Genomic DNA, 140,162 nt, shown 5'->3' with positions numbered 1-140,162 from the left:
AGCCACCCCACCCTCCAATAGTGATTACATGAAATGAGGCGAGGTTTTAAAAATAACACAGCGACAGAGCTGCGTCCAGCCCTGGGAGCTGGGAGTATAATAAATAAAATATAAAAAATAAAAGCAGTTGAGAAAAGTTGCTCGGGAGCTGCGAGACTCTCGGCGGCGCGCAATGTCAGCCGGCGGGCGCGCCCCCGCCGCTGTCCAGGCTGTGCCAAGCGCCGCTCCCGTGCCAGATGGACAGGATTAGCGGAGTGTTATTCAATCCAGCTGTTCTGTTCAAGGCTCCGCTCGGCACACCGCGGCCCAGCCAATAGCATAGCTGGCTCGGCCGACACACCCTTCGACTGCCCTCTTTCGGGAGGCAAATCTCTGTTTCACCCCCCCCCCCGCCAAAAAAAAGTGTGGAGAGACTGAGGAAAAAAAGGCTACAGAATATATTGAAATGCCGAGTCCATTGTCTGAGCGTTTTTCATCAGTTTCATCAGTCCGTTACGGACATCGGTTAGGACATCGAAAAAAAGTACGATAAAGCAGTACGATACATCAGTCTACCGCGCTATTCGTTTTTGATTTATGAGACCCGACACTTATATTCAAGTGTACACCGACAGACGTGTCAAATTAAAGCTAATTCCACGCTAAAGGAGAAACACAACGTTTCGGGTCTTCCTCAAGCGAGAACTGCAGGAGGCTGGACGCTGTTTCTTCTTGTTGAATTAAACTTCACTGCCCCCCCCCCCCCCTCTTTGCAGCCAACGCAGCCCCTCCACTCGAGCGATCCGCAGACATGTCAGTGGTGTGGTTTGGATTTCGCCACCCAGGTATATAGCTGGGTTTGCCGGAGCAATCGGGCGGCTGTACGCCTCATTCAGGGGTATCTCACCTGGGATTTGAACCCACGACCCCCCACTCCAGTCAGGCATCTGAAGCATTTAAATACTTATCGGTCAATAATGTGCGCGGCCGCCTGCAGGGATGTTGTGTTGTCTTTCTACAGTGTGATATTTGTTCCGCCTACAGGAACTGCAGCTGTAACGGGACAAGATAACCGAGGTAATAAACTGGCAGTCTCACTGTAAATAAGCGTTGTTGTAGCCTTGAGGAAACGTACCAGCCGCCCCCCCTGTAGCGGTCCCGGTACTCGTTGGCAAACAGCAGCCTAGGAGAAACGGCAGAACACGGACTCGCACCCCGGGAAGCGAACTGAGCCACCGGGACGCACGGGAGCGATCAGTGTTCTTCCGCAGGTGAAAGACAACTATCAAGGCGATGTAATGCCCTGAGGGTCCAGCCTAAATTCTCTCTGTAAATCCATACTCATGTCACACACACACACCTGTAGATTTCAGAAATCCTTCAATAAAATAGCGGATAAATAAACGCTTAGGAATGACATGCATAGACAGTATGTGTCAGAAATATACTTTTGTGCATACGGTATGTGTTTTAAAAGCAGGTTTGATTGCAATTCAATAACGCATGCAATCACTTTGACCGAAAACAAAACGCACTTTTGTTCCATTAAAATCTAGACCGAGTATCGTTCGGTCTGCTGTTTTTAAGAGCGAAGTCGAATGAAACTGAGGACTGACAGCAGCCTTCAATACCAACTCGAGATTCTTCTCCACAATGACCGATATTTACATTTTATCCAGGTTGCGCAGCTCGGGTAAACAACCGAGCGAGGCTAGCGCACAAGTACGCCCTGGGTTTAAAATGGACATGTTCATTTCACTCGGTTTCTTGTGCTGTCACTGACAGCTTTCAGACCTGAGTTTCACACGCAGTCTAACTGAACAGGTGTCCTGTTCTACAGTAGATTAACTACTTATTCGTGGTAAAAATAATTTGACATTAAAACTAAGAAACTATTCAAGAAAAAAAAACATAATGATCTTTTGTAAATTTGTCAGATTTTTTTTTTGCATTGTTGTAGTCCTTTAAAATGTAAAAAGTGCTTCAATATTATGGCAAGCTCTCCGGTTATCAGAGAATATTTTATTTTCATGTTATGTGGAGATCAGTTTTAAAACTGATCAAGCTTTTGCGTTTTGGTGTAGTTACTGGATGATGATGATTCTATTTGTCTTGTTACCTTTTCCACAAGATATATACAACAATAAGGTTTGAGACACTTTACCAAATAAAAACAAATCAACATTATATCGAGCAGAAATAAAATATATAAACCCTGACTGAACAGGTAAGTCTTTACATTTTTAAAAAAACTGTAAAAGAGTTTACATTTCTCAAATTGGCAGGAAGTGAGCTCCAGAGCGGATAAAAATTTAGAAAGTTAAACATAAATGAATACATTCTTTTTTTAAAAAAATCTGTTCCACATCGGTCTTCATTTCTCTATAATATCAAGATAAAAAAAGAGCGAATTTGTGGCCGATCACGCCCACGGCGTTTGAACCAATAGAACTGGAGTTATTTGCATGGAGTCCCGGGTTTAACATAAAGCCAGGCTTGGGCAGGCGAGCATTGCACATTTTGTGAGGAGGTCGAAACCTCAACTCACCCTCCAACAGCAACAATTGCACTTTCAGATACTGCACTTTAACTCATTGTCCCGTCCGTTCGGATTACAACTACAAGCCCAGACCCTCTGCGCCGCATTCGGACCGCTCTGCACCTCTGAGCCCTATAATATCATGGGAAAGGAAAGCCTGCTGCTATTTCTGTGGATATACGTCGCAAAAACGTGGGCCAGCCTTGCAATCTCGACTGAAGCCACCTCTTTAAGTAAGTGAGAGCTGCGCGTTGCAATGAAATATAAGGGTTTTAACTGTTAGAGGAGCTGATCTGAGTCATTTCTAAAAACCCAACGTGTTTTCTATTGTCTTGGAAGTTAAAGAATGCTAGAGCGGTTAGCGGTTAGGGCTGCAGAAAGCCAGCGCGATTGACCGAGAGTAACCCCAGGCGGGTAGACGGAGCGGCGAGTCAGAGCTGGCGCGCTGGTAGGTTTGAGACAGGGGACCGTATGGCGCTCGCCTCTCTCGCGTCTGTTTCGGAAAATCGTAGTTGCGCGGGCGAAGCCACACCGGCTCATGTGCTAGGCGCACTACAAAACGCGTACCACCAAACTAGACGTGCAGGACTTAAGTGCAATCATCTGTTTTCAGGGATTTTCTCCCATTTGGTTAATTTAGCCACCAGCAGATTTTCCACACAAAAAAACCACACACAACTACTGTTTTTAAATCTATTCAACATCTGTCATCGTAATCTACAATTACAACTCTACATATGTGATTAATGTATGTTTAATAACAAATTGTAAACACGGACAAACTCATCCGCATAATGTAAGCACAGTAGTTCCTTACTGCAACTGTTGGCTAAAGACAATATTTAATTTACACTTCAATCCGTTTATAATGGAACCATAATCTGCTTGAATCATGATCTCTTCCAATGAACTGAGTTGCTATATTATTTTAGTCACCGGAATTTAGATTACAACTAACCTAAAGGGAAAATTAATTATTACACACACTTTGGAAGGGGGGCTGACAGTAGTTGAGCAAAGTACAATTTGGGACTGGATGTATTCTAGTTATTTTAAGATACTGCTTTTCTGCCAATAGACGGCAGTGTCACGCTGTATTATTGCAAGAAATATCCTGCGATGGTTGAACCGTTTAAATCTGCCGGAGAGTATCAAGCGAAGCTTGGTAACTCTGACAATAATTAAGGGCAAAAACAAAGAATGTTTAAATTATTAAAAAGTTAATAAGAGGCGATGTGCCGAGGACACTCGAATCGATGCTCATACTGCGTCTATACCTGTTTAAATTACAGCTACATATTAACAGGATGATTACACCTCGGTACACAACCTTACGAAGCGATCAACTATCCCTTCTTTGAACAGCGCACACACTTTAAAATACACATTCGATGAGGTTGTGCAGCTTGTTGGATTGTGTTGGTCTTTACTCGGAGTTCCCTTTCCACCGAAAAACTGAAAAGCTACGGACATTCGTAAGTTCGAAAATGTATGTGATTATGCTGTAGTTTGAGCTCGTGTAAGCCTATAGTGCAAAAATAATTTGGGATTTTTAATAAGTATTAAGAAATCGGTTTTCCCGTTCTACTGCGTTCCGGAATTCCCCATTTACGGTTCTGGTATTGTATCTCTCTCTCTCTGCAGGCAATACCACTGACTGGGTTGTAGACTACAGTAACATTCAAACTAAATTCTCCCTTCGAACTGCGGACGAGCCAGAGGACGATCTCTGCTACCTTGTGCCTGGTCAGCCCGAAACGATCTCACAGTGTAACTTCAACCCCGACGAACAGACTTTCCTAGTCATTCATGGCTGGACGGTATGTCGCTGGATGCCTTGCATTGCGCCGGAAAAAGTAGGATCGGAGATGTGCATTCTGTTGCATTAATACCGGTCAGAAACTGAAATGCTACCATTTTTAAATATGGGTAGCGCAAAAAAGTAAATAATAATCCATGTGTATTTCCAAAAGGAATTCAGAAGGAAAAACAAGTCATTCTTTAAAAAAAAGAGAAAACGCTGGAAGAGACAACGGCATAACCCAATTTCACGTAACTTATAAGATAAACGAAATCCACAGTTCTCAGCCTTTATATTTCTCTGATTTGGAACTCTATACATCAGAATACACACCAGCACCACACCGGTGCTGTTTGAACCTTTATTTTTGAAACCATTAATTCCAAGAATACACACCTAATCAGCACCTGTTTACCTTAACAAGCTGATGCAACAGAAAAACTCAAAGTCACATTAAAAGTCACTGGGACCCTGAATGCTAAAGTATTTATTGATATATTCAGGTGAAGAACTTTAAGGTTAAAAGGTTAAAAATGTGTGTAAGAGAAGAGATAATGTTTTGTAGCTTTATGCCACTGTTTGAAGTTGAAATACTTAAGAGTGTTAAGAACAGATTCTGACCTAAAATGGGAAAAGAGTACCCTTGTGATCTTTTGAGATCGTTCTTAGAAAATTGGGGAAAACGGGCACTTTGGCAATATTTTCTCACTAGGAAGCATGTTGCAATAAGGAAGCCTATCTGAGCCACGGGATCTTAAGCTGTCCTTGTTCATGCAGTGTGATGTTAGCATGTCGCAGTAAACAGAGAGCAACACAGGCACACCTCCACTGACCCAACCTTGCTGTCCCCAGGTGACAGGGATGTTTGAGAGCTGGGTCTCCAAGCTGGTATACGCCCTGTACAAGAGAGAGCCCGCCAGCAATGTCATCGTGGTGGACTGGCTGCACAGAGCCCATCAGCATTACCCCACCTCTGCAGCCTACACCAGGCTGGTTGGGCAGGACCTGGCCCATTTTCTCAACTGGATCGAGGTGGGTACAAGGACCCCAGAGCCAGCCCTATGAGCCTGATCGCCGGGGTACAGTGATTACACCCGCCTCGTTGAGTCAGAAATGAAGAGAGTTCATCCTGCTGCTGCATAGCAGAGGGGAATCAAGTATTTCTTTCTCTTCTTTGACTCTACCACCTTTCTCAATCCCATGCATACATACAGTACAGCAACATGATCGTACTTCTCAGAGCTCTTTAAATCCAAAGAAAAAAACAGTTATAGGTAACCTATATGCTTTTACAATGGTGTCAAACAGCCCACTGATCTATACTGTTCTAGGATTATTATTATTATTATTATTATTTACTTGGTGCACTTCCTGCAAAGCTGCAGGTCCCATACCAATCCAGTTAGTAGTGTCTGTAGTCATAATTTGGTAAGTGCTGTCCTTTGTAAATTAGAGTAAAAGGAAAGGACACTGTTACTTTAGTAATTCCAGTATTAGCTAAACTTTTAATAATGCATATTTTACACTTTCAAGCATGCCTTGACAGATATAAAAAAGTTCAGAACTGGGCTGAGGTTTTTGTTAAAAGGCGAGACCACATTTCGAGTGCAGTAGTAAAATTATATTTCCCTCACGTACAGTATGTTTCTACAAATGTAGATTCAGTAGGTATGCAAGCATTGGTAGGCCCAACAAAATTTCAGGCATGGTCAAATTACTGCAATGAAGTCCCTTTGCAAATTGCCAGACAATTGCGCAGTTTGTTAATTTTTTCAACCAAATCAGAACCTGGCAAATAATAAAAGGTTGTTGTCAGTTTTCTTTTTTTTTCATTTTTTAAAAAAGTGCTGCTTCTGCACAAAACTGTTTGGCAGTGTACTGTATAAACATGTCCGACTGAGCAGAACCATAAAGGTTCTGGTTTGCCTGCGTCAGCACTTGCCTTACCCTCTTCTCTTTAGGCTGAGCTTGATTACCCTCTGGAGCGCTCTCACCTGCTGGGGTACAGCCTGGGTGCCCACGTGGCTGGCATTGCAGGGTATCTGACCAAGAAAAAAGTCAACCGCATCACAGGTGAGTGAGATAAGGATCCGCTGAACCTGCAGTGCCTGTCTGGTTCTCCTCAGCGGTTGTGTAACGAGGAGCATCATGAGGCAGTTTCCACTATAGTTCATTTCACATTACAGAGTACTTACAGAGTCCCTCAGCTATAAAAAAATCTCAGAGGAACAGTGCAAGTTTTGTTTACATAACCACTAACTGCCCAGGAAGTGGTGTGGTCCTATTTAGATTTAAATCTGTTTACAGGGAAAGCTTGCCAAGAAATCATTAGACCATAAAAGTCACTATCGCTGCCCTTCACATGACACGTAAATGTAACTTGTGACAGCAAAGATGAAAGCACGGAAAAGTTTCCTTTATGCAAGAAACACGTCGTTTTCAATACTGCTGTTGCTCCAATCTCCTTATGACATCACTGGCGAAGTCTGCCAGAAATTCCTGAGACGGAGATTTAGGATTATTTCAGTGTTTAGGTTCAATAGAAGCTGTACTTTCAGACTAGTCTGGTTCTCAAAGAACAGGAACAGCAACACTGTGAACAGGAACAGCTACTGTGATCATCACCAAACTTTCACAGCTTAAACCCCTCTCTGGGTAGTCAGTAGCAAAGAGGTTAATTCATTGACGATGCCCTGCACAGCAGCCAGGTAGTCAGCACTATTGTCTTACAGCACCAGAGTCCCTAAAGCTCCCAGAGGCATGTAGCTTAGGTATGATTGGCAACTCTGAACAATCTCTTTCTGGTGAGGTGCTCAAGGGGTTTTCCTCCTTGAGGGTTTTGGTCCTTGTAGAGCCCGAACCACACGAGCTCGATGTCTCTTTCCTGGCCTGTGATGTTCGGATAGGGTATGCAATTGCAAGCAAAGGCGTTGTGTCTTTTGCCGAAGTGTCATGTTATCGGTCTGCCTTGCCCTTACAGGTCTGGACCCCGCTGGCCCTAACTTTGAATACGCCGACGAGCAAAGCAGCCTGTCTCCGGACGATGCCGAGTTTGTGGACGTCCTGCACACCAACACTCGGGGCTCCCCAGACCTGAGCATAGGAATCAAGAGGCCCGTCGGCCATGTGGACATTTACCCCAACGGCGGGAGCTTTCAGCCAGGGTGCGACTTGCACAAAGCGATGTACATGATTGCTGCCGCTGGCTTTAAAGGTAGGGAGTCCCTGATTGACCGCCATCCGCCCCTAGATCCCAAAAATCATTAGAATGCAAAAAGAAATTGGATCAAATCTCCTTCAGCAGCAGGGCAATAATCCAAGTCTTTACTGTCATGTTTGAGTTGAATTTCGTTGTAAGGCAAAGCAGGAGAAGTGGTGCATCAAGCCACACAGTCAATTAAGAGGTTTACACTTTCCAAGCGCTTTGCTGAATTTGCTTCATCTTTCCCTCCCCTCCTCCCTCTCCGTCTCTCCGGCCCGCCCGCGCAGAGATGGACCAGCTGGTGAAGTGCTCCCACGAGCGCTCCGTCCACCTGTTCATCGACTCGCTGCTGAACGAGCACAAGCAGAGCCTGGCCTTCCGCTGCGGGGCCAAGGAGACCTTCGACAGGGGGCTGTGCCTGAGCTGCCGCAAGAACCGCTGCAACACGGTGGGATACGAGGTCAAGAAAGTGCGCAGCCGCAGAAGCAGCAGGATGTACCTCAAGACCAGGGAGATCATGCCTTACAAAGGTGAAGGGGGGGGGGGGGTGTCTGTGGCAGGAGTCAGAGCTAAATCCTCTGTGTGCTGCAATGCAAAGCAGGAGCAGAGGTATCTGTGGAATCAGGGGGGAAATCACACCCATGTTAACTCAAAGAGGACTGAAGTAAAGCAATGCTGTTCATAGTCTCATTCACCTGTAACGTCTTGTGGATAAAACAAAATTAGATCCAATATTGAATGGAACGCAGCTTAAGAAAGAAACCGATTCTGAGCTGATCTGGAAGACCACAGTGCTGAAGCTAAAAGAGAGATTGGGTGCAACAACATGGTGTCATTTCTTTTTGTGACTACAACTGTAATGCCTAACTCGGGCACGTGAAGTTACAATACACTATCTCTGCAATCTGCAGTTTCAGAACCATCTGTAACGCCTGACCAGACCTCAGCCTGGTACTTAAGGCTTCGATAGCTGCCTGCACAAGCACTGCTCGCCGGCAGTGGAACTGAAACAACAGTGCCCTTTACCTTTACTCCAGTTAATAGAGGACACACCTTGCATAAGATATGAACACAGCAGGCATGACAACACGTCCAGCTCTGACACCCTTGTGCTAGACTGGTACAGAGTGGCATTCCTGCAGTGAGAGCACCATGTTAAAAAAAAAAAAGTCAGGTGACGATGAGGTTACTAGGAACTGGAGCGAAGAGCATTCTGGCTACTGCATTATAGAAACACAACACCCTGCTCGCAGAGGGGCTGGCTGAAAGCACAAACTCGGTGGCATTTTATGAAGTAGCTGAAGTAATGTGAGCCACTCTCGCTGCCACCCCCCCAGCTGGAGTGAGCATGTCTCCTCCATATCTGTGTACCAGCATGCATTTTATTTTAAAGGCAATAAACACCGAGCCTGTAAGTATGTGTAATCTCCATTATAAAAGAGCCATTGTCATAATGAAGTGCTTGTCAATTATACCCTTCAGCATGTGAATAAATCTGACAGGGATAATTTGATAAGCTTAGAATCTAAATCACCATCTCTTGTCTGCCAGGATATCTTCACCTTTGCTTTCCAAAGTTATGCAGGAATCTGTCTTGTCCCTTTTTCCCCCTCATGAGCGGTGAGTTGTGGTTACTTTACTGCTTAGATTGCAGGCTCATCGTCATTCAGCAACACTGTAGCTGATCTCCTCATATGTGCTCCAGTACAGTGTTCCCACACCCTCTTCCCATTGTGCTAAACATCATTTCAAGGCAGGTGCTGTGGGCCATTGGCAGTGTGGTTGTGCAGTAGTTAGCATTGCTGCCTCACAGTGCTAATATCCTGGGTTCAATTCCTGGGGTGCTATCTCCGTGGAGATTGTATGGTCTCCCCACATTTATTTCAAGTGCTCTGCTCTGGTTTCCTCCCACAGTCCAAAGACATACTGGTAGGTTAATTGGCTTCTGGGAAAACTGACCCCTCTGTGAGCGCCTATGTGGCCCTGTGATAGATTGGTGTCCCGCTTTGGGCCCGTTGCTTGCTGGAATAAGCTCCAGCAAACTCCGAGACCCTGTATTGGATAAAGTGGTTAAAAAATGGATGAATGGATGACTGGGATGGTTGATCTGGGGTCTTTGCCTCCTCGGGAGCTCCAAATTAAAAAATGACGGGGTAAAATACGTTGTGCTCTGTGGCAGGGAGATTACTGAAAAGGCATTTCTTTCACAGTTTTCCACTATCAGATCAAGCTCCACTTCTTCAGCCAGAAGAACATCAGCTTCACTGTGCAGCCTGTGCAGGTGTCTCTCCATGGGACCCAGAATGAAACGGAGAACATCGCACTTGTCTTGTAAGTTGATCCACGAAAAAAAAAGCTATCCGTCCACCTTCCTTGCTTTAGCAATATTAGCAACATTCTCATTGCATCTTGCTCTGGACAAGCTTACAGTGACCTGACTGTTAAAAGTCTGCTTCAATCCAATGATGTGTCTTTACACTGAGAATTATTCAAAAAGGATGGGATGGATTATCATGGCCACACAGTGAAGACAGAGACTCTGGGCAAAGTTTGAAGGTCATAGTTTGTAGTAAAATCACACACAGTCCTAATCGGTAGCTGTTCTTTCAATTCAATTTTTGTAGCAAAACTGATTTTACTGAAAGATCAAAACACCTTTGTTAAACTGGCCTTACTGTTTTGCTTTATTACATTTTTGGTAATACAAATCTTTAGCATTATAGTTATACACTGTAGATATGTGTCTTACCCCTGGCCCACATTCAGTACAATACATCTCCATGTGTTCCATTTTAAAGACCTAGGAAGGATTAAAAATGGGAGGGGGCAATTTGGCCACTAGCACATGTAGTTACTATCTAACTGAGGATCTCTCTCATCTGTGTTTTGAAAGAAGCCAACCCTGTTTCGGACTCTGGATTGGATGGAAATCTCTTTTAATCCAAGAGAAATATTGTTTTCGACTTCAGGATGGTTTTGCTGACAAATCCAGCTTGCTTGTTGACTCTGCATGCAGATTACATTGGAACATTTCTGCGGTGAAATGTCTGCTGCACAACCTGTACTTATTTGTGCTTACAAGTACATTGCGTTACATTCATCATCGCTGTGATTAGTGAGCAGGAAGGGCCGCTTCACATCACAATTCACGCAAACTCTTGCTCTCACCCATGGCGAGACCAGGGGTTTGCAACAGCATGGTGACTATACAGTACTTGCACAAAGCTCACAATTTTGTGCTTAATTCGGAATTAATACAGAGATTTAATAACCAGGCTGAGAAATTGGGACTGCAGTTTCCCTTAAATACACAACCACTTTCCAGTGCTGCCAAATGGCTGTTGACCAGCCATGAGCAAACTCATAAGCAAAGCCTGACAATTCCTGTCTCTGTCTTGGCATGCACAGACCTGCGATGTCCACCAACAAGACCATCTCCTTCCTGCTGACCACAGACGTGAACATCGGGGAGCTCCTGATGGTCAAGATGAAGTGGGAAAAGGATTCGTACTTCTCCTGGTCCGACTGGTGGGGAAGCAGCAGCTTCATGATCCGCAAGCTGCGTGTGAAGGCCGGGGAGACCCAGGCCAAGTAAGCCTGAGAATCAGGGGTAGACAGGAGGAGAACAGCTGGGGCTCATCGGATCACAGGCAGAGATCCGATGAGCCCCAGCTGTTCTCCTAATAGGGCTCATCAGAACTGAACCTGTTACAGAAGTTGATGTCAACACCTTGGAAGCTGCATGGCGCTGAATTCTCCCACAGCTTAGAACCAGTTCTTTGACTTGGCAGAATTCACCGCCGTCCAGCACTTAGTGGGACTCTGAAGTCAGAGCTGGCCGCGATCAGATCCTGGCTTGAAGGCATCTGGATGACGGAAGTGGACGTCGAGCGTCCGTTTTATTTTTGTTTGTTGAGCAACTTAGAAGGGACCGTATACTGACCCGGCTGTTTTGAATCCAGGGTGGAGTTCCACGCCCAAAATGGAGACTTCGCAGAGCTGAAAAGAGGAGGAGACTTCGCCACCTTCGTCAGATCCAAAGAAAGTCACGTGAGCAAGAGACATGCCAGGTGAGCCGCTACACGCACTACGTCAGGGAAGGCTCAAGTGATTTGAGTCAGTCCATACCTCTTGCTGTTTACAAAGTAACACCCTGAACCTTGGGCCCCCCAAACGCCCGCTGGCTTTTCACTCCAGCTTAGCTTTCTGCTGCGCCATCGAACCCCTGCCTGACTTAATACCAGGATTAATCTGAACTCTTCGTTTTCAGTTCCTTTACATGGTGGAGGCTGCCTTTGAACCTTTGCATTGTTCTCCACGACTTAAGAGCTCCTGTTTTTGAGTAGAGGGAAAAAAAACGCTTGCAAGAACGCCAGTCAAGCGACTCATTAATTCGGCTAGGTAAAAGCCTAGGCGACAAAATCCAGCAGGTGTGGAGGTCCCCAGGCTGAAAGAGCTGGGTGTACACAGGTGATCCTTTTGTGCTTCTGTATGAATGTCAGTACTAGCATACAGGCATCATATTTCAACTGGGCCCCTAGTTTTCTAGTTGTTTTCTAGTTGTCCTCACACAGCACGAATGAGAGGACTGAACTGCTCCAACGCAAAACAGATCCTACTGACAGTTTAAGAATTGATTTCTGTAATTGCCCAGCGGAGGAGTTAGGGAGGGAGGGTAATGGAGATTTATCGCCAACCGTGAGCACTGCTCTTGTCGTCATTCTGAAACGAGATCTGTCCTCCCCTTCTTTGGCAGGGAGCACAAACGTAGAATGTACGGCAGCCCCTGGGGAAAGAAGATGGACTGAGCCGCAGGCCGGACAGAGGAGCGCAGCATCGTAGGATCGAGACCGAAGCGAAGGGGCGGCTGGGAGCTAGTGTCTGGATGACAAGTTTGAATTTTGTTGTCTCTGGCTCGGATCAAGAGTGTGTGCTCTTCAGCGCCGGGCAATCTTTGTAGCCATTTTCCATCTGCCCTTCGCCACTCCTCTGCATCTCAGCACAGACTGTTGCTATCAAGTGACTGAACAGGCGTCGTTACACAGATCCTGAGCTTGGTCTTAGTTAGTTAACCGCAGCTTTGGAATTAAAGTTAAGGGAGAGGAAGAAAGAAACAGTGATCTCAGTTTTAGCACTGGCAATGTAGATGTCTCACCTTATTGGCTTTTATTTACATATACATTGTAACTAGGCAACTTATGCAATATAGCACTAACATTTTAAGAGAGCAGGCATAATATGTACTGGCTGTATGGAAGAATTTGGATTCCTTCTATCCTAAAGTGTATTAAGTGTTGTGCTGTTTGGCCTGTTTGAATGTACCTGTTCACTCTGCGCCACTGTGTATTAAATTTATTTATGCTTTAGAGAAGTGTATTTTTCTGTCCTTGGATGTGTGCAAGAGACACTGCGTGCTTTAAACTTGGGAAGCACAGACCTTTCAGCACACAAAGCTCCTTCCTTCAGAAAACTACGGAGGGTTAGGGTGAATCCAAAGGAATGAAGATTGGCTATGCTCAGTTTTGTTTTTTTTAAACCACAGGGACCAAAGCACTTTCCTTTTAAAAATTGCCTGTTTGTTCTAAGTGTTTATGTTGTACCTGGGCCAAGGACTCGTGTCAGCAGCACAGTAACATCTCTTGTGCGCGTGTGTTCTGCGGATGGTCACAGGCCATCAAGGTCCCAGCATGTCAATCAGTCACTTCGTCAATCAGATTAAGCAAGATCTCGATTACATTGCATCTCCTGGCCTCTGGAGAATAAATAATGTCCCACTCTCTGTTTGGACCTCGCTCAGAGTTTCTGTGGCTGCTTTATAACAGTAGAAGCTGATGGTAGAGGACCAGAAGGTCTTAATGTCCCTGTCTCTAAAGATTTGGACCAATATAAAAGTTTAAACCAAGGACCTTTTAGAGGGTCACAGTGGTTTTCCTTCTGCCTGGGTTCTCCAGTGCAAAATGGCTCCAATTAATAATTAAATTATAATCAATTAATAAATGTTATGCATCTACTTGCAGTAAAGCCCCGAGCTGTTTTATATGTATCTGTGCTTTTGTAATTTTCTGTAATTTTCTGTGTAATAATCTGTAAAAAGAGCAGAAGTAAAAAGTAATAAGAATAATATTTTAATTGACTGACACTATTGTTGGGCCCTCCAGGGACAGAGTTCGAGACCCCTGGCTTAAACCAAATGAAACCTCTCTGTGCCTAGCCAGGTAATACAGTCCCAGGTTATGCCTTTTGGATTCAGATTGTTCCTTTGCAGGGCGATACAATACACAGAGTGAAAAATCTACGGGGCTCATTAATTATCCGTATATAAAAACTGTAATTAAATTTCAGTTTTGTTATTTTTGTCCTTCTTCGTAAGAAAGGACTAAAATAAAACTATAAAGGGTTGAGAACCCTCAACACTGAAGTGTGGGTAGACTTTCCTATGCCACATAAATCATACATTTTGAGAATATTTCATGATATATTTATTAAATGTATATATTTGTATAATAAGCTGTATATAATATATTTTTGCTAGGTTTTCTGAGGCTATGTGTTCTTTTTGTGTGTTCTTTTTTTTTTTCAAAACAGCACTTGTCATTTAAAAAAAAACTGCTTTGTTAGGCCTGTCACACAAATTAAGAGTGATATCGCTGTAGTGTTGAGAAACCATCCAGGGGTAACGTTTCTGTCCAGCAGCTTTCACACTGTAGAACTCATATGCAGTGTCTTGTACTGAAAAATCCATTGACCTGTATTAAACTCGAATGATGCACAAAATCACGTATTGAATGTCAGCTTGTAAACTTTTGTGCATACTGGAGTCAACGTTGCAAAAACAGAGCCCCTTAAATGCATAGTGTTGCACATTAGGGTTCTGGATTTTAGAGCTTCACAATAATAATCTTTTTGTACAAGTGGGAAAAAAAGTCTCCTTTTGTACTACTATCTAATATCTTTTTTACTACTATCTGAAGGTAGTTTCAGACATGTACTTATGTCACTTTCAAAGAGGCCTATTTTTCGCCAACTGATACTTTTAGTGTGTGTGTGTAATTGTTGTCAGTCAGCTTCAAAATACAACAATTTAAAGGTCTCCCATTTCTCTGTCTTGTGGATAGCAGCAGATAGAAGTGACCTGCATTTTGAAGTTTCTGTTCGTTCTTTGCATTTCTGTTCTAAAAAAAATATTTATTGGGACTGTTTAATAAAAAATAAAATTGTGATAACCAGTTGTCTATTCTTTTTTGTGATTCATGTGGTCAGTTTGCTACATTTTTTGCTGCTATGTCGCTAAGTGAGTCAATATTTCTCACAAGCATTCTGTAAGTCTGAACAGGCAGATGGACTACAAATTGCACAATGTTGCCAGGCTAGGAAACAGGCTGCTGTGTCCTGTGACAGGACTGTTCTGTCCTGCTCTTGCGTGAACAATCAGGAACCCCTTTCCCAGCTCCTGACTGGTGCCTGTATGCAAAAGAAGACAAGTGCACAGGTGTTCCTGTAGAAAACTTGGGAAAGACTGCCCTTTAATGGAATAACATTCTCTTTTTTAGCTTTTAAATAAACTTTGACGAGTATGCTATGCTGATCTCTTTTGCTAAATTATCATGCAAGTAAAATGTATTCTTTTGTTTCTGTATATTTTTGGCATGACTATATAATATAAGGATTATTATATTAACCCAAGAATAGCCTTGACCTCGTTAACAGTAAGGAATGTAAGAAGCAGTCTACTCATGCGGATCACTGGGGGAAGGACTGAATTAGCTGGTAAGGGTTATGTGTCTTTCTGTACACAGGCATTAAACAACTGTTCATCTCAGCAAAGGTGTAACGCTTAATTTACTAAAAGTCATCCGGTCCCCCTAGGAAACGAAGGGACCTTAAACTGGGGGCTGAGTCTGCCTGCAGCCTGCAGCTTGCCCTTGCCAAACCTCCTTAAGAACAGTCCGATCCTCCTCTCCCAACCCCTATCTCCTGTGGCAGAAGGACAGCACACAGCTGTGCTTAATAAAGGCCGATAAGCATTTGTTCAAGGTAAAGACTTTCTTGGGAGCGCTTGGAAATCTTTACCAAGATCTGAGAAACAATAATAACTCAGCACTGATATTAAGAAGAGATAGAAGGAAGTGGATTCATTTACGGAATGATCACGGCAATTCACCAAGAAGCAAGCAACCTCCTACACAATGTAAATGCAAGTAGCAAGCCATCCAGTGTCTACCTTCATAAAAAGAAAATTAAAAATACTACAGCTTTGAGGGTTCACAAAAAAGGATCGACAATAGGTCCTTATAGTATAAAATGTGGATTTTATTAGTGCTTTGATCACGGGCACTAACTGAAATATCATTCAATAAATACCTTTCTTTGGAATACAGTATCAAAAAGAAACTTGTCTCATGTAGTGAACCTAGAACTCAATCTATATGCAAAAACAGTACTGCAGCTTTGTCTACATTTTTGAAAGGTGGTCTTTCTACCAACCAGAATCCACCTGAAAGGACGATGTCATCTCTCAGGCTCTACATTAGTCGTTTAGCCCGAGCTACAATGAACACAACTAACAGAAGTTCAAGCAAGTCCAAGTGGACTTTCCCAGGTAGAAAGATAAAGATCTTTGGAATAAACGCAAGTGAAGAGAAGAACAACAGAGTGCTAAGGCCTTTGCGGCACAGACAGTTATTTCTGGACTTGTCTTGTGTTCCAGAATTAAAAAGGTCTGCGACTGCCGTTCACTGATTGCCAGCTTTTGAAGCCAGAACTCTGGCTTTTTCCAGGAAACAGCTGGATGGGATCTTTGGATGAATTACCTACGATCAACACAATGAGCTAGATGGGACAATCGGTCTCCTCTTATTTGTCAAACTTTCTAATGCTGTTATGTTTTCTCTAGGCAGTCAGGGGCAAGGGATTATGCTTTGAATGAAAGACCAAAATCAGCGTGAACAGCAGTCATGCCGACAAAAATGCAGAGTATCAAATTGCACCACACTTTCCTAGAAAGTAACGTGCAGAGGCTCAAAGAAACTATTAAACAAGCCTAATCCATTGCTGAGAATGCATTACAACTGCAAGGCATTTTTAATAGGTTCTGTTTTTTTCATTTAATTGAAGAATATTTTCTCTTGAAGTCCCCTGTTATGCTCAGCTGGGCCTTGTCATGTTCCCAACCAGATCTTCAGGCATTGTCTCGTGAATCAGGTTGTTGTGAACCACAACAAAGTTTCATAAAATAAAAATACATTAACTGGCTGACACGTTAAAAGTTTCCGAAGCTAACTGTGCTCATCAGAGCATAATTGACTCTGCTTTTCAATGCATCATCTCTAGAAACAGAGAAAGTGAAGGCAGTTCAATTTGCTCCCAGAGTGCAGTCAATCTAGACTGGTAACAATTATATGCCATCTGTCATTCAAAGTGATAACACTTCAACACTCTTTATTGCCCTTCACATCTCAGAACCCAATGGGTGGCACTAGTGACAAAGAACACAGGGAAGGAGGGTAGGCCAAAAACTGCAGCAATTTTCCCCAAATTTTAATAAGGAATGACCTGTATGCCTGTTGGGTTTAGTCAGCTACACTGAAACTTGACAATAATACAGAACTGAATGAATAATGGTTCCCACGCTATTTAATACAGCTGTAATTACTGCAGTGAGATCTGCAGCCCCCACACTGTCTTCACCTTTTGAGACACGCAAAACCCCAGGAAACCATGAGCCAAATACAAAACACAACAGCTTATTCCAGCTCCCCCACATGGGCCCCACATGTCTGTAGAGGATTACTGGAAGTTCAGTCATAACAATTACATGGAATTCTTTGAAGAGTCACTGCTGCTTTGTTCTTGCTGTGTGCATGCCAATCACAACATGTAAACAAACATTATTTTTAGGCTTCTTTGTTTTTGCATTGCAAGGTATCTGCCTCCTGTTCCCGGTCTTCTCCTTGTGTGCCCATGTGGAAAGACAGTGCTCGAAAACCAGTTTGGGATAAATTTGTTTGTTTCCGAAATGTTTCCGTTTTGCAATCCCGGGCGGGTTAACCCAGAGGTTATTTGGTCCTGACTCAGGCTGGGCTGCGAAAATCCCAGGGACCACATTTCAGGAAAGCAAAGTGCCACCTTGATCTGTTTTATCCGTGCGGAAATCAGGTCTGCACAACAAAAAAACCCGCACGCGTGTCCATCCAGCTCACCCCTAATTCCTGTCGCTGTCTAATCCCCTTTTTCAATCATTTTACCAATTCACCAATTTCCCTCCAGTGGATCGGAACGAAAGAGTATCAGTCACTGGGCGTTTAGAAAATCTTAGCTCGGTTCATTTTGGTGGTGGTACAATTCCATGGGTTAATTTTTTCTCCTCTTCGAACATCCTACTCTGTCCAATGGCAGAGCCAGTGGTAGCACTGGGATCCTTATGCTGGACCCTCCTGGATCAATGAAGCCAACAACGCAGGGAGAGCAACTGTGGTTGTTGGAACCAGTGTCTGTTGCTGTACTGCAACAGTAGTGAACAACAGAGAACACAATCTACCTCTAAATGAAAGCTGCAGCAACACATTTAAAACTAGCGAACGGACGCTGACAGGTGACAGCACTGAGATCTTTGCTCACGGGAGGGGGTCAGCGTTTAATCAGACCAAAGTTTTGACTGTGTTCCAGTGTTTTTATTTGTGGCTCCTGCCATGTGACACTTTTCCAGTGCTCTCTGTTGTACCATAGCGTCAGAAATTCCAGAAGCAGTGCCAGGCCTGCATGCTTTTTTATATTTACTGATAGGCATCATAAACTCAACAAATGCTTTTGCGATATACTCCTCTGTTATGTCTTTAATACCTCCCAGTATATCAAGCTTCAGCAGCCTTCACCAGATCCTTACTTCAGTGCTATGGCTGCAGAGATCTCCAAGGTTAGACAGGATCAGCCAGACATTCCTAACCTAGCATGTGACCTGACAAATTCTTAATTCTGCACACCATATTTCTGCGATAATGGAAACAACTGATTACAATTACTACACTTTTAAAAAAAATGTATGCTTCTGTGTGTTTGTTGCCTCCTGTCTGCTGCTTGTTCTTATTTTTCTTACATCTTACAATGGCAAAAAAAGAAAAGGAATTAAGGTAGCCTTTCCTCCATGCTGTAAAACCAGAAAAACACAATGCTCTTTCTCTGTCATCTTCAAGACCAGGTGGTGGTGAATAACTTTGAAAAATAAAATTACAATTGGTTTGAACGACATTTTTCTGCTGATATAATGAAATACAAACTGGTATTCCCCAGCTCTGAAGCAATATTAAAAATGATTTTGACAAAATATTGTTGCAAGTTAAGGCTACAGTAAAAGCAGCTCACACAAAGACTTGTGCACAGAATGATTTTAGGTCTGTGTGCAGTTCTATGTTAATAGCACAGTCGACTGTTAGTACATAGGAATGGACAATAATGTTGGGGTTATGTTAAACGAATTGTGATTTTATAGTAAAGTTTTACCACTGATCATAAACCTGCTACAACACAAAGGCAAACCTGCAAAGGCAAGCACTTAAAGATTCTTTCTCATGTCGGCCATATCAAACATTCAAAAGATCCAGCTGTAAAACTGGATGTGAGCTGCACACACACTCACAGTGAACCTGTGCTAACATCGATCACGAGACCTGAAGCAAGCAATGTGGATGTCATCAGTGCAGCCATTCCAGCTCAAGATGTGAAACATGCACACACAGTGTTCTTCCTGGGCTTCAGTCATGCTCTGCTGATGACAGCTTCCCACAGCTTAAAATACATTCCACAGCACCTCTGGAACAGACGCAGTGTGGAACAAATTTAGACTCAAGGTAAAGTTGCCTCACTACAATTGTTTTCCAACACATGTTAATCACTGCAGTACGCTGTCAAGTTATACAATGCAAAGATGTGAAGAGCAGGCAGCCAGACGGTTTTAAGAACTGTGTTCACAGAGACCTACTGAACCATCTTTCACCCACTACTAATATTAAAGGGCTGAACACCCTCATTTAAAAAAAAAACCCACAGGAAATATATTATTTCTAAACCTGTGCAAAACAAGTGAAAGTGTAAACTGGGAATCAGTATTTGAGCTCTTTCCAGACTGAGGTAAAAAAAAATAGCAAAACCATTTTCAGACACATCTCAATCTGTTTAAGCATTTGAAATCTGAGCGGGTGCATGCTCTGTTTGAGAGGTTTTCACTTTCGAAAGTGTGATCTTCTCTTCCCCTCCTGCGTACAGTATGACACACCAGTGAGATGCTGTGAGCACTGTAGCAGCCCAGCTGGGTCTCCAGAGGAGAACATTCTCACATAGCTTTTAGTCACACTGATAACGGACTAGAATGGACCTGAACCGCTCTAGAAGCTAAAATGAAACAGGAGTCAAGTTGGGAGGTGTGACGTTTGGAATGCAGTACTAATAACCTACAGTATTTGATCAAAAGGAGCACAGCACCTCAAGTATGAGAAAGTAGGAGCACATATGGGCTGATGCCTTACTGCTTTCAATAACTAAAACTCGTTGGTCTTATACTAATCCTGGTTTAATGCAATTCTTGAGGAAAAAGATGTGATGGTACAGTTAATCAAGTAATGCATTAACTGTTCTCTGGCTATTGCTGTTTACAATTGCAATTGGCCGTTGCATGATTTTGTTTTCAGATTGTATCTAAATATCCTGGAAGCGAGGAAAAGCGTTGCAGCTCCTCGGCTGCAGTTCTTCACAGTAAGCCGGCGGGTGTCCCACTCGCCGAGATGCCAGAATAATCGCATTACATGCTGAAAGCTTTTTACAGCATCTGCCGGCAGCAGCAGCAGCACAGTCCCACCCGTCCGCACCGACCAATGGGATGGGTTACCTTGCCGTGCGGGCGAGAGGTGCCTATTTAAGAAGTGAACTGTACGAGCTCTCTCTCAGTTAAAACAGTCCGGCTCATTATCTCATTCAAAGGAAAGAGGGGAAAAGGCCAAATATTAATTACCGGATTAATAATTCTTCTTCTGTTTCTATTTCTCCGCGTCAAACGTCAAGACAGACCATCCAGTACTGAAACCCCGTCCAGACTTTGTGCATTTGGAAGAGATGAAAAAGCAGAAATGCTGCTACGTCCTTGTGTTTCTGCTGGGTGTTACCGTATTCCCCACGAGCTCTAGTATCAGAGCTGATGTCCTCGGGCTTCTTGGTAAGTTACCGGCTATGCGCGATTTTAAGTTGTGCTTTGTTTCGACTAAAAAGCGTTAAAATAATTAACTTTTAAATCGCTCACTTGCGCATTGTCGCCGCTGTGTGGCAGTTTAAAACTCGCAGCGATTTGTCTAGAATTAACGTTACAGCGTTCGGGTATAAATATTCACCGGATTTAAACGTGTAAATACGTTGGTTTAGTTGTTGTTTTTTATGGCTAAGACTATAGAGTCTAGATCATTCTCTTCCACGGTAGATAATAATAAACTCCACCATGATGGCCCGGTTGAAAGAATGTGATTGAGATGCGTTGCCAAAGGTGAGCCAAGTCCCCCTTTAAGGAAACTGAATGGATCACGGAAATATACTGTACACGCCCCTGGAGCGCTAGTGACCTATAGCAGATGACCCAGTACTATTTCTCATTAAACTGACCCCTGCCAAGACAGAGGTGTTCTTTTGAAGTCGATCATGACAGTCTATTTGTATACTGACATCCCGTTCAGCACATTCGTCGGAAACTGGCTGACGCTATACTGTATGTCTCTCTTCGCCAGGAATACTGCAGGAAAGCTAAGTGCTCCACTTGGCGCGACACTAGTCGAGCCTGACAAATAACAGATCTCGATATAAACGCCTTGAGTACCGTCTCTTGATTCCTACTGTCAGACGAGAACAAAGCTGTTGCCTTCAAGCTGCCCTGACATGCAAATACGGTCAGGGGGAAAAAAAGCGACTCTAGCTCACAGTCCTTACAAAGCGAAGCCCCGTAATGTTTGTGCAGCGCTTTTTTCTACAACTCGTGCGCATCCAAGTGTGCCTCAACTGATAGGCTTCTAGGACAATTCCAGTTTGATCAAACGTGTGAATGGGATCAAACAAGATGAGGAATGAATTCTTCTTCTCGTGTATTTGGCGTTCTTGAAAACGCATTATTGTTCTAGTTCGGGATATCCATTCATCCATCTTCTATCTAACGGCTTCTTTCAATAGCTTGATGGGCACAAGGCACAGCCAGGACAGGGCGCCAGTCCAATGCAGGGCACACACTCTCACACCAGGGTCAGTTCTCCAAAAAGTTAAGCAACATAAGAGTTATATTTTTGGACTGTAGGAGGAAACTGGAGCACCCAGAGGAAACCCACACGAACACAGGCGGAACATTAAAACTCCACACGAATCTGGAACTGAACCCCAACGCTGTTAGGTTGCAATGCTAACCACTGCACCACATTGCATTGCATGGCTTAATAGCTCAGGGTTGCACAGTGGCACAAGTGGTTAGCATTGCTGCCCTCCTGTGCGGGGCCCTGGGTTCACGTCCAGACCTGTGTGGTTTTGTAAATGTGCATGGAATTTCCTCTGGCTGCTCTAGCTCCAGCCTACAGTCTAAGGAAATACTGGTAAGTTAATTGGCATCTGGGAAAACTATTTGTGTCTGCGTGCCCTGCCCTGTAATGGACTGGCACCCTGTCCTGTGCCTGTTGCTTGCCAGGATGGTTGGATTAACATCTTTACATTAAATATCAGAGGTTGGACTGTCTACGCTACCGTGCATATAACCTGTTATACAGTATGGCTTTAAAATGTTGGCTATACCTAATTTTCACAAGGTTATGAGCACAACAGCCTACAATTTGGTGAAAAAGAAGTGTACCAAGAATAGAAATAGAAATCTGTTAGCACTGAGGTCTCCATGGTATTCTCTGGAGCCGTTCGCTTTGTTAAACTATACGTCGCCTGCACGGGTCTTTCCCCCAAAAATAATACCCTGAACTGTATAATGGCACGTTACCATTTTCGCTGCTCCCACGTTTCCTGCGCAGACAACTCCTTGGAGCCTCAAGAGCACACAGCAGACGCCTCCGACTCTGCCCTCACCAGGTTCTCCCTCCGCAAACCCAGCGACCCCGAAGACGATGTCTGTTACGTCGGCCCCAGCAAACCAGACTCCCTCAGCGCCTGCAGCTTCAACCACACGTCCAAAACCTTCCTGATTATACACGGCTGGACGGTAAGGGGGTTAGCAAATCCGACAATTTACAAAGAACAGTCGTTAATGGAACAAACAGTATGTATACATATATTAAGAATTTTAAGGCTGGTCGTTTTCTTCTTCACCATTATTTTCAAACTTGTAAAGGGTAAGGAATCCCAGTACAAATAAATAATGACTACTGCATTAAGTGGCACAGCGGTCTGGTCCAGTAGTTAACGCTGCCATCTTGCTTCCTAGATTCATTTCTGGATTGGGGATCCTTTGGGGTGGAGTTTGCATGTTTCCCTGTGTTCACGGGGGGTTTTGCAGAGGTAGTGCAGTGGTCAGCATTGCTGCCTCACATCACTGGGGTCACTGGGTTCAGTTACCAGGGTGCTGTCTGTGTGGAGTTTGTATGCGTTCCCTGTGTTTATGAGTTCAATTCAGGTGCTCCAGTTTCCCCCCACAGTCCAAAGACATGCTGGGAGGTTAACTGGCTTCTGGTTTAAGTTTTGTTTTCCTACTGAAAATGAAGTCCTGACCGATACCCCTTTTCCCAACAAATTACTGACTGAGTTTGCTGCGTGGCTCTTGCAATATTTTGGTGAAGCAATCTTGAAAAGCAGTCTAGAGCCAGCATCACAGCTGAGAACAGTGCCACCAAGAGCAGTAGCAATGGTCTCTGCTATTAACCTGCTCAATTTGGATCATTGACTGTTTATTTTACTACATATATTTTCTTTCTCATCTTTGTTATTTGAAAGAAGCATCACATTCCTTACTTGTTAATGTGTTCATGCGGTGTTAAATGTATTACGTCTTTTCCTACCTGAAAAGCACATTTCCTATCCGGGACAAAAAAAGTATTGACCTAAACTGCAGCAGTACTGTGCATGTAAAGTACTATTTGTTCATTTGTCTGAGGTGAGGGCACAGTGTGTGTTGAAAAAGGGCTGAGACAGGGTTTGCTGCAACACCATTGTGGTTTAACCCTCTGCAGGTCAGCGGAATGTTTGAGGGCTGGGTAGCCAAGCTGGTGTCAGCCCTGTATGAAAGAGAGCGCGATGCCAACGTGATAGTGGTGGATTGGCTGAGGATGGCACACAACCACTATCCCATAGCAGCGAAGAAGACCAAGCTGGTGGGACAAGACATCGGCCGGTTCCTCGACTGGCTGGAGGTGAGCGTGAAAGCAAGACGTTTCTGCCATGTCAGATCAGGGGTTTTGTCGCAACCTGATGGACACACCAAGAGTTTGTACAGCAGCTTCTGATTGCCACTCCTGTTCAGCTGAGTAATTGTTTTTTTGCGTTTGCACTGCTGTCACGGATCTCACTAATCAGACACAAGCCCAGGCTACTTCCCGCAAACGCTGACACACAACCTAATTACCCAACCACATCCCTCGCCCTGCACCACAGCTCCCGACAACCACTACTTAAGGGTTCCTCACCTGCACTCCCAGCTTAGTATTGAGATAAACCTCACCAAGCTCCCTTCTCTAAACCTACTTGACCCACGCTTGCTCTCGACCGTGATTACTGGCTACGCGACTTGCCTAAGTAAACCCAGCGTTTTGCTCAACTTTATTTTTTTTTTCCCCTCTCTCCTCGATTTTCGGCTAGTACCGCATAGGGACCAACTATTTCTAACAACTGTCATGCCATCATTGCAATAACACACTGACAATTCAAGACAGAGGGACAAGTTGAGGAAAAAACTGAGCGGAGACATTTAATTATAACAGATTGGTCTCCTACAGTATGTTTCACATTGTGTTATAATCCTTGTTACTTTCTTTATGTTTGCAGGAGGAAGTGAATTTCCCCCTTGACAAGGTTCACCTTATTGGCTACAGCCTGGGTGCCCATGTGGCAGGATTTGCAGGAAGCCACGCCTCCAGTAAAGTGGGGAGAATAACTGGTAAGCGCGCCCTGTTTTTGAGAAGACCAGGCAGCCAGCAGATTGGGGGGCTCTGCCTGGGGCTATAAGTTGGTCATATTCGTGATGAAACACTGTGCCCATGGCACTGGTGCAGACACAGCAGAGCACGTCAGGGTGGGGAAAAGTCCTTCCTACAAGGCAGACAAGCTTTTAGTCTAGAAGCCCATTGGCTGCAATCAGTGCTGTGCAGGTCTAGAACCTTCAGTCTAGAAGCCGATTGGCTGCAATCAGTGCGATGCAGGTCTAGAACCTTCAGTCTAGAAGCCGATTGGCTGCAATCAGTGCGGTGCAGGTCTAGAACCTTCAGTCTAGAAGCCCACTGGCTGCAATCAGTGCTGTGCAGGTCTAGAACCTTCAGTCTAGAAGCCCATTGGCTGCAATCAGTGCTGTGTTGGTCCAGAACTTTGGGTCAGCAATCCTATCCTATGCAATCTGTGCCGTACAGGTCTGGACCCAGCTGGTCCCAACTTTGAGGGAGCCCAAGCCCACGGGCGGCTTTCCCCGGACGACGCCCACTTCGTCGACGTCCTGCACACCTTCACCCGCGGTTCCCTGGGCCTGAGCATTGGCATCCAGCAGCCCGTCGGCCACGTTGATATTTACCCCAACGGAGGCATCTCCCAGCCAGGGTGCAGCCTTCGCAGAGCTCTGGAGAAGATCACAGCCAACGGCTTGTTCGGTGAGTTCAAGGTCGTTCCTAAGCCAGGGCTTGTTCCTCAAGCCACTCACTCACACATTTATTATAAAACCAACCTTTATGTTCTGGAGTTTTATTTTCCATTTTGATGTTTGATTACTTGAAAAAAGGTGAAGTCCCATTCTTACAGCATTACAGAAAAATGACAGCTACAGTATGTACAGCAAGCAAGTACTTTTTCAAAGAATGTACAGCAATAATGACAATTATTAATCAAAAATGAGTGTAATTTCATCCAAACTATTAAAACACAAAAAGAAATGCACTATCCTGGTCTCAGCTCACCTTGAAAGTCAGGCAGCTTTCCAAACCTGGCTGGGAGATCTGCAGTCTGTCCTTAAAAGGACAAAAGTATATTCTGACAATCGACACAAAGCAGAACCCTCTGCCTTATGGACAACAGTTAAATAATCCATAGCAGCCAGTGGGTATATAATATTGCTAGTTAACATGCTCATTAAATGAACCAATTTTTGCCAATCAGTCCCTTGTCTGAGTGTCAATGTTTTGGCTCTTATTCGAACAATCATATGGTTCAGATGTTTGAAAACAAACAGCCCTGGCCAAAATCTCTAATGAAACTCCACTTATGCATAGACACCACCTACAGTACCACATTCTAAGTACAGTCATCCACTAGGAAAGTCATACTCCCACAACAAACAAGAGCAGTTAAATATTAATGCCTTGTTTTTCCCAAGACGTGATGAAGGAGTTGAAACTTTTTTTCTACCTCAATGTTATTAAGTAGACCTACTTTGGTCCAAACAAAATTATAAATAAAGCTTCCGCGTTATATGAAAGTGAACATCTTAAGGTATAACACTGTCACGTACCGTACAAAGAGAAAAACTTGTTTTTCTTTTGACATTTCTCCACTTTGTCAGTTTAAGAGGTGTGCTCAATTTTGAAGAATCCCAGCATTGCTTTGGCATAAACACCTTTTAAAGAGACCTCATGATGAAAAAGGATAACAGAGTCAAATAGGTTGTCTGTTTAATTCTCCCTATTGTACACACTCCTGCCACCCATTTTCCACCTTTTTATATGTTCATTAATATTGGGTAGCCCTGGTTTACTGATAATGTGGGTCTGTGAAACCGTTGGTTAACAATGACAAAACAAGAAAGGCATGGTGGTGCAGTGGTGAGGATTGCTGCCTCACAGCACTGGGGCCTGGGTTCAATTGCGGAACTGTGATGCTGTCTGGGTGGAGTTTGCATGGTCTCCCCATGTACTCAGTACAGTCCACAGATGCGCTGGTAGAGTAATTGGCTTCTGGAAAATTGGCTCTGTGATGGACTGGCATCCCAACCAGAGTGTGTCTGCCCTGCGATGGACTGGTGTCCTGTCCAGAGAGTATCCTGCTTTATGCCCATTGCTTTTCCGGGATAGGCTCCGGCTCCCCTGCATCCTTGAATTGGATGAAGCAGTTAGAAAATGGGTGGATGGCTTGAAGATAAAACTCTCTTCACACTCCTTGGTGAATCCTTTGGGTGTTCTGCTCTCTCAACGATTTCTTGACGCTAACAGCCGCCTCTCTGCTCTTCGTGCGCCCAGGCGTGTCCGACGTGGTGAAGTGCCAGCACGAGAGGTCGATCCATCTCTTCATCGACTCTCTGCTTCACGAGCGCGAGGCTGCCCAGGCCTACCGCTGCAGCAGCGTGGACATGTTCAACAGCGGCTTCTGTCTCAGCTGCCGCAGGAACCGCTGCAACGCGGTGGGCTACGGCGCCAGCCGGGTCCGCCACCGGCGCAGCACCAAGATGTACACCAGAACCCGGGCAGACATGCCATTCAGAGGTACTTAGCGAGAAGGATGTCCTCTCTTCTCTTCGCTGGCCTGGACAGCTATCGCAAGAGTTGTCTCAAAACCGCTGCAAGGCTTTTATTAAATTAATTTAGGTCCTCCTTTCACTGGCTTTAATTAAATTTAGATTTACCCTTTGTTTGGTGTTTTGATGATCAAAAGAAGCTGAAAGCAGAATATCTTCAATTTCTATAGATTCATAGTAATACTGATGTAACAGAGTTAGTTGCACTTGGCAAAGAGTTAATCCTGTTGCTTTGGATTTAGGAAATTGTGCTTATTTCCACTATGCTGGCGGGTTGCTAGTTGCTCTTCCTTCTTTCCTCTTCAGTCTATCACTACCAGCTGAAGATCCACCTCCTCAACACAGCAAAGCGATCAGAGATCAAGCCCTTATTCGCCGTCTCTCTGTACGGAACCAAAAACGATGCCGAAAATCTTCACCTCAGCACGTAAGCGTTTCCAGTGACCGAGAGCACCACACCTGCTGTTCAGAGTGGTGTGTTTTTCTGAAACAAGCTGCACAGCCATGATGTTGTTGCTGGTAAAGAAATGGCCTCACAGGTTCCCTGGATCGATGACTAACCAAATGAGCTAGCTGTGCCAAAAATGCTTTATGTCATCTGTAACTTCTTATTTTCTTAACTACCCACAAGATACCATTTTCAGTCTTAAAAGGAAACTGAATTAAACTCTTACATGGCATTCCTCACATAAGTAAAGAAGTTTCCCTCTCCTGAGATTAGATAATCTAATCAGCAGGAACGTGCAGCACACAACTGGTATCAATCGCAGAATGAGAAATGAATCTGTCCACCCACCTTGCTCCCTATCAGCCTGGAAGGGTCACTAGACATCTGGAGTTGCTTGCAAAGTTTTGCAGTTTTCTCAGTGCTTAGCTGGGGTCCACATCTGTCACAGGGAGAAGCTTTCTCCCAACAAGACTCACTCTTTCCTGCTGGTGACGGAGGTGGACATCGGCGATCTGCTGATGCTGACACTCAGATGGGAGCCCTCCAACAGCTGGTCTCCATCCTCCCTGGTGAAGGCCGTGTCATCCTGGTGGTCCAGCAAAAAGCCCGCCGGCTCCAGCATGGAGATCCGAAAGGTCCAGGTCAAAGCCGGGGAGTCACAGAAAAAGTAAGCAAGGCCCGAATCCACGTGTTTATGCTCCTAAGACTTTAGGTCAGCAAGCAGGGAAAGTCTTGTACCAGGAAGGCAATACTCCAGCATAAAAATATGTGATGGACAAGTGGGCTTATTGTTAAAACTGGGATTGGGGCCGCATACTTTACCTGGCTTTCTGCTTCCTGGCTGCACTCGTTCAGAAAGTACAAGATGAAGCGCTTGGGCACCTAGTAATGCAATGGAGGAGGGGGCCCTGGATAACATTTTGCTGGTACAAACAAAACAAATTAAAACGGTACGTCCCATGTGACTTTTTTGTTTTAGGATGGTTTTCTGTGCTAAAGATGTCCGCACGCTGGCTCCTTCCCAGGAGATCACTTTTGTGAAGTGCCAAGATGAATGGAACTCGGGGTCAAAAAGGTGATTTTCAAAACTGTGCGTTTCCGCGGAGGAATGGTTATAGATGCCTGTGCACATACTGCGTTGCCAGGTATGCTTGATAGACCTTCATTTTGAAGTCTAATTTCAGAAAGTCCTTGATGCAGATATGCTTAATTCAACAAGGCATGGTTACAGTGCATTTCATAATTAATGGCCAAATTTGCCCTTTACCAATCATGGCCTCCTAATAAACCCCATCCATAAACTGGCTTCATTACTCTATTCTCCTCCCCAGTGATAGCTGGTGTGTGGGGGAGTGTACTGGCGCACTCTGGCTGCCGTCACATCATCCAGGTGGGGGTTACACATTGGAGGTGGTGGAGGGGATCCCCATTACCTGTAAAGCGCTTTGAGTCGAGTGTTCAGAAAAGCGCTCTATAAGTGTGAGGAATTCATTAAAAATGAATACATCCTTATCATAAACATAAAGTATGAATTTTTTTGGAAGACTGTCTTATCATATTAAATCATGGTTGTTGTTATCATTGCAGGAACACAGAAAAGACATGAGGAAACAGAGCTGTGTGGATCATTCCATTCCCCTGTTCTGAAAATGCACTTAGCAATAAGCAATAACTTAAGCAATAAGCACTTAGCAATAACTATTGTTTGTTATGTAAGAAAAAAAACTATTTATTTGTATATATTGTACAAAGGCCCATGTCAACTACTACTGTATGTAAATAATCTGTTGTATTTTGCAATGGTACTTAAAGACAATTCTCAGATATTGCATATGAATATTTTTATACATATAGCCACCCAAAGAGACTGCTCTTATGCAAGGTTTTCTGTGGTTTTGAGATTTAATATACAGAAAAAGGAGACTTGAATCATAAGGCACTGATCATGAGAGTTTCTTAAATATTTTTATATTACAAAAATCGCAAACTACCTGCTCAAGAGTTATGAACTGTGAAGGTCCACTGGGTTTTCTAATAGTAAAAACAAAAATGACAAAACTACAGCAACAAAAAGGGATCTTTCTTGAAATAGACAGCAAATAGCTTCCCAAATAGTTTTTCATTTTAAGTCAGTCATGTTAGTAGTTGGACTGGCATCCATTCAGGGTGAACCCTGCCTTGTGCCCGTTGCTTGCTCCAACACAAATTGGTAGTTGTTAGAGAATTGATGGATGTTTGTAGTTGTTCCCCTTTAAAATTTAAAATGAAAGAAATTTTCAGAATAAAAAAGCCTGCCTTTAACATGTGAATGGATTAGGTCTCATTAGAAAAAAAATCACCGTACTAGATGAGACATGAACAGCAGTACACTTTCTGTTTCTAAATTAGAAAGCACTTACAGTACAAATGTGTTTCATTTTGTGCTGTAGGGAGTTTTTATAATGTGCTTTAAAATACTTGACTCTGTTACAAGTGCATAGCTTTCCATTATTCATGTACTGTAGTTTATCTGTGTGTCATAAAAGCATAGACAATCCTAAAAGTCTCATTTGCTGCTTTTAGAAAAGACCCAGAACAATCAGGTGACCTGTGCACATTCATAGACACAATTTACTATCTAATTTACTATAGTGTTTCAGGCGCCAGTGCAAGTCAAGGAACTACAGTTCTGACACTCCAAATGATAATAGCATAGACCAAAAGGTGTCTCCTGTTTTGTCTTCAATTGTCTCTTTTTCCTAGGTCAACTGGATCGAACAACTTGAATGCTTGTTGTATCTGTCCATTTATTCTCCAAATTAACTCCTTAGTATTTTATGAAGATCAGCATACTCTCTTTTGACATGACACGTCATGTGTTTTGGATCATGAAGAGTTCAAGTTCAAATCATTGATTATTCTTCACTTGTTATTTAAATGGTTCAGATTTCAGTTGTGGTGAGTTGATTTCTTGTTACCACTAGCTGGAATGGAAGAATGGAAGATAACTTCAATACTTCAATAATTAATTATTGACTACATATATAATATAAATTTAAATAAATTAATAATTACTTTAATAACTGGAAGAACGCTGTATTCATCTGTCGTTTGTCTTATGCGCCCTTAAGGACAAAAAAAATTTAATAATCAAAACAAATATATTTATTCGAAGTGGGCAGAAGGTGTAAAAACTATCCAAAGGCACCAGAGAGTTAATTATTAACTGTTATTGTGAAAAGAGAAGAAAAGAATCAAATGGAAAATAAATGGTTAATGTTTAATAAACCTTATCTCAGTTTATAATGTATCAGTTTAGTAATGAATAGAACTGAGCTTCCTGCATATGTTTGCACATGTATTATTCTCAGTATTTGAGAGGGATGCATCCAAGTTCTTTTTTGCCATTCCAACTCTACACTTGTGTTGGAATAGCAGGACAGATCAGAAGTACTTTTGATCACTGGTGCTTGTAGAGATTTATTTATTTTAGCAGTGTTGTTACAGATTGTACTGCAAGGTCCCAGATGGCCAGTGCAACACTATAATTTTAACATGTTCATACTGTGTTCATATTGATGTAAAATTGAGAGTGATAGCATCGACCATTTATGTATATATGTTTTGTTTATAGGGGGGTGGGTTTCACAGACTAGTAAGAAAAACAAAACCTGCTTTTGTAGCCTCACTGTATATAACTACACATGTGTTTAAAATAAAATACATCCTAATGATTGTCCAGGCTAAGAGTCTCCTTTTTTAATATAAGAAAAAATACACAACACTTTTCACAAGTGTACAACAAGGAAATATTCTCAGGTCAGTAAGGACAACAGGGAAAAAATGCCTTTTCCCTTTTGGCCACAGTGCTGACAGATAAGTTCAAGGTTTTGTCTCAATGCACACCTGCATCTGCTGACAAGGTGCCTCTTTACAGCCTGAGGTAATTCTTTCAATGTCTCACAGATTACAGAGGCCAGCCACAGTGTTACCAAAGCGACATAAATTAAACTTAAAGGGCGAAACCCTTCCTTTCGGTTGATACTCTCCCTCCCCTTAATTGCTAAAGCATGTTCCCCATTAGATGTACAAGTATCAATGTTTATACTCTGCAGTTCAAGGAAAGTGGAAGGCTTTTGCTAAAACTTCACATTGTATCAACCTGCATTAGACACAAAAGTCAGGTGTCTTTGTGCTACATGGCCCATTCAAGGAAATTTCACACCATGCTAGTGCAGAGCTTTCCATCAAAATGACAACTCAGAATGTGTCTGGCCTTCTTTTTTCAAGATGTTTGATTTATAAAGCACTACATTCTTAAGAAACTGGGCATCGGGGCTATTCTGATGCTAGAGGAATAGTCAAATTTGTCCTGAGGTGTGAAAGATGGCTGTGACTGAGCGGTCAGTCAGAACCCTCTATGCATTCTGAATGTGCTTGTGCAGTGTTTTAAAACACAGGTAACCACCACTGCTTTTATTAGATTTGTTGTCCATTGATCACAGTAATATTTCCATTATTCTGGTTGATTTAGAACACAAACACTTCTGGGCAAATAACTCCACAGGCCCTGATGTTGGGCCAATTTGTTGACAAGTAAAAGAAATACGAAGCAACAAAACAGTACACTGGGAAAAACACAGAGGCAGACTGGTTTTCTCCTTTCAGTGTTTAGGACTGACGTGTGTGTGGTGAGAAAGAGAAGAAGAATGAGCTCAGTCCTGTCCTGAAGGCTGGCGTCTCCCGAACAAGAACACAGTGCTGGCCATCATGGCAGACAGCGTCAGGATAGCCAGGAGAATGCCCCACCAATGTGCCTACAGAATCGAGACAGGGAAGTTAGGATTCAGCAGACAGTACCAGCTATAAGTGGGAAATTGGAAATCCTGAGGTTGAATGCAGATAAATCATCTTTCCTGTGATGAATAACACCTTTCAATATCAGGTTTTCACCATAGACCTTGTACCCGCTATAAGCTGCCACTTAACTAGGCTTAACGCTCTCAAACTGCACTAAAAGCTATGAACAAAGCCAGAGTGCAAAACCAAGAATCCCAGTGAGCTTTTTAAAAGAACTACAAACCAGTTAGTAGAAGCGAACCACCCACCCACCCAGCTAGAAGAGCCAACCCCCAGAAGAACTTGCCTTCATCCATTCTGCCAGGTCATCAAACTCATTGAGGTGGAGGAAGGAGTTCTTCAGCCGGGCAATGGGTCCGTCCGCATCCAGCAGGCGACACACATTGAATCTGTCGCAGTAGCCCTGCTTGCCGGAGCAGGGGGTGCCGGGCAGCAGGGCTATGCGTGCGCCGCTGAAATACTGGGACAGCACGGATGACGTGGTGCTCGCACAGGTTTCTGGCTTGCCTGCGCATGAACACACAACTGCATAAGAACGGGGGTCTTGCATGGTACATCTTTCAGGTTGGCGGTGTGCTCTCAGAGAATGCAGTTGTAAGGAACTATGGGAATACATTACCCAGATGTTTTGTAATGCTGATATTATATCAGTTCTGCATTTTCCATAGGTGAATTCTTAGATATTATATAAATCGAGTGGCTTATATAGAATATAGACACAGAGGGTGCAAAGCAGAACCAGACCCTGGAAAAAACTACCTGATGCACACAAACACAAAAACAGCTCGGACGCACAATTTAGAGAGACCAGTTAACCTAGCCAGCTGGTTAGGCTCCTTCTTAAACGGAAAGTCATTGCGAAGGTACTGGTATCTTCATGAGATGGAAGCTGTTTAACCATCCAGATTCTTTAATCACACACCTCAGTCAGATGCAGAGGAGCCTCCCGCTCTGCGGGAAATTTAACACGCTAGGAGGGTCTGTCCCATACCTGGCTGTTGGCAGCACAGAAAGCACTTTTCAGTCATGGAGTTCCCAAGACAGTCACACTGCTCCAGGCCATACTTCACACACAGCGACCGGCCACACTCCTGAAGAGAGGAAACACAGCATGACCACCCAACGATACTTACATCAGCAGCACTTAGTTCACAGTGCCGGATAAGGGTGTTACTACCAAATAATATTATGGCAGCAATTCTACAGTGTTAATCGTAACATACCTGGTATTGGTTGATAAAATACACAAAGCAACTGCATGGTTCATTCTGTGTTTAATATTATGCTAATAATTCAGTTTTACTGAATTAAAACACTTTTCTACTCTTTCATTGTAAGTTCTGTTCTCTTTTCAAACACCTGACCAGATTCTACAGGAGAGATGGACACTTCCAATCTTCTGTGTCACAGCCTCTTGTCCTTATTAATGGAACTAATTGTTTGAACAACAGGTCAAATCATTGGGTTTTAAAGTGTAAATCACAAGCTAATTTAAATGTCCCTGTTAAATCATGCAGGGATCTGGCCTTTGAGGACTAGAGTTGCCCTATATCAGAAGTACTGAGTTCAGTATTATCTTGAGTTCTGCAAGGCTGTTAAAACACCGTATTTTTTGATTGTGGCTTATACTCAGGGACAGCTTACAGTATATGCAGGTAAATACGGTTTTACCCTGCTGCACATTCCTATGCTACATGCTAAAAGTGTGCAGAAGGGGCTAAAGAACTACTCCCTTGGCAGGTGTCTTTGTAGGTGAGTTTGTTGGCACCCACCCCCTTGGTACAGACGCGTGTTCCCCGGCCGCAGACGGTGGTGTTGGGCTTGGAGGCGGGGGTGGGGCAGGTGGCAGTGGATCCGGAGCAGGAGTTTGCCAGCTGGCACTCGGACTCCTCCTTGCAGACCACTCCGGGGGGCCTGAGGACACACTGGGAGCTGCAGCAGGGCCCTTGACTGGGGCTGGAGGCACAGAGGGCATCAGTAACATTAAGCTGGGCAAGAGCTCTTCTCTTCTAGCACTTTCAGCCCAAATGGCAGGTGGTTTACGTTCCAGCTGAGGTATTGAGTCTTTATATGATCCCCAGATTTAACTCACTAAACAATTTCTCATTTTTTTCAGATCTGCAAATGAAAGAGATTCTAAAATTCACATGTAAATATTCCTATGCGCCGACTATAATTTGCCAGGAGCAGAACGCGGTTAGTTTGTGGTTTATTAACTGAATGAAGGGTTCAATCCAGCTGGAATGAAAACAAGAGGAGGTCTAGGAAGGCTCTGATCTAGAATTTTGGTCACTGTCATGTCCTTTGCTTCATGTTCCTTTTGTATTATTTGCTCATGTAAGAGACATCTAGGTGGGAAAAGGATGGCAGTTCATGTCAGAACCACAGTCCTCAGAGAGCTGTGGCGAACGACCTGCCATCCTCAGTCACCTTACTCACTGGTGGAAGACAATTGGTTGTGTTTTTCATTATCATTGTTTTTCCTATGTTGTGTGTAAGCAAAAGAGGATTCATTTAACTTTTAATAATAATTCCTTACACTTACACAGCACTTTTCTGGACTCTCCACTCAAAGTGCTTTACAAGTTATGGGGACTCCCCTCACTACCACCAATGTGTAGCCCCCACATGGATGTTGTGATGGCAGCCATATTGCATCAGTCCGCTCCCCACACACCAGCTCTCAGTGGGGAGGAGAGCAGAGTGATGAAGCCAATCAATAGATGGGGAAATGTGGCCTGGACCCTGGGGTTAACACGCCTATTTGTTTCAGGAAATGCCCTGGGATTTTTAATGACCATAGACAGTCAGGACATCGGTTTTAAGTCTGTTTTAAGGACAGCGCCTTTTTACAATATAGTGTCCCCATCACTATACTGGGGCATTAGGACCCACGTAGACCGCAGGGTGAGCGCCTCCTGCTGGCTCCACTAACACCTCTTCCAGCAGAAGCCCTAGCTTTCCCAAGTGGTCTCCCATCCAGGTACTGGCCAGGCTCACACTGCTGAGCTTCACTGGGCTGCCAGTTGTGAGTTGCAGGGTGATAAAGCTGCAGCCTATAAAAAGGTCAACGTTACAGCACCCTGCTCCCAGCTGTACCGCACTAAGAGTTAGCTCAGCATCGGCAAAGCAGCTCCTCATGTACAAATTGTGTGTTTGCAATGACTGTTTTGTACTGAACCCAAAGGACGAGACCACTGGGAGCAGGTAGCTGGCACCTGCATTGCTTGTGAGGCTTGAGCTTGCATTGGATGGTCCGTGGCTGGTTGGCACTGTAGCAACAGGGGTCGCTGTCGTTGTGACCCACATCACACTCTTCCCCTTCCTCTGCTATCTGGTTCCCGCAGATGGGCTGGTCAATCACTGCGGAGATGTTACACAAAGGCAATGCAGCAGTTGTTACACTCATTTCAGAACTAAGATAAGGTATTGCTTTGAATCAGAAATCCGAAACTACAGTTGTTTTTTCCAATTCACACCCTAATTTGGAAGAGCTGCTAGCTCCCTCACCGGAGAAGCCAAAGCTTTTCACAATATAAAATTTCCCGATTCTTCAAGGTCAGCATGAGGTTTAACGCCCTAGTCAGTGTTTGAATAAATTCATTTTTTATCAGTTTTCCAAACTGATGTTTTTGTTCATTTTCTGGAATGCACTCACATCAAGGACTTTCACATGATAACTTTCAGGAAACTTACTGATGACTTATTCAAGCCCTGCATTCAGTTTTCTTATGACAGTAATGGCCTTCCTGATAAGTGGTTTACAGGATGTCTATATCTGATTACCCAAAAATCCCACGTCTCTTGCCATCCTCAATGACACAGCTGTCTCCTTACCTACGAAGCACTGGTCCTTCTTGGCTCTCAGGAGTTTGCTAATGAGCTGAATGCTGCAGGGTGAGAACTTGTCATTATTCTCCTGTCTGTCATGAGACGCTTGTGGGAACATCAAATATCTTCCTTTTCCATCGAGGGAGCCCAGTTCCCCACAGTTGGACCCCTCATCGTGCTGAAACACAAGTTATAGTAACAGCTTCACAGACAGTAACACCCCCGGCAAAGAAGGTTGTACTGAGCATTTTCCTGTGGGCGTCTTCAGGACCAGCAGAGAATCAGGAACTTAGGGACGCTGGGAAAAGTGGGAACTAAGAGGATATGGATTTCAGACTGAAATAAGAAACCCCTCATTCTTCTGAAAGAATTTCTGATTTGAGAGGGTCTGAAACAGAAAGCCCAGCTATGTTTTTAAAGCTGTTTTCTAGAAACAGATGGACAGAAACCTCCTCTCCTTTCCTTGATAGAAGATGAAGGACCTGATTAAACGCATAGCTTTAATTGGATTGGATTATTTAATTAACAAAATGTAACCCTCCCCTAATGAGCTAATGAGCATCATCGACTCTTTTGTTTTCACTTTGTCATTATTTTGTCAAACAAAAATAAATTCGCAAGATCACAAAGCAATCAGCTCTATGAAAATGGTATTCTAACACCCGGCATTAATTTGCAGTCATTTTTCCTCAACACAGTCTCTATAATCATTCATTAGACAGACATCTCACGTCCTCCACTTGACATTAAGAACAGCTGTGAGGGTTTGGTGGCCAATTAAGGGTGATTTCAAAGGACAGGAATCTATTAATACTGGAAAGCTTAGCATAGATTTCAAACGTAACATGTTAGGTGCAACTGACCCAGTCTCTCTCCACTGAAGACCACAAATGCCACATGGACAGTGACATAAACAAAGTGTACTGTCAGTGTATCCAGGACATCAGGTAAGGATTGAAGCACTATGATTTATAAAGGACTACTAAAAGGCAGGTGATACAGGCACAGCAGAACAGACGTGGTTGTTTGTTTTAAGCATGAGAGATCACTGACGCAGGATCCACTGCCAGCTGAATGACAGGGAACATCAGAGATGGAAATACATGAGAAGCATTAGGGGAAAGGTCAGTGGTAACTCACAAGGAGCAGCAGCACCGATGGGGACAGACTGATTGAAACTACCATCCCCATGTAGGGACTGGGGAAACAGCGATGCAGGAGGTCTGTCATTAGCATTAGAAAACCTGCTGCCAGGCTTCACTGCAAAGCAGTTATTATCAAAAAGAGTGCTGACCTCTGAGCCATGAGCCAAACAAGCTCTCTCTGAAAACAGCAGTGCAAAGGGAAACAACAGAAGTCTTTTAATACAAAAAGGCTAGAAAAGATAACTCTGTGCTTTACATGAAAAGTGCAGGGAAAACCTTGCTGTTCACACCTTTTCTCCTTGCAGGCTCCAAATACAAATAGTAAGTAGTGTACTCACGGGCGCGCCCAGGCTGTGGCCCAGCTCATGGGCTATGGTGAAGTGCACCATCCTTGCAGGAAGATACTGTCCGTAGTTCTGCAGTGTGATCAGGCCTGTGTTCAGGGATGCAGAGGAGCCGTCTTTGAACTTGGCATACTTGGAACATATTCCCCCCGAGTTCCCTGAAGAAAACAGACCTCCAGCAGCTTAGAGACAGAACTGTCTTCGTTGTCTTTTGTCCTGTTTCCCCAAGGAGAATGTGCCGTACAGGCACAGCCTTGTAGAAAGTGGACTTTTTAAAATCGTAAAGGTAAGCTAGGATTCTCTTCTTCACAGCACGTACACATTATTGTACATATTGTGAAGGAAACCCATGTAAACATGGGAAGAACATGTAAACACCACACAGATAACACCTATGGTCCAGGACTGAACCCAGGACTGTTGTGAGGCAGCAATGTTAACCATTTTGCCACAGTAATGCCCATAATAATAAATATTTTGGCATATACTGTATATTGCTTTCTATCCTAAAGGGGACCAAAGTGCTTCAGACACAGAAGGGTACCTACATCGTCCTCCACAGACTGTGCCCCCACCTGGGTGAGGTGCTTCAGCTGTTCTGCACCAGCTGTCCCATTGCACAGCAAGTCAGGTAGAGGAGTGAGACATTGCTTCACCAGCTGAATTGAGGTAGGTTGCACTGTGCAAGCCCTGAGGAGAATTCAACCAAGAGACCAGGGTTAACACCCTAGACTTTCAGAACAGGCCATGGGTTCAGTCAGAACCTTGCTTTAATGTCTCATCCAGTGTTTGGAACCTTCTATAGCACAGTGTCGCTGGTCACCATACTGGGACATTATTTCCACCAATACCACTTACACCAGTAACCTGCATTTCTTTGAGATCTCCCCATCCCAGTACCAAGCAAGCCCAACCTGTGAGATCTGATGAGATTGGGCTGTAAATTGGCCATGCTGTTGTCATAAAAGGTGAACAGCAAAGCTGTCAAGCTGAAATTCAACTCAGAAATGAGAGCAGCCCAAAAGCATGGATAAGCACAGCAATGGCTTAGGAGTCATGGAATAAGTCAAATCCAAAATGACTGCTGCTTCCAAATACATTTTGTGTTTTACTCTGTTGATCCCAGCCAACGAATCTTTAATACAGTTAGACAGTGACATAGCCTATCCAGCGTGTCAAGGCTTGATCCCTTTATTATTATTTTGAGAAAATGCTGTGTTTTCTGTTTAAATACACCAATGGTGAGGATGAGAGAGCCCACATTGTTAGATTCATATGGTTAGGAGCAATCTGTTCTCCCCAGGAGAGCTAGTCACAAAGCAGGGGTCTAAAGCCTGGAACAACAGGCAGCACAGAGGGCAGCCTTGCAGTGCTGGGGCCCTGGGTTCAGCTCCTGGGGTGCAGTCTGCGCGGAGTCTGTATGTTCTGCCCGTGTTCATGTGGGTTTTCTCTGGGTGCTCCAGTTTCCTCCCACAGTCCAGAGACATACTGGTGGGTAAATTCGCTTCCGGGAAAACTGGCCCTGGAACTGAGCTGGAACCCTGAGGCTTACTGTAGTGCTTTATAATGGGCTGGCACCACCCTCCCCTCACTTTCACAGTCACCTCCCTTGGGATTTTTTTATTTTCTTTTTTGATTAATACAAAAAAGGAGTCTTCTAGCGGAAGAAGCCATGAGTGAGCGCCTTTGTCTTCTTGGCTCAAGTTACTGTAGGTGGTCTCCTGTCTCCACTGGCAGACGAGTCATTTTCAGTCAAAAGACAACCACCCACATACACACACAGACTCCCCCCCACCCCCATCAGACGGCATGGAGTTTCACAGGAACAGAGCTACATCAGCACATTTTTTTTTGTTAAGTAATACAGTAACAGATTAACTTGTTCACATTGACTGAGTATCTCTTGTAAAACTGAAAAGAACACAGAACAATATACAAGTTACAGACTCCCCCACAGAAGAAGGCCAGCAACAAAGCACTTTCCTGCGCATGCAGGTAAAATCAAAGCACAATCTAAGCTAAATCAGCTGTTTTTTTATATAACAAATTTCTTAAAAGGCTAATCCAACTCAGAAAGCAGTTTTCTATGTATTCTATGCAGGCAGGACAGGAGATAGACAAAAGATCTCACTGAGACCGCAACAAATCTGGTATCTGTCATATCAGTAAAAAGCAGCCCGTCTCAGACACTGAAATCCATGAAGGATATTTTTTCCAGCATAGTATTACAGCAATATTGTTGAGGAAATCTGAGATTTGAGTCATTTATCTCCCCCAACGAATTTCTACAGCTCTCTGAAGAACAGGAATACAAACTACCCCTATCTTTGTAAAACCACATAAAAGCAGATGGAAAGCCATAACAAAATCATAGCTGTTTTAATGAAGGACTGGGGCTATTTCTTCTTCAGCAACAGCACTGGCTTCAGTTCAAAACCCTGTTCCAACCAGCCTTGCCTGCTCCCTATGGAAACACGGTGCGAACTCGAGCAGTGTTATATAATGTGACAGCCCTGATATCTACCAGTGATAAATAGACCGCCTTCTTTACACATGAAGTCATTCCCAGAATTCTGGCTGTGCAGGGGATGCAGTGAGAACACTGTGGAGAAAGTTGTATGTTTAATTTTCCTTTGAGGTGTTCATTGCTCTTCAAAGCACAGAGTTTGGTTAAGTGCAGGTGTGGCGGACTGGAGCCTATCCCACCTCCAAATACACTTCACACCCTTATTGATCTTCCTGGAGGTGGGTCAGGGATGGGAAGAGAATGTGGAGTGGACCCTAGGCCTGATTATAACCTTTCCTATGTTCTTATCAGGGGGCACCTGCACCTCTTTACCCAAAGGGTTGTGGGAGCATGGAACAAGCTGCCCAGCCATGTTGTTGCTGAATTCCTGAACTGGACTGGGCTAGATGGGACAAATGACCCCCTCTAGTCATCACTCATGGGTGAACCGCCTTGGCAGTGACAATCAGTTCTAAAACCTGGCACAATGGTGTGGTTAATTAGGTTTTGTTCGGTGTGTGTTAGAGTATCAACCAACTAACATATTCGGAAGGGATACAATCGCAAGCTTTGGCTCCCCAAAAGGGGCAAATCCCTCCTAAATACCTGTATAATTTCTCAATTTTACCGTTTCTGACAGGGACTCTAAACATAACTATATAAACTGGGGTGATCCCACTACAACTGAAGGACCTGGTATGCTTAATTAGGTAGAAAAGCAACCAACGTTCCTTCAATATTTTACTAACAGAAACAGAAAAGAACCTTTTCACATTTTCACATGAACTTATTCACTCATTCATTTATGCTTTTATGAAAAATTCCAGTTCTTCCACTGTGACCAATGAAAAAATAAGTGCATTCCATTCTTCAAAACACATTTTAAAATTACTTAACTTTATCACATTATGATTATCCACTGTACATATAGTTCTTTTTAATCTTAATAAACCTCAATTGTTGCAGAAGCCATGAGGACTTTACTTAATGTTGGAAAACCCTTGGGAATCTGGTCATTTTAACGAGTGACTTAATTGCACTTATTAAAACTTGTTGAAGAGGGAGAAATGAAGGAGCGCTCTCTGTGACAAAAGCCTCTATTCATTATGCGCCTGAAGTTTTTTTTGGCAGGCCTGGCTTCAAAGCTTTAAAACATTATAGTCTTGTTTGCGTTCTCGAACTGGTGCGATTTAGAGAAGGGCACATCACAATACAGCCATTAAACAAGTGTTGAGTTTTTCTAATTGGGAACTGGTGCCACAGAGATTACTGGGCTGATCTACAGGTTTCATAGAGTGCAATACCACAGATCTAAACCTAACAGTGTACAACAAACACACCTGTTTGCCACGACTTCAGAATACAGTGCAACCCAATTCAATTGACCTGCAAAAGCTACTGCCTCAGGCTAGGCTTTGTGTCACTTTAGAGATATGTGAATTAAACCCAGATTCCCTTGCATTCAGATATTTTTAAGTCCTCCTTAATGGCTGTGAGCATCAAAGCAAACCAGGCAGAAAAGGAACTGTATTAAGATTCCCCTCACATACATCTGAAGAGCACGCATTCAATTCAGTCTACTGGTGCAAGAGGCTGCACTTATTTTTGCAACATGTTGGTCTGAGGTTTGAGGTCTGCACATGCAAATTCTTGTTCAGCTTAACTGTGTTCTCTTGAAAACCAAGAAGTGCCGCCACGTTTCTTTCATATGAGGCCAGCCATGCTGCAGAACCCCTGGTTACACTGAAACAGAACTAATTCATCCGCGGATCTCTAAAGGGTACAAACCTGTCTTTCTTACTGCAGTTTGCCTGACTACAATGGAGTTTTCCATCCATCAGGGACACTTCTCACACTTTCCCTTGTAACCTCTCCCAGATTCCATGCCTGTCAGCTTGCTGTGCTATTTTATCAGGGTGATCTTGATCTTGGCTCGCAGCTTGTCCAGGCACAGAGTACTGTTACGCAGACCTCCTTAGTTCAGTACAAGACCACTGTTCAGAAATTTATTTTCAGGCACAATGTGAAAGACAAAAGGAAAGAGAAGAATGGACCACTTTTTTCTTGAATAATGCTTTAAAAATAAAAATAAAAGCAGCAGAATTACAATTGCAACCACCAGAACTCTTTTTTTAGTGTAAGCTTTAACAAAGAGCCCCTCAGACAAGGTCTAAGAGCCAAAGAATCTTGTCTAAAGGGCAGTTAGGAAAGCCATGATGTTTCACTCAGTTGTTAGCCAATGACCTGCTCTGCTCTTGAGCTATTTAGCCCTCCTAGATGTTTTCCCTTGAGTCCATTAGTGAAGCAATTTCTCACTTCTTCACCGATCTGCTGTGTAGTGTGACTGCTGGTTCAGAATGGGCTCTGCCCACACCAGTAGTGGAAGACGTGGGTCCCATCTGATAGGGGAAGATCTCTGGGATCATTTAGTTTGGAAGGCTCTGTAGAAAATTTGAATTATCATTATTGCTACGTCACAACAATCACATGTCATCTGGGTACGAAAGTTCTAGTGCCGCGATATTTATAAAAACCTTGCAAATCTTTCACTGAAAGACTGAAGGATTTGCAGGCATGTGCTTATTACCAATCTCTAAACATCCCTGAAGCTGTGACAACACCCTAAGAAATCAAGTAAAATCAATCGGCCTTCCCTGAACTGAAAAGTGAGTCAACAAGCAATGACTTGGGCCTTAGATGAAACTTTGGTGACAATGTTAAAGAGCTCATGTTGCACAACCAGACACGCTATATTTAATAGTGGTGCTGGTTCAGAGCCCAGGCCTCCTCTTTACTAGTGCTTGCATGCTGAGCATTCTTATGGCCATCACATGCTTCGCCATAAGCCAGTCAAAGTCAAGGCAATGTCACACACACACATTTCAGTCCCACTGTGTGTGTGTGTGTAAACTCATGTGAGCCCTCACCATGGCAACATGGCCTGTGTCTCAGGGCTGGGAATGTGACCATTTAGGTCCTTGTGCACAAAGCTGCAAGGGAACCGTCAGTAAGGGGGCAGCTAGTTTGTTGCTCTGTCACGTGCAGGCTTAGAGTCTCCCTCACACACCCTCCTGGGACAGCCAATTGGGCAGGACCGTCCGACAACATGGTGCTATCAGCAAAGAAGCCTGGCAGGCTTATGGGCAGTGGCCTGAGAGAGGGGGAGAAAAAAAAAGACCAAAAACAGAGGCCGCTTTGTAAACAGACCTGTGAAATTTCTCCCGTCATTAAAATTCAAGCGTGAGGCCTAATGTGCTGTCATTTTAGACAAAGCCACTATTATGAGTCCGCTCTGGTAAACATGTTCGCCTTCGTTAGCCCTGTCTGGATCTCCAAAACACAACACATGGTAGTGCTGGTGATGGAGATCTTGAGGGAAAAAAAGACCATTTGAAGGTAAACCAAAAAATGTTTCCCACTGCAAAGCACCTAAGACACGAAACAGGAGTGCTCCTGATTGTCATAAAGTATGAGGCAGAAGACAAAAGCTTTCTGAGATCAGGTATGACAAAGTGTGCAAAATACAAATATGATAGAAGTTTTAACCTTCTTGAATTCTGTGACAACATCTGTGCACTCATTTTTCCTCACCCTTGAGTCTGTTTTTCAAAATTTGAATATTTAATTCAGATAATCTTTAAATGTCTTTTATTTGGCAACACAATTAGCCCCTACATCCTCTGTGTTGGCTTCTGACATCTGAAGGCATGCATGTCTTCTCCGCTCAAATCTGCTGTTTTCAGTCAGAAAGAAGATAAAAACCATGGTTACAAAGCCAGGAATGAACCAGAAAACCTTGAGCATCTCCCATTTAGAATACAAAACAATTACAGAGATACATGTACACTGTGAAAAGCCAATATAATTATCGTGTCATTTAAAGCACTTTAATAATACCTAAATCAACAACTTCCATTTTGGTGCAATCCTAATGTATATACAGCAGCCTGTTAGAACAAAGGCTATGTTTTGGAGCCATTCCCAGTTGGCATTCCCACAGATGAAGGGGAAATACCTTATTGGTTGCAGTTAAGCACTGAAAATAAGCACTGAAAGAAGGTTTTCCCAGAGGAACTTCCTTTCACAACAGAGAGAAGTTAAAACGAAGGTTCAGTGCAGCCCCCTTCTACAAGACATGCCTTGAGTGAGAGTCCTCTTAACCATAGAGACCCTGGGTTCAGTTCCAGACCGGTGGTGCTGTCTGCGTGGAGTTAGTATGTTCTAACCCTCCGTGTGTGCGTGGGTTTCCTCTGGGTGCTCTGGTTTCTACCCACAGTCCAAAGACATACTGGTAGGTTGACTGGCTTCTGGGAATTTGGCCCTGGTGCGTGTGCATGTCTGTGTCTGTTTGTGCGTTATACGATGTCCCATCCAGGGTGTATCTTGCCTTGTGTGCGTTGCTTGCTAGCTCCCCTGCAGTGCTGAATTGGATGAAGCAGTTGGAAAGTGGATGGTTGGATGTTGGATGGATGTTTTGGTGAATTATGGCCTCCCGTTTCAACAACACCTGTATTAGGGGTGTCCAACAGATCTGGTTCAGGACTGATAAAGAAATCTCAGAAGTAAACACCCTCTCTTTCTCAATTAGCATTGCCTTACAGAAAGTCTGTCATTATTTCAGATGAGCAGTTTGGGGCTCCAATATCTCTCTCAGGCCCTGCTCTAGAAATCAGGATGTGAAGTAAAAGAGAAAAGCAACAGAACTGGCCCTATTCCATCACTTGCTGGGAAGTAGCTTTCCAGATTGTTTTGGAAATTGTCTTTAAATCACATTAATAGACCCTTCAGAGACACAGGGGGGACTAAGTTATGATCAGAGGCTTGGAACAGGACAGCTGCTGGAAAGGATGCAGTGCCTGGACAGGCTAAACTGCTCTCTTTCTCATTTCCTGCATTTTTTGGATGTCTACAAAAAACAGCTGAGCTTTCCATAAAGAAAATGAAAGGAAACCATAAAAAGACATAGGGCCCCTAACACTGGTTATGGAATCACAATATTAAAAAACAAATACATTACTTAAAGCTTTCAGGAGTTCTGAAAACAACACTGTATTATACACCTCCGTGAGAATCGAATGGCAGTGAGGTTGTTATAATAAATTGGTTGACCTTAAGGACACATTGCCTGGGGGTTAGTTAGATATTTTATTGTCCATTGCTGTGGAAATGTGTCTTCTGTACATTCTGTGCCTGCTTCAGCCTTGGGACTTGTTGAAAGGAAGGGCAGGACAAGCACTACAATCGGTTTGCCTGAGGTGAAGCACAGGGGTGAATAAGCTTCACCAGAGGATTGCCAAGTGATTTATTACTCCAGAATAAACATGCCACAGTCATTATTGTAATCATAGCTACAAACAGAGGCCCTGGCAGCTGAAAACAAAGCATTGACCCTACTGCCCTGTTGTAGTGCAGCTACAGCAGGCACTGTTATGGAAGTTATGTTAAAGAGGTCCAAACCATATACATAAAAAAGACCACAAGGTGCTCTGTGGGTGGCTGCTAACTGCGGGGTCACTGTCAAATTCAGAACAAGCTGTTTCTATGATCTGTTACATGGTGAGACTCGGTTGCACAGTTGGCATACGACAATAGGAGCTCAGAAGGAGCATTACAGAGAAAGACACCGTGATTGTGATGAATAAATAATAATCCCTACACTTACAGTACATAGCACACTCCACTCAATGGGGACTCCACTCCACCACCACCAGTGTATATCATCCCATCTGGATGATGCTCACCACACATCAGCTCTCAGTGGGGAGGAGAACAAATTAATGAAGCTGGTTCATAAATGGGGATTATTAGGAGGCCATGTTTGCTAAAGACCAGGGAAAATTTGTTCAGGACACCGAGGTAACACCCCTACTCTTTTCAAGAAACACCCTGAGATTTTTAATGACCACGGAGAGCCAGGATGTCGGTTTTACGTCTCATCTGTAGGACGGCACCTTTTTGACAGTATTGTAACGCAACGGGGGCTCAGGCGGGCGCCCTTGCCGCATCAGGTCGGCCCCACACCGTCCGGGGCTCGAACTCGGGACTTCCGCGTCTCTCTGCAGCGACCTAGCCCCGTGAGCTAAAGAGAGATCTCTCCTCAGCCCAGTAGCTGTGGTCCTGCTATCACAGGGAAGGGCGGTGACGTCACCTGCTCTGGTACGCCGGCTCTTACACAGTACCTGTCGGCCGTAAGCGTTACAGTATAGTGTCCCCGTCACTATACTGGGGCATTAGGACCCACATAGACCGCAGGGTGAGCGTCCCCTGCTGGCCCCACTAACACCACTTCCTCTTCCAGCAGCAACCTTAGCTTTCCCAGGAGGTCTCCCATCCAGGTACTGACCAGGCTCACAGCTGCTGAGCTCCAGTGGGCTGCCAGTGGTGAGTTGCAGGGTGATATAGATTAAATCAGGTTCCTGCTGCATTTAGTAACTCAAACGTGATTTTTGTTTTTCAATAATACATATTGACGTCACACATTTAAGCCGAGCTTAACCTCTTTAATCTCAACAGGCACGGGGCCAGGACAGAGTTTTTCACATGCTTGCCAGTACCTACAGGGTCTGTATTAAAATGAGCTAAAAAGAGTGGGACTGTCCAATTGTTTCCACTGTACTTCTCTGCCCATGGTATAAACATCCTATCTCAGCATCACCATCCACCATCTAAGACACGATGCATTAAACTACTTAATATGGATGTTAGTGTCTGCTCTATGTTATGTTTGGTGTTTTGCTGGTGTTGCACTAGATCTGCATAAAAGATGCTCAACTTTCAGTTGGCTGGGAGCTGTTTCACTCAGCGGTTAACAGAAATCTCACCTGGCTTCCCCTCCCAAGCCAGCCCCAGCACACCGCTGTAGTCCCGGTTGGTCAGCAGGTAGGACAGACAGTACTTGTCCCAGTTTGTTTCAGAGAACAGCATCAGGAGCTTCTCTGGCCCAATAAACGCAGGGTAGAGCGGACTGGAAGGGTCATCTTCTGTAATAATCTGAGAGAAACCATGCACGTGAAACCTCAAACTGAGCATGCTTCAAACGAATGTTAAAATATCTAAAAAAAATTACTCTTAACATTTATGACCACTTGCACTTTCACAATGGTGTTCATAAGCAAGCATCCCAGAGGCTTCCTTTAAGACGAGTACAAGAAAACACTGCTGAATTCACCTCCTACAAGGATTCCAGATCACAAACATCAACTACTGTATCTAGCCTTGACTAGAAAATCCTGTTATCGCACGGAAAGTGTAGCTTAGAGCAATGTATTCAACAGAAAGTGGATGGCGCTGAATCTTCCTGCTCCACAGGGTTGTCTGTTGGTGTAGTGGAATTCACTGGACTGTCCTAGGGAGGTACTGAGTGGTTCGGGGCTGGGAGGTGCTCAAATCCTTGCAGGCGTGAGCTGTGCTTGCCACACTGTTGGTTTGAAATGGACTACAAGGTATATTATTAAGCTCTGCAGATGGTCCCCTAGAATGATGCCTATAGTGTAGTTGGAGTTGAGAGCCCAAGCATGTTATCAGGTAGTATTATCAGTAGTGTTATCGCTTGGGTAGCATTTATCAGCCTCTGGGGGAGAGGAATTCACCACTGCCGCCCGAGGCACTGGGAGACTCACGGGGCTGAGAGGCGAGCAGGAGAACAGCTGCCCTCACCACATGTGCGGAAGGTGCTCTTCACAAAAAACCGACTGGGCTGAAACTGTGGCTTAAAGGATGTCAGTCCAACTGATTTCTCAGTAACTTAACTGACGTTTGTTAACAGAAAATGATTTTAAAAAGGTACAATTTAAAATATTAACTTGTGTTTAGAAGGAAAATGCAAGAGGTCGTGAGCAGGAACTACAAGACAGCGGTATTCTAGCAAAGGAGTGAAAGGCCCCAGCCCACAGCAGGAGGGGAACATGTCATAAGAGGATCAGATCGGGATATAGCTTTCACAGAGGACTGGAGGCCATTTGGCACTAGTTCATATGGTATTCAGTGGCTAAGTGATACAAAGATCTCATCCAGCTGTTTCTTGAAATAAGCCACGGTACAGAGAACTTCCAATCTGTACAGGTTGCTTAGTTTAAATTGCCTTTCTTGCCTGCCATCACTATATCATGCCTTTACCATGCTTTCTGTGATCCCCTACCCCAAGAAAAGAGTACTTACATCTAATACTTTGACTTTGAAGTTGATCAGCCTAATGCCCTCAAAATCTACTCTGTGATAAATGTCATTCACGGCTCTGATGTAGCTCGCCACCTGAAAAAATCAACACAGACGTGTCAGGAAGAATGGAAAAAAAATCGACAATGCGATCAGCCCTTGAAGCCCTTTTGGTTAATGGCTGACTACCTACAACAGGTGTTAAAATCAATGATTTGCAACCATCATTACTGAAAAAATGTACATTTCTGGTCTAACATGCTGTTATATGGGCTATGCACTGCATGGGCTAAAAAAACAGTCCTTGAAATAATTGTACCAGCATATCCATGCAATTTAAAGTTGTACTGAGTATTTCATAATTCAATTGGTATCTATATTCATGACTTGAGAATATTATAACACTTGGACATGAATGGAGTTTCAAACACAAGTTTGGGAGGAGTTCAACATGTGATCTTGCTGTGATGCTTGTTATTCCTGTTTCCTCCACATGTTCTTTATCCTCCATAATAAAGCTGGGGGACCAAGAAAAAAGGTGTCAATTAAAAACCCTTTTAGATCTTGTGGTTTTAACACCACAGAGTCAGCTGCAACAACATAACTCCCATGGGGCGACGCTTGCTCATCAACCATCTTCTGCTGCAAGCGACCAAAACATCCTGGAGTCACAGTGAGGCAAGACTCCACAGCGTGTGAAGATTACTCTCAGCTTTGTCATTGCTCACTGAAGTTCACAAGGAAAAACAACACCCAGGCAGAAAATGCAGTATGAATGTTCATGTGGAAAAGATAAGACAAAGAGTTTTTGGCCGAAGCCACTTGGCTGAAGATCAACCACCTGGCTATAGGACAAGGAAGTCAGGAGAAAGTGTCCAAAGGGAGAGGAGTGGAGGAGGAATGCAATAAGATGAATGTGAGGCTTTCCTTGACTCCTTAGAGCATTTGGGGGAACGCTGTCTTGGAGGGTGGGAAGATAGAGCAGCGTTTAAAGAAGAGGAATCGCTGTTTTCCCCCCCGAACTGTCGTGACAAACTCCATAAGTGTGAACGGGCCCAAGAACCTCCTGGTTCAGCTTCTTCTTGCCCAGTCACCCCTGCTACTGTTCATTTCGCTGGTGTGTGCGGACCATCGCGCAGGGGGCTGATGGGAAGAGAATGGGAACGTCCCGCAAGGCCTCCTGGTAAATGAGAACAATTAATATACGAACTGGAGACACTAAGGGAGAGAGAGGGGAAGATGACGATTGAGCATGCTTCGCCACATTTAAACAACTGCATCCCTTGTGGAAATGATCAACATGGTGCACCTTAATGGAAAATCAGGAGGTACAACGAAGCAAATAACAAAATGTCAACAACGTACAAACTCGTTATAACATACATGGATACCGACTGCTCTCCAGATTTATTTATAGCCCTGCTGAAACAGGAACAAAAAACATCACATTCTGATTATGAGAATGCTATATTTAACTCATTATACTATATGTATTTGTTCCTATTCCATTGAAGGTATGAATAAATTTGGAGGGCACCATATGTGGCTGAGATCCAAATCAGGGGCTCACATTAGAGGAAGAATCTCAAAGCTACAGCGCTAACGGAAAGAACAAGAAAAATACAGACAATCAAATAAAGCAGCTGTCATTACAGATGAAACTGATGATCCTCCAGGCACTTCCTGTCAGTAACCACCAAGCCATCCAAGCCTTTATCTGAGAGGGTCATGTCAAGCAAAGAACCTTTCCTGGAAGTGTAGGATGTAGATCAGGGTTAAGAGCAACAGTACTGTTCTCCGTTTGGATAGGGCACTATCCAATCATGGGGCTATATAACAAGTGTTACAAAAATCTAAAAATAAAACCTTGTTTTAGTTTGACTGACATTGCAGTATGGAATCCACTCTGTGTGTTATTGAGACAAGCACAGCACACCCAGAAGGGCAATAATTATGTCGCACAGACAAAACCCCTCCTGCAAGCCTGAAGGTATGAACAAGTTTACCATCTAACCATCAAATTCTGAAACTGATTTCAGAATTTTAGGTGAAGATTTTATCTGTTTCTCTTTTCATTCCCTACAATTATTCTTGTTGTAGATATTTACACTTTATTGTAAATAAATTACAAATTGCTGAAGCATCCTGCAGAGGAAAACTTGTTTCATAGTTCTGGTCTCATGCCTGCTTTTGCGCTCCAAGAAACATGAGTGTTGAGACTCCTTCTTATAGGAATACAGAGAAATGTCTGTGCAGTTCGAGCTCTTTGACACTCCCACTGCACCAAGAAGAAACTGGCAGAGCTTTTTAGTCATTCAATAAGGATGGGAACACAGTGCTTTTTCCCTAAAGCCACTTCATGTTCTTGACTTGATGAGTGAGGGGGTAGTAGCAGTATATTTGTTTATTACTATTTTCCCCATTGGTACATTCCCTAATATTAATAGGCAATATGATGATATGTAGGCGTCCTCCCACATCACGAAATTAGAAAAGGATTCCACTTTATCACAAGATGTTGCTTACTTAATGAACCAGAAAGGACTGTGTTTTCTGTCTGGAAACACCAGTCACCTGGGCAGGAGTTCAGAATAAGTTGCCCTGGAACATGCTGGACTATCACAAACACAGTTTTTACATTTTAAAATAATGTGGCTGCAGACCTACTCTGCACTGGAGGGAAAGGAATGGCAGGTCAGGTCAAAGGTCAGCTTTGAGCTAAAGGTGGGGAGTTTCAAAAAAGGACATCTCTCCACAGCTGCCTGAGGCTAACATGCTGTACCCCAACGATCAACTTTTCTTGCACATACATGCACATGTTCTAGGAGCGCCATTTTCCCTTCCTTTTGATGATGGCAGAAAAATAAAACGATGATCCTACATGCTCTGGAGCAGTATTTCACAATCCTGGTGACCCCCACACCCACTGGTTTTCAGTCCACCCGAGCTCTCAGTTACACAATCAAACTCTTCATCAACCTCATAATTAAACATGTTGGAGCTTTAACTAGTGTATCCTGAAAGTGAAATAAAATCCCCAAACTTGTGACTTGAAGCAAAAGGCAAATAGTTAATTGAAACAACTTCTTAGGTCAATTCATTATTTAATTAAGGTGGGATGGAATGAAAACCAGAAGTTTTCATGTCTAATTTGGCCTCGACATTTCTTTTTGCAGAAACAGCCATGTATCGCCAAAGCTTTCCATCCAAACTGCAGTCCACCTCAAATCAGATGTGTGCTACACTGTAGAGTCTGCAGAGGCAGTGGAAGCAACAGAGCTCCACAATACATCAGTCCATTATAGTCTGATTTTTCGATCTCGCTGCGCTCCTGACAGACGCCGACCCAGCAAGGACAGGAGGGGCGGGAGGCAGGTTGGGTGATCTTGCTGTTGGGAAACGCAGCACGCCAGACAGCCCTGAGGAAACACCAGGCCCCTGCGATGAACCGCGCAGGGCAGAGGGCACCAGCGAGTGCAATGTGCTGGCACTGGCCCTGCCGCTGCAGCTGAAACCGGTCAGCCTGGAATGGCGCCAGCAGGCTGGCATCTCCTTCTCTGTGTAAAGATCAGGGGGAGCTGGCAGTCAGCAATGCCAGCTTTGAGCAGCATGGGCACCCAGCCAAGATAACTGGATCTGTAACAGGAGCTGCATGCACTTGTGTAACACACACAGAGAGAGTCCCCCTGGTACTTACACCTTCACTGATTATGCTTCCTCTTCAAACATGTTATTACTATAAGCACTGCTGCAACCAGCAGGAATGATAACGGTATACTACAGCCTTTTTATACGTTTGGGACCCCCAGCTGATGAAGAAGAATTGAATCAACTGTAAATTAAAACTGCATGCTTGCTTAAGCTTCAAAGCTTTGGAAGTTTATCAGCCTAAGTTACTACATAAAGGAATATCCACAACAGTCTGAATGCTTATTGTCAAGCAGCTCAGAAACAACAGATGCTTTTAATAATAATAATAATAATAATAATAATAATAATAATAATAATAATAATAATTACATATCCATAGCAAACCTGACACACTGTACTGTACTGGTTGTAGTCTTCTTGGAGTTCTGGCTTGAGAAAGCAGAGAGTATGTAAAGCAGATTTTACAGAGAAGCAAAATCCATATAAAACATATTATAGCTGCCAGCGACAGGAGACTGAGAGAATGCAGCTGCATATGTGTTTGGTTAAATACTTTTGGCAATAGCAGATCTCATTCCATCTCTTCAGACCTCTTTTGGTCCTGCAATTGATTTATATTGAGCTACAGTGTGAGCAGACGTATTTTTAGAAATAGGGCTTGGAGAGACTGGTCTTCTCGAGTTAAATGAGAGTAACTAGAGAATCCAGCTGTGATGATGGACCAACCAGAGCACAGAGCTCAGGAGGGAAAACACTGATACCACTGCACAGGTTGAAAGCACAGTACACTGATCCTGAAAAGAGTAGCTGAAGTGTACAGTGGACACAGGTTGCTGTTATCCCCAACACCCTCACTTCCCATCCTATGCAATCACTACTTTTTCCGGTGTGACATCCATTTTCCATTTGATCCCAAACAGGGTCTTATTTTCACCACGGTTTCGGAGCATGCCTGAACAGTGTTCATGCTGCATTAAAAGCAAGAAGAGGCGAGGGCTCTGCCCCAGCGATAAACCTGTAATCTGAAAAAATTAAGTCAGACCTTTGATGCGAAACTTGACAGGAAAAAACATACCTGGCGGCTCAAGTTAATACACATTTTAAACAAGATAATCATGAAAATTCAGTTTCTCTCAGTGCCACGTGTTTTGAATGACATATTAGTGGGATTGACTTCATTAAAAGCTGATTGATCCAGAGATAATATTCTACAGCCCTTTTCCCTTTCTTGTAGCTGGATTTTAGATTTATTTGTAGTCCTTTACTGGACACAGTAATTAAATTTCAGTGATATTGAAATCCTCTTAAGATATTTCTTAATACGCAATATTTCTTAAGACGCAAATGCAGTAAGACCCACGACAGTGCTGAAGAAATTAATTAACTTTGAAATTAGACACTAAAACAAAAAATTAAAAGGCAATGAAGACATCTTGAAAAATATAAGACTTTCAGTGTCAGGATACAAAAAAAGTTCACTTCTGATGTTTTGTGGCTTCTTCAGCAGAACACATAGTTCATGCATAAATGAAGGTGTGTAGGAAACAATATGTACGTTATCCTATAGGGTGATGTCACTCAACCTTGATGCATGCAGTTCTACTGTGTCAGATTTACCTAATGTGCAACAAAAGTTTTAATTCACCGCAAGTTAATTTTGCAAAACATCTGGTGTCATCACAAAAGGGATTATCAATGATTTCACAGAATTTAATTTCCCAAACAGCTGAGAAGCTAAGAAGAAAGAAATAAGTTAGCATAGATCTCAGACATCAAACATCCTTTGGATGGGAATTAAACTATAGAGGATTAGGACAAAAGTCATGTCAAGAGAAATTATTAACAATAAAAGTGCTAATCCAACCTCAAACAAATAATACTATAATAATCATAGCAGCCATCAGTTTCCGTGTAAGAAATATGTAATTCTTACTCAGGGTTTAAGGCATAAAAATAAAACAAATATGCCATTATTATCCTGCACTTTTGAAAGGGTCCCATTCAACCATTGAATTAACATAACCAAAATTGACTGTATTCCAGAAGATACATTTATAAATTAATCCACAAGACTCTTCTGTTTACACCTTTGCCTCCAGCATTATACAGCACCTGCGTGACACATGAATTGATTCCAAACACATTTGGCACCTCAGAAGAATTCTATGGCCTGAACTTCTGTAAAATCGTAATTACCATTTGGTCTCCTGAACTGACAGAAAATCACGGTGTTAATGCACTACCTATGCTCATCCTAAAAGCTCCAAACTCTTCCACTGTATTATTAAAACACATTTTACAAGTTCCAGATAAAGCTGACTGCAAGCCTTCTTGTAAAATAATTTATCATTGGTAAAGATAGAAATGTAAAGATATAAAATGATTAGGATACACAAACAATCACACTTAGGAATGGGTTTGTTAAGATACAGTTCGATATAATAGATACATCTTTTGAAACCAGTGAAAAATGAAATCAAAGGGGAAGGTAAGAATTAGATACAGAAATATTATTGCTCATTACTGTCTTGATAATGAATAGCCTATTAAAATATGCAAGAAACAGATGAAAATCTTAATGAGAGCAGTGGGAAAGTTGTAGGAAACAGCACAACAATTCCAATCATAATCTACTGCAGTAAATTTCCAAGGAAGCTGTATAACATTAGGCTGTTAAACCACAGGTCAATAAACTTTTTCTGTTAAGTTAACCAAAGTTCTCTATGCGTACACAGTGTTCAGAGACCTGCTGTGAAAATATAACAGGTTAAGGTTACTGCAAGAAAAGAGGTATAGATAACTGTGACACACCTTGTGATTTTTTTTAGATTTTCACAACTGAGTATGCATCACAAATGCTGCAGACAGAACTTAAATCCACAGAGAACATGTGCCTGCAGCAAAGCTAAATGTCTTGTGTTCATCATGACCCTCTGTGATTCTTCCAGTTTCAGTTGGAATCATATTTAATTATTTGGGGATCTGGACAAGTAAGGAAATACCATCTTTGATAGCTATACTGCATATGAATTCTTCAGCATGGTACTGGGGTATAAGATGATTGGCTACAAATATAAAACTTTTTTTCTGCAGCCCTGCAGGAGGGTAGATACTGTACTGCACATTGTCCAACACAGCTCACCTGTGCCACGATGGCTTCCACACTCCCAAACGTCTTGAAGTAGAGGTGGTCTGTGCGCAGGTGGAGTGTGCAGCTGGTTTTGGAGGAGTCCACTGTCCTCCGGGATCTGGACATGGCCTGCCCCACGTGAGGAAACATTTCCAGGACATGACAACAAGATGACAGGTTTGGGATTGCTGGCGCTTAGAATCGCACGGTACTACAAAGCTGTCACACCCAACAAATGCCAAACTGAATATGTTAATTGCACTCCCCTGTACAGATCTAAATGCACGTGCAAGGACATAACTAGAAACTTGTTTAAAACATCTAGTCTACAATGGCTCTAAAACACTTGGCACATCTCTTCAAATGCATGGAATGTATTGCCCAGCCAGACTGTGACAATCACCATGCAGTGTTTCCAACCTGAGACTAGCACTGCCACAGCATCCCTTAATGCACAGCGATTGTGTTTGAGTGGTCATTTGAGCTGAGTAAGGGCTTCCTAAAGGCATCCTAAAAAGAAAAATAGTGAAGGAGAATTTGCAATCTGTTACAAAACACCAAGAATAAAGAGCTTGTAAATTAAGAGTCATTTCAGAGGGTGTTGACAGGATGTTTATAGCAGAGTTTAACCATTAACCCTTTTCAGTTAAGTGTGCTTATCTATTACCAGTGTTTACATATAATTTATATGTAATATAATGTTTATTCCTGGATATTACTTCCTCATAAATAAGAAATCAGTGTCACTCTTTAGTTAAAGGTAACCATTGGCAATCTATGCAACAGCTTTGATATGAGCCATGGTACGTGGCCTTGAACTGAGTGAGAGGTCATCAATTACTGGCAAATACTACCACTATTATAGTGCACTGCAGTAACCTGTGTACAAACCCAGGAGCAGAAAGGTAAGAGCAGCAAAGACCTTCAATGGCATCTAGCCCAGGAATAAAAGCCAACAGTAAAGTTACAGCACTACAGGAATCAATAATTAGCTTAAAGTATAGTGAATCAATTTTCTGTTTAAAGGTGTAGCCTCCAGTCACACAGTATTATATTTTACTATGATTTACTGTTTTATGCCTTCTGTGCATGAACTCTAGACTCGTATGGTCCTTCATTGTCACTCCCCTGTTCACATCATCGTCTCCCATATCGCAGAACACATGTGCAGTAAGGGTACCGTAAGAGCACAAAAATGTATATTTTTTTAAGCATAGATTTTTTTATTGTTATTATTACTAGGATAATTATTTCTCATTTAAAATATATTCATACATATTTGCATATACTGTTTGTCCACAAAATCTTCTGGAGGTGGCTCAAAACAACAACAAAAAAAGCAGTTTTGTCTGAAAACCAGTTAAAACAGAAGCGATATTAATTTGTCTTTTATGACTTGTGTTTTTGCTTTTACTCATCCTTCACAGGCTAAAGATCTGAAGGCTGCATTTACTGTTCAGGTTACACAAAGGGAAGACGCGAGCCAGCAGCTGTATGGTAATACGAGGCAATTACTTGCAATAATAATATTGGTTGTTACTTGTCTTTTCTACGTGGTTAAACGTTCTAAAACAAGGCCTGGAAATACTGGAGCACTAATACAGGGGGATCCCGGTTTGTTTTGTTCCAAATGAGCCAATCTCTGACCTGGTGAGAGCTGTCCTGTGTGAAGCGCAGGAGTCTTCTCGACCCACAGAAACTCGCCCCGCCGTTTCTCAGAGGAGAGGAATCTGGAAAAGCAGACGGGATTAAAAAGCAGGACAGACACCGGAGGCCCAACCAAAGATATGGGGGATTCTCCCACAACCAGAACAGGTCGGTAGTTCCTCAAACCCAACCAAAGAACTAAATAAGAAGGAAGCAGAACTGATTGTGTTTTAGAACACTGGAGTAAGAGCATTTGACAAAGCCTCAATTTCTACATTGTTTAGTTGTTACAGGATGTTTTTTTTTTGTCAGTCTTATTTTTCAGAAAAACAAAACTGTCAATATTTAATGGAAGCTTTACCTGCTTGGAAGTAAAATGGCATTTTTTTCTGCTAAGCAACCGTCCTAAGATGTAAGATATACTGTCATTCATTTATTCTGTCTACTGAGGGCAGCTCAGTTCTCACACGCAGGCCAGATTCATCCAGGCTGTGTGCGATTCTCTGCTGGTTTTGAGTTGATATCTATTGTCAGCTGGAGACTGTGGCTAGTTTTAATTCCTGAAAAACAAGAAGGTTCCTCTGCTCAAACTGACTGACTGCACCCTGAATCTCATTGTTTTAGAAACATGAATTGGCAGTTACTTCTACCAAACCATTCCCACAGTCTCACACCTTACCAAGCAAGAGGCATTGAAGTGGACTACATAGGCTGTGATTTGACATTTTCCTGCTTGTCCTTCAAGAGACAGACCGTTGTAAACCTCAGATGACCTCACTGTTAAAATCCACTTGTTTTTATGCAGACACATCTGTGTCCAACAAGTGTTCAGGTTAAAACATTTCCTGAACCCTGTTTGACCATTTTTAACCCAGCGTTATTTAAAATTGCATATGACATTCTCTTCCAATGACACTGGATCCTGATTCAACCCACTGTCCACAGACATCCGAAACCCCTCAGACTGCTAACAACCCAAAACGTACAGTCCACAATCACCAGAAACCCCACGGTCCACAGAAACCAGTCAATTCAGAGATTCCACCCCCTCTTGAGCTTAATGGCAGAAGGTCATCTGTGCATTCTGTCCCTAACCTTGTAACACTCAGAGTCCTTGACTTTCCAAGACAGTCCGAAATAATCTGCACTTGGGTAACAATATTGTACTGAAGCCAAACAATGTTCTGCTTGGACAGCACTCGCAAACTTGTTACATTGTGAAAATCAGCTGAATGCAACTTTTAAACTGTTGCAAGAACAAAAAAAAGTTCAGGGCGAATGCTGTCCAACGAAGGAGCAGAACCCTGGCGATTCTGACCTTTTTCAGACAGTGGTGAGAGGCTTTGGGGTTTAATAAGGTCTGGAGAGTCAGAAAGTATGAACAAATCCAGAAAAGCCTTACTATAGCATGCTGAAGCATGACAGAGAGATATGTGAGAAACACATCATGTCTCTCATGCAGCTTATCCAGAGGAAGCTGTAGCATGTGGTTTCTCTAGACTTATGGATCAAAGAAGGATGTTGCAAACTTGCTTCAGTGGATCAAGTGCTGAAAACCCAAAAGGAATGCAATGACTTCTGTCCAGTACAATAATACAACCAGTATATCAGGAAAGTGATCTCACTTTTTCTCCCAAGACAAGCTCCGGCACAACAAGCATGGGCTGGGGTTAAGGACTCCACAGAAGGTGACTCACGCTACAGCGGGTATCCCAGAAGGAAAAACGTGCCTCCACAAAACACTGAATCAAATTCCATGTGAGAATCCTTCTGTGCACTATAAAGCTGGATTTTTCTAAACCCTTAGGCAGCTGTATTTTGCAGAGCTAAAACAATGGCTGTGCTCATTATGCTCATAAACTCATAAATACTGATAAACCAGGAAAACCACTTCCTCCCCCTGGCTGCCCACCACACCTCTGAGCCGAAACCTCAGGTGAAAGACCAGCATTGCTCCTCTGGAATGGCCTGTGCTACAATTTCTCAGTTGTACACAACCATCTGTTTTGGACTGGGGACAGCAAAAGACTGCACTTTCTGACACCTTTCAAAACCCTATACAGTACTTGTCTTAATGTGATCTCGTTTATAACATGTTAATTTTGAGTGCACAGAGCAACAAAATACCCTTCTTTCAGGGGGGGGTCTGAATGATGCTGAACATTCTCGTCCAGGAATTTGGATTCGAGTGGCCACCTTGGTGGAGGCAGGGCTGGTCACTGGGATTGGCACCTGCACACTGGCAGAGGGTGCACACGCGCTGCTTCTTGAGTAAGCAAGCTGAGACACCGTACGACTGAGTCACGCCACCCTGTCTGAACAGGAGCCACCCTCTGGTCCATACATGGTAACTGGGAGGCGGGGAGGAAGCACAGGGCATTGACCTGTTGACAGAAAGATACGCACACCTCCACCAACACTGTGTTCTACACATTCTCAAACAATTCAAGTGCAAAGGCAAATGAACCTTCCTTTTATTCTGTCATAAAGCCAAAGACCCGAACTCCAGTCACTGCTTTACAGAGATTCATCCAACGCTTTTTTGTAATAATAATAATTAATAATTATAATAATAATAGTAATGGTTTGCACTGCTACTTACTCATTTTCTAAACTCTCTGAACTCTAAACATTCTCTAAACTCCTTCAAATCCAGACTCAAAACCATCTTCCTTAGAAGAGCCTTTACTTCACTGGTTCCCTTCTTCACCCCTCTGCTCCTGCTGTATTTAGTACCACCATCTACTGTCTCCTCTGCGTATTCCCATCGTGTTTATCTTGTGGATTTTTTATTGTTTATTGTGTATTTTTTGTTTATTTTTAATTGTTGCTGTTGCTGTTCATTCTGTAAAGCGCTCTGAGAAGCCACCTCTAAAGGTGCTATTTAAAATAAAGTTTATTATTATATTATTATTTTCCTCACTCTAATTGAAGAGCTGTGCAATTTTGCTTCTTATGTCTAATTTGTATTGCACTGCTCAATTCCAATTTTTTAACTCTTGGGCTAGGAGTCTCTGATGCACAAATGCCTTTACAAATGGGCACATCCTCTTCAGGAATAACAAGCACAGTCAGCACAGTCAGCACAGTCCTTCCAGGCTGTTGTGCTCAAGGCTGCTGACGAACATGAATGATTTGCTCAGCTTATTCTGTTGGGAATCGGACAGTTCAGCCTCTGTTGGAGTCCCTGCAGATTCCCAGCTGCAGCCTATCGCAGGGCAGTCAGCTGGGCATTTCCACATTACCCATACAGTAAAGGCTATCGTCACAGAAATTATATTTAGAGTTAAAATTCAATCCTAGAAAAGCATCTGTGGAGATCCTGAAAGTGCTGATGTAATGATTCAGGCACAGAAGCTTGCTCTAAAAGTAGCAGCATGCTAAAGGAATTGCAACCTGTTGCCATCTTCACTTGAAAACTAGGAGCCCACACACTAAATTTGTCTGAGGCTTCCATTTATTATGAATGACTGTCTGTAACCTTACAAACTTAACTGTTGCATTTCTAGAAAACTGTACTCTTTTTCCTCATTGTGGGAAGTGATTTACTGTCACTGAAAACCCGTAAACATTTCATCCTCTGTGCCCATCTGTCTTCAAGTGACCAAATGCAACTGAAAACAGCTGAGAGTTTGAAGTATACGATAGCAAATCGAATTGAAATGCAGCAGATCGTTACAAACTCTCATATCTACCGAGAACAGAATTGATTTCCTTCTTATTTGTGAAGTCCTCTCCCACTCCTGTTCAGTTTAGCTTATCAAGTTCATGACTTCAGATTCTGAAATAAGAGAATCCATATGTATAAAATCATCCTGAGCATGTGAGGCTCTTTGATGTGTTTAATGGAAATCATGCTTAAGGACGCGCACGGGGGCAGTGAGGTTCATGGGAAATGTCCGACAGTTACCTCTAGCACTAAGCACACTGCTGCCATCCATGGTGTGACTTCAAACAAAAGTATCACATGACAAGCTGTAATCGCACTCAAAGAGCAAATAGACAGGGTCAGGCTTCTCCTGGTATTGTTTAGATTGGCACTTGAAAGCACACTTCCGCCCACGGAACACTTTTCAGGCAGAGTTTGAATAGGCCAGCACTCTGAGACGTGTCAGGACCATCCTGAGCCTTCCTCACACTTCGCCTGCACAGTTCTGGTCGCCCCGAATCTGTCTCAGTTTATTTGTCATGTGCATAAGTGCAATGAAATGCTTATACTCATACTCATATACTCTGTGTCTTCCTTACACGTCTCCTGCGCAGTTCTGGTCACTCTGAGTCTTCCTCACACATCTCCTGCACAGTTCTGGTCACTCTGAGTCTTCCTCACACGTCTCTTGAGAAGTTCTGGTCACTCTGAGTCTGGACACTGGAGAGTACTGTTACTGGGTCAGTTGCAGTGGGCATGGTCAGAATAGCCTGGAATGCCGGGCAGAATGAGCCTCCTCCATTTTCCTCCACTGAAGCTCAGCAGGTGTGAGCCTGGTCAGTACCTGGATGGGAGACCTCCTGAGAAAATCTAAGGCTGCTGCTGGAAGAGGTGTTAGTGGGACCAGCAGGGGGCTCTTACCCTGCGGTCTATGTGGGTCCTAATGCCTGGATCCTAATGCCTCTTATGTTAATATTTACTGTAGCGTCTTTGTATATAATAGATGTAGCTTGTATCAAAAATGACAGCTGTGCTAAACTGTTACACTTACAAACAGAGGGGGCGGGTGTTTGCCATGTGTTTGAGACAGGCCCTGGAAATCAGCTCACATGTCAGCAGCAACAGTGCTCTCTTGTTCCCACCTGGGATTCACCCTAATCCGGAGGAAACCCAAAGTCATGTCCCCGACAGCTGCCGGATGGCATCTGCACAGCTGTTCACTTCCTCATTCTGTAGGCCCCTCGGAGTCATCTTTGAACATGAAGGCCTTGTGCAAAGCTAGTGTTCAACCAAAGAACAACCGCATGCTTCAGATGGAAGAAAACAAGGGAAATACAGACTAAGCAAACACTGCTGTTGAAAGACAGTCATTAAGTCACCAGCGGGCAGTCGGTAAAATCAGAAACTATGTGAAGTTCTGCTTGCAGTTAAACATGTACACTCTTATTAATTAGGATTGGTTTTCCTTAAGAATGTGAAATGCGAATACTCCCTCCAGAATTGGTGCTGAGCAGACAACATTTCCAACTGTTCTTTCCTGGAATGACCCTCTACTGCCCCAGTCTGTTTTCTTTAGAAAGAGACACCTGACAGATAGTCTGCGGAGCTGAGAGACCAGATTGCTGAGCAATGTCTGCAGAGCTCTCCGGCTCGCAGTGACAGAGTGATCCAGGCACAGTCTAAACAAGCGCCATCGTGTCTTTTGTCGGGGAACAATGAGTCTCTTGGCGCTCGCTCTGTGCCAGTTAGTTACTCGGGTTACTCTTCCTTGAGTCATCGCGCTGCGGCTGTGATCCAGCAAACACAAGCGACTTGAACTCCGTCAGCATCAGGAAAAGACGTTGGTGCGACTTCTCATGGCATACACGAATTCTCCAACCCATGTGGGTTTCTATCGCACCACAGCTTGCATTTTCCAACATTTCGAGGGGTGCACTGAGCCTTTCGTTTTTCATTCCTTGCTCCCACGCTGCCCCACTTCTCCTGTATCGTCTCCGCCAGCAGCTGATATCCCTGACCACCGCCAGCTGCTCACGATACCAGCCTCTCCACACATGCCTGATGCCCTGAAACGGGAGCTCTCAAGCCCTCTTGAGGAGCTGGGTGACAACAAACTAACGTGCAGCAGGGCCACATTACCAAAATATAACAAAGAAAAGATAAATAACACCAACCTGTCACAAATGTACATGCAGCAGTGACTCAACGCAGTGCATAGCTCACTGTCCCCAAATGAAATACCAGTCATGCATGATTCAAGATTTGTATTTCTGCTGCTGTGAATGTACAGTATAGATTGCCTGATTGAATCTTCCAGATACAGGGTGACGAGTGTATTATTCCACAAAGATCCCAGTGGCTGGCATGCTGTGTGTGGCAAGACAGAGCTCTTACACTTACCCATGTCATCTTCTCGGTATATAATGGAGTGGTGCTCCGAGTGGCTTGTGCTGTATCTCTCGATTGGCTCTACATAATAGGTAGCATTCTGAGTCTGAATGAATCCTTCAAACTGTCCAGCAAGGATAGAGCCATGACAGGATGAACCCCTTTCATCTGTGAGAAAGGCAACAATAAAGATGGTTAACATGTTTGTAGGGTTACAGACACTGTCTGGATTGGGCAGCGTATTGTACTGTACCTACTTCAGGCAAAGGTTTAATATGGTCTGATCATGGCATCAGGTATATAGGTATATATCAGTGTAGTGCCCCCTGTTGATCACAGACAGGTCAACAGAACCATATGAACCCGTGTCACACTTACAGTTTCTACAGGACGCTGAAGCACCTACTAATACAGTATGTGCGTAGCAAAAGCACAAGATCTTAAGTGCTGCTTTCCTAGACTGTGATTGGTACCTTCCAGTCCTCCTGAGTAAATATGAGAGAGGTCAGCAGACTGGGATGCATTTTTTAAATGAATCCTAAAATCTTCTGTGAACCCTGTAGTGTCTCTCCTCAGCCGTAAGTGAAAAGCCCTAGAGCCAGAAACAAAAAAGCAAACAGTTAGCATTTGTCCACGGAGCTGTAGATAGGTATTAGAGTTTCTGGAACCTCTGCTAAAAAAAGCTACAATCAAGTACAAGATTGAAGTGCTGCAGATCCAAAGTGAATGATAAAATCTAACACTGGATCTCTTATTTCAGAGCAGCTGATGGATTGACATTAGCTCAATCAAACTCCATAGATGGTCAGCTCTGATATCATTAGTCCCATTCAGCACAGGCCAGGAGACAGAGAGGTTCAGGAAGACTCAGTTAATGCACTTTACCTCTGGAAAGCAGTGAAGTCTAGCTGGATGACACGCTTGTGCTCTTGTGTCTCTCTTTTGGCTCTCTCGTGGCTCCTGTGCACAGCCCCTCTGTCGTATGACAGCCCTTCATATCGCCTAATGAATGGGCTAATATCCTTTAAGGCTCCTGAAAGTTTCAGAAATGATACCACCATGATATTTTTGTTCAGATGCACAGAAAACACAGAGTAGGTAACTGACTGGGTGTAGCATAACAGAATAAGGGGAGGACACAGCTAATTTTGCAGCCTTCCTGAAACCAATCCAGAAAGCGTGAGGCATCAAGAGACCCTGTCCTGACCTGAAGACCCTGAACAGTGCAGTTTGCTTCATGTTCAACTGGCAATTTGAGGGCAGGCTTACCATAGCCATCAGTAATTGGTATGAATACAATGAACACAGCATTGTGACGTAATGACTCCGATGTATCAGTCACAGGAAGGAACATCTGTTCTGTTTCTCTAACGTGCAGCTGTGAGTGGAGGGTAACTGCAAAGGGTTAGGAAAGGCACCCTGCCCCACTCCGACCAATCAAATTGCTCCTCTCACTCTCCCACCTTTGAACAAGAACCTCCAGATGGCATGTCGAACTCTACATATTGTGCTTGTGATGTAGCGTCTCCTGACATTTATTGGCTGATATTTATTATCAACCATTTCTCTGTCATTTATTCATTTGAAGATGGCCGTAGCAGTCCTGCACGCTATCCCAGATTCTACCCATCACCACTTATTTGTGCCCTTAGATCCTGTCTGATGCCTGCACACCCTGAACCATTCCATCCCCGGCATACCAAGGATAGCAAGGAGAAACAGGCCAGAGCACCTTTCAAGGACAGAACTACAGCAGATTCCAAAAAAACAAACTTCAAAAGAAGACAACATACCTTAGATTCACAAACTAGTGTAAATAAATCCTGTATACCTCCCCGGAGACCCAGGAGGGAGAAAAAATTACACTTTCCCATAAACTGAGGGTGTGTTGGAATAATTCCTTTTTATCCGTAACATTCCAAGGCAGACAAGCCAAGGCAAGCCCCCCTCAAAAGTTATTTCCGCTCCCGAGCCAACAGAATTGCTGGTGTACATGTAACATCCCAACCCAAGTGTGACTGACAGCCATCAGGGCTGCGCAGCTATTCGAACGTGATGAAAGAAAGGCATCTTACCTGCTCTAGGTATGTCTGAGCCACACAGAGACACCAGCAACAAGTATTTGATACCATTCATGATTTAGAGACTAGTCCGCGGTCTGGGAAAGCCTCAGGTTTCTTGCTCTTTAGGGCACGTAGCTTGCGTTTTAGGATGAAGGTGAATCATTGTTCCTTGCGCGCAGCTCAGCTTTTTCATTGGTTGTTTTCCAAAGTAGAAAAAAAAAAAACACCTCTAGACACATTCGGGCATGTCACACATGGCATGTGTATCCCTAAAGGCATGAATTTTAGAAGAGAGGCAAAGCTCTTTCTGACTGAGGGACAGCTAAGATGTAGCTGGTGTTGCACGCTGAATTGTGAAGGTACTATTTTAATTTTAAGGCTCAGCTTTGACACTTTTATTTTTAAAAGGATAAAATAGCCATCCACATGGCTAGAATGAAAATTCATTCAATTATCAAGCCCAGTCATTTGTCTTGAATCAAACCCCTGACCTGTTTTTCACTGGGGATTAACATCTGATTGCTGGAAGGTGGTGCACTCTATTGTGTTTCTGATCTGTCCTCTGCGAGCTGTTTTTGTAATCTAAGCCCCTGGTAATCCAGATCTGGAGAGAACGGACTTTAGGGAAAAGGAAAATAGCAAACAAACTTTGCTACCTGAATAAAAAAAACAGAAAGAGCTTTTAAAATGAAACAATATCAGGGATTCAGACAATTTCTCAATGCACACTATTGGACAGTCAAGGGCTGTGATTCTCATATTTTTAGGGTGACTTCCAGGGTCCCTGTTGAATGTATTTAGATAGTTGGATAAGAGCTAGCAATGGAAGCTTACAGCAGTGATGCCAATGTCTACATCTGGCCACAGTGGCTGCACATGAGAGACATAGTCCTTCTGCTTCCTAGACTCTGCTCCATCTGCCTTTTCACAAAGCTCATGGCGGGGCACTCGTGCTTTAAGACTGAGCAGACAAGGAGCTGGGGTCCTCCGCTACAATGTTTTCTCAGTGTTTTAACTTCTGAATTCTTTCCATGCCTGCTGCTGCCTTGACTATAGACACACTGAGACACGATTGGCCGCTGAGGACAGCCTGATCTCAAAGTGGGCGGAGTCTGGCAAACTCTCAGCACGCCCTCCCTGTATCGGCACTCTGCAAAGGTTACTTTAGGACAGCTTGGAGCCCCACATACATCAAGAGCTATGGGACTGACCTCCCACACTTCCATGGGCCCCTCAGCTACACTCACAGCCAATCCAAGTACACAATTCCTGTAACCCCTGCAGCTCCTGCTGGCACGAAGAAAGTGTGTACACTCCAGAATTCTCTCAAAATATTTCCATATGGCTTGCATATCTTTAACAAGGGGTATTAAAATTCCTGCATCTATACTATAGATCTTCTTTACAGATCTGTTTCAGATCTGAGTGAGATACAATCTGATTAATATACAGCATCTTTTTCTTAGCACACTACTCCTCGCTTAGCCCAGCTACACAAGTTACCTGTTGGGATTGTGCACGACCCTTAACCTCTCACCCATTACCTTCCAAAGCTCCAGAGAACATGGAACATGTGTGTAAGTGTGCAACTGTGAGCAAGGGTAAGGAAGTTCTTACATTTGCACGTACAGTAATGTATTACACAGGAATGCAGATGCATTCAGTCTGAATTTAAGTAGCTGTGTCTACAAATCTCGTCACTGCAGTCACAATCTGAAGATTATGAGGCAAATTCAATTGCAAACATGCCAAAACATACCACTTTATTCTACCTGAGCTTTTCTGGATGGTACAATTTTAAGTTGTCTTTATTGACAGTAACGTATTACTTACTGCAGATGTGTGTATATGAATGTGGTGCTGCTGTGTCTCGATAAAACAGTCCTGTTGTTATGCAAAACTAAAACCAACAAAGCAGGAAAACAAAACAGGCTTGTTTCTGATTGGATTTTAAGCTTGTTATTAGTATTTTTCTGTTTCATTCAGAGTTCCTTAGGATGTTGAGATCTCAGAAAAGTTCTTCAAGCCTACCATATTTTCTAATATTTTGTGTGTGTATCAAAGCTCAATACAGGAGACAGATATTCAGAATCATCCACATCCTCTGGTACAAAATGGCACAAAAAGGCACACAGCTTGCAGGTCTTTAAATGTTGCGAATTATAAAAGATTAGTCTGGGAACCAACTCACCCTTCACCCATCGTTGACATCTAACCTTCTGAGCTGTAAAAATTCATTCACTACCTACTTAATGAAAGAACATTTTCTCACAGAAATACAATTCCAATTACTTCCTAATGTTAAACCCTACAGCAGTGTATCTTTACCTCTAGCAAGAGTATTATTTTAAGCATCAGGACACATGGTAGCTTTTTATAATATACCACTTTCTATTTCACAGGGAAAAAGGAAAAAATATCCTCTTCAAGTACTTATTTATACTATAAACCCTCATTTAATTCCTGTGTTTACTGCAACTAAATGGATTTCATGTCAACAGAATTATATAACACGATGCTCTGTTTGAATGATTATTCGTTAACTGACACAGGTTGTTAAGGCCCATAGGTATATCAAGTCTTTGTGAATTTCTGATCCTAAACAGTGTTAATGCTGATTGTGCTTATGAATGTTTACAAATTTTATATTTTAAGCATCCCATGGTCTCTCCATGGTGGCGCAGTGGTTAGCATTGCTGCCTTGCAGATCTGGGACCCTGGTTTTAATTCGGGATCTGGGGTGCTGTCTGCGTGGAGTTTGCATGTTCTCCCCATGGTTGTGTGGGTTTCCTCCCACAGTCTAAAGACATGCTGGTAGGTTAAGTGGCTTCTGGGAAACCTGGTGCTGTTACGAATGTGTATCTGGGTGTATCCTGCCTTGGGATAGGCTCTGGCTCCCCAGTGACTCTGTACTAGATAAAGTGGTCACAAAATGAATGGAAGGATGTTCTCTCTGGTCTCTACTGTACAGTGTTTGCTCTGAAGCAGTGGAAGGTTGTGGGCGGGTGTCCTGGGTGGGGCACCGAGTGTTGAACCCTTGTGCAAGCCACTTCCCTCCCACAGCTTCTATAAAATGTCTTTGCGGTATTAATGGCCACACATTTATGTTGCTCTGGATGAAAGTGCTGTGATGAACTGCTGCCCCGTCCAGGGTGTATCCCTGCTTGCTGAGACCCTGAATTGGACAAGGCAGTTAGAAAAACGGATGGATGAATAAAAGTGTCATCTAAATAAATTAATCATAATACTCTGGGGGAAGAGTACTTCGGGTCCAAGCCGACTCTTGCTTCTGTTCTGTCGTTCACCAAAATGGGCTTTAGGATGTCAAAGAAGCCAGGGAGACACCAATCGATTCAGTTTGATGAATTCCTCTTTGTACAGTGAGAAGTTTCTGTAAGTGCCTCATAACGGTGCTCATGAGCGGTGGCTCTGTGGCTCAGGATCTGCGCCTGGTCAAACTGGAAGGTTGCCGGTTCAAATCCTGCAGCTGGCAGAGGAATCCTACTCCGTTGGACCCCTGAGCCCCTTAACCCCAATTGCTCCAGGGGCGCTGTACAATGGCTGACCCTGTGCTCTGACCCCATGCTCTCTCCCTGTCTGTGTGTCTCATGGAGAGCAAGCTGGGGTATGCGAAAAGACAAATTCCTAATGCAAGAAATTGTAAAGGGTTAATAAAGTGATGTGATGATGATGATGATGTTAAGAACCTGCCGAGCCAGCAGGGATGTAGTCTTTGGATTTGCACTGCACTCCCAAAACTGAGTACACAGCTCCATCTATCTGTACCATGGGTAACACTCAGTGAAGGGCTGGTTTAGATGACAGGATCTATTCCAGCTCTTGCTCGTTCTACAGTAAATCCTGTTGCCACAGTTCACACTGATTCTCTTTCCTAACAAATAGAATTTAGTTTCTGATGGCTCAGCAGTAACTGCTCCTAAAAAGAACATTTCTTTCAATCTTATCTGAGTTCAATTGCAAGGTACTTTTTTTTCAGCAGTATGTTTTACAATTCTAACATGACATGTTTGGCTTTTAACTAGAATTAAGCAGGGAGTCTTTTCTTGTCAAACACATTTTTATATTTCAAATTTTGATTCAACATTCCAAAAAAAAATATGTTGATGGGATATACTGTTTTGCAGAAATATTTCAATAATAACCACAATATGGAAAAAGATGGATGGATTAATACTAATTAACTATTCAAATGTCTTCTTCTTAACAAGACATTTTTTCATTTTATCAATAGAAAGAACAGGTTTGCAATTAGAAATTCAAGGAAAAATTTACATTCACACAGAGGTACTGTATGATGAAATAAGAGGACAGTTCAGACAGCGCTGTCAAGCCTGTTGGGAAACAAGCAAACCTTGAAAAGCTTCAGAGAGACAAAATAATTCAAGTGCCAACATTCAACAATTTAAAGTCTTTTTGTGAACAATTAAAAACAAGACAAACTATCAGGGACCTTTAAATAATTTGCCTTCTGATTTTGCACCACATACATTCTGTTAATTCCAATACATCAAATGTGTATCGGAACCATTCGCCGTGTTTGTAATGTCTCCCAGTGTAATAAAACCCTACAGACAATGTTAGTTCATTAAAGCCTTTGAAAAATGTCCTAAAGGCAACATAGATGTAGGTGACCTTATACAGACTGCATGGAATTTTCTTCCTTGCCTCCATGGTACTGGAAATTCAAGTCCCAAGGGTGTCTAGCTTCTAAGAGAAATCTCAAATAACTGCAAAAGATGTTACAGTACATGTTGTAACCATACATTTTTCTTATGATGTGCAGCTACAACTGTCAAGAAATTTCTCTTTTTGCAGGAAATCAGAACTGACTGCTCCTGTTTTAATTTCAGATAGCAGTTTGGAACTAATGCATTTTACTTCAAAAGTCAAGTATTACAGATGATGGGGTCTTGTTTCATAAACACTTCTCCAGCTTCGCCACACGTGGATGATGGAGTAACAGTTAAGTATCTCACAAGACTAAAGGGATTCGATTACCAATGTCATTTTAATGTGTGGGCCTCTGTTGTACATTGTTTACAACGTTATTAAATGAGCGATGTGGCTGATGAAGAAAGGCGAGACCATAAAAGAATTGTATTGATATGGATTAATTATATTTTCATTTGTATATCTACGATGCAAATCAATACTAAAAGCAGGAAAAAATGTAATGAAGAAATGAAAGCAGGGAATAGTGAAAAGTGTAAAAAAGTACGAGTAAATTAAATTCATGCTTAAGCAAAAATGTGGGCTACAGCCAAGGGCTTTCTGACACGAATAAGCACCAGTTGCACAATGTAACCAGCACACTAGCAGCCTTATCTGATAACCTGTAGCTCACAGCCAAGCCCAAGCCTCAGCATTCACACAATCAAGAGGCTGCATGATAAGCGCTCAAGGGGCAGAGCAACCTCACAACATAGATAAAGCCGTATCCTGTTGTCTAAATATAGACTTTCAGCCATCGCCCCTTGCTGACAGGAGAAACCACAGTGTTGCCTGACTTCCTGGCTCTCTACTCTCCAGTGCCAAAGCCACTGCCCTATAGGAGAAACAAGTCTGTTGAAGTAATAAAAACAGTCCATAATTCCTTACACTTACTGTATATAGCGCTCTTCTGGACACTCCACTCAAAGCGCTTTACAGGTAATGGGGATCCCCTCCACCACCAGTGTGTAGCCCCCACCTGGATGATGCGACGGCAGGCATAGTGCGGCAGAACGCTCCCCACACACCAGCTCTCAGTGGGGAGGAGAGCAGAGTGATGAAGCCAGTTCAGAGATGGGGGTTATTAGGTGGCCATGATTGGAAAGGGCCAATGGGACATTTGGCCAGGACGCCGAGGTTACACCCCTACTCTTTTCGAGAAATACCCTGGTATTTTGAATGACCACAGAGTCAGGACCTCCGTTTTACGTCTCATCTAAAGGACAGCACCTTTTTACAGTATAGTGTCCCCTCACTATACTGGAGCCCACAGAGACCGCAGGGTGAGCCCAACCTGCTGGCCCCACTAACACCCTGTCCAGCAGCAAACTTAGCTTTCCCGGGAGGTCTCCCATCCAGGTGTACTGACCAGGCTCACACCTGCTGAGCATCGGTGGCCTGCCAGTTGTGAGTTGCAGGGTGATATGCCTGCAGGCTTTAGTCAGAGCTTCGGAAGCTGGTGCAAGGATTTAAAACAGTGAAAAATGCCACGAACGTCTGCTTGGTAGCAATTTAATTGTTAAATGTAGCCAGTGCAGAGTAACAGGGTGCAACAGGAGTTCTGTGCATCGGAAATGTTGCGGAAGCGACTTTACCCCCCTTGCAAAAGAATTAGCCGCTGTTCCGGGACTGGGGCTGAGTGCTTTTACTGGAGCCCACGAGTGACCGTGAGCGAATACCGGCAGGGTCTGGACAACACAGTTTGCAGCAGCGGTTAGGGCTCCTGGCAGCTGTGTGCCCAAAACGTAGGATTGGATGCTGTACCAATACCCCTGAGCATGGTGCTTGTCTGAAAAATCGCTTCGATAAGTGCTGTGCTGAATAATTGGGTCTCCAGGTTATCACTGCAAATGAGAGCGTGTTATTAACTGACTTACCCGGTAAAATAAAGGCCAAACAATTTCGTAACCTTGCTGTCATTTTGTACGACAGTAGACTGGGCTGCTTTTATATAACCAGTGAGATGGGATGGGATGGAAAGAGCACAATCCTGATTTATGGCACCGTGCTCTGAGCATGTTTGCGATTTCCACATCATCCTTAACCCTCCATGACGGACGCATCTCACACCCCAATTTGCGAAACACTTCTTGTAAAACGTGGCATTGTCACGCCGCTGCATGGTGGGCATGCATGAAGTCCGTGACAGAAGGGTCAAGGCCCGGAGAGTTACACACACCCTTTTGTCCCTTCCTTTCCCTAAATTGCTGAGTCTACAGCGACGCAGACAGGAGCCCCACACTGCACAGGTCACATATGTGCTTTCTAAAGTTTGTAAAGGTCAGCCTTGCAGTTTATGAGATGAAACCCATCACTTTTTAGAAAGACCCCCTCTCTGAACCTCCCAACACACGCACACGTTCTCGCCCTGGAATGTCTCCTTTTTTTCCCACCTTACCTGCAGATCTTCTCCCGACGTCTCCAATTGTTTTCCCAAGGGCGCTGTTAAAGGCCAACATCGCCACCGTGTGGAAGGGAGTGGAAGTTAACTTCAGTGTCGGTGCTTTCTACTAACACGTTATAACCGCAGCACAAGCACTCCAAAACAGGCTACATTTAAGATCAAGTAATAGGTTTATTCCATGCTGAAAAAAAGAAGAGAGAAAATACAACGTTTCGGCCGTGGTGTTTTCTCTCTTCTTTTTTTCAGCATGGAATAAACCCATTACTTGTTCCTTTGCAGCCTACGCATGCTGACGCAGCTACCCACCTGAACTACTACATTTAAGATCAGATCACTTTATTGGCCATATACAATTTCTTGTATGAGGAATTTGTCTTTTCGCATACCCCAGCTTGCTCTCCATGAGACACACAGACAGGGAGAGAAGCTGGGGGTCAGAGCGAAGGGTCAGCTATTTATACAACACCCCTGGAGCAGCTGGGGTTAAGGGCCTTGCTCAGGGGCCCAACGGAGTAGGATTCCTCTGCCAGCCGCGGGATTTGAACCGGCATCCTAAGCCACAGTGCCACCACTGCGCTCCTACTTTTGATCGTCAGTGAAAATGTCACCTACAACCGTACAAGTATTTCTTCATATTTTACATTACAAAGACGCCTTTATAATGTTTACTATGAATCGTGAGTGACGTATCTTACTCTTTATTTTATTCATGCTGACATCGCAAAATAAAACCAACGGGCAGGACCTTGTAATGCTCAAGTCTACAGAGGATTTACGTCTTTCTGAAAAAGGTCTGTCCCTGCTCAGCAGGTGCACTCTCTCACAAAAGTCCAGGAAATGTCAGAGAACCTGATTCTATGCACACTGCGAACACTTAAAATCTGTTCGTATCTGATTTTCATTACTCATTTCACTCCAGTATTAATGAGACATGCGGTGTAGAATAGGTAGAACTTGATTAAAAATGATTTACCGTGATTATAATGGAACAGCACGACGTGCTACAAGGAAGTGACCGTCAAACCTTTTAATAAGTAACCCTCTTTGAGGGTATTTATAGTTTAGTAAGGCTTCGGAACGTTTTCGTCTCCAAGGACTGTGAAGTTCAATACCGACCTGCGTGCAATCATCACCTGGTCTTCCCGTGTTCGCACGGGCTGCCTCCCACGGCCCAGTAACCCCTGATAAATTACGTCTCCGTACTGTAATACTGCAACTCACAGTGGGTCATCATTCATCCCCTGCTGTCAAAGCAATTTTGAATAATGTGAACGAAGGTAGAAAATGGGTGGATGGTGTGTACTGCATATATTTTTAAAATAAAAATTAAAAAGACAGTGCAGGCAGCCATCACTGCAGCAGAAGTGGTTGCCCAGGGTCATAGATACTAAAGCAAACTACCGTTTTGGATACTTCAAAGCGTATAAATGTTTGCTGATGTTTTTTAGTCTGTTGAACTACATTTCATACTCCCTGTTGTTTCCATGGATTAATATTTCAGACATAAGTTTGAACTTTAAACATTTTTAAAATTAAAGTTACTTTTATATTTGGTCACACCCTACTTCATGCATTTTGGATAAAAATGTGGTTTGTGTGAGTTATGTTCAATGAATGTTTATCATTGAGCTCTGCTGTATCTCTAGAATAAATGCCACTACAGTCCTTGAATTTCTTTTAGCTCAACCGAGAGTGAACTATGGGTCATGATTAAATTCAAAACAATTCCTATGAATAAGTAGTATCAATTTTCATTCACTGAAAAATTTTACAGAACAGTTCTCACCAGAGGTTGTGATTCGCAACCTTTAATAGAAGACATGAACTGCTTTTTTTTTAAAAAAAGCAAATGACAATCACAGCTTCACACTAACTCGTTTTCAATTTCTTTACTTTTAAAACAAAAGGACATCTGGAATGACAACATCTTGAGATCAACATGATAACGAAATATTTAAAAACCGAAAGTACTAAAGATCTGAAATTTGTACATGGAAAAAAAGTAGAGAACCTCTGTGGCCAAAGGTGTTTTTTTTTTAAAAAGAACAATGACAAAGGAGAGTCACATCTGAGTTCACAAAGCTCCCAAAGCTATTTATATACGCAGTGGAATAAAAAAAATACAAAATTACATTCTAACATGCAATTACAAAGGCTAGTAACGTCTTCCGAAAGCACCCCCTTGCATTCCACCACTCTGCATCATCGGGTTCTGTCGATTCAGTGCTCCCGAAAGGCCCTGGGACGTCCCGCCCTGCATGTAGCCTCCGCGGCTACAAATGGAGAACGCAAAGACAAAATCAGCAACGCCCAGGAAAAAAACAACGACACGCCAGTCAAAGAAGCAGAAATAGGACTCGTTTAATTGAGTCCTGAATAAAAAGGGTTTACCTTGGCATTCCTCCCCTGCTCATGTGACCCTGGCCTTGCATCCCTCTATCTCCACCTGCATGAAAGTCAGGGCAGCACGTTAAAGAAAATCAGACCGTCTCCAGAAGATGCTCCCCTCAGGATTCTGTGTGATGTCCAACTCGCTTCAGTGAACCGGGCCTACGTTGAAAAGCCCGTCAATGGTTCGGAGTCACTTTGATCTGGCATGTCGTACACTATGACAGGACCATGGGAGAGCTCCAGCCATAAATCAAATCATGCCCCACACTAGTACAAAGACTTTGAACTCACAGCTCTTTAAAGAGCTCACCGACGTGACACTAATGATCTCGTCACACGCATCAATGTACAGGAACCCAAAATGGTTCCAAAGAGCTTCAAATGGATGTTAGCTCTGATTATCTTACCCTGCCAGCCTCGATCTCCGTCCATTTTGCGCCCGTGGTCCCAATCTCGTCCATCCCTGCCAAAAAAAACCCCAAGACTTTTACAATGCCATTCTGTTTCAACCTGCTTCTTTTAAAGTAAAGAACTTATGTTGTTTCTATTCACCTAATATATTCACATTTGGTACTGAAAAAGAAGATTCGAGTAACTGAAGCAAGTATTTAACAAGTTATAAGTGAAAACAGTGGAAAGTTAACCCACTAAATGCCTTCAGTATCAACAGTGCAACGGGTACAACAGTACATTTAAAACAGACCTGCAGGCACTTTACCCAAAGTGTTGTGGGAGCAGAGAACAAGCTACTCAGCCATGATGTTGAAGCCAATACCTAGACCTCTTTCAATAAAGGGCTGGATAAGATTCTGGGATCAATAAGCTGCTCACTACCAAATAGAAGAACTACAAAAATCCTCCTCGTTCACAACTGTTCTAGTGCTGAAAGTTTATCAACAAAGTCTGACCTCTATAATCAAGGATCAGTTAAGTGCTTTTAGAGATAAAATGGATATTTCTAGAAATCTCACCTTGATGGATTCAATCCACGCTTGTCATAACCGCCAGCCCAGCTGTCCCGAGCATCTCGCCCATGCCGGTCGCTGCGATCGGAGAAGTGCTGTATGGAGGGAGATTTAGATTAAACACCAACAATCATTTCTACCTCAACCAGATTTACAAAGTATTTTAGCCGCTTGGCATCTTTACCTGCCCATCTCGGTCTCCCATTATTCCTCGGGATCCATCTCGCCTGCAAAAGAAAGATTTAAAAATTCAACGGAACAATTCACACATCAAAAGAATACATTCTGTAGATCTTCCTAGTTATGACTAGATGTGAAAAGTTCAAAAACTCAAATCTAATTTTATAATACCCCAGTCCTCAGGGGCCTGGAACCCAGCAAATTTTATAGGCCATTAGAAAAAACATACGAAAAAGATGTTAATTTGGTCTAATTAAGCATTGGGTGAGAAATCTCTTGCATAAGATACCATCACCTTGCTCCAAATGTGAACTTTAGAGATATCTGTTTAGTTCTAAAATTAGTAGCGTATGCATTGAAGAGGTCCGCAAACAGTTTGATCACATTGCAGTGCCTCAGAAAGAGACTCAAAATGGGATGTGTCTGAATCTGAATGCAGGAATGCAAGTTTAGGAGCTAATCTGAATATCGACTTCTTCCTTCTGGCAAATATTTTAGGGTTCCCAAATGTAAGTCAAACGGATACAAACATTCCTTTGTTCCACAATCCATTTAAGCTGTCAATGCAAATGTCAAGGATAAACACAATTTTGACACTTACAACCCACTTGAGTGCAATATGTTTTTGTGATGTGTTATAAATGTTACATGTTGTTATGTGTTATACTGTACATGTGCAATAGAATGATGTGCAATGTTTTCTTAATTTTTTGTAATAGTAAAATGTGCAATGTTTTTCTTCTCTTTTTTTGCATTCTACTCTATTTAAATGTACAGTGCTGGGTGTCCATAAAAAATTTCCCTCAGGGGACAATAAAATCTCATCTTAATGGAAAATGCAGGATTATGAAGTTTGGGAAAGCGGTCCCTAGATTCTGATTCTTATGAAATCTCAACTTTCGGCTCTAGCTCGTCTGATCGATATCCAGCTCAAGCAGAAGATGACCTAAAATCTGATTTTGCACTGCTAAAATATTAACTTTCCAAGATCCCAAGAGCAAGATTTGGTTTTTCAAACAAAGGTCCACCACCATTGGTCATTGCAACTTTCGTCCAGCTCACCTGTCCAGCAGGAGGTCATCGTGGTACCTCCCACGATCCCGGTGATCGAAATCCTGGTAGCGGTCTTGGCGCCCCAAGTCGGAGCGCCCGTACCGGTCATCGAGGGCTATCCTCTTATCCATCCAGTCGTCTCTCCTGCGGGGAATTAATACACTTGAGCCCAGCAACTTAACCCCCCCCCCATCCCTCAAGACGACAAGGGATGGAGACAAAATAATACCAGTTCTTACATTGAGTACTAGATGGGAAAAGTTAAAGGTTACGTTCTTGACCGAATGTAGACAGGCTGGAGTTACTGCGGCGCGAGGACGACGCTCCACCGGGGAGGAGCACGCACCTCCCGTCGATGTCGTAAGGCCTCTTTATGGGCCGGCGCTCCTGCTCGTAGCGCAGCTGCTCCTGCTGCCGCCGCAGCTCCTCCCTCTCCCGCTGGATGCGCTCCTGCTCCCGCCGCCGCTCGTACTCCACCCTCATGCGCTCGATCTCCAGGCTCTCCCGCTCCATGCGGTCCCTGTCCAGCCGCCGCTTCTCCAGCTCCAGCCAGCCCCGCTGCCGCATGAGCCGGTCCCGCTCCTCCTTCTCCCGGAAGAGCCGGATCCGCTCCCTCTCCCGGCGGCTGTCCCGCTCCCGCTCACTGTAACCCACCCGGAAGAAACACACGGCTTAGCTCTGCAGCCCCCGGGAGAATCCCGTTCCCCCCCCATTCTTTCCAGCTTTCTGAACACACTGCGGCACACACACACCCCCTGGAGGAAGGTTACAGCAGCTCCCAGAACTTCACAACCTCACGTGAAGCATTTTCAGACGGGCTTATTCAGGAACATAAACCCGAGATCAGCTTTCATTTCATTACTACTTCTTCAAATCATCCGAGTTTCCGAGTTGTGGCTTTAAAACAAACTTCAAAATTGAGCGTGGAAGTTACCGCATGGTCGCAAGGAACGTAATTCTGCATATTAGCCACTTCCAAAACAAGGCCTCACTAAAGAACCTGCACCCTCGAAAGGAGGAGTGGGATGTCCTACTCACTTCAGTGAACAAAGCCTACAGAGAAAGGCCAGACAATGGTTCGGAGTAGCACGTATAATATAGCATGGGGTACACTATGGAAGGATCATGTGGCAGACCCCACCATAAATCCATTGCCATGCAAAATTCCAGAAACGAGCACCCATTGTACATGACACCCGCTGTGCAACACAGACGTAGACCTGCCAAGATCCCCAGCTGTAACAGGCGGTATGAGCCGCATGGGGAAAAAACACGAATCCCCAGGGTTGCCGTTTTAACACGCCATACTCCTCCACAGAAAAGAATTTAACTTAAGACCAGACAGCTCCGTTCACAACGACGAAAGGAGCACTTTACGGGTACTGCCGTGTGGTTGAGAAGTCACACTAGGCGGTGCGCCTGGGACTAGGGTTCGACAGAGCCCTACCCGGAGTGCCGGCGCCTCTCCACCTCGCGGATCTCGCGCTCCCGCTGCCTCTGGCGTTCCCGCTCGCGCTGCTCCTTGATCTGGTCGAAAGACAAGATGTCCTTCTCCTCCCGGCTCTCAGACTTTCTATCCCGGCTCTTGGTGCTCTGAATCGGAGACAAGAAAGCTGTGGTTTTATGCTCACTAGGGAGTTAAGACAGTTAAAATCTTGAGTTTTGCACAAAAGAAGGGAAGAGGCCCATAGGCCTTGGAAGCACTTGACTATATCTCAACTCTGCAAAAAGCAGGTCTGGATTATAGATTTCTTTCTATTGATTTATCAAGATCACAAGACTACCAGGCCTCCTGGTGAAGCAGTTAAAAGAGTGAAGTAGTACATGCAAATGTAGAACAGGACAACATGCTCAGCACCATTCTCAGTTTCAAATACACAGGAATATGAAACCACATGTTGATTTACCCGACAGCCTGTGCTACTCCTACATACATGTTACTAAAAGCCAGAAATGTCACCCCTTAGAGGAGGTCTCCCCTTAGTCTGACATGCCACACAGTGATTATGAAGGCTGCTTACTCGTTCTTTGCTTTTGGTCTTGACACTGATAACAGGCTCGCCCTTGGACTTGTCCATCACTACTGTCCTTTCTGTGCCACGCCCTGCAAGGAAGAAAGCATTTAAAGAGGTTAAGGACACACCATTTATGGACATATACATCATTCAACTTTTTTGTAAAAATGCCTTGTAGTACCCACATCAGTGATCAAATGCAATGGTAGTTAGGCCAGACAATGGTTTTGAATACATCTTCAATATAGCAAGGAGTATACAAAGAGGAAATAATGGGACACACTCCCCCTTCAAACCAAAGCCATGCAATTTTTTAAAGTACAATTTTAAACGCAAACTGTTAAATCAGAATTAGAAAGAAAATCTTCGGTATTCTGAAACCCTGTACCAAGCATGGCACCTAAGTGCAGAGCAAGACTCTTGCAGGATACTCTTTTCACTCAGAACTCACCTTTCCCATCTTTTCCAGCTTCACCTGACTCAGACTTATCTTCTTTGATAGCATCAGATCTGTGAAAACAAGTGAAGATGTCGACGAAGAATTTAAGACTTGATACGTGCCTAATGTAGCACTGGAACAGCTGCAACTGTATGGACCTGCTGCTGTAGTCTTAATTAAGCTACAGTACTTCTCTCCGATTGAAACCACTGTTTTGGAACATCTTCTTGTACATGTCACACTTATAAATGAAAACTTGTTCACAGCTGGCTGTTCAGTTTAATGGTTAATGAAATTTTCATCTGCAAATATACATTATCTGAGATTTACATGGTTACCCAATACTCTATTCGCATATGGGACAAAACGAGGGCAACTGCCCTCCCATATATGCAGGTCCCTCGGCTCTCAAGAGATTCACTCCGTTGTGGGGGAAAAAAAGAGAGCCGATATGCTACAAAAACTCCTCTTTGCAAGCCTTGTTTAGGTACTTACTTTTCAGATTTGGAATCTGTCGAGTGTCGCCTGTCGTTACTTCCGGACTTCTTTGCATCAGCTTTTTCGGCAGGTTTTTTTCCAGCAGGTTCATTTTTAGCCTGAAATCACAGCTCTGTTAAGAAACTGTGGAGGATCTAATTGGTAAATACAAGCATAAACCCAAGTCAGTTCCCAATAACACTGCGTCTTCAGACAGCAGCAGCCGCTATAGGCTAACTGCAGTTCCACTAGGCCACTGGCACATGGCTCCAACTGCTCACCCTCTCCACGGAGATCATTCTTCCGTGCAGCTCTGTTCTGTGCAAATGACTGATGCACTTCGTAGCTTCATCCGTTGAGGACATTGTGACAAATCCATAGCAGCGTGCACCTGGGCTCCGGGCGTTTGTTACAACTTTAGCTCCCACCACCTACACAGGCAATAATAACCAGGAAATAAAATGTTAATTTATGTTTTATAACTGACACTCAGTTACATTTACACGGTCCCTAAAACGGTTACAAAATTCAAACCTGAATGCTGAAAACAACCATAAAGGCATACTACTTCTCCATATGCTCCATATCAGCAAATTCAGAAGTATAAAGGGCAAAACTCCTGGAGAAAAATCACTGGCTTTCTGAAACAATGTGCTACCCTCCTCAGTGACATGACCTACGTGAGCAAGGTCACTCAATGGTTCGGAGTATGTTTTGCTGTCGCATGGAGTACACTATGAAAGGACAACGCATCACATCCTTCCACAAATTCAAGGCCATGCAGCAAGTGAGCACCTTTGCGGTGCCCAGAATGCTGTTTATAATTAAATAATTGATAAAGTCACAGCAAACACTGACCTTGCCGTACTTGCTGAAAAGATTCTTTAGGTCTGTCGCTCTAGTGGTGGATGACAGCCCACTAACCCACAGGTTTCTGCCGCTGGTGGCTGCGACGGTGCCACTCGCAGGGGCTTCACAAAAAATTGAAGGAAATGGAACATGAAAACAATGGTATCTTTAAAAAGAAGTCCCCTTCCAAAACACTGCAGTTACCAAAGCACCACAGAGGATCTTTAGACATGACAAACACTGTGAAAAATAATATACTGACAATCAGAGCTTGAACTGATTTAAGAATAGTTGACCTTCAGGTAGTTTATCCATCCATGTTCTTACTAGGGCTGGGCAATATGTTTCAATAGAACACACTTTAAAAGGAGTACAAGACTTGGATAGTAAGTTTTCTACTGCCTGGAGTTAACTATTAGGTTAATATAAACAGCTGGTTAGCTACGGTGTTGTGCCTTTAAGTATTTTAACTGAAGTTGTCTGTAATGTCCTTCCACTGCTGGCTTTTCTTGTCATAATGACTCAGGCAGCAGTGTATGTGTTGTGGCTTTTCTTTTCACACCGAGACCAGAACTGCTCGATTCGGAGCGCATTCTCATACACGTTTCGTCTTTAGATAATAGAAGAGGTTCCTTGTATTACTGCCTCTGGCTAAAATCGTCGCCACCGGTTTGCAGATAATCGCTCTCTGCTCGTGGTCCGACTTTTTAAACCCGAACTATTTCCAAACAACAGATGAAGAACCCTTCTTTTCAACAATTCTGTTGCTTGTTCCCGTCGCGCTAACGCTGCCTTTCTCCGTGTATTTGTTTGCAGGTGGGCACACCGAACACGTGCACTTGTTTTCACGAACAAGGAGAAGAGGACGCCCGCTTGTTTTTATGGGCCGCCATGACCTCAGATGCGTCATAAACCGGACGTCTGAACCACCGAAGATCAGTAATTCTGAACCTATCAGATTTCCAAATATCTGCAAGACGAACATTTTCGGAATTATACAACTGAAGCTAGAATACAGACTAATTTTAAACTATGACGAGTCAATAGTACAAATTTCCAAACCCCTTTTTGCGACGATGCTGGCAGCGCAATCTATGTAAACATCAAAATCCATTCTTCTACTGGTATAAACGGTATAGCCAAATCTGTATCGTGGCACATATTTCTACCAGTATACTGGTTAAACCGCCCAACCCTACTTCTAACCATTCATGGGGAGCTTGAGCCTACCCCAGCAATTAACGGACACAAGGCAGGGAACACCCTGGATGGGATGCCAGTTCCTCACAAGAATGAGACACTCACACCAGTGAGTGACCTTCTAGGGTCAATTTTCCTAGAAGCCAATTAACCTACCATTTATCTTTGGACTATGGAAGGAAATAAGAAAGGAAAGAAAAGATAGTACCCTCAGGTCCAGAGCTGAACCCAGGACCCCAGTGCTGCAAGGCAGCAATGTTAACCACTTTACCACCATACCACCTCCTTCAAGCAGGTCCAGGGGCAATTCAGGTCCAATTTTCAACTTACAGGTAAAGCTAATTTTGAACAGAACTGCACTGCACCAACTTGCTCACTGACACAAAAGGGAGATTACACGAGGACCTATTAGGGGCTATTTAAGCAGATAAACCATAAGAAATTAAAGAAAACTCACTGATCAAATGTGAAACAAGTGAATGGAATAAAATATTACATTAAGCTGTACACAAACACTTACCCTTTTCTTCCTGTGTCTCGGGCTTACCACCCTTTTCCTCATCAGAACTAGAGAGAAAAAATCACATATCAATATCCTGCCATTTGCAAACACGCCGTTCTCCTATACAACATACCTACCTTGCGTGCAAGATTTCAAAACGAAGTCTGAAAGCACACTGGCCAGTTTACATCACAGACAAGTTTCCAACATACTTCAAGATTTAGCAGCCTTTTAAACGGCCAAACAAATTTCCATTACGCTATTTTAAGGTGGGGGGGGGAAAAAGTGGGGGGGGGGGGTTGTATTTAGAGGAAAAGATGCATGAACCACTTTTACCTCCTAACTGCACCAAACTGTTAACAAAAGGAGCCAATGTAACAAAGATAGCGATTGTTCTAGTAGACAGAAAACAACAAACCTCTTTTTCTGATCATCGCCCTCAACAGAAGAGGACTCTTTCGCTGCCGTCGGTTCTGCAGCGTTCTCTTCAGTCTTCCTGGCTTCCTCCTCACCCTCCCCACCTTCTGCTTTTAACTCCTTTTCTGACTCAATAGCACTTTCAGTCGCTTCTGTGCCCTGCTCGTTTAAACTAGCATCATCTTTACACGCGTTTTCTGTGTCCATCTGTTCTTCTTTGACATTTTGCCCATTTCTGCCCTTCGCTTCGCTGTCCGTTTGCTTCGTTTCTGGCTTTTCCACGTCACTCGTGGGATCGTTCTCCAAATTGAGGGCATCCTCTGGTTTAACGGTGACAGACACAATGTCCTCCTCCAGGCCTTTTTGAGAGCCCTCGCTGGCAGAGGACTCTTGTGCAGATGGCTGTTCCAGCGCCTCTTCCTTAAGCAGTTCAGATTTACAAGACCCGGCTACTTTCTCATTTTCTACGGATTTAACAGGAATAGAATGGCACAGAGTTTAATTACTTCTGAAACACAGCAATCATAAACGTGGAACTGGCAAGGCTGCAACAGGACGGGAACCTTTCTTTATTATTTAACCAGAGACTGGAAAAAAAAACCAAAGAGGCAGACAAAAAAATTCCCTAAGCAACGATTTTTTTTTTAAACTCTACTCAGATATCGACCACTCATTCACCTGATCCAAAGCAGAGACAAAGACTGAATTCGGAGGTGAAGAAAGCCACAAGACTGCCAACGAGGTCCAGTTGAGCCGAAAGTCTTCATGCATGTCCGATGTTGTGATCTTTAAGTGTCCATGACGCAGTAAGGATTTTGTTATTTTAATTAGGAAATTCAGAATTCCTTTGCAGTTGATTACCAAGTAGTTAAGAGTTCATTAAGGATAGCTCCAAGTTGTACACTAGAAAATGAGTCCTAAAATGGATCGCAGGGCGATTTTTTCTTGAACCGTTTCCAATGCCGGACTCCAATCTTCTCTTCTTAACTTCTGTCTTCATTTGTGGCAAGTGGCAACCTAAAAACACTGCACATCATCTGCAACGGCTAAGCGAAGACCTTATTCAAAACACTAAGCGTGCTGCTTAAATCACTGGCCCTGTGCTTTCACTAACCACCCTGACAACATTGATCCCTGTGTCAGCAGCGGAAAATGTGGACAACCCACTTGTAATCAATATCACAAGCCAATGAATTAAGGTTAGCGAAATAATCAGTCTATGAGTTTTGGAACACAGAGCCAGTAACTCTCTTTGGGTTTCCAGTCTCTATTTGGGAACAACGTTTTAGCGCACGAACACCGAGGTCAAGCATTTGCTTAATCAAGATTCACACACTGTGGGAAAAGACTGAGTTACTACATGTTATACTTTCTTTCTGAACAGTACCTGTTTCGTCCTTAATGTCTTCAGATTCCTACGGGGAAAAAAAAGAGGACACAATTGTGACTGTGAAGATCATTATAAACTAATGAACCAATTAATGTATTGTGGCATATTTCAAGATACATGAGAGATTTGATAAATGCTGAAATTTCAGCAAATCCAGCATTAAATACTGGATTTAAACATATCCATGGCATGTTGGGTAAGCGATTGAGACTCCATTCCCACTAGAGGCCGCTAAATGACCTCATATTATACTTCTATTCACTAAAAGTGGGATTAAGTAATAAACTGAATGTGAAAGGAATGCCACATTTGCACATGGGTGTAAATTAGTTTAGTATAAAAAAAGATCTCAATAGTAGCTGGTTTAGGGTTGTTAAAGAAACCAGGTATTTCTACAGTAGGTAATCCTACTGTAATTTGTTGTGCAAATGTGAGTTTTAATGTGCTCAGGACCCTTGAGATACCTTGATTAAGCTGAGGCCTATGAAAGCATCTTTTATGTGTTACCTAACCTACATACCTCAAGATTCATGAGCAATTAGTATAACACTATGACAAAAGACACAACTGTACAAAATTTCAATAAAAGCAAATTTAAAAACAAAAACTTAAAAGGAAGCTTTAACATACCTCTTTAGATTCAGCAGACTCAAGATCCTCCACGTTTGGAGCACAGTCGCCTTCAGCCTCCATATTCTCATCCTAAAATTGTAGCAGATAAAACAAGTTAATATTTGCCAAATAAATGACAGCCATCTACACAGCAGATGGGAACTAGCTGCGTTTTACTAGTGACGTGTCAAACAAGAAATTGAGGACATTTAGCCATATCCAAGGAATAGAAAATTCTTAAAAAGGGGGATTTCAGAAATAAAAATAGAGACATCATTAGGAAAAAAACTTTTCAAAGCTTATATTGCAGTCTGCAAAAGCTCACAAGAACATGTTTTCTGAATTCTTAGTAAAGTATCAGCCCCCTTTTTCCCCCCAGAGACACATCTGTAGAAAAAATGTGGCCGATGGCCTTTGAAAGAGAAAACAATGCTCTTCACCTCTTCGGGCTTCTGTTCGGATTCTGGGACAGGAGAATCCGAGCTGTCGTGGGCAAAGCTCTCCGGAATGCCTTCAGCATCTCCTTCATTGGAAAGCGAATCGAGAATTTCATCGGCATCGTACTCGTCACAGTCTGCTGGGATGCCATTATCGATCTCAGCCTCATCTAAGACACTCATGTCCATGATGTCCATCTCCTGGAGATTTTCCAAGTTTACTTCCGGGTCATCCTACACAAGATAAATGTTTGTTTTTTTTTATCTTGAATTTAAATGTATGGTCACTCCATTTCTGTACAATCAAGAATGCATCGCAACACTCACCTGCCCATCTCCCGAATCTTCTTCAATAGTGCTGTCTTCAAGACCATCACTCTCCTGTCGTTTTCCTAAAGGAGGATGAAAGCAGAAATAAACCAACCACCCACAAAGAACACAGATAGCTGAATTACCAGGTGGAAAAAAATATTCTGTACATTTAAGCAGTGTTAAAACAAATCAACTTTCACATCTATGACCAAGGGTGCACAGTTTTAGGCCAAAAAGCAAACCACCAAGTTAGCCAAGTACCATCTAGCCTAATGGACTGTAATAACAGTTTACCTCCTCAAGAAAGTGTAGCAAGAAACGAAGTACATCTTATCCCTCAAGATCTGACCTGCAATCACCCAACAGGTGAGGGTAAAAAATATATATTTCTTGGATTCATAGCCAAGGTTCAAAACTCTCAAGAGGATCTTAAGGCAAGAATTTAAGGAATGGATTAAAAGATTCCACCCACTGTACCTTTGGGGGTCCTCTTCGGGGTCTTCTTAGGAGCTGCCTCAAGTGTGACAAGAATTTCGTCTGGGTTTCCTCCTTCCTCTTCAATTGCCTGTGGGGAAATTGAAAACATGTTAATGTTTACCAAAAACATTCTGAAGCAACACCTTGCACATCCAATGTGACCCAACATACCTTAAGGACCTAACCTGTATTTTACATACAGGAGGGGACGCACCTCATCTATCACTGGTGTACGGCCCCACCCAGGCGGCGTGCAGCAACCCCACTACACTACTGACTTGAGAAGTGAGAAACTGCTTTACGAACTGAATCAGGTTATTTTAGGAAGGTCAAGCTGTCCATGTCCAAAGCAGTATTTAGCCAGCACACTGGAGTAGCATCCTATCTCTTAAAAACAGTGCCATGGGACTTTGAATGATCAGGCAAACAGCACAGTCAAGATGACAGTTGAACATCTCAACTGAAGGCCTACATCAGGGAACTGGATCAGCATTTCTATTTCCAGGAAGAAGGACACCTAGCTGTAAGTCTGGGTGTGACACCGGTCTTGCATTCTGCTTTTGATCAGGCCAAATTTGGCTTATGTTCTAAAATCTCACCTTAAATAACCCTTATGACCGTACATTTACAAGGGAAAGTGTTAATAGAACATACCGCAGTAGACGCTGTTATTAAGCTATTACATCTGCACTAAAATGTACTGCATTAACCCGCATGCCTCCCTGAAGACACTGTAAATGAAACTGCGGCGGTCACGATCAAACCGAACTCCTTCTCGATCCCAGAAATATGTACTTCATTTAAAACCACACGGTTATAATCGTTCTTTAGAAACCAAATCAGCGGTGTTTTCCAGGTCTATTCACCACTGCTGTAACGCGTATGTCAATATGATTTAGATCCACGAATTGCGTTAATATAGCCTATTAAGTAACAGAAATCAAAATCAAAGTACCAGGAGTTGCGCCAACATTGCGCTCCAAGTAGCTTTTCGGGACTTAAGCAATTTTTAATTTCTCAATGACAGCTTTCAGTTTCTTTCATGGCAAAAAACGTAAGACATACCAAGATAATAGCATTTCAGGGTAACACGCAGCCTCTCGCATCCACAACAGCAATCTGTAATGTGTATTATACCATGTAACTAGAGGATTTTTAGCCACTGCAGAGACAAAAATAAATTACATAAGCATATCGTGTTCGAAAGCGGTGCACACTCCTACGCAAATTCAGGCAACTGATGAATAAGGCAATGCGGACTTCATTCGAAAATACCCTCTACCTATACAAGACGGAACTACATTTCCATGAAGGGTACGCCAAAGAAAGTCTTTTCTTATCCGTTTAAACGCACGAACAAATCCGAGGCCTACAGCACCTTTTTGAGCCTTTCCGACAACATGCTCTTGTTGCCGCTGGTGTCCAGATTCCGTTTCTTCAGTTCAGCTTTCAGGTCGATCACTCGCAAATCCGACAGCTTGCGGACCCCCATGCCTTCCGGGATCTCGGTCGACACCGGGTCTGCGCCCGACAAACCTTCGGCCATCGCGTACCCGTGAACACAAAGCAGAGAGAAAGCGCGAGTGAAACAAGCGAGACGCCCCCGAGGTGAAGCTCGCTGGCTCGGTAGCGCACAAACAAAATGGCGTCTCCCCGCGGAGGAGGCGGGCCGTGGAGGAGGAAGAGCTGCGCACGCGCCTTCCGGCGAGAGCGCGCCGCCGGAGTCTGCGCACTGGCTCGAGGTTCCCGCGTTGTCATTAGGAAAAAAAAACGGCTATAGGTATAATTCTGCTTTAGAGTAAAACAGTAATTTCACGAGTATGAGGTTCAACACACTCTGATACTGTGGTAATACTGTGACAAAAATACACTTTTCGCGCGTCTCACGACCATGGGATAGTGGTTTTCACACTTCCCACGAAAAGTGGGATAGTAAGGTATTGTCCTCACAATACTCGGTGATGCTCGGTGCACAAAATACTGCAATTAGAAAAAAAATCCATTTAATTTCTGGGTTTCAACGTAAGGTTCCGTTTTTTTAAAACCGTGTTCATACACAGATTTCATACGGAAAATGTACTCATTATGATATACAAAAGTAGATCAAGATTCAAAACTTCGGAACGTATTTTTTCACCGGCAAGTAAAGAATCACACCCATAATATCTTCTGGAATAAATTGAAAGCCATGAAATGCTCCCTTAATGGTACCGACCCAACACATTTCATGAAATTACCGAGTGTTTTTTTTTTTTTTTTTACCTGAAAGACGGGGAAGGAGTTCTCCGAAGTTTCTAGATGCCGACCGCGAATTCTTCTGGCTCAGCAGCGCCTTTCCGTGCCAGCAGGCCTCCCCCCCGCCAGGCGGCGCTAGAGGCGCTCAGAGGCCTCTTTCCTCGGCCTGTTGGAGGGAGAGACGAGCCGCAGTGTTTAAAAAAAAAAGTATGAATCTGTTACACTTGAAGATGCGCTTCCGGTTGAGCCCTGAGAGGAATGGGCAGCGTTTTACTGAGTTAAACTGGGAGCTGTTTTACTAGCGATCCGTGCTGTCCGAGTGTGCCTCTTGTACCCATGGATATCCCAGCGCCACCCGAGGGTAAGAAACGACCGTAGAAGTCCAGATTTTAATTTATTTTTAGGTTTTTGGTTTACCTTGCGTGCTGTTGGCGATGTGTGCCATGGGCCTCACGCCTTCCTCCAAGCGGACATTGTATTGAAATGAATGATGTAGTATTTGCATCGTTCAAGCAGCCCGCCGTTAAAGCGTGAACCCTTCACTTTGCCCGTATCGATACATACCTTATGCTTTACCAGTCTCCATTGGTTTATTTTAGTAACCGTTTTGTTAACGTTGTATATTCTGATCTGGTGCAGCCAGTCGTCTCGCAAGAGATCGACGTCAATATAAATCTTTAGTGTATTTCTTACACTATGATCTTAGTGTGGGTTTGTAAGGGAAAATAACAGATCCCTAAGCTCATCAGATGTTGAAATCACGCATCTATTATAACGGCCAAGTCATTCTGCGAAATAGCCCACAAAGTGGATTTGATTGGGACATAAACAGTGTTACGTGAGTGCGTTAAAGTAAGTGTGGCGTGACACCTTTTAGTGCCCTGAAGAATCAGATTCAGCGAACACATAGCAAGACGGACTCTCTTAAATCAACATAGACAATCTCATAAATTTATAAATGTATGTGGTGAATTGTTCCATCGCTTGGCAAATTTGGGTTTATATCGCGGTTTGGGTGATAGGTAGATACAGTATAGAAAGACAGGTACTATGTCAATAAAGGCTCCACTATATACGAGATCTGCAAATGTGTTGCATTCTGCATTATAAATAGAAACTGTAAAATAAATAATATGTTTTACCAAGCCTCAAAAACATTAGCCCTTCATCAAATCCTGAAAGGTAACGTATTTGGTCCGTAAGCAACAGTGGGCCATGTTTAACACTAGGTTCTTTTTGTATTTCTGCAGACCAGGAGCTGAGGAATGTCATCGATAAATTGGCCCAGTTTGTGGCCCGGAATGGCCCTGAGTTTGAGAAGATGACGATGGAGAAGCAGAAAGAAAACCCCAAATTCTCCTTCCTGTTTGGCGGAGAGTTCTTCAACTACTACAAGTACAAACTGGCCGTTGAGCAGCAACAGCGTACGTTCTCTGCTGTCTACCCCGAATCCACTGCCTGGGCTTCTCGTCACATTGAAAGAACGCTGCTTTATGTGGTCGAGTCTGGTTAAGGAAATATGCAGATGTTTTTTTTAACTACTCTCTGTTTTCTTATACTCAGGAGTCAAATATTGTCTTTATTTTGAAGAGCAGCACAGCAGGGATTTCAGATTTCTATTCCAAATTCCCTTTCATCTCGTATAATCGAGTAATTTGCTCTGTTAAAGATAATAAATCTTTTCATAAAGTGTTTCATAAGGATACATTTTAACCTTTAAAATGTGCTGCATTTTTAAAGCTACTTTATGTTAAATTAAGTGAAACATTAATGAGATTTTTTGAACAAGTGTGCTTAGTTTTTAATTGTAATGTACTCATAATGGCAACATATTTGCAAAAGTATTTTGTAGTTTTCTTCATTATAGGCAGGCATCAGTACAAGAAGAGGATGCTCTTTCTCAGTTTACTTTGCTAAACATGATAGAGATGCACCTTTTCATTGTTAACACTGAAACTGCAGTAAGTCATAGAGGCAAGACTTATCCATTGCCATAACAATTGTTTTTCTAAAGAAGCGATCAACCCAGCAGTGTTCTGTATTAAAGGTGTCCTTCTTTCCTTATAGATTCTACTACACACGAATGTGAGGAGTATAAGTTGGAAGGTATTTATTAGAATGTTACTCAGCAGTTCCATTTTGACAGAAGGATACCCAGACATGCTCTTTTTTTAATTTTCATTTTGGCATGATCAAAGATCTGAGGCTGAGTTGCATTTCTATTTTTATGTTTATTTGAGCTTTATTTTTCATTTTGGTTTTTTTTGTATAGTTCAAACATGGACTTTTGATTATTGGTGGCTCATGGCTGTTATCGGGGATTCTGGGGTTACTGGATGTTCAGCCTAGATAGATGCTGTTTTTGATCACAGAGATGATAGCAAGTACCAGAGTCTGATGTTCAGTGTTTCAGACACTTGCTGAAGTGTTTAACCTGTATCGCTCGGCACTGTGAATAGTAAAGACAGTGTGCCTTCCTTTGCTGCATGATATAGGCAGGGTTTGGGTTGATACTTTGTTTAGAAAATCAGCTGTTTCCTATTTACACAGCCTGTCTTTTGTTTAAATGATTTGTTGAATATCGTCATTGCTGCTTGAATTGTAAAAACTGATCTCCCCAGGAATTCTGTAGTGTTTTTTTTAGAAACAGTTCAGAAAAAGTTATTTCTTACTTTTTTAGAGTCATATGCTGCTGGATAAAGTAGGTGAAGGAATTACAAGATAGGTTCCTTTTATGATTTTATGAATGAAATCCATTGCATTTTTGTGGTTTCTAGTTTTATTTTTCTTGACCCGTTTTCCCACATACACCCTTAAGATACTGTAGCTTTTGCTGGGGTTAAGGTGGATTATTCAGTGCTCTGAATGCTTTCAAAAACAGGACAGAAACTGGAACTCCAACAAAACGTACAATGTACACACTGTTTAACAACGTAATGTGAACTCTAGTTCAAAGCTGATGATGAAATTTGAAATTTGAGGATTGCCATTTTAAGAATTTAATGGAATGATATAAACTGTATGTGCTGCATACAGAGTTTCGGTACTGTTATCTGTTCACCCATATGTGACATGTTGATCTGTGTTTTGAGCTTAAGAGCCTAAAAAACATCATGATATTTCGGCACTGATGAAAGGTTAAATAGTCATGAACAGGTTTAGAAGATTTTTTTGACAGAATAATTTTTCTCTGCTGCATTTTCCTTGGGGTGATGTAGTTTTTCTTAAGTGTCCCTGCCTCTGTGATGCCTGAACTCACTTAACCCTCAGCCGAAGTAGGTCCAAAACAGACACATTTTTACAACTTTGCAAAACCTCTGCTTAACATTGCCTGTGGAAAGATACTACAGCTTCATCATTTGCTCTGCAGTCTTTTCATGTTCATTTTTCTCTCGCATTTATTTTAATTTCCCATTTGTGAGTTTGTTGTGCTTGCCAATCCCTGTGGAACACAGTGCAGCTTTTCACAGCAGTAAACTGTAGCTTTGTAATAAATTCAGTATTGCAGTAGTGCATGTGCCTTTAAATCAGTGGTGTACAAACCCAGCCTTAGAGGGCCACAGGCCAGCAGGATTGCTATTGTAGAGGGAAAACACACGTGTGTTGTTCAGTTAGGTAAGTAAAATCTCAGTATGAATGAAACCATCAAGATCCTTCAACCCTTGACACTGGAGTTGTGCACCCCTGTTTTCGTTGTCCATATGTTTCGTTGTGCATCCCCATCACCAGTACATAGAGGGATAACATGCCTTGTGGGTTATGGTATTCAGCAATGTTGTCTGTATCTTCAGCTGTTTTGCATCAGTGTACAGTGATGTTGTCCCTTCCTGTTCTTTCCAGTGCTCTGTAAACAGCCAGGACAAGAGGCTCCAGATGCTCCACCCCCCTTGGCCACACTGCCCCCTCCTCCCATCCCTCCCGCCACCCCCTCGGTGGATGAGCTTGTCCAGCAGAGCCAGTGGAATCTGCAGCAACAAGAGCAGCACCTGCACAACCTCAGACAGGTCTGTGGCAGCCGTAGTCATAACGACTGGCTCTTTGTGAAGTGTGTGCTTCGCTCACAATCGAAAAGTGTTCAGTAACGTAAAAAAAAGACTCTATTGACCGATCTGTGCTTTTTGAAGAAAAAAAGCTTCACTGGTGAAGGCTCACCAGCCAAAACACTGAGTTTGTTTTTTACACGTTTTAGTGAGAAATTAACATTTACTTGCTACCTTGCCCTTTTACAGCTGTTGTGCCAGTTTTCTCAACCATACAGCAGAAGCCATCCTGCTGTTAACAATAGAGGCATGCACTTGGTTTGCAAAGCCTGAAAAGGGTTAAACAAATATTAATGTAAAATTCTTGTCTCTTTAGGCCTGTTCCCAGATAGAGTTTCCCCTATAATAAGTTAAGATCACTTTATTGGTCATATACAATTTCTTCAATTTTGCATACCCCAACTTGCTCTCCATGAGACACACAGACACAGAGACAGGGAGAGAAGCTTGGGGTCAGAGCACAGGGTCAGCCATTTGTACAGCACCCCTGGAGCCTCTGCCGGCCGCGGGATATGAACCAGCAACCTTCCAGCCACAGAGACACCGTTAATTGTCACAAATCATCAGGGGTACCGCTACAGGAATCCGTCAAGACGCGTTGGAAGCTTTTTATTTGACTGTTTGTTCGTGTCCTGTTCCAGGAGCAGGTGTCTGCTGCGATTGCCTTGGCCATGGAGCAGCAAACCCAGAAACTGCTTGTGGAGACACAGCTGGACATGGGGGAGTTTGATAGTCTGCTGCAGCCTATCATTGATACCTGCACTAAAGACGCCATCTCAGTGAGTTAGAGGAGCTAACTTCAGTTGGTTCTGAGAGACATTTTCTTGTATTGTTTTCTTCAGATGTCTAGTCTCACACAGTATTTTAAATCTAATTCTGATCTTTATTCAATAAAGTGGGTCTTGGAAGGGATTAAAATATTCTCAAAGCAAAGTTGCAGTTAACTTCTGCAAGTTAATCTCGAAAACTTGTTATAGCCTTTTTGTGGTGTTTCTGTCTGTACTTTCATTTACCATTTGTGTTTTAGTGCACTGGTGTACCTGTGCTGTTTCATAATTACACAGCCCTCTCGCTCATAAGTTTGATATGGACATTAACAAGATACTTGGGTTGAACTTGATCTAGATAATTTAAAGGGTTACATGCTGTTAATTACTGAAGGCAGGAGAGTGCATTGCTCCCTCTATGGGTCTGGTACATAGTGGCCTGCATGTTGAGTCTCTCTTTGTTTTTTTGACTGTCTAGGCTGGGAAGAACTGGATGTTTAACAATGCAAAAACCCCTCAGCACTGTGAGCTGATGGGCGGTCACCTCCGTAATCGCATCACAGCCGAAGGGGCCCACTTTGAGCTCCGACTGCACCTCATTTATCTCATCAACGATGTCCTCCATCACTGGTGAGAACGAGGAGTCTGCCTGGGGTGGATCAAGAGCTGGGTTCAGACATGGACCGGATAGTCCGTCGCATTTAGGATACGTGTTTCGAAGAAATGAATATAATATACCTGTACTACTGTTTAGAAATGCAGTGGCTGATTTGAATGAAGATATTTAAAAGTTTTGGATTGCCTCATATTTATAAAAAGGCATGAAAATGAAATGAAAGATGAAAGAGCATCAGTTGTCACTAAATCACACTAGCTGAGAAACCTTCTAGAGGGCACAGTGTTTCCAGGCTGTCCAGTTAAAAAAAGTAAAAAAAAAACACCTGTGGTGTCTGCACAGTAAACAAAGAACCAGATTGTTTAGTTAACATGGATCTTTATGAAGTCACCTAGGTGAGGTTTGTGGATGAGTAGTCTTGAGTAAAGCAAGAAGCTGTTATGAAAATTATGTTGCTCCTATTCTCACTAAGTCATTAGGCACTGTTTGATCTAAAAAGCTGTTGTGTGAGATGTTTATTTTTTAATTGAGATTTTTTTTCAGTCAAAGGAAACAGCAAAGAGACCTTCTTGCAGCCCTGCAGAAAGTTGTCGTCCCAATTTACTGCACTAGTTTTCTGGCTGTAGAAGAGGACAAACAGCAGAAAATCGCCAGAGTGAGTCTGTCGTTCGTCATCGCTTGTCAATTCATTTATTAACGTGACAGGTGGTGGTCTCCAGCCATAGTCCTGAAGCACCCCAGTGCAGCAGATTTTTAGTATCTTAGTTAGGATTTAAACAGTTCGTGGGAGGTAAGCAGGTGATTTGTTAATTAAGATCAGAAATCTCCACTTAACGATTTGACCAGAGTTATATTAACCAAACTACTTGTTTAATTAGTCTTTAACATTTAAGTGTCCGCATCCTTTAGGGATTGGGTGATTTAGGGTCACCTGTAAGACTACCTGGATCGGACTGAGACTCCCCACGACCAAAATTCCTCTGGTTTCGAGAAGTCTGGATCGCAGTTGCTTCACTGTCATTTGTTTGTAAGCAATCATGTGAAGGTTAACGGCTGGCGGCCAACCAGATGTATTGCGATGTTCTTTTTTCTTTTTACCCGAATTTCATTCCCTTTTTCTGGCCCAGCTGCTGCAGCTCTGGGAAAAGAATGGCTACTTTGACGAGTCGACAATCCAGCAGCTGCAGAGTCCTGCGCTGGGGCTGGGGCAGTATCAGGTGAGTGGTGGCACGGCTGTGTTTCATTCCTGCCTGATGCACTATTGAAATTCTGGTGTCCAGGTCCTTCAGATGGTGACTTCAGTTGCTTAAGGTGTACAAGGAGATTCAATTTTATTAATCTAAATGTTTAATCTACTGAATCTGTAGGGGTATATTCAAAATGAAAGGGTTAAGACCTACTTATTTACTCTGTGCTTTTCTCCGTCTGCTGAGTGTACAGCTATGGAGCTCAAAGGCTCATTAGTATTGTTGTTAATGAAACAACTACGTGAACGAGCTGTGTCTCACGTTGGTCTGCTTGGTCCCCAAGGGGATGAGAGGAAAGCTTAGGATTGTAACCGTTGAGGTATAGTTAGAAATTTTAACAGTGTAAAGATATGTACTTGGTACAAAGCACAGAAGATGAACTTGACTTGCTGATCTGCATAGCAGTAGTAATAATTGAGGAGATCAGCCAGCCTGGTTCTGGTATGATGTCACGTGCACAGAGCTCTCGGTCAGAGGGGTATATAAGAAGTACTGAGAGAAAGCGTCCTTTAGAATTTCTTTAGATGCATCTCCTGGTACCGTTGCCTATATGCATTTGCTTAAACAAATAATTGCCAATGCAGTATTATTCTTTGTACAGACTTTGTACTTTTTTACTTCTGCTCGAGTTCACTGTCTTCCAGGCGGCTTTGTTTTCTTTACAAGTCCTAACCAGACGACTACTCTTTCTCTCGGTACTGTGTGACAATGTTCAGTGGGCGTTATTACTATTCAACATGCATCCCCTCCGTTCTCGACCCAGGCGTCGCTGATCACAGAGTACGCTGCCGTTGTCCAGCCTGTCCAGCTGGCCTTTCAGCAGCAGATCCAGACGCTGAAGAGTCACCATGAGGAGTTTGTGGCCAGCCTGAAGCAGCAGCAGCAGCAGCAGCAGCAGGCGGCGGCTGTAGCAGCACAGCTGGCCCCAGCGGAGAGCGAGGTGAAGCCTGCCGCGCCTGGGGCAACCGTGACAGCGCAGCCAGGTGAGAGAGAGAGAAACTCCTGCAGCCAGGCTCCCTGGCGAAACACCTTTCTGATACCTCCTTAGCGTGTGTGGCAGTACGCAGACCAGCCCGAGCTGCCTGTCTCTAGAGCAGTGGGCACCCATAGACTGGATTTCAGTTTCTGCTTCTCGGTGTAAACCTTTCAGCTAGAATTGACTTATTTTGCCACATTCTAGCATCCGTTGCTGATCAAATATGATGTTATAATGTTAGATGACATCACATGAGTCGTATAATCGGAACTCTTAACACTGAACTGAACTCTTACACTGTACTTGGGTTAAAACAATGAAAATTGTTTCTTTGACTGTTTTATTTTTTATTTTGCTTTGAAAAATTGTCCATGCAATACAGTGTACCTAGAATACCAGTCCTGATGAAATGTGCATAGTGCGTATGCTTTTCATTCAGTTGTACTTTCTGGTATACTTCCACAAGCAGATGTATTAAGCAGTGTCCTTCACGCGATTTGAATGTTGTAGGTGATGTCAAGGCGACGATGTCTGTCCCTCCTCCAGGGGATTATGATCCCGCCCAACCTGGAGCCCAGGACCCACTGGCTGCAGCAGCTGTGGCCCCTAGGGGGCCCAGTGACCCCATTCCTGCCACCAAGCCAAACTGGTTTGACCCTCAGCACAGCATGTCTGCCTGGCCACAGCAGCAGCCGGTATGCGTCTCTCTGGTGTGAAAGATTCGCTTCTTGGATACGGAGTAGGGACCATTGCGGTTGGGTTCTGAATTAAGCTTTGGTTAGCCAATAACTGTAAGTTACTGTAAAGGTCCCATTTCGTTGTAGATGGTTCCCTGGGCACCGAATTCCATTCGTTACAGCTGTACCTAGAAAAAGGGAGTAAGCAGTGTTTCCAGGTTGCAGGTTGTGCTGATGTGCACAGGAGGCTGTATCTTGCATTGAAAGCGGGTACTGATGCCTGAATCCAGCATAAGGCTTCAGCCATCAGCACCAGACCGCCAGTTGTGGCGGAAACAGCAGGCTGCACTCATGTTCCTCTGCAAATCAACATTTTGGTTTGTAACACATGTGGGCTCGGTAACTACTGTATTTGTGTGAACGTGAAGAAAAGAAAATGCTTTCTTCCTGCATGCCGGGGGCTAACCTGTCTTCTACAGGAGACCGTACTTTTTGTTCCATTGCTCCCCAAGTCGGCTCTGTCTGGGCAAGAAAGCTTTGGGTGCTGCCTGATTGATCCTGTTGTACTGATTTGTGTTTATTTACTTCTGTTGCTCTGGTATATTGTTTTGTCTGGTTTTATCCCGTATTTCATCCTGCTTATTAATGGGGTTATTAATTGTAGTGCACCCTGAGATTGTTTTAGGGGAAGTGCACTGTATTAAAATGTAATAAAATGTATTATTCTTTTTCTCGCGAACTGTGACTAACTGGTCTGTGAGAATCAGACGGCTGCAGCTTCTCTTCGTTATTCCTTCTCTCCCGTTCAACAGCCCCCCTTCGACCCCACCCAGGGCCCCCCCCCGTGCCCCCCCTGGAACAGCCACGAGGGGATGTGGAACGAGCAGCGGGACCCCAGCTGGAGCGGCCAGCGGGAGAGCGGCCCCTGGAACAGCCAGCCGGAGCCGCCGCCCCCCTCCTGGAGCGGCCAGTACGAGGCCCCCTGGAGCAGCCAGCCCCCCGAGCAGCCGCCCTGGGGTCAGAGGGAGCCTCCCTTTCGAATGCAGCGCCCCCCGCACTTCCGAGGCCCGTTCCCCCCGCACCAGCAGCCCCCCCAGTTCAACCAGCCCCCCCACCCGCATAACTTCAACCGCTTCCCGCCACGCTTCATGCAAGACGACTTCCCCCCGCGGCATCACTTCGAGCGGCCCCCCTATCCGCCTCATCGCTTTGACTACCCGCAGGGAGACTTCCCCGGAGGTAAGGAGAGCCAGCCTGCGTGCGGGGACTTTCCCTGTGCTGTTCCTGCTTTGGGAGTGGGCAGGGAAAGGGTCCTTTTTTTAATGTTGTCTTGTGATTTTGATTTCTGTTAATGACAGCTTGATCTAATAAAGGGTGGCACAGTGGCGCAGGGGGTAAGCATTGCTGCTCCACAGCTCGAGGGCCCTGGGTTCAGTTCTAACTGTGTGGAGTTTGTAATAATAATAGTTGCTTACACTTATATAGCACTTTTCTGGACACTCCACTCAAAGCGCTTTACAGGTAATGGGGACTCCCCTCCACCACCACCAATGTGCAGCATCCACCTGGATAATTGTATGTTCTCCCCCTGTTCGTGTGGGTTTCCTCTGGGTGCTCCAGTTTCACAGTCCAAAGACGTGCTGGTCGGGTGATTGACGTCTGGGAGAACTGGCCCTGGTGTGAGTGTGTCTGTATGTGCCCTGTGATGGACTGGTGCTCTGGTGTCCAGGGTGTACCCTGCCTTTGCACCTATTGCTTGCCAAGAGGCTCTGGCTCCCCCGTGACCCTGAAAATGGATGAAGTGGTTAAAAATAGATGGGTGGACGGATGATCTAGCCAAGAAGTGGTTAATAAAAGACAGGGGGTAGCAGGGGTGCTTGGCTGTGGTTGGAGTAATGTACGTCTATTGTGGTGGATAAGAGTGAGCAAGCAAAATTGTTGTGCTCTGTTTTGTGGGTTGCTAATCATAAAAAAAACACTGAGATAACCTGTTTTTTATTTGAAGTGTCTTTTTTTATACCACTTACGCACACTGGCCAGTATGTTTTGTCCATGGCAAAACATTTTTTGAACTATCTGCTATTGCATGCAGTAAGAAGTGCTGGCCACTGACAGTTTTCTGTTCTTAAGGGATGGAGTTTTTGTGTTCTAGACTTGTATTTTGTACCTGTACACCACCTTTGATTTTGCAGCATCAGCTTTTCGTTCTATTATGTTCTCTAGCAGTTCAGATAACTCTGGAAAGGATCCGACTCGGTCGGTCGGGGAATTCTGTTCAGTGGTACTAACAGCATGGGAACAATTGTTTCGCCACACCGGCTGATTTCATTGCAAAACGGCACTGGCATAAGACAGAACTGCCATGTTCATGCAGAGTATTTGGACTAATCAAACCCTCCGATCAGTCTCTACATTTATTTCCTTCACAATTCATACAATTGAGCTTTGCTTTTCCTTACCCACTTGAAATGAAGTTATGCTTTTTATGTGCTGGTACAGACAAATACAAGTTGTTTTTTTTCCCTCTCTCCTTGTTTGCCTTTTAGATTTGGGTCCTCCTCACCACCACCCGGGCCACAGGATGCCTCCCCCTGGGATGGGAGAGCACCCTCCATGGGCGGGTCCCCAGCACCCAGACTTCGGCCCCCCACCCCATGGCTTCAACGGCCAGCCCCCCCACATAAGGCGGCAGGGCCCCACTCATGTCAACCATGATGACCCCAGTCTGGTCCCCAACGTCCCTTACTTTGACCTGCCAGCAGGACTCATGGCTCCTCTGGTCAAAGTAAGTGACCACTTCATAGAGAGTGACTATAGCCTTGAATTGGAAAGGGGGCTAAAACAAGCACTCCAGCGAATAATTGTCTGTGGTTGCGTGGGGAACCATGGATGCAGATGTATCTTCTGGATTCAGCTTGTTTAAAAGTTTAATGCACTGTGCTAACTCTTCGTTTGTTTAATGTCCCAGCTTGAAGACCACGATTACAAGCCCTTGGACCCCAAAGACATCCGCCTCCCACCCCCAATGCCCCCCAGTGACCGGCTGCTGGCCGCGGTTGAGGCCTTCTACAGCCCCCCCTCTCATGACAGACCGAGGAACAGGTAACCTTCACCTCAGGCTTTAGAAAGGCTGACGGTGACAGGAGCTCATTGTGCACAGTTGCTTCTGTTCTTCTGTAGCCCCACAGGGCTAGGAACAGCTCATCCATAGAATGGCAATGAGCAATGTCCTTGAGAAACACTGGCAGATCTCATACTGGAGCCTATTTGTAGGGTCGCTAATTGGACCTGAGATTTGGGTACAGTAAACAATATGTCAAGGCAACTGTTTTCCTGCATTTTGACTCATGTGACATGAGGGACCTATTCGTCTTTGGTAGTTTTATATATATAGCTCCTCCTATAGTAGGCCTCTGTTGAATATGATTTACTGCGTAGGGCTTTGCCACTCCTGCTCCTGATTCTCCACTGCAGTAATTAGTATTTTGAGGTCCTGAGTGGGTTTTTTCTCCTGCTGTTTTGCAGCGAGGGCTGGGAACAGAATGGGCTGTACGAGTTTTTCAGAGCTAAAATGCGAGCGAGACGGAAAAAAGGACAAGAAAAACGCAACAGGTGAGAGAAGCAATACGGAATCTTGGACGTAGTTAGATTTTAAAAAAGGTTATAAAAGTGACAAATAATTTGGATAACCAAGACCCAGGATCCAGAAAATACTACGCATGTGCATATGCTGTATGTTGTACATTGTTTTTTGACTGTACCGTTGCTTTGCCCTCACGAGCTTGCTGAGAGTTTAGCAGTGAAGGTGATGCCAAAGTATTTCAGGTACTTCAGTATTTCAGCCCGTGACTGTGAGAGCGGTCAAGTCAGGCAGCGCTTGCAAACAGACTCCTGCCGCGCCAGTTGTTGAGTCTGCTGCGCTAGAGGCACGGGTGCGAGCGACGACCTTGTTCCATCCCCACAGCGCGCGAGGCAGCCGATCCTGCAGCCGCTCGCGGAGCCGAGACGGGTCCTCCTCGCGCTCCAGCTCCAGGTCCTCCAAGTCCTCGCGCTCCTCCTCTGGCTCCAGATCTCGCTCCCAATCCCGGTCCCGGTCCCGCTCCTACTCCCGATCCCGGTCCAGGTACGTGAAAACGGATTCTGTTCTGCTGCGCCTCGTTTACATCCTGATGCCCACCAACAAAATGTGACGAGCGGGTTTGGTGGATCTGATCGGATACTTTAAACATAGATACTACAAATGCTTACCGTGTGCCACATACTCGCAGAAAAACTGAACACAAATACAGATCCAAGACTCATGATGATGTTTCAGTATGCAAAGTGACACACTGTCAAGATTCAAACGTTACAATATTAATTTTGAGTATGACCACCTTGAATTTTAGTGCAGTCCTACCAGCATTGACATATAGGCTGTGGTCGAGAGAAAAGGCTGATCATAGCCCAGCCTTCTGGAATCATTTGATAGAAGAACATTTGTTAGCCTAGTGCAGACTAATCCAAAAAATCAAACTTAAGGGAGGGTAGAAGCACACAGAATAATAGACTGCAGTCTATAATTTGTTTTGTTCGCTGTGTTGATTTTTGATGATAAAATGCATGCACGTCGTGGCCTACATCTGTGTTTTTTTTTGGCCTTAAAGTCTTGCCATTGCAGTCTTGGCACAGTAGTCTTGCATTGTCCTGCTGGAAAATCCAAAACCTGCAGGTTGGCTTGCAGGAATGGGAGAGCTTTGTGTTTGGCCCGGGGACCAGTTGGCTCCACCAGCTGCCTTGAGCAAAACAACAGGCAGCATAACGTTTACCCTGATGTCTTCACACATGTGGTCTTCCGTCAACAGAAGACAGGCATTGATCTCTGCCACCACCTTGGAAACTCTAGTGTACCAGCAGAAGATGGCAATGTCTCTGTTCCGACGTGGCATACATACTGATAATTATGAGAACTAATACTCGGACAAGGGCTTGCCCTGGTGCAGATCTGGTGAGTGGAGATTAGCTTTATTGCAGGTCCAAAGGTGGACCAAACCAGATGGCAAGGTTCTCAGGTGTAGAAATTGATTTATTCAGGTAAAACAAATAGTGCAGCATTGTACGAGAGGGTAGAATTCCAGGTTAAGCCTCTGCCTCTTGGGAGAAGGGATCCTCCTGGTGGTCCGCTCGTCACGATGCTTTGTGTTTGTTTCAGAAGCAGGAGCGGCTCTCGGTCCTCCCGGAGCCGATCCCGATCCCGCTCCCGGTCCCGCTCACGGTCATACTCTCCGGACAAGCGGCGCCACACCAAATCCAGGAGCCCAACTCCACCGTAAGTCTTTAAGCCATGGTGTCCTTTCCCTAGCGGAGCCAGGTGCACTCTGTGACTACGACGTTCCTGAAGCTCTAAGGAATGTGCAGTCTGTAGGTCACACGTATCAAAGAGTATTCAGCTCTTCTGGACACGTGCATCACTCACCTGGGTAACACGTGGCAGCCCCACTGCGCGGCACATCGCCAGCAGAAGGGAGAAATCGCTTCACCTTTGTAACTCATGCCAGAAACGTGTTTGAACACCTAATCTGAAGGATGGCACCCCCTTTTCTCATTTTGGGAGAGCAGTGTGTGCTGAAACATGACAGAAAACAGACTGAGCAGGATTGTGAAGGTAGTCAGCAAAATTATTGGTGCAGAAAAACTAAAGCTTTTTCCAAACACCTGTGTCAAGCAAGTAGTGCGAAAGGCCAGTATAATTGGCTGCCATGACCATGTGTTCAAATGGGGAAAAAGGAGCACTACATAATCTATAAAACAGGAAAGGAACTCGAGACAGCTGTTATATTTTTGCTGAATGGCTATTGGACTGACATTACTTCATTGTCACAGCTCCACCTCTGGGCTTGGTGCTTCCTCTTCCACCCTGACTGCAGAGCCGAGGCTGGGAGAGGAGAACAAAGGGCACCAGATGCTGATGAAGATGGGTAAGAGCACTGCAAAGCATGTGATTATTACAGTATCTGCATTTCACTCTCTTCAGTTGTAGATTGAAGGCCTTTGCAGACTGAGCTTGGAAGTGGAGCGCTTTCAAAGGATAGCCCATGTCTTCCACGTTGCTAATATGTACTTCCATTTAAACCTTACAATTGCATCAGTATGAAACAAGGAGAGAGCCTTTTAATTCCACTTTCAGCAAGACATATCCTGTGTCGCTCTAAAGCTCCATGAGGTTTTGAGTTCAGAGTTTTTCTTAAATACAATGAATGTCTAAATAAAATATGAATACAAATATTTTAGGATTTTGTGTAATCTTTATAAACTACTTTGTGAAGTTGAGCAATAAAATGCAGGAAACCTTCTGTCCCATTGCATCCCATTCTGTCCCAAAACTCACCGTGTGGTTTTGCTCTGTCTGATGGCAGGCTGGAGTGGTTCAGGTGGGCTTGGCGCAAAGGAGCAGGGTATCCAAGACCCCATCAAAGGAGGAGATGTGCGGGACAAGTGGGACCAGTACAAGGGAGTGGGAGTGTCGCTGGATGATCCCTATGAGAACTACCGGAGAAACAAGAGCTACTCCTTCATTGCACGCATGAAGGCAAGGGAGGAGGGTAAGATGCTGATCTGCAGCATTGTCTGGCATGTGCTTAAGAGAAAAAAAGTTTTCTCTTTAAATAAATGAGTTTAGGCCTATCACCTGCTTTGAATGCACAATGCAAAAATATTCACTAGTGTGGTTTTTATGCTGCAGGACTTGTAGGAGTGGATTAGGATGTTGATGAAAGATTTAGCTCATTTGGTTTCTGCAGACCTTTTCCATGAAAAAACCTTCTTCTCCTCCTCCTATAGTCACCATGGAGTATGTTGCCCAACTTGTAAATTTTCTGAAATGTGCTCATGTGTTCCCCTTCAAAGATGTATTTACAACACTGGGTATGTCAACAGCAACTACGCTGACTGCTTTGACACCACCTGTAACCACCCCGATCTCTCTCGAGCACTTAAGGTCTTATGTACCATCCCGCTGTGTACTTTCGGGGTGGGTTATGGAAGCAGATACCCTGGCTTATTTTAAGAAAGGGCTGGATGCTTGATCCTTGACCACATGGCCATTCATCCCGTCAGACAGACTCAATGTAACCTTTCTTATGTTTTTTTATAGACCAGCACCAAAAAAACAGGCTTAGTACTCCTGCTGAAGTAGGCCTGTGTCACACCCTTAATGCATTTTTTTTTGCATTTAGTTTCCTCTGCTTAAAGCTGTATGAGTAGATCTAATATCCTTCTCACAATAATGGTAATGGCTGTCCTGTTCCCTTGTGATGTTACAGTAAACCGGGAGCCGCAGGATCCCCCTGCTGCAGAATAACTGACACCCTGGATTTGTGCTGATCCCTCCAGGAATGGCCTCCTTCACCGGAATGTCGTCCTTTTTCTTTTTCAATGTAGTGATCACTGAGGTTCCAGCAATATTTTTTCTCCCATCTTTAAAATGTTTCCCAGGTGAAAATGTGAAAAGTCCCCACCCCACCGTTTTTTGTCTGTACAAACACAAGGGGATTGTATTTTAATTCTGTATTTCAACTCATATAAGTCTGGTTGTGATCTGGATATAACAATGTACAGTACCTTTTTTTAGCAATGATATAAGTAAATCGGTAGATTTTGAACAATGTATTGTTTTTTTTCGCTAATTGTTCTCAGTTACTACATTCGGTCTTTCACGATACACCATTGCTTAATATTACATTTTAGAGAGTAATCCTTTTGCATTTTGTTCAAGGGGAACAAAAAAAATGGTTATGATTTAAACAGTTACAATTTTGTGCGTAGATCACTGTTTGACATGGTTTACTAAATGGCATGAGGTTGTAGTAGCCAGAAATAAAAGGAAACTTATATGAGACAATCTGCGTTTCTTTTAACTTCGTACTATTTACTGCCCCCGTCTCCCTGAGGATGCATATAGGTAGTTAAGAGTCATGACTGAGCTCTAATGTTAACATTCCATTACAGCCATTAATTCATCAGAGAAGAGAGAGTCACTATTGAATTGTACTATCTGGATGATTTTAAATATGTTAAATGTAGCATAATATTTACGGTGTCCTAGAAATCTGTTTTAACCCCCGGCATCTCAATTTACTGAGAAATCCTTTAGACAATGAAAACAATGCCACTTGGCAGATCTGATGGTAATTTTTGCCATTTTTTTAAAGCCAATAAACTTGATACAAAGCTTATTTATACAAAAATATTTCTAATAGAGTAAAGCAAATGCTTATTTAAGTGTACAGTACGTTTCACAATTTTAAATTACAAAGCAGGTTGATTTGATTGTGGTTAATTACTCATTTGTTTACATTGAGCTCCCAGACAACTTACATTACATTGCAAGAGTTGAACCTGCCAACATTTATAATTTTTATTAAGGCAATTTGAGTTAATCTCACATCATGTTTTGTACTCAGTCTGTTGGTAAAATTCCAGGATGTCATTTTCTACAGTTCTGCAGATCAGAGGTAATGATACTCTCTCATCTCCTGGAGCACCTCTTCCAGGGCCTGTTCAACAGTCAATGGAGGAGACTTGTGACTCTGTATGAACTTCAAAACAAATGCAGACAATGAGTATTTGATTAAATTACCCATGATCCGGCCCTCAATGCTTCATAACTTTAAGCTAAGGAAATTTATTTTTTTTTAATAAGTATTAAATTTCCAGCTCTTAACAGAACAATTTAACTGAATTTTATTATTAAAAAAACAATTCCTTCTATATTAATTGTATTAGTAATAATTAGTAAGCTTCTGTAAAAGTACAGTATTGATTTCTAAAACGGTCTACATTTCAGCTGGTGAAATCTTCCAATTTACAGCTGAAAATCGCAAAATAAAGGATTTTACTATACTAAGTTAAAGTATTAGATCTCTACCTGTATTCCTGATATCATGAATAGCAAGTGGCAGAATTAACAATGATTACCTCTTTGGTATCCTCTAGAGTTGTATAGCGGTAGCGTGCAGGTCCCAGGGACTGAAGCAGAGATGTGTGAAGATGCCTGGTGTTATCTATGAATTGTCTGGTGAGGGCTAGCTGCTGTTTCAGCATATCATTCAGGGCAAACACAGCTGGACTGTACGCTGTGAGAGCTTGGGGGAAAAAAAAGGCAATCTTTCTTGTTGCAAAAAAACAACTAGAATACTAGTCCTGTATATGTTTTAAGACGTTAGATGTATTTTTCACCCAGTCATATTCTTCCTAATGTGTTAATCTACCTTTCTAGGAACAGAAATCCCAAACTGCTATACTTCAAAACCCTTCTGTCACTTGAAAGAAACTAAAGAGATGACAGAAATAAATGCCTATTGAGAAAATTAAAATGTAAAATTATCAACTCTAGTTAAAGGAAACTTTCTTTGCAGAATGTATAGTATTTTGCCTAATGGAAGCTAACATGTTTAACAGGACACTACCGCTTACTGGAGTGACACTTTATCCGTTAGGAATTTCATTTCTTCAAGCGGGAATGTTACCTTCAATGGCATCGGCACTAACAACATGGCTTGCAACAGGAGTGGGATCTAGATGAGACGTTCCTATAGAAGGGCCCAAAACTGCCATTCCTTAAAAACAAAGTATAAGGTTTAGTTGATAATTGTGAATTATAAAGGAATACAGTTCACTGTCACCTGTATGCTAGTTTCCATTCACTGCTTCTTAAGGTTTAAAAAGTGCTATAAATAGTCACTTTTACAAACCGTTAGACCAGCTGTAGGACAGCCCATCGAACTGTGTCTGGACAGCAGTCTCCTTCACTGCCTTGCGTTGGTGGGGTGACTGTGTTTCATGGGGTGGGGTGAGCGTCCCAGAGCCAGATGCAGAGGGGGAAGAGGCAGATGATCTTGAATATACACCCTGCCTGCAGGAGAGATCAGCTTTCTTTCTGTCCACTTCAGACTGAGGAGCGGGGGAGGAGAAGGAGGAAGAAAAGGATTGTTCCATTCTCGTATCCATCTCAGACGGACTTCCAGAACCCTGAGTCCAGTCTTCCTGTTGTGATCTTTCAGAACTGTCTTCCTGAACTTCACTGGCCACAGACGCATCCCCAAGACGCTCAGAAATTTCACTAATGCTCTTTTCAGTCTCTGTTTTGATCTCACTTTCAAAATCGCTCTCATACTCAGCATTCACCTCTGTAGGTGGAGTTTCAACTGTGTTCGAAGGTTCATCAACAAGCCTTATATTCACAGCTTGAGAGAATTCAGTCTTCTTGTCTTTGGTATTTCTCCTCCCAGTCTAAAAATATAAACAAAAGGATTATAAAAGAGTTCTTTGGCTGTAAGCACATGGACACAATCTGCTCTAAATAAATACAGAACTACCTTCTTCTCTTTCTTTTCTTCTGGTTTCTCAGGTTCTCCTAAAGTTGCTGGAACAAGGTCATCCAAGGTCAGGATATTCATCCTGAAATCTAGAAGATAGCCCCACAGGATTATTGTCTTATTTTCACATCCAAGATGCTTTTACAAAATACCGACAAGTACAAACCTAGTAAAAAGAACATTTTTTTTCCTGCAAAAACAGCTTCTATGAACAGAAATTCATGACCCATGGTTCTAACCGGCATTTGAATAACACTCCTGCTTGGGAGCTGCTCAGAACAAGCAGTCCTTTCTTTAACAGTTAATTTTTTGCTCTCCACCAGAATAGTCTTAGTGGTCAGTCTCACCATCCGATTCTTTGCTCTTCTCACTGATCGCGTCATCGGATTCTGATGCATCTGGGAAGAGCTCATCCAAGGACCTGGCCTCACTCCTCGCGGACAGAGACGACAAGGAGCGCCTCGGGAACCCGGATCGGGGCGAGCCGGCTCGGCGAGGGGTGGGCCCACTCGGGGGTGAAGGGGAGGGGGCTCCGGACACCACCCCCACAGAGGAGCGTGACAGGGAGCGGGAGGGGCTCCGCAGCTGGGCCCTAAAGCCGGCCGGTCTTGGGGATCCCCGGCTTGGCGGGGAGGGGGAACGGGACAGGCCTGCGAACAGGGTCTTTCTGCCAGGGGAGGAGGGCGACAACGGTAGGACTGGTCGATTGCTCTTCAGGAAAGACTGAAGGAAAAGGCAGGAATACAAAGAGTCAGGGCAGGCGAGGAAGACGTGGAATATTTAAAGATTTTTCTAAGATTTGTCCTTATTCATTTCTCCATACCTTCAAACAGCAATACACTGATTTTACAATAATAAAGCCTGGGATGCTCTATTAAACTTATAATTCACTATGTGACACACTGGAAACTTCCTTTTTTTTTTACTATGCGAGACTTGTTCAAGAAGCACACACTGCTCCAGGATATTCAGTTGTCACTTAAGCACAAAGTCAATAAACAAACCAATATTTGCATGGAGGCAGGTCAAATTCCAGTGGAACATGTACCTTTCTGACTGAAGAAGGACTCTCCTGGGAAGGCAGCCAGGAATCCTTTGTGATCTTTACCTTGGGTGCTTCGGGAGAACCCCCGAGAAGCTTCTTCATGTCCTCCTCGTCGCTGTCCAGGCTGACAGATCTACCAACCCTCCTGAGCGCAGGAGGGCCCGGGACGCTCCGCAGGTTTGCGCTGTCAGACAGGGGCGCTTTCGTCTTCAGAAACCTGCTGCCCCGGCCACTGAGCTCACTGCTGGACTGGCCAGAAAGGGGCTTCTCCTCCGAAGTCAGCACGTCTTTATCGGAGTCCGGGCGATCCCTGGCCAGCTTGCGGTTCCTGATCCGGCTCTCGATCAGCGCCAGTCGGTTGAGCGCTGCGCTCTGCGATGACCCAGCCCCGCCGCGCTCGTGCCATTTCGCCTGCGCGGAGGCCTTGCTCGGCGTGGGGGACTGACTGCTCCTGACGGACTGCGGGGCTTTCTTCAAAAACCTGCTGGCGCCCGCCGGCCTTTCGAGCTCCTGCGCTCCAGCTGCGTTTTCTTTTGTTTCACTCTCGGCGTCATCGATGGAGACATCGCTGAGGTCCTGGAAGAGCGTGTGTTGCTCTTTCAAAGAGCTCGTTTTTTTCATGAGTGTGTCCATGTATTCCTGCAGAGTGAAACAGAGGTGTTACAGTCTATAAGTCTGGTTCTATTATTTGCTGAAAGTCCCCCCCACCCCCAACATTATTTTTAAGAACCTAAACGACACACTCATTTTAGGTTTGCTCCTGCTTTTATTTTCTTTACGTGGGGAAAATAATGAAAATACCTGGAGCTCATCCTTGGTATCCCTGGGCGCGCTGTACACCCGCTGGCCCGACAGCTGTGCCTGAGCTCTGGCCAGCGCCGAGCTCCGAGTGTCACTGCGCTTCCACATAAGCACGGCCTTCTGCAGCGACAGTGCCACCAGCAATCAGGCAGTCGTGAAGAAAAAAGACACTTACAGACGCACAGAACATATGCTGAGATTTGAAATACGCCGACAGTCGTTCACACAGGGACACATTTTTGCTGCTGTAGAGACAGCCTGGTTCCAAACTACCGTCAACACGTTTCAGGACTTCAAACAGCTGTATGTGCGGCGTTTATACTGTACTTTCATCTGTTTTAGACTCGTCATCTACAACAAAGCAAGCATCCCCATAGAATAAGCCACGATTTTTGTAAGAATTAACAGTTCACGTCACAAAAACTGTAACATTAGTTCTATTATCATACTTCTGGTATCCGGCTATGTTTAATTTTCAGAGCGGTAGCAGAATCTACCGAGTTACTTGGTAATCGTAATTCCTACACACCCCGTCTTCAGAGACCAAACTTCAAATTAGCGACGTATTTTTTTGTTTGCAGGGAACTACAGAACATTTTAGCATATTTCGCTCACTTTTCAGACACGCCAAAACCGAAACATGCAAGTTCAGACAAGGCAGCGTCTGTATCCATGGATAAGGCGTCTATCTCGCCCATTTTAGTGACGTTATTACAGCGCGTCGGAGTCCTACGGAGTGCGTGAAGGACAAACTTAATCCGATGTGTCCTGAGCAGAGAAGGTAATTTTCAGATGCCTACTTGAAGGTAATTTTGTACCCTTTACCCGATGACATCACATGAAGGTACAACCAAATCCTCTCCCCTTTGGAATAAACTGGGATATTATAATGACTCAAGAGACACCCAGCCCACACGTCCTGTATATCGTAATATGAAATACCTTAATTAAAATCCACGTTAATTGACAGCACACAATCAATTCACACAAATAATCACAGCCAATGGTTGTCATTAGGGAGGCCTGTCTCAATCGTTAATTTCAGCAGTTGGCAGAAAAGCTCAATCGTTAATTGTCAAAATTGTCAAAAAAGTCAAAATCTATAAATATATAACTTAATATCTGATAGTTAAAAAAATCTATACCTGTAAGTCAACATGGTTTACTTTACGGAAGCTATCTTATTTGAAAATGCATGTCCAGGAAGTAGAAATATATAACTTAATTAATATCCGATAGTTCAAAAAAATCTATTCCTGTAAATCACATGGTTTACTTTACGGAAACTATTTTATTTGAAAATGCATGTCCAGGAAGTCGTGGGATCACTAGAGAAGACGCAGAAGCCAGGAGCTGTCAGAAGCGATAAGAAGCGATCAGGGTTTTATACAGTCGACTGCAGCAAGAGCCATGCATCTTGCGTATCTGCTATTTCTGTTGAGTGCTTTCCTCGCCCAGCAGACAGTAAGGGGTACGGTTGTAGATTCATTCAAAAATTCTAACTGCAGGAAATTATTTTATGAAAAGGAGGAACCGGCTGGGTTTAATAGTCAAAATTATGCGAGAGTGTGCCAGACGTTTAGGAATAGAATTTATTTCGCCTCTCTCTACGACAAAACAAGGCGAATACCGCTCTACTCCGCCTCCTTGTACAACTATAAGGACCCCAATGATACATCTTCCGAGACCACCGAAAAAAACTGGAAGTACGAGCCACAGGTCAGTCTTCCAATTTTAATCTTACGGTTGGGTGAGGTCTCTACGCCTATTCGCTTGTCAGTGTGAAAATAATTGCATGTGAGCATGTTTTGAATTCCAATAGTGGAGTAGTATATCGTTTATTAGTGTGACTGATTTTATTTGGAATTACCTATTTTATTTCTTTGTTCAATATATGAATTGATATTTACTTTTTTCTTTTCTGTTGAATATATCCTGTTTTTTTTTCTGGTGTTGTAAGCTGTGTATTGCTTCATTTCAGCATTGCTGTATCACAGCTCCTGGGTCCAATTACAGTCTGTGGCACCTTCTGTATGGAGCTGGTCTGTCCTGTTACTGTGTAGGCAGCCACCAGGTGCTCTGGCTTAGTCTCAAGGAACAGAGAGACACCATCAAGGTTAATTGGCATCAGAAAACTGTGCCTTTTGTGAGTTTGTGTGCTCTGTAATGGACTCCCCTGTAGCTGTTCTCTTCTGGTCTGCATGGTGCAGCCTGAGCAGTTTTTGAAGATTGCTAGGTGAAACCACACATACAGCCACAAGGGGAGCACTGGGAGGCGCCACTGGGGATGACTGAGTTGGAGGTGGGGTGGGAGAAAGGGTTGTGGGAAAAATTATCTTAGCAATTTTTTTTTTGCATGTGCATTATTGCAAATCACAGCTGTGATTTGCATTGAGAGAAATGCAGCAACAGCAGTAGTATGATAATTCTGCAGCACTTTGTATGTTTTTGCATAGTGACCTTTTACCCTAAACACAATCAGAGGGTCATATTTTCAATTTTATTTAACAAATAACCCACTTGATATAAATAATACACCATTTCAATATACCAGTGAATCCAAAACCTCTTGTTTCTGGCCCGCATGATCCCAGTGAAATCCTAACTGGACATTCGGTGGTGTCATTGAAGAATTTATGAAGCTAATAATGTGATTGATTTGAATTTTTAAATCATGTTCCCTCTCCCTCAAAGTTTGCAGTTTTCACATTATTGGCACAAATTTAAAAGTCGCTATTATGTTTAACGAGTCAATTATTAGTCCAAGCTGGGGTGCAAATTCAACATCGAGACCTCAGCTGGAAAAGGAATTGGCAGCAGCAGTAGTGGAAAGGAAACACTAGTTTAAGGGATTCCAGAGAGCATTTCTTTCTGGCCCCAAAGTGAGGGATGAAAGACCATCTTCTTCTGTGAAGATGCAGGGAGATTCTGACAACAGCAGCATGACTCAGCATCACATGTTCACACCTTCCTCCTTTCTAACTTAAAGGGGCAGTTCTGGGCTTGATGTAATAATAATAATATCCTTACACTTATTTAGCACTTTTCTGGACACTCTGTTCAAAGTGCTTTACAGGTAATAGGGACTCCCCTCCACCAGCACCAATGTTACCCCCTGGATGGCAGCCATATTGGGCCAGTATGCCCACCACATACCAGCTCTCAGTGGGAGGAGAACAGTGATGAAGCCAGTTCAGAGATGGGGGTTATTAGGAGGGCAAAATTGGTAAAGGCCAGGGGAACATTAGTCCAAGACACCAGGGCAACACCCCTACTCTTCTCTTTTCGAAAAAGGCACCGGGTTTTTTAATAAACTAGGCTGAGCGATGTTTTGTGCTTTTTTATTCTTCTCCCTCTTAATCAGCTCTTGTGTCGCGTGTCTTGTGTTCGTTTCAGCTTGTAAACCACACGAAAGGAGACAACATGGAAAAAATCACCGAAAATGTCAAAAATGACCCGAAGGTTCGGGACAGCCAGCCTGTGGAAATTGATTATCAGATGAAGTACTACAACATGTATTACACCAGAGGGCATTTAGTTCCGAACAGCTTCATGGCCAGCCCCTCCAGTAAAAGTGCTACCTTCACTGTGTCCAATGCTCCACCCCAGCCTCGCGGCTTCAACCAGAAGCAGTGGAGTGAGAAGGAGGAAGAGATTGCAAAGAAACTGGATGCCAGCTGCCATGTTGTCAGTGGTGTTCTTCCTTACGAGACAGAGAAATGGATCCCAGAAGATAGGCACAGGGTGGCGGTCCCACAGTTTGTGTGGATGGCTTACAAATGCCCAAACATCCCCCCTGCAGCAGTTCTGGGATACAGTGATGGAAATGCGCCTGTCGATTTCGATTTTGGCCAGGGCTGCAAAGTGAAATTGAAACCTAAGGAAATAAAAGACATTACAGTGTCATGTCTGGAATCAATATTAGCCTCAAGAATTCCCTCCCAGTCAGCCTACAGGATCTTTACAAGTGGGTGTGGTGCACACCACTCTAATATTGCAGAGGGAACATCCTGGGAACAATGCTAATTTGGGGGATAATAAATTTACTTGTGGTCTCTATACATGTATGTGTCCTATAGTTGCGTTTATGTATTTTTTTTTCAATCGGTTGATATGACGGTTTTTCTTGTCCAGTTATGAATTTGTCTTTCTATGAGTTCGGTCATTGGCTCTTGGTGACCGGCAGCCAAAACAGAGTTTGGCCTCCAGGATGCTAAACGCCAGAGGAATGAGAGGCAGAGGTGGGTGGGGGGGGGGCGCAACGTTAGCGGAAACAGGAGGACTCTGGGAACAGGAAGCGGGGGAGGATGTGGAGGGAGTCCGCAGTTTGAAACAAACGGACAGGGCGGTGACTCGGCAGGGCAAAGGCACGGAGGGGAGGAGAGCAGCCAGTGGCAGGGTTGTAGATTCCCAGTCCAGAGCAGCCCAGCGTCACGGAGACCCCACTGACGGGCTGCAGTTCATTGCCAGCGTGAAGCGAGAGAGCGCACTTGCACCGCTGCAGAAATAAAAGTGAATCTGTCATTTCAGACGTCCTGCAGCCTGTTAGGGTTATACCATGAAAGGTTAATGAATTACTACTCAATCTTCCCTCCATTGAGACATTTTCATCACTTGATTTCACAGTAATCACAGTAATTGCAAGAGCTGTCCGTCAAGTGACGCCTGAGAGCCGAACAGACAAGTACGAAACTGGACGTTGCGGAAATTCCTGTGCTGGTTTTATTTTTTAATTCTTTTTTTCGAGCTTCTGTGTCTTTTTGCTGTCCCTGTCTCAGTCGGTTGGTTGACGCTCATCGTCCAAGACACGAGAGTGCGCAGCCCGCTGCAGATTTGCTTGAAATAGGCACAAGGGCACGTGTGTGGAGGCGCCAGGGTGCAGAAACATCTGTAATTTTCCTTGCAATATCATGTTAAAGCTAAAGCAGAAGAAACCGTGTAAAAACGGCTTCCGAACAGCCACTGAACGCAGTGTCCTGTGTTGTGAACCTTAATAACTAATAAATAAACTGATAACTAATATGTGCCGTTTTATTTAAAATACTTAAATGGTAAAAGCTGGTTTCTGATCCAGTTCAAGCCGTTCACTACTGAACGATGCCTCCAATCATCTTGGCAGGCGCAGCCAGAGAAGAGACAAGAAGAGTTTAGCTGTAATACCTTTAGAAATAATTTAGCCCTGATGCTACAGTGTTACAATGGATGCAGTGAGCACGACCTCCTACTGCACTGCGCTGCGCTGTCGGGTCTGAGGCTATCAAATGTGAAAAGCCTTTGCAATCTTTGGGGTCGTGTTTTTGCACTTCTGCTGCGAATGCTTTTAAGTCATCCTGAATAAATAAATAAAGTTCGCTGCTATGCACTGGCGTCCAGACGTGTTTTTCACCCCATGCTTCAGGGATAAACCCCAGGCTGCAATGATCTTTAGCAGGAATAAGCAAGCACCTCTGTAGGATGGGAATAGAAGGTATGTCAGCACTATTCGTATTGTTTTATCATCACCATCATTCTCTCCGTTGGCCTGAGAGGAAGTGTATTCTTCAGTCTGAAAAACCACAGAGACGTGCTGGGGGTTTCACGCTTTCATTTTTGAGATAATCACCAGCGCTCGCTGGTTTTATGCCCCGTTTTAAGAAAAAAAAAGATCTTACTCATATGGCTTTCTGCACCAAGGTTTTACTGGACCCGCACAGAAAACGCCAGCGAGCTTGAATGTGGTTAAATGAGGTCTCCAAGAGTCGCAGCTCAAGCCTCAAGTACAAGGCAGTTTAAATGCTCCTCTGGTGAGACATTTCGGGCGCTGCGCAATTAAACCATATAAAACCATCTACTGTTAACACTCCATGCATGGCGTTCAAGCTGTGTACACAAGTTATATTTAATTGCATGGCACTGTCTCCTTTGATCTTGTTCCGTTCAAAGGCTGCAGGCAGAGGGAAAGAAGACTCAGAAGTGGACTGAGTTGTAAATCAAACCCGTCCCAATCTTGTGCTGTCCGAGCCTGAGTGGCCGATTCGCGTGGACTGTTGACAGACGTGGTTAAAATGTATCCTGGCTGCGGATCTCGTTGATTTATTAACTAAGGGCATGTAATGGCAGTAAACGGCTGTACTCTATTCCAAATAAACTCAATAAAGCCATTCCAATTCAAAATGTAGTCTGCATACCAAATAATATAGCACCGTTTCCTTTTAGTGACTTTACTATAGTATTAACCAAAATGTGTCAGAGTTCTAGACAATAATAGTTGCTTACACTTATACAGCGCTTTTCTGGACACTCCACTCAAAGCGCTTTACAGGTAATGGGGATCCCCTCCACCACCACCAGTGTGCAGCCCCACCTGGTTCATACAAAGGCAGCCATAATGCACCAGTACGCTCCCCACACACCAGCTCTCAGTGGGGAGAACAGAGTAAATGTTAGAAAAACATAATGTAAAAGATTTCCAGCTAAGTAATGCATACTTTACATCTACTGCTTAATTCTACTTAATTTCTACTATTCTATGATGAAATATTTTTAAAATGTGAGGCAAAGTACTAAAAAATCATGAATTGTTTCACTGAATACGTTTTTTATTTTAATTTATTAAAGCAAACTAATAATAAATACACCAGTTCCTAGCGTTTTTTTTTCAAACTAAGTCCAAAAAGAGAATAGTCCAATTTTTTTTTCCCCGATGAAACACAATCCCCCAAAATAAAACGCAAAGATACATATTTTCCGCTCTGTGGTCCCGGGTGTCTATTTCTCCAGTGACCGTTGATTGTTTTCAGCGTGGCCGTCCTGCGCCTGCGCCAAAGCGCGGGGTGGCGTCATCCGACGACTTCCTAGGAATAACTCGTGGTCTCACCTCATTGGCCAGGCTTGGGCCAATCAGCGGCAGCCATCTGTTCAGGAATAGCAGTCAGAAATTCCCAGGTTACTCTCAATAAAAACCCTGGGCAGACTGAGCAGGCAGGCAGAGGTTTCTTGGGCATCGGGTCGTGGGGGTGCAAGCATGCTGTTTTCTGGGCTACTGTCTTCGCTGTTGCTGGCGGCGATCACCGTCGATGCTGAAATTTATTTCAAAGAGCAATTTCTCGATGGAGGTAAAAAAAAAGTAGTAGATTTTTAAGTAGTTTTTAGTAGTTTTAATCATCTGTGTCAAGTTTTTTAAAAATGAAACCGTTTCACGTCCTGTGAGCTGTTTTCTCGAGTGCGTGTACGTGTATACATTGCCAAAGTAAATGCATGACCTTTCACAAAATGCGACTATTCGTTATCGGGAACAAAAATATAATGATATAAAAAATGTAATATTTCTAAGACTTCCGTAGTTTGGGGGGGATTCAATTAACTGTGATGTGAATATTCTGGGTAGAACTATTTCATGATTTTTTTTTAACCTGAATTCAAAAGCTCGATGTAATATAACGCATTTATGTAGTGTTGCTTTTGATCACTAGCCAGCTAAAATGGTTTATATTTAATCAGCATTTAGGTGTTGTGGTATGCGATGAAAATATTCGATTCGCACAGTGCAAGTCAATGACAGTCGTTTGGATTAAGGTATTGTCCGATTATTATGTAGATGCTCGAATGCAAATACTCGGGACAGCCGCCTGTAAGAACTTCCTCTTGGTTAAAAAAAAAGTCTTTTGCGGTGCAGATTTCGTGTAAATTAAGTGAGTTCTCTTTCCCCTTAAGACATGTGACCAGCATTTGCCCAAATCAGGAAATCGAAACGGAATTCATTTCTAAGGATGCAAAAAAATAACCACACGCTCGTTAACGACGATAGTCGGCGTATTAGCAGATATCGGGTAACGCATTAATTACCAAGTTTTAAAAAAAAAAGAGTTGTACCGAAGTTGAACAGAAACGGCTCCACTTTGGCTTCCCCCAGTTTGGAGGGTGAAACTGAAACTTCAAGGATTTAAAAGCGAAAGCGCCGTCGCAGTCATTGGAGTAGGTGCCGAACCGGACGGGCATGGCGTTTTGCACGGTGGCACGCAGATCCAGACGCGTGAGGTGTGTGTGTGTGGGATTAGAGCTGTGCCGACAGTTCAAACGAAGGAAAGCGGGGTGGGAAAGGGACCTCGTGCGGCGCTGATAGAAACTTCCAGCACAGGGCGGTCGTAGGCAGCAAACCCAGCACGAGATGCACCCGGAAGTCTGACCAATGCTGAAGTCACCTCGTTCTCGTTATCGCAAAAACTGCCCGACCTGCAGAAACCAGACTCGCTGCGTGGTCTTATTTTGCGTATCCTTCGGTCAGGGAGACGGAATTCCTGCGCTTGCTGTGTTTTTAAATTGATCCACAATAAGGCCCATTGCAGCTGTGTAACAAATGTCCGAAATTGTAGGATAGTAGCAGTTAAATAGAATAGTAGTTCAGGTGGGGAGCTGCGTCAGCATGCGTAGGCTGCAAAGGGACAAGTAATGGGTTTATTCCACGCTGAAGAGAGAAGAAAGAAAACACAACGTTTCGGCCGTGGAGCCTTCTTCAGGTGTCCCCCCATGAAGAAGACTCCACGGCTGAAACGTTGTGTGTTCTTTCTTCTTTTTTCAGCATGGAATAAACCCATTACTTGTTAAATAGAATAGTTTGAAAAAATCCTAGAATAATAGCACTTAAATACTCTGCTCTCCTCCCCTCTTGTAGCTGATGTATGTGGAGTGGACTTTGGCTACTGTCGCATCACCCAAGTGGGCGTTACGCACTGGTGGTGGTGGAGGGGAGACCCCATGACCTGTAAAGTGCTTTGAGAGGAGTGTACAGAAAAGCGCTATATAAGTGTAAAAATGATTATTATCATAGTGAAACAGGCTGCTCTGGTGCACAGCTGAGGCTGGTGATAATTGGTATCACCACTGTATCGGTCTGCCATAAACAAAGGAAGGAAATGAGCAGGACAAGCCTGTTCGGTCTGAGTGAGTTTCTCTCAAGCACAGTGGAGAAACAGAGTGGAGAAACTCATTATTTCATTTATTGTTGCTTAATTCCTCACCTTCCCCAAGAAAGACCATGTACAGTAGCTCTCATGGAATCCTCTCTCCTCCTGAGATCCCAGGGTTGCCTGTGTCCGGCAACGTTCTAAAATGTCCCTTCGCTTTCCAGATGCCTGGAAGACCCACTGGGTGGAGTCCAAGCACAAGTCCGACTACGGAGAGTGGAAACTGACTGCAGGAAAGTTCTATGGCGACGCAGAGAAGGACAAAGGTGAGTTGGCGTTCGGCACAAATGAGTGGAGGCTATTTCGTTGCTAGTCCCTGATTGATCCCAGGGTCTCATCCGGCCTTTTCTCATTGGAAGCCCCAGTACTAAATCAAGAACATGTTTGGACAGGGTGATCCAGACACCCACTCACACAATCATTTAGCTTTTAGGGTGGCTTCCCCCCAACTTTGTTGTACACCTTCTAGAGGGGACAGGTGGTTTTAGTCTGATTAAGAATGTGGCCCATTTGATTTCTCACTTCAGAAACAATGAGTTTTTAATGGGGGGGGGAATCATTGGAGGATAGAACTTGCTTTGTGACACTGCAAATAAAGGCAAACAAAACTGAATTCATTAGTAAATGAAGTACAGATGATTGTCTGAGCTCTAAAAAAAACATTACTTAATGTTCTCTCGTGATTGGCTGATCTAAGCAGCAATGCTTGACTCACCTTATCCTCTTGGTCTTTAACAGTGGATTCATCCAAACCACATTGAGTTATAACTGTCAGACTCTCCTTGGGACATGTGTCTTCTTCTGCTCTTGAAAATGAATGAAGGACGAATCTTGGTTTACAATGAAAGTGGCAGCATTCTCAGCGAAGCCGATTGTGAAAGAATAATAGCGAAGCTGGGGGGATAAAAAGCTCCTAACTTTTGCCAAGAGGGTCTTGTGCAGACTGGCACGAGGTGGGCCCCCCCTCTGATGCCCGGGTTGTGTTTGCAGGTCTGCAGACGAGTCAGGACGCCCGCTTCTACGCACTCTCTTCCCAGTTCAAGGCCTTCAGCAACGAGGGCAAGACCCTGGTGGTCCAGTTCACGGTCAAGCACGAGCAGAAGATCGACTGTGGCGGCGGCTACGTCAAGGTGTTCCCCGCCGACCTGGACCAGGCCGACATGCACGGAGACTCGCAGTACTACATCATGTTTGGTCAGTCGGCCGGCCACGTTTTCCTTCCCAGCATGCCGTTGCCCGTCTTGCCCGTTTCAGTAGAAGGAAGCGTGAGAGAGTGTACACCCTTGTGTTTAAATGTAGCCACTGCAAGCAAACCGGAACAGTATAAGTTTTTTTTCTATTTGAGAAGAGAACTGAAATTCAATATTTCTGTTGGGGGAGGGACATTGTTTCTCAGTTCAAATCCAGGAAGTGGGACATGATGAGTGCGTGTGGTATCTAAAGAAAACTGAGTGTCGTTTGTACTTCAAGGTCAATGTTAAGTTTTCAGTGTTTCCACAGGACCCGATATCTGTGGTTACAGTACCAAGAAGGTTCACGTCATCTTCAACTACAAGGGCAAAAACCACCTCATCAAGAAGGAAATCAAGTGCAAGGTTAGTCATCCGTGTCCCTCTTCAAACCTGCTGTATGACTGTCTGCTGCTGGGGAAGCTTCTGCGGGAGTTTTAATCCCTCTCTTTACTCTTCTTGGAGCTGTGTCCATGGAAACGGTGCCCTAGCGATGCCACCGACGAACATTGGTGGAAACATGTTTTTCTTTATGTGCTTGTCTGTCAAGGATAAACAGACACTCGTACGCTATAAATAACCTCTGCCAAGCCAAAAACATTAAACATTAAAGCCACTCTTAGGTCCTGTTTCTTGTTCTTGGGGAAAAATTGGCCTTATTTTACATTTGTGTGTTAGCCTAGATTTTATTTTTTAAATTTTGCTTGTACATTGGATGGATCACTGCTATGAACCCAACTGGGCTCCAGTCATGGTCAGAGGCTCAGACTTCCCGTTTCTTCATGTGGGTTTTCCTGTCTCCCCTCCCTGCCTGCAGGATGACGAGCTGACGCATTTGTACACCCTGATTCTGCGGCCTGACCAGACCTACGAGGTGAAGATCGACAACGAGAAGGTGGAGTCGGGCTCCCTGGAGGAGGACTGGGACTTCCTTCCCCCCAAGAAGATCAAGGACCCCAACGCCAAGAAGCCCGAGGACTGGGACGACCGGGCCAAGATCGACGACCCCGAAGATGTCAAGCCTGAGGTAAGAGCCACGCCGCTCTTGGGCCACTTCTGCACGACCGTGGACGGGTATAATCCTCACCCCTTTACCCAGTGCCCACTTCTCACCCCTCGCTGTGCCCGGTCGCCCCCCCTGCAGCAGCTCCTCTGCTTGTTCCTCCTAGTGGACTTGATGGTTCTGATGGGCTCGTCCCTCCACCTGGGGCATTCCCTCCGCCAGTGATCAGAATCGAATTGCTTCTGTCAGTCTGTCTTCCTAAGTGTCGTCTGCACCAATACACATCCTGTAGAGTGTTGCCCGAGTTGCAAAAACATTTGCTCTGAAACTCTTCTTTCCCTCTTGCACTTTGCAATCCTTCTTGTTATGAAAGGGGATGTCTGATTGTGACCCATTTACCGGTCGTGGGACCGTGCGGGTTCTCTGACGCATGCTTCCGATTTTCAGGACTGGGACAAGCCTGAGAACATCCCTGATCCCGACGCTAAGAAACCCGACGACTGGGATGAGGAGATGGATGGAGAGTGGGAGCCGCCCATGATCCCCAACCCCGAGTACAAGGTATGGAGAGCAGGGTGTAAGGGCTGGGGCGATGTCACCTCTCCTGGACCATTGGTGGTTCAGTGGGTGGGGTGGGTCTCAAGAAAGAAGCCTGGCATCTTCAAGGGGCATTACTTTCTTGCCAGCGTTTGAGTAAATACTGAAGTTGTGCTGCAGTGTGGAGTCATACCTTTACACAAACCTATTAGTGAGGCCCTGTGGGAAGGAATCCCATCCTGTTAACAGGTTGGGTAAGTGCATGACAGGACATACAGCTGTGGACTACTATAAGCAGTGTAATTTAAAAGGAGCAATCGGAACTCAAGATAAAGTGAAAGAAAGGGTTATTGCATTCTAGCTAAACTTCTTCATGGCTACTGTCTTCCCCAGGAAAGTTTTTCTTTTTCTCTTACCTTCTCTTTGTAGTGATGCCGAGACTGCCTCCGCGTGAATGTGTTCTCACTCCTGTGTGTAGCATTAGAAACAGCTTTTTTTTTTTTTTAATCCCCCTTATTTTGCTGCAGGGAGAGTGGAAACCAAAGCAGATTGACAACCCCAACTACAAAGGCGTCTGGGTCCACCCCGAAATTGACAACCCCGAGTACACCCCCGATTCCACCATCTACAAGTTTGACAACATTGGGGTGCTGGGTCTGGACCTGTGGCAGGTTTGTTCAGACATCTGTGAGAGCACGCTGTTGAAACGGTTTACGAGAGGGCCTCCGTTCCTTCTGTTGATGCTGACGACTGTTCTAATGCACACAGGTGAAATCTGGCACCATCTTCGATAACTTCCTGATCACGGACGATGAAAAAGCTGCAGAAGAGTTTGGCAAAGAGACCTGGGGAGTGACCAAGGTACATTGTGCAGGAAATTCAGAGAATCTTAAAATGAAATTGTAGCCTGGAAGTTGTAGTATCTGATCTCCAAATTGTCATTCATGTCATGTCTGAAATCTTAGAGGCTTAGATTCCAATGTTAAAGCATTGTCAACTGACCTAGAAGCCCATCTGTGCTGTCCGAGTGGATTCCTTCAGATCCTTCCAAGGAAAAGGTGAAGGAGTTCCTCTGATGGCTCAGTTTCCCAGCCTAAGTGTTTGGGATTACAGTGTCTGCTGGTTTTTGTTCCAACATTATTAGTGAAGGACAATTTTAGCTGAGTTATGGCTTTTGAATTGGTTTAGCTTTGACAATGTATTTCTCTAAGGAAGAAATGTAACTCATTAGCCAGGTGGAAGTCCTTCTGGAATGAAACCAGCATACACTGGGGGTCATGGGTTTTGGAAATCTGGGAAACTGCAGGCAGAGGAAACAAGTGAGTTGGATGCACAAGAGGGAAGCTCATGCAAGAGGGTTCTGTGGCACTGAGCATGTTTCAGAAGTGACATCACACCCTAGGAACATACACTGCAGAAATTTTAATATTGTCTGCAGCAGAAGGTGTTTTTTTTTTGTATAGTGGAGTGTGCCACTGTCTGGGGAATGCTACAGTGTGCGCACTGAGCCTGTGACTGACTACGATTGAATACTGGCAGAAGCAGGGAAAAGCTGCACTCTTCCAAAGTGTAGATTTAGGGTTGCATGACTGTAGCCTAAAGGAGAGCACATCCACCAGCTTGTGCAAGAAAGCAGCATTAGGAGAAAGGTGTCTGTTATGGTGTGGCTGAGGCTTCAAACCACCTCAGGTGTGATGTCTGAACGTTGCACTTGGAACGATGTCTGGCCTTGGGGCACCTGATCTAAATGGTCCTTCCTTCCTAACTTGCAGGAGCCCGAGAAGAAAATGAAGGAGAAGCAGGAAGAGGAGGAGAGAAAGCAGCGCGAGGAGGAGGAGAAGAACAAGAAGGAGCAGGAGACGGAGGAGGATGAGGAGGAGGATGAAGAGGAAGGCGAGGAGGAGGAAGAGGAGGACAAGAAGGAGGAGGGGGAGGAAGAGGATTCAACGGAAACTGAAGCTCCAACGAAAGACGAACTCTAGACTGGGGTCAGTTGGCAGCCCAGGGACTGTGGCCACACATCCTCGCAGAAGATACAGGCGCCAGCCTCTGCTGCAACTTCTCCCTTCCTCTCCCGCGATTTTATTTTTTTATAATTGCCACCGATTGCCCCCCCCCTAGCTTTTATTTTCCTAAATAAATGACACATCAGTGACATAACAGTAAAGGGGTGAGATTCTCCCAGTCACAAACATTGTTGTTTTGTTTTTTCCCTGCCATATCATAAAGAGCCTCGTGTGGCTCTGCCTGAAAGATAGAGGTGTCTGCGCTCTCCGAGTGCGACTCTGGCATGCACATGGCCTCTGCTGGCTTTTCTCCCAGCCCAGGGCTGCTCACACACCCCGGTGCTTCACTACAGCACCAGGAAAGCAATGGAGGAGTGCAGAATTGTATTTTAATTTATTTAAACTGGTGGCTTGTGTTCACATGGTTGTTTTGTTGTTTTAATCCCTATGCCGTAGTCCCTCTAAGCAGTTAAGAGAAGGTGGTGCCTCGATGAAGTCCACAGGGGGGGATTTGCCGAGTTGTGCTTCGTGCCTGGAAGCTGTGCTCAGTGCTAACATCCACTGTGCTTCTGAAACACCTTTTGGTGTTTACTGAGAAAAAAGGATTCACATAACGGTTTTAGGAAAATTGTAAAACTAAACTTCAGATTTATGAAGCATTTTTGTGCACCTCCACAATCGGATGTTTTTTTTGTTTATTTGTATGCGGGTTTTGATTTCTTAGAGCTCTTCCCAAAATATATAATGTATTTTTTTTTTCTTTTATGGCTGTGAATCCCAAGCCATACCTTCAACAGCCTGTTTTGGAAATGCGAAATATTGTTGTACCCAACTGTACAGCATTAAAAATGAACAATTGCCAGAAATATTTTGTTGTGAAATAATTACTATTAACTGTTGATAATGAATAGTTAAGACTGTTGGGTCCTCTCATTTAAACAGGGATATCTTCTGTCAATCAGTCACAGAAAATCAATCGTCTTTTTATAGAAATATTTTTTACTTTTTAGTCTGACATGCATTCTGTGTGTTTCAAAGCACTGAGCCTTTTTCTTACTGCATCCTTAAGACCATGAATTCACCCACATGTGTTCTGCACATGTGTAAATCAAACGAGTAGCACAGAAGTGTGGTGAAATGCTCATAAAGCATTGCATCCTTAGTTTTTATGAATGATCTTCATGATCTATCAGGGCATTCTGCTGTCAGATGTGACACTGTTGTTCCCTTCAGTTCCACCCCTAGATCTTAAGAGATGTAATGTCTGTGTTTACAAGTTAGGCTTTTTTTTGGGGGGGGGGGTGGGGAGATCAGGGGGATGAGATGTCTGAACATCACTAACGTGTGACTGAGGGGGGAGGAATCTTTGATCCTGTTGTAAAATGTAATTTGTTTTGAGGCATAGTTTTTTTTGGTAGAAAGGAAGGCAATTGGATTCTTGATCTGCATTCCATCTGGGACATTGATGTAAATAGTCCTCACTCGCAGTGGAGGTTCATGTGAAAATGTGGTACTTTGTTTTTGGGGGAACGTACAGTGAATTCAAATGGGTTTGTTTTTTGCAACCAGAATGTAATTATTAATACCAAAGTTTTATTAAATAAAAAAGCTTAAATTGATTTTTTGTTTGTTTTTTTTCTCTCCTGAAGAGGTGGTATTTTTTTTTTAATTGCCTGCTATACTAGACTGCTAAATTCTTAGTGGTCAAGCCAGTGTAGGCCTTTCACATCTCGCATAACGGCCTGGATCTGCTCCCAGGATGATGAATTTGAGATATTTGTGTTTTAGTATATACATGTGTGTATTGTTCTGTGAATCGGGATGCTCTTCATCATAAAAAGTAGTATTTCAGTAACCGCTAATGCAGTGTTTTCTCTCAGGATTACAGATTGTATTACCTGTGTGTGTAAATTCTGGCTTGGAAGGGGCCGGGACACAGGCCAAGAAGGAATTTTGCTGAACGAATCCATCCATTTTCTAACCACTTCATCTGATTCAGGGATGTGGGGGAGCTGGAGCCTATCCCAGCAAGCAATGGGTGCAAGGATTCACCCAGACACCAGTTCATCACAGATGCTGTTTTAATATTCATCTTAATTTCCTTGTATTTTATGGGACTTTTCATCCAAACGCTCTCAGGATATGTATCTCTTTACACATAGGAGGGGAAGTGTTAATAGGTAACTTAGCCAGGTTACTAGATCCTTATGCTTACTCTTATAAACAATACAATTTGATTTATAATAACTGTGTAGTAAGGCCCTCAATTGTGGCTCATCTGGAGGACTACCTAGTACAGCCGTCTTTATGACAATAGTGGGGTTTGGAAATTTAGATCAGGAGGGAATAGCACCACCTACTGGTCTTGCCAACACAAACAATGATAGGGCTTTGTTTTGACATTAGCCCTTGGACATAACCGTGGTTTAGCACTACAATTCAACAAACCAGGTCCAGCCATCTACCAGAACGGGAAGAATGCAATACGAAGATATATACATATATATCACGAATCGGGTCGAAATCTCAATCTGAAAGGGGCTTTCCTATTATATCAACCGGGGAAAATTGTAGTCCTCCAACGTCTGCTGTGTCTGGAGACATGAATACTGAATAAGCTGTTGTGCACTGTAAGTCTTGCAGTGAACGACAGACTATGGGCATTACAGGGACTCCAGAGCTAGGACAGTGGTCTTCATTTAATAGCCTGGTATTACTGTACTTGCTTCTGCAATGCCTTACGGTGATCGATCATTTTTAATTACCCCTCATCTTTCAGGGGTTCCCCGCGGTGTAGCCACATTTACCGAGTTTAGCCCGAAAGGTTTAGGTGCCGAAGTCGGAACAGAGACCCCGTCAGCCCCTAGAAGTATCCTTGCTACTTGAATAAACAAAATCTCCTCCCCACTGTCGAGGAGAACCGCATTTAAAAAATAGATTAATATAAAAACTATTTGATCATCTATCAGTGAGAACAAAGCTTTTCGTATTGCATCGGATTATGACGCTGAACTAAACCCCAGCCCCACAGCGGAAAAAAAAGAAATTTAAATCTTTTAAAGTCCTAAAATATAAGGTGCAAATAGCCATTGTGAGCCGTGGTATGATCCGTGCAAAAAAAAGGACAGACAGTCTTTCATCTGTAGTCATTACCACCGCCGCTACAAGCCGTAAAGTGTAACTTGGGTTTGTAGCAGGGAGTCCGTCGTTGATTTAAGTGAGCTTTCCGTGGGAGTTCGTGTGTTGTCTTAGCCAGCAAGTAGATGGCGTCTGACTGCAGTTTCCATCCTTGACACTCAGAAAGCTGAGTCACAGAACTGGCAACCCTGGTAACGGCAACCGTGAAGGAGCTGGACAATTCGCGTTAACTTATCGATATTAACAACTGCTTGGAAGATGTTGACGATTACACTGAAAACTCTCCAGCAGCAAACCTTTAAGATAGAGATAGACCCGGAGCTGACGGTAGGTTCCAGGAACCCAGACCCAGGAAAATATGCTGGAGGCCGGGAGAATGCGCTGGGCAAAGCGGGGGGCTTGTTGAGGCCTAAACGTGAACAACATGTTGGTGTAATGTTCTTTAATGAATACGTTTTTCTTTTAAATGGCCAGAGGTACTGGCGACGATCAGACGTTTCCTGTCGGTTTGGTTTTAATGGGTACTTGCTTGCGATTTGTGCACGAATGACGGTGCAATATCTATGGAGCCTTATCCTGGCAATTTGGAGAAGTGCCTTTTTTTCCCCCTCTCCACCATCAAACTAAAAATACAAGCCTGTGCAACAGACCGAGGAAAACAAGCTTCTCGTGTGTTTTCAATATGTTTTTATTTTTCTTACATAAAACCCTGATCACATTTGCGGTCACGCAAATATCATAGTAGTGAAAATATCGTATTAGTGATTATTTGCGTTTACTGAATGGTAGACACGTATAAATATATTTATAGATAACAGATGTAGCCAAATAACTGTCGTTCCTGTTTGATTTGGGTCATAACTGTTAATATGTTGCTACTGTTACTCCAAACGCCCATAAAATGTAAATATAATGATCAAACCGCTGACGTGTTACATTATTTAAACCAACAAGCTGGTTTATAAACCTCACCCCTTTGTGCTGTGTTATTAAAATCACATAAAAACCTAAATGAAAAGCTGCTTCCCACTGTGTTACAGTAAGCTTAAGAAAGGGACGTGTCTTCAATGTAATGGGCTAAAAAAAATAAAAAACGTTCGAAAACGTGGTATAGATAAGCTATCGAAGATCTTTGTAAATAGTCACGGATTTGGGCAATGTTAAGAGTTTATCTCATGCGCGTGTGGATTACACTTTTAGAAGAAAAAATTGACCATTCTTTTTTTTAAAAATCCCTTTTACTTGCATTTCTAGGGATCTTTAATGCCTTTCTGCAATTTACCGCAGTTTTATGTGCTGTTCTGGTATCGCTTCAAAGAAATATCCAACAATGAAACTCCTAAAGACGCATACATTTCCGTTTTCCTCGCTCCTTATCGATGGCCTTTAATTACTGCAATCCAAAAACATTTTAATTGAGCGTCAAAAAAATAAACCCCTTTAAAAATCTGGGGGGGGCTTATTATGAAGCACCTTAAACAATTCTGGTGCTTTTTCTAAAGCAGGAGCGTTAATGGAACAAAACAGCTGTCGGTTATCTGTAGCTCCTTTCAGTCAGGCTGCTAGGCAGGCGTGAATTCGCAACAGCTGCACAATCCATCCCTTAGTCGAGTGTCCACTGCCTTCCCCATGTCCCATTCCCTGAGAGAGCTGGGTTTTGTGTTTTACTAAAACCCTCCCCTGAACACACACACACACACACACACACACACACACACGCTCACCCCAAAAAAGTAAAAGAGTAAAAATGTAACTAAACTGACATCAGGATTGCTCAGTGAACTGTTTCCTTTTTTGGGGACACTCCCCCTAGTCATAGGTTTTTACCCCCATGTAGTTATGTCTCAGTCACGTTGCCAGTCTGTTGTGTAATGTTATTGGCTAATGAGGTTTTTATATAATGCAGAGTAGTCATAGTTGAGCAGATGTGGTCTATGTTGTATAGTTTTTTTTTTTGGTCTCACATGGAAAGTAGTGGATAGTGTTCTACACTCTTCCGTTTGGTAATTGTAGTTTGCCTGTGATGTGGGTGTGTAGTGTGGTTAAGAAGATGTAAACGAGGTCTGTAATGTCGTTGAAATTCAGTAATGATATTAGTTCTATTATTGCGTCATAGTGATTCAAACTGTGATAGCTCCCAAGTGTTGTTTTCTCTTTTGTTTCAGACAATTTGGAGAGCTTAATAAAACTCTAAGCATAATATTAGGATATCCAGTTAAAAGAGTAGAATTTAAATCATGGGAGGTTATGTTAAAATTGGCTGTAAATGTCTGGAACAATGTACTTAGCCATTAATCCATGTGTTCATTTTATTTTGGACAGTCAAACCTATCTGCTTACCCTGGCTTCTTTCACGAAATGTCTCAATCAGATCATTAGATATATCACCTACTTCCAAACTACTGACCTCGCTACCAGATGGGTTAGATGGACCATATGGCCTTCTCTTCTTAGCAACTGTTCTTACATTCCTCCTTCAGGCACGGTCGAACGCATTGATGCAGACTGTGGTAGGAATGTAGCTCAGTTGGGTTTTCCTGGCACAAGCGTGTTGCCCAAATATTTTTTTGCGACTATGTATGACATTTACAGCCTGCAATTCTGCGCCGAGAATCTGGCTTTCACCCAGATCTCATTGGCAACAGACCACAATGCTCCATAACTACTCCGCCTGTAGTTATGTGTTTTGTTTTGAGTGGTGTCAACTGGTTGTTTCTTTGATTTCTGGTGTGAAAAGTATCAAGTATTGTAGGTTTTTTCCAGGGCTGACTTGGTGTTGCAGACGTTCTTTAAGAGATGATTGCAATTTCATGGGCCCCCTTGATATCTGTAAATAGAGGATAAGGTTAAGATGCTGGTGTTATAACTGACCGGTAGTGGCTGCAGGTCTCTTATATGGCTGCTGCTGCTGTTGTCACACTAGGATTTAGTTTGGACTTTATTTTTTTCTTTTTGCACAACAACATCAAATTGGAAATCTTCCAGATTCCTGTATTCAGTGTATTCCTATAGGGAGGTCAGTGGGAAAGCATGCAGTAGGTGCTGTACAGTATGGACTAATCTGAACCTTGGCTAATCAGAACCCTTAGGATGACCTTTGGGAAATCTGTCCAACTCCTGTAACATTTCTTGCCTGATACTGCAGCCCCTCCATGGGTTTCCAGACCAGTAACCTTCTTGCTCATTGAATTCAATCCATCTTTCTAATACCAAAACATATACAGGTGCAATCCATGCGTTCATTTTATTTTGGATAGTCAAACCTATCTGCTTGCTGTCAAATATGTCACTTCTTATGTTTAGAATGCAAATTGTCCCCTCTGCACCTTACAGTGTTTCTATGATTAATTCTGCCTTCTGAATGGTAAGACATATAAATATATAGATTGTAAAGCCAGATGTAGCCAAAGAACTACCGTTCCAGTTTGATTTGGGTCATAACTGTTAATATGTTGGTACTCGTACTCCAAACTCCCATAAGATGAAAACATAATGATCAAACCGCTAACGTGTTACATTATTTAAAGAAAACAAGCTGGTTTATAAACCTCACCACTTTGTGCTGTGTTACTGAAATCATATAAAAACCTAAATGAAAAGCTGCTTCCCACTCTCTGTGACAATAAGCTTAAGAAAGGGACATATCTTCAATGTAAAGCACTGAAAAAAAATTAAAACTTTTAAAACTTTGATATGTGTTCCTAAAATTTACCACAGTCTCTCTGTGCTGTCCTGGTATTGCTTCAAAGAAATATACAACAGTGAAACTTAAAAACTTTAAAAGTCCTCATTCTCAGTCGATTCTGATTACCTGCTGGATGACGTGGGGTGAACATGGACCAGTGCCTTGTTTTGGTGGTCAGGGCTCTGGACGTCTAACAGGAGGGTTGTGGGTGTCTAATCCTGAGTGGGGCATCTGAGTGAGGTCCTTCAACAAGTGAACAATAGTTTGCCATTTCCTTGTCGAGCTGCATTCTTCCTTTTTTCTCTCGTTTCCTTTTCAGGTCAAAACTCTGAAGGAGAAGATCGAGGCAGAGAAAGGAAGTGAATCTTATCCAGCCTCAGGGCAGAAGCTCATCTATGCAGGTGAAGCCCTGTCTTGAGGTGCCGGTCTGATAACCGCAGCCGGTAACCTGCAGTCCTTTCCTGGACCAGGATCTCATTCTTCTCATTCCCTCCAGTCCGGTTGTGACAGTCTGGTTCTTCCAGTGCTTCGGACCGCAGGAAACTGACATTGAAGAACTGGAATTGCGCAATGTGACAGAAACGGAGAGTTGTTGTTGCCTGGGGCCCTGTTCTCTTTCCTTGTAGTGGCAGGACTGTGCCCCCTGACACTGGCAAACTGGTTTTATCAATAAGCGTGTGACCGCTTTCACAGGGAACGTTTTTTGAAAAACTGCATTGTCAGAATCTTTGTTCCACGAAACGTTTTGCTGACATTTTTATTCAGCACGATTAGTGAACATTGGTGTTCATTTGAAAAATGCTTCCATTTGTTCAAGCAGCAGATTGATTTATGAATCTAGAATATTGGATTTTCACCAGTTAGGATTTTGCAGATGAGATGTTTTGGGGATCTACAGTATATAGCATACACACTTTATGGTGGGCTTCACATTACCAGTATAGATATTTGGTATCTAATTGTGTTCAGATCTATTAATGTATAATGTATGTGTTGCTTTATATAAGAAAAAAGGGGCAGGTAACAAAGCAACATTCTTTACTTGCTGTCTTATGAGTAATTATGAATGACATTTACATTTTTATATTACAGGTAAAATCTTAAATGATGACATACCTTTAAAAGACTACAAAATAGATGAGAAGAACTTCGTTGTGGTGATGGTGACGAAGGTAAGGCCATCATATGTTTTTGTTTTGAAGATTAAGATCACTTTATCGGCCATGTACAATTTCTTGTATGAGGAATTCGTCTTTTCTCATACCCCAGCTTGCTCCCCATGAGACACACAGACAGGGAGAGAGCCTGGGGTCAGAGTGCAGGCTCAGCCATTTATACGGCACCCCTGGAGCAGCTGGGGTTAAGGGCCTTGCTCGGGGGCCCAACGGAGTAGGATTCCTCTGCCGGCCGCTGGATACGAACCGGCAGCCTTCCAGCCACAGGCGTGGATCCTGAGCCACATTTGCTTTTATAAAAATAGGACCATTTTGTACCCACCCAATCTGGAATGGACAGGTGTTACTGTGCGTCTCGGCTTGCTGTCATGGCTCCTGAGCTGTGGTGGGGCTGTTTCTAACCTGGTCGTTCTCTCCTCCCTTTCTTCTTCACCCTGTCCAGCCCAAACCCGCCTGCCCCCCGCCGCCCCCCAGCCAAGCCCCTCCTGCCCCGGCTGTGGTCAGCATGCCGCCCCCTGCTCCCGCCCCCCCTGCGGTGACCCCTGCCCCCTCAGAGGAGTGCATCCCTCCGGAGGCCGAGCCCCCCGCCGCGCCCCCTTCCACCCCGGCCGCCACCGCGGAGACCGCTGAGGCGACGCCAGGGGTACCCAGCGCCCCGAGCGAGGGGAAACCCCAAGAGGAGCCCAAAGATCAACTGGCTGCTGCCCCGCCGCCACCTCCCCCCTCTTCCTCCAGGTACAGCAGTACAGTGGCTCGAGTCCAGGATATCCTGCCTGCATACAGAATCAAGTTCAGGTTCATTGTCATTATACTCACACACAGGTATATGGTATAACCAAATGCTATTTAGCTAGCTCTCAGACGGCAAGCAGTACAAAAAAAGAGAGAGAAGGTGTTGTGAGGGTTCAGATCAGTATGTTTACTGATCTGTGTGCTTCAGTATGTTTAACCCTTTCAGGGTTCCCACAGTCATGGAAATCCTGGGAAAATGACATTTCATTTTCCAGACCTGGATCAGTTTTGAAAAACGATCCAATATCCATTCGGTTTTGGGGAAAAGTCATGGAGTTTTTTTTAATTGACCCCAAATTATCGTGGCTGTGTCATGTCATTGTGTTCATAAGGTAGCACACTTTTAAAAAGAGGCGGCGGCGTTGCCGTTGCCGACATGATTCCTTATAGTGTCGCGTCGCACCCTCTCATGGGGAGTTTTATTGCGAGCCGTAAGCTAGCCTAGCCCCCCTGTCAAAATGCCGGGTAAACGTGTTTTGTGTGACCTCTGGCTATCAGATGAGAAATACAAGGTATGGCTCCAAAAAGATAAAGACCCAGGACGCGTGAGATGTCAGTTATGCAGGAAAAGAAGTTATGGAAAAGTCATGGACAAGTTTTGGAATTTTGTTGGTAAAAATGAGTGGGAACCCTGGGATTTGGTTTTGGTATCTTTATTATGTGTACAAAGGGAGATTTGGAAGGGTGTCTTTTTTGTACGTTTGAACTGTCCTTCAAAACTTTTGTTTAATCATTCGTTCAAAGAAATATATCGGTGCTGTTCTCCTTATTTTGATGGTGTCATGTAAGTCTTTGTACATTAACCTTTTATCTAGCGTAACAAGATGTGGCTCTTTTAACTTCTCTGAATAGCATGCGGTCTTTTATTGTTTGCTTCCTTGCTTAGTGGTTTTTTTTTCTTCCTGCAGCATCGCAGAAGATCTGAGCCTTTTAGAAGAAGCAGCCTCTATATTAGGTATGATATTAGCGTCACTGGTCCTAGTGTGGGATGCTGAAGTTTATAAACAGTGTGTGTATTTAAATCCAGTTTTTTTTTTTTAAATTCTGACTGTAATGCATTACTTTGTGTTGTATTTTATTCCAGTTCTCTTACCAATGTGTGTGAGTGCTGTCATGCAGTGCTGAGGCTGGGGTCGGGAGCTTTATCATTTTTGCTTTATTTCCTTATCTGTGTCCAGTCACAGGGCAAGCGTATGAGAATCTGGTGACGGAGATCATGTCTATGGGCTATGAGAGAGAGCAAGTTATAGCAGCACTAAGGGCAAGTTACAATAACCCTGACCGAGCGGTGGAGTATCTACTCACAGTAAGTGTCTCCCAATATAAAAAATAAAGGGTTACATAATAAGAGGAAACCTTTTGTTCTGCCTTGCTTTTGTGGGGTGCCAGTCGCTTATTAATTAAATGATCTTCTCCACCCAGTTTTCTGAAAGATCCTAGAGAATCTGTTTCAATAACTTGGGAGCTGGGAGGTTTGTACCAGTCACCTGCAACCCTTGGTGTAGTGTGCTACTGATTTTACTCCTAAATGCACTCCTTCTAAGTTTCCATGTGTATCCCTAGGTTCATGTTTAACAGTTGCTCTTGCGGTACTTTGGGGATTTTGGACACTAAAGATCATTAGTTCCTGTAGTCTGTATATATTTGTCTGGGAATTCCAGGAATTAACCTGTTGCCCTTATTTGAGCTGATTCTAGAGTAGAGGTATAGTCTTTGTAACAGAATGGTACACAGTACTCTTATTAACGCAAGGAACGTTACTTCTCCAGTAAGTAAGTAAGCCTACTTCTCCATCCAGAGTCAGAGTGAAAAACATAAAATTCCATATCCCCAGGAGTCTATAAACATTTAGCTGGGTTGTGCGAGCCAAGAGAAAATGAATTGGGGTACTGTCCTGGGTGAATGTGTGATTTATCACCTGTGAATAAAAAAAAGTACACTTTCATTCCACCCATTTTATTCATATTGTTATTCCGTCACAACAGGAAGGAAGCCCATAGGAAGTCAGTGCATTAACTGAACCATTACATGTTTGGGATCGGCTGATGTAAAAAGAATTTAACTCTTTAAAGGCATGAACTCAACACGTGTGCTCTGCCATCCTGTGCCGTTTTTAATCTCGTGGGGAGTCTCGCACAATTAACAGATTTGGAAACGAGGTCTGAAAACCACCTGCCGAGAAAAGGCTGCAATTCAGGTTGGGAAGAGGAACGAGTTCAGTCATGCGCTGCTGTTATTTTTCACACTGCTGCCCTGCTTATTTCCTCCATGCAATATTAAACACGGTGCGTTTACGAGTTACAGACGAGAGAGGAGAAGGGTTTGCATTGAGATCTTTTTAAATTCTCAGGGGATCCCTGCTGAACCAGACCTCCCACCCAGAGAGGTAGCCCGACCCCCTCCTGTGACGAACCCCGCCCCCCAGGCCACTGAGAGACCCCAGCCCGCCCCAGCTGCGAGTGGTGAGAGCCCTACAGATTTACTCTGTGGCTTAGGTAGTTTGCATTCATAACGAGAAGAAAAAATAACCTGGAGAAAAATGTGCAGTGGGAGGATCTCAAGTCTCGAATGCTGTCTTCTCGCTTGGGAAGAGAGGTGTCTGGGGTGCCTTGGCGCAGGGAGCTCATTCCCAGTTTGAACTTGTGGTTGAACACAGGCGCCGTGCCGTCGTCCGGGAACCCGCTGGAGTTCCTGAGGACTCAGCCCCAGTTCCAGCAGATGCGTCAGATCATCCAGCAGAACCCGGCTCTGCTGCCTGCACTCCTCCAGCAGCTGGGCAGGGACAACCCCCAGCTGCTCCAGGTCTGTACGGACAGGGTCCGACCCGCCCAAACGCACAATCTCACAGCGGTTCAGTTCAGTTTTATTTGTAGAGCGCTTTTTGCAATGGACATCGTCACAAAGCAGCTTTACGGATCTCCGGGCCTGATCCCCCAGTGAGCAAGCCTGAGGCAACAGTGGCAAGGAAAAACTCTTAGACCGAAGCAGAAAAGAACCTTGAGAGGAGCCAAAGCTCGAAAGGGGGAGCCTGTCCTCCTCGGGCCGGCACCGGGTTAAATGACAATGAACACATACGCGAGTCGTCTTTATTCTGTTACAGGCTGGGAAAAGCACAATCATGTAAGGTAATGTCCAACAGCATCCCAAATGTTCAATTGGTTCCCATCAGTTGAGATTTCTTTGGGAGGGGCTTTGTTGAGGATCGGCTGCTGATTTTGCGTCTAGTAAAAGGAGCTGGATTCTGGACCTGGGCCTCCCATCGGGAGAACCTCGGAATGGTTCCTAGCTTACAGCAGCACTGCCACTGGCACGAATAACAGAGGCAGCTACACCGCAGGCACAGGCCTTCTGCTCTGCTCCACAGAGAATTCTTCAAAACACTTGACACGCTGATGCTTTCAAGATCCAATTAAAACAAGTCCTTCAGCCAGGCTTGTAGCGGTTTGTCTAAAAGAGTGCAGAGCTCTTCTGAATTCTGGATGCAAGTGTGAATCGTTTCGTCCGACTTCTTAGGTGTGAATAGAAACGGCCCATTTACCAGGGTGATCCACTCCCTCAAACATACTTGACTGGCAACCAAACGGTTCCTGTTTAGAACAGATTGTGGGTTTTGAACCCCTTTGAAGAGCTCCTAGGGGAAAAGATTAGTTTGTTCTTCCTGCTAAGTTTTTTAGTCCAAGCTTTAGCTCGGGTTCACAGGAGCTATTATTTTTTGCCGACGTGCACTTAAAAGGTTTTGTGTTCGAAAACCTTTGCTTTACAGCAAATCACGCAGCACCAAGAGCGGTTTGTCCAAATGCTGAATGAGCCGCTGGGAGAAGTGGGAGGAGAAGGGGCCGAAGGTCAAGGGGCTCCACAGACGAACTACATCCAGGTCACGCCACAAGAAAAAGAGGCCATCGAAAGGGTGGGTGCCTCAATCGTGGTATATTAGTTCACCCCAAATTTATTGACAAAGTACATATTTCCTTCTTACTTACACCTTCATATTGATTTGATATGGTGACATTGGTGATGTACTGACTCCTCGTCATGGCTGCAGTTTCATCTGTACTTGTCAATTTACCTGTGTTCAGTGAAAATGTGCAGTACTGATGTTCATATTGGCTGGAGGCTGTAAATACGCCCATTTAAAAAGCAGCAGACCCAGGAAGCTAGCTCGGACTGTGTAACATCACTTTATTAACCCTTTACAATTTCTTGTATGAGGAATTTGTCTTTTCGCATACCCCAGCTTGCTCTCCATGAGACACACAGACAGGGAGAGAGCCTGGGGTCAGAGTGTAGGTTCTGCCATTGTATGGCGCCCCTGGAGCAGTTGGGGTGAAGGGCCTTGCTCAGGAGCCCAACGGAGTAGGATTCCTCTGCCGGCTGTGGGATTTGAACCGGCAACCTTCCAGCTACATGCGCAGATCCTGAGCCACAGAGCCACCGCTCCGCCCCTAGTACTGTACTGAGAGTACTGAGTGTACTGATTCCCGCTTCTCTTTTCGTTGCAGTTAAAAGCCCTGGGCTTTCCGGAGGGACTAGTAATTCAAGCCTATTTCGCGTGTGAGAAAAACGAAAATCTGGCGGCCAATTTCCTCCTGCAGCAGAATTTCGATGATGAGTAAAGAAGCACTGTGGACAGGGAGAAACGGGGGGGTGGTAACTGGGGGGGGGGGGGGCTGGGGGGGGAGATATCAGTGGGTGCCATGAGTGTGCGTGTGAGCCAGGAGGGATCAGAGCACCTCACCCGTCCTAGAGATGCTTTTCCTGAAGAGAGCCGTGATGTGAAGCACTCTTTAGTACAGCGCTTGTTCGCTGCCAGATGACCTGCGCTCCTCTGCGCACTCTGCCCACATCATTGCTGCTGCTCCTGCTGCTTCTGCTAGTTCAGTCTTTAGGAGTACAGAGCTGCAGTTTTCTTTTCCTTTATACAACTACGCCTTATTTATTTTTTTTAATTTTATTTTGCTCCCCAATCTACCCCCCCTCCACCTACCCACCCACCCCTAACGGGTCGCCTGGGGGAAGCAGGAAGCCATCTGACGAAACCGTGGGAAAACGACAATCAGATTCTCTCCAAAAGCACGGTCCCTTCTTGGCCATTAATTTATTATGGAGGCCACCAGCAGCTGCTTGGAGCTCCTCTTGTGTCACATTTAGTTTGCCTGTACCTTGCCAAGAATTACATTTTAATGCAATACCTCTGAACTGTATCATCAAAAAAGTCACATATCTTATAAAAAAAAAATCAAAGCTGGATGTAGTTATTTATTAGCATATCTATCCAACACAACGCTAGCAAATTAATTTTAAGCTCTGCTCAGTAACTGTACATATACCTCTTTCCTGTAAGTAAATGTGATAGAAATGGCAACATCACATTCTGAAGTGTTCCAGCCAGTACTGTTTAACAATAAATAACAAAGTGAAACATTTGATTATATTACGCTTGATCTCTTCTAAGGAAAAGCGTTGGCCTGTGAAACGGGATCCACTGGAGACTGGGATCGTAACTAGATCCACTACACCATTATGAAGCTGGCAAGTGTTGTGTTTTTCTTACGATTGGAGCACGGCCTGCTTGAGAATATCAGACGTGTTCCGATACCTGTTTTGCTCTTGACCAGTAAATTGACGTGTTTATTGCTTTAAAAAAAATGTCTGAGGATGTGTTAACAGAATTGTGCCCTTAAAAAAAGTTTTTGAAGTATAGGCTTATTTTCAAAAAGAAAATAACGTCTATCCCTCCAATTTTTGTGAAATGTGAAAACTGTAGGTGGTGTTTTAATAGCCTCCCAGTACAGTATTTGAAGATCTTGCTGCCAAATTATATCATGTTTGTGGATTTGTACAGAGTGTTTATATGAAGTGTATTTTTTTTATTCATATAAATAAAGCCAAAAGATAATACTTAGATTATATACTTTTTTCAGGTAGCTGTAATGAGGGAGAATTTTATAGTGGCAGCACTGTCCCACTCCTAGTCATTGAAATTCTGAGCCCCGCAACCTGGTTTCTAAACTAAAAAACAGACGTGTGCTGATTCAGAAACAATTGATAATCGCTTCATTGATAATAGCAGCTCAGATGGAGCGCAGTTCAGGAGCCGGCTCCATCTACGCTTGATCCAGGACATGGAGTGAGGATCACTGCACTGGGAACTAAATATACTGACATCTTCAGTGAAATTGCATAGATCAACGTCACTGTCTTAAACCACCGGGATGCTCTGATTTTTCTTATTCGGTGTTATTTTAGTTAGCTTAGTGGGCTTTTATTTTTTTCATCCGTTGATGTTTCTAAATTTCATTTGGACTTCCATCAATTCCGTACTAATCACAAGGCTTCAAAAATGATGCGTATGAAAAATCAGTAAGAATATTGACTCCGTTATCCTGCCACAATTGTTTCTTCCGATTGGTTTTTTTTGGAGGAAACTGGATGTTTCAGCATGATGGTGTAGCATTGATACCTTTCTCACTACTATGTTTGCAGTCAAACTTCCTTAAAAATCATACTGGAACTATAGATGTGTAGGAGATTTAGACTTTAATGTTAATCACAAGACTGATGATTCCAAAAATCGGTATGAAATTGAGTCAGTTATACTGCCACAAGGCTACTTCAGTATGACAGCTGTGTGGCTTAGTTCTGAATTGTACATGTCGGTTATAATGAAATTACCACCTCCAGGTTTGAAAATGTGCTTTGAAAGGGGGGTTTTGGTTGGCAAACCAATAAAATGGAAGATGTTTTGTTTCTTTCATTTTTAAAAGTATTAGCTGTGGACACGGGAGTCTGTTCCCTCCAAATGATCGGTATTCTAGTCGAATCTAAAAGTGACCTTTTCCTGTGTTTTTCTCAACACCGTCCTGTTTGAGAAAATATTTCACAAACCTTTAAAGTATGAAATGTTCCACAGTGGCGAAAACATTTACCTATTAATCAGTGTGAGATGTCTTGCTTCCCTGCAGCTTATAGACATGATTAACTTGAATTTCTATTAGTAACGACTTGGTCAGCATTGTGTATTTTGAGTTTGTTTTGTTTCATGTGTGCTCTGCTTGACTTTTTCTTCTTTAGATCATTTGCTATGAGAACTATTCCACGAAAAAACAACTTTTGAGATGTATACACAGTCACACTAAGCTTGTCTTCTGTCCTGTGATCATGCACAGATTAGTTTCTCTTCATGGGCTGATACAGTACATTTTCAGTTTGCTGTGCTTTTATAGAAAGACTCCAATACAGCTATCAAAAAATGCTCCTAGCAGAGTGTGCCACTAAAATGTTGATTACGTGAGGGAAACAAATTAGTGTAAAACAGCTTGAGGTGGAGGGTGGTAGCAAAACATAAAATCTATAAAACTGGGGGGGGACATATTTCAGTGTTACACCTTATAAGCAGTGTGCAATGGAGGCTTCAATTGTGTGACACTAAATAGTCTCCCTCTTGTTTTTATTAGCTACTAGTTTCAAAAAGTAGTTAGGATGTTTTTTTCTAATTTCAGCATCAGTGATAAACATTATATGATGTGCAGTGAGAAAGCAGTACATCTACATCAATTATTCCTGTATTCCCTAGTACTGCTTATTTAGCATTGAAATTGTAGCATTGAATTCCTTCCCAATTTCTAAAAAAAAAAAAAAGCACTTCACTTTAGGAAGTGCATGAGAGGTATGTGTATGGTTCGCTATTTCTGCAGCGTTAATTCAAGTGAATTAGAAGAATTTATAGTGGAAAGAAATGCAGAGATGCAAAACTTGTTGGCCGAAGCACAAAGTGCATTGAAATAGAATAAGAGCAGCTTTCTCCTTGACTGTAACGAATGACTCGGTTTTTCTTTTCTTGTGTTGCTGTCATGATAATGTGTGATCAACGCTGAACCTTCCTGTTTAAAGAGATGGCACTTTAACTGCGAGAATGTTGCCCTGAGAGATGGGAGAGGTGCATGTGTTTTTTTTTAAGTTACCTAGTGCCCTGTTGGACCTTCGGCATGCTGTAGAACTCATTTATGTATCGCAGTGGTGGTGATTTTTCTCTTTGACTTCCTGGGTATTTCTCTGTTTGAAGTTTCTGATTTTATTTCAGTTTTTTTTTTTGCCTTTCTGGGGGAGGGGAAAAGAAAAATTTTAGCCTTAACTGCATTACTTCCTGAAGGCTCAGTTTGCTGAATGGTTCTGGGATTCATCGATTTCAGCATTATGTAAAAAATAAATAGCTTTTACAAAGCTTTACAACAGAGTCTTTCTGTCTGTTCTTTATGCATCCCCTTATTGCACAGTACTGGGTGGGGCTACATCTCCCTGACGATTGGTGGTTAAACCTCAAGATGTACATTAACCCCTAAATGTGCCGCAAAAACCCCTCACATTACCAGGTCTCATTCCTTCACGGACAGGAGGTTAAGCGTGCATCAGACAGGTGTTCTGTGTCGGTGCATATCTAACCTTCTGTTCTCCTTGTTACTGTATAGTCAGGTACTTCAACTCTGGTCATGACGAGGGCTTGTCCAGCAGGTTTTATGGTTAGCCTTTAAATAATACATTGATAAAGATCGTGGCACAATTTAGCTTTGATCATTTAAATGTGCAGTGTTCAATGACTTCATTTTCAATTCGTTGGAGCAATGCACTTATACAGTATATACATTAGCTGAAGTCCCTGAGCACAAGACAGCATTTACTTCAATATTCCACAAGAGGGCGCTCTTGATTCTGAATTGCAACACGAAAAGGGTTAGTCTTCAATGAATTACAGGTGTAGGACACATGGTATGTGGTGATGGACTGTGTCCTATACACGCGGGTGTAAAAAGTGTTCGATGTTGCTTTGTAAAATAACTATTACTTTAAAAATATGTATGATGAACACTATAGTTGTTCTAGAGATCCACTATAGTGCAAACGTCTTACCACAGAAAAGTGCTGCTGCCCTGAATTTCACAGCAGTGCAATTTAAGAACAGCAGCATTACTTTTTTTACACATACCTATTGTTAACTTTAAGTCAAAAATCAGGAATTTAAATTATAGTCACAACCTTTATCCATTAACGGTAGAGATACTTTCTTGTGTGCCAGAA

General features: G+C 43.6%; 9 protein-coding genes and 1 non-coding gene across 12 annotated transcripts; 6 read left to right on the top strand and 4 right to left on the bottom strand.

Annotated features, from left to right (window-relative positions):
• Nucleotides 1-2,482: 2,482 nt before the first annotated feature.
• On the top strand, nt 2,483-14,744 carry lpla (lipoprotein lipase a). Its single transcript, XM_088907409.1, has 10 exons — nt 2,483-2,751; nt 4,163-4,338; nt 5,172-5,351; nt 6,281-6,392; nt 7,300-7,533; nt 7,809-8,051; nt 9,732-9,852; nt 10,930-11,112; nt 11,484-11,591; nt 12,278-14,744. The coding sequence occupies exons 1-10, from the start codon at nt 2,661-2,663 to the stop codon at nt 12,327-12,329; spliced, it is 1,500 nt and encodes a 499-aa protein (XP_088763535.1). The 5' UTR covers nt 2,483-2,660; the 3' UTR covers nt 12,330-14,744.
• Nucleotides 14,745-19,706: 4,962 nt separating this feature from the next.
• lpl2a (lipoprotein lipase 2 a) lies at nt 19,707-31,341 on the top strand. Its single transcript, XM_088907433.1, has 10 exons — nt 19,707-20,722; nt 22,551-22,738; nt 23,703-23,882; nt 24,514-24,625; nt 25,092-25,325; nt 26,904-27,146; nt 27,485-27,605; nt 28,075-28,293; nt 28,606-28,701; nt 29,214-31,341. Exons 1-10 carry the CDS (start codon nt 20,623-20,625, stop codon nt 29,230-29,232), a joined length of 1,512 nt encoding a protein of 503 aa, XP_088763559.1. The 5' UTR covers nt 19,707-20,622; the 3' UTR covers nt 29,233-31,341.
• Nucleotides 31,342-31,344: 3 nt separating this feature from the next.
• Nucleotides 31,345-65,091, bottom strand: LOC148813872 (disintegrin and metalloproteinase domain-containing protein 10). Its single transcript, XM_088907434.1, has 15 exons — nt 64,986-65,091; nt 63,796-63,943; nt 63,384-63,502; nt 62,923-63,078; nt 56,874-56,956; nt 55,239-55,355; nt 48,449-48,541; nt 47,113-47,281; nt 37,780-37,943; nt 36,303-36,474; nt 35,684-35,828; nt 34,238-34,421; nt 33,457-33,556; nt 32,752-32,972; nt 31,345-32,422 (listed from the first exon to the last, which is right to left on the bottom strand). The coding sequence occupies exons 1-15, from the start codon at nt 65,044-65,046 to the stop codon at nt 32,321-32,323; spliced, it is 2,034 nt and encodes a 677-aa protein (XP_088763560.1). The 5' UTR covers nt 65,047-65,091; the 3' UTR covers nt 31,345-32,320.
• An 8,891-nt stretch (nt 65,092-73,982) lies between these two features.
• Nucleotides 73,983-87,575, bottom strand: safb (scaffold attachment factor B). Its single transcript, XM_088907937.1, has 21 exons — nt 87,203-87,575; nt 85,825-85,912; nt 85,363-85,427; nt 85,039-85,269; nt 84,617-84,688; nt 83,984-84,011; nt 82,598-83,060; nt 82,198-82,244; nt 80,487-80,599; nt 79,910-80,059; nt 79,647-79,747; nt 79,164-79,222; nt 78,719-78,801; nt 78,145-78,290; nt 77,044-77,340; nt 76,707-76,841; nt 75,649-75,691; nt 75,471-75,559; nt 74,907-74,962; nt 74,500-74,554; nt 73,983-74,381 (listed from the first exon to the last, which is right to left on the bottom strand). Exons 1-21 carry the CDS (start codon nt 87,368-87,370, stop codon nt 74,264-74,266), a joined length of 2,607 nt encoding a protein of 868 aa, XP_088764063.1. The 5' UTR covers nt 87,371-87,575; the 3' UTR covers nt 73,983-74,263.
• On the bottom strand, nt 77,721-77,857 carry LOC148813871 (small nucleolar RNA SNORA42/SNORA80 family). Its single transcript, XR_016086199.1, has one exon. It is a non-coding gene; the product is annotated as a small nucleolar RNA SNORA42/SNORA80 family (small nucleolar RNA).
• A 704-nt stretch (nt 87,576-88,279) lies between the features above and the next one.
• Nucleotides 88,280-104,258, top strand: cherp (calcium homeostasis endoplasmic reticulum protein). Of its 3 annotated transcripts, none has more exons than XM_088907934.1 (19): nt 88,280-88,420; nt 89,310-89,483; nt 90,127-90,165; nt 91,900-92,063; nt 92,741-92,878; nt 93,345-93,496; nt 94,026-94,137; nt 94,610-94,699; nt 95,493-95,712; nt 96,216-96,400; nt 97,195-97,621; nt 98,929-99,167; nt 99,351-99,484; nt 99,908-99,994; nt 100,347-100,505; nt 101,574-101,690; nt 102,245-102,339; nt 102,778-102,963; nt 103,684-104,258. In XM_088907934.1, the coding sequence occupies exons 1-19, from the start codon at nt 88,396-88,398 to the stop codon at nt 103,719-103,721; spliced, it is 2,781 nt and encodes a 926-aa protein (XP_088764060.1). In that variant the 5' UTR covers nt 88,280-88,395; the 3' UTR covers nt 103,722-104,258. The 3 variants fall into 3 exon arrangements, with proteins under 3 accessions (XP_088764060.1, XP_088764062.1, XP_088764061.1); XM_088907936.1 differs by having other exon boundaries at nt 102,778-102,950; nt 103,684-103,807; XM_088907935.1 differs by lacking the exon at nt 90,127-90,165 and having other exon boundaries at nt 88,286-88,420.
• A 506-nt stretch (nt 104,259-104,764) lies between these two features.
• On the bottom strand, nt 104,765-109,271 carry c28h19orf44 (chromosome 28 C19orf44 homolog). The gene is made up of 8 exons (XM_088907938.1): nt 108,584-109,271; nt 107,846-108,421; nt 107,085-107,460; nt 106,738-106,826; nt 106,114-106,651; nt 105,889-105,978; nt 105,338-105,504; nt 104,765-104,958 (listed from the first exon to the last, which is right to left on the bottom strand). The coding sequence occupies exons 1-8, from the start codon at nt 108,689-108,691 to the stop codon at nt 104,869-104,871; spliced, it is 2,034 nt and encodes a 677-aa protein (XP_088764064.1). The 5' UTR covers nt 108,692-109,271; the 3' UTR covers nt 104,765-104,868.
• A 653-nt stretch (nt 109,272-109,924) lies between these two features.
• LOC148813867 (endonuclease domain-containing 1 protein-like) lies at nt 109,925-112,644 on the top strand. The gene is made up of 2 exons (XM_088907741.1): nt 109,925-110,302; nt 111,980-112,644. The coding sequence occupies exons 1-2, from the start codon at nt 109,994-109,996 to the stop codon at nt 112,607-112,609; spliced, it is 939 nt and encodes a 312-aa protein (XP_088763867.1). The 5' UTR covers nt 109,925-109,993; the 3' UTR covers nt 112,610-112,644.
• Nucleotides 112,645-115,515: 2,871 nt separating this feature from the next.
• On the top strand, nt 115,516-123,919 carry LOC148813866 (calreticulin-like). Its single transcript, XM_088907466.1, has 9 exons — nt 115,516-115,677; nt 117,690-117,791; nt 118,516-118,719; nt 119,026-119,120; nt 119,572-119,781; nt 120,205-120,318; nt 120,822-120,965; nt 121,063-121,155; nt 122,067-123,919. The coding sequence occupies exons 1-9, from the start codon at nt 115,587-115,589 to the stop codon at nt 122,274-122,276; spliced, it is 1,263 nt and encodes a 420-aa protein (XP_088763592.1). The 5' UTR covers nt 115,516-115,586; the 3' UTR covers nt 122,277-123,919.
• Nucleotides 123,920-125,538: 1,619 nt separating this feature from the next.
• On the top strand, nt 125,539-139,316 carry rad23ab (RAD23 homolog A, nucleotide excision repair protein b). Its single transcript, XM_088907468.1, has 10 exons — nt 125,539-125,765; nt 129,443-129,524; nt 130,216-130,295; nt 130,741-131,033; nt 131,999-132,045; nt 132,269-132,396; nt 133,441-133,552; nt 133,747-133,892; nt 134,854-134,997; nt 135,590-139,316. The coding sequence occupies exons 1-10, from the start codon at nt 125,697-125,699 to the stop codon at nt 135,701-135,703; spliced, it is 1,215 nt and encodes a 404-aa protein (XP_088763594.1). The 5' UTR covers nt 125,539-125,696; the 3' UTR covers nt 135,704-139,316.
• Nucleotides 139,317-140,162: the final 846 nt, after the last annotated feature.

This window comes from Atractosteus spatula, chromosome 28 (genome assembly GCF_055471065.1).
Source record: "Atractosteus spatula isolate fAtrSpa1 chromosome 28, fAtrSpa1.hap1, whole genome shotgun sequence".
In the NCBI taxonomy this organism is placed as follows: domain Eukaryota; kingdom Metazoa; phylum Chordata; class Actinopteri; order Semionotiformes; family Lepisosteidae; genus Atractosteus; species Atractosteus spatula.
Note: the sequence above shows the minus strand (reverse complement) of the source record. Positions and strands in the feature narration are given on the sequence as shown.

What these genes read in the sequence shown, in the direction of transcription:
- LOC148813872 (XM_088907434.1), bottom strand. Translation starts at nt 65,046, where the DNA reads ATGAATGGTATCAAATACTTGTTGCTGGTGTCTCTGTGTGGCTCAGAC. An exon ending in TCTGTGCTGCCAACAGCCAG is followed by an intron (nt 32,973 to 33,456) that starts GTATGGGACAGA and finishes GTTCATGCGCAG; the next exon opens with GCAAGCCAGAAACCTGTGCG. An exon ending in ACCTGGCAGAATGGATGAAG is followed by an intron (nt 32,423 to 32,751) that starts GCAAGTTCTTCT and finishes TCGATTCTGTAG; the next exon opens with GCACATTGGTGGGGCATTCT.
- c28h19orf44 (XM_088907938.1), bottom strand. Translation starts at nt 108,691, where the DNA reads ATGTGGAAGCGCAGTGACACTCGGAGCTCGGCGCTGGCCAGAGCTCAG. An exon ending in ATACCAAGGATGAGCTCCAG is followed by an intron (nt 108,422 to 108,583) that starts GTATTTTCATTA and finishes TTCACTCTGCAG; the next exon opens with GAATACATGGACACACTCAT. An exon ending in AAGAAAAGAAAGAGAAGAAG is followed by an intron (nt 106,652 to 106,737) that starts GTAGTTCTGTAT and finishes TTATATTTTTAG; the next exon opens with ACTGGGAGGAGAAATACCAA.
- LOC148813867 (XM_088907741.1), top strand. Translation starts at nt 109,994, where the DNA reads ATGCATCTTGCGTATCTGCTATTTCTGTTGAGTGCTTTCCTCGCCCAG. An exon ending in ACTGGAAGTACGAGCCACAG is followed by an intron (nt 110,303 to 111,979) that starts GTCAGTCTTCCA and finishes TGTTCGTTTCAG; the next exon opens with CTTGTAAACCACACGAAAGG.
- lpla (XM_088907409.1), top strand. Translation starts at nt 2,661, where the DNA reads ATGGGAAAGGAAAGCCTGCTGCTATTTCTGTGGATATACGTCGCAAAA. An exon ending in TAGTCATTCATGGCTGGACG is followed by an intron (nt 4,339 to 5,171) that starts GTATGTCGCTGG and finishes TGCTGTCCCCAG; the next exon opens with GTGACAGGGATGTTTGAGAG. An exon ending in GCCGGGGAGACCCAGGCCAA is followed by an intron (nt 11,113 to 11,483) that starts GTAAGCCTGAGA and finishes TTTTGAATCCAG; the next exon opens with GGTGGAGTTCCACGCCCAAA.
- safb (XM_088907937.1), bottom strand. Translation starts at nt 87,370, where the DNA reads ATGGCCGAAGGTTTGTCGGGCGCAGACCCGGTGTCGACCGAGATCCCG. An exon ending in CGAGACACAGGAAGAAAAGG is followed by an intron (nt 80,600 to 82,197) that starts GTAAGTGTTTGT and finishes TTTTTTGTGAAG; the next exon opens with CCCCTGCGAGTGGCACCGTC. An exon ending in CCTTACGACATCGACGGGAG is followed by an intron (nt 76,842 to 77,043) that starts GTGCGTGCTCCT and finishes AATTCCCCGCAG; the next exon opens with GAGAGACGACTGGATGGATA.
- LOC148813866 (XM_088907466.1), top strand. Translation starts at nt 115,587, where the DNA reads ATGCTGTTTTCTGGGCTACTGTCTTCGCTGTTGCTGGCGGCGATCACC. An exon ending in AGAAGGAAATCAAGTGCAAG is followed by an intron (nt 119,121 to 119,571) that starts GTTAGTCATCCG and finishes CCCTGCCTGCAG; the next exon opens with GATGACGAGCTGACGCATTT. An exon ending in CCGAAGATGTCAAGCCTGAG is followed by an intron (nt 119,782 to 120,204) that starts GTAAGAGCCACG and finishes TCCGATTTTCAG; the next exon opens with GACTGGGACAAGCCTGAGAA.
- rad23ab (XM_088907468.1), top strand. Translation starts at nt 125,697, where the DNA reads ATGTTGACGATTACACTGAAAACTCTCCAGCAGCAAACCTTTAAGATA. An exon ending in GCAGAAGCTCATCTATGCAG is followed by an intron (nt 129,525 to 130,215) that starts GTGAAGCCCTGT and finishes TTTATATTACAG; the next exon opens with GTAAAATCTTAAATGATGAC. An exon ending in GCCCGCCCCAGCTGCGAGTG is followed by an intron (nt 133,553 to 133,746) that starts GTGAGAGCCCTA and finishes GGTTGAACACAG; the next exon opens with GCGCCGTGCCGTCGTCCGGG.
- lpl2a (XM_088907433.1), top strand. Translation starts at nt 20,623, where the DNA reads ATGAAAAAGCAGAAATGCTGCTACGTCCTTGTGTTTCTGCTGGGTGTT. An exon ending in GGTTCCTCGACTGGCTGGAG is followed by an intron (nt 23,883 to 24,513) that starts GTGAGCGTGAAA and finishes TTATGTTTGCAG; the next exon opens with GAGGAAGTGAATTTCCCCCT. An exon ending in GAAAATCTTCACCTCAGCAC is followed by an intron (nt 27,606 to 28,074) that starts GTAAGCGTTTCC and finishes CATCTGTCACAG; the next exon opens with GGAGAAGCTTTCTCCCAACA.
- cherp (XM_088907934.1), top strand. Translation starts at nt 88,396, where the DNA reads ATGGATATCCCAGCGCCACCCGAGG. An exon ending in ACCTGCACAACCTCAGACAG is followed by an intron (nt 92,064 to 92,740) that starts GTCTGTGGCAGC and finishes GTCCTGTTCCAG; the next exon opens with GAGCAGGTGTCTGCTGCGAT. An exon ending in TCATGGCTCCTCTGGTCAAA is followed by an intron (nt 99,168 to 99,350) that starts GTAAGTGACCAC and finishes TTAATGTCCCAG; the next exon opens with CTTGAAGACCACGATTACAA.